Genomic DNA, 118,787 nt, shown 5'->3' with positions numbered 1-118,787 from the left:
CTGGAAGAATGTTTGTTCATAACTTTGAGAGAACGCTGCCAGAACATTAGCCAAAGTTCTGAGAACATTCCCTGTTAGCTGGATCTTATTCTTTTTTCACTTGCATTTATTTAAAAAAGAAAGAATCATTCTTCTGCGAATTTCCATTGTTTGATTCTTGATTCTGTCCCTTTCACTTACCCATAACAGCCAAAGTCATCATGGCAGGGCAGATGATGGTGTAATACAGAATTACAGAGATCTGATTATTGCTCACCACACCTTTCTATCCTCCCAAGGCAAAGGTTACCTGTCTTCTCCTGTTAGATTTTCCTCCAACCTTTCAAACCCATTAGACAACAGTGTAGACAGATCCCTACATTTCTATCTTTAATGTTAACCACAGATGTAAGGTGTGGACAGAGCTTGACTTTGTTTTGTTGACCTGCTGCCCTGGCAACAAGCACAGTGCATCAGCCAGATGTTTAGTGATTATTTTTCATCTTCAATTTTTTTGTACTGTATGTTTAAGTGTGCAAATATGTCTCTTTTTTTAATGTAGGCATTTCAGGACATTCACTCAATCATCCTGAAAAGAATGTGTGCCACTATCTGCCACCCAAACTTTAATAGGGTTCTTGTTGACCCTTGTCGGAGTTGTTGAGTGACACGTTAATGGCTTTGGTCTAATCAAGACTAAAAATTGTTATTTCAATGCTAGTGAAAATAATATCTGAGTGTGTGCTTGCATGCATGTACATTCTGACCATGCCATCTCTAAAACTGTACGTGCAGATAACACAAACGATGTTTCAGTTTTGTCTCTAAGGAGTTCCCAAAAACTGTCTATTGCTTGAAGTAGACCTGATCCTTTAGACTTCAGATTGAGGTGAACTCCCTGGTGATTCTACAGTCCAAGTATGCAACATGCAATACAGAGATCCAAATAAAGTCCACCTTACACCATCTTTGAGTCAAGTTTCCTTGTGCTAAATTAGTTTGACACATGGCACATGCAATTCGCTATTGAATGCTGAGGTCACTGGCTCCATTGTTAAATAATGTCACTCCGTCTGCTATGAGGAGCGTGACCACTATGAAACACAATATCCAAGGAAAATATTTGTTATTTGTATAAGCCCAATGGAGGACATATTGGGAGATTCCTGTGACCTGAGACATGGAGTATATGACCAGTGGAAGGACCAGTGCATGGTGTATTGATGTTAAGAGTAAACAGAGGTATTGTTTTATCCATTTAGTCAAAATGTTGTGCTGCTCCACCAGGGAGAAGGAGTGGGGTCAAGAAAAATCACTGGAAATTACTCAAAACACCAAATTGAGAAATCTGAACAAGCTTTCATGCTCAAAGCAAGGAAGCAATTATTCTAAAAATGGGTAGTTGACATGAAATACTTCAGGGAAGTTGAGATCTCCTGCGGTGTGACATACTATACTCTATTTAAAACTATTTTAAACAGCATTTTGCTCAATCATAATTATCGTGCATGCAGCTGTATGAGTGCACTGGAATATATACTTTTAAAAATGTATTTGTCACACTATTGGACCATATAAAAAGAACTGGCGAGGATGATTAAAACCTGTTAAAAACAAAGAAGAACAAGATATACACTTTCTCTAATGTATTTTATATGCTCTTTAAATAAATACTAGTTAAACCCAAAATAAAATTTGCCACCATCATTCTGTTTTTTCTTCTCATGCAGTACACAAAATAAGGTATTTGAAGAACAATTCAGCTGTTTTTGTCCATGCAATAACAGTTAATGGGGTTTCAAAGTTTCCAGCTCCAAAAAGGACATTGAGGTAGAATTAATCCACACAACTACTACTATCCTTTTGCTATCTCATTTATCTGTACATGGCTCAGTTGATGCAGTATCTGATTTGAAATCTGCCATCTTTGTTCTTGGGGCCACGGGATTTAAACCTGTGACGTAAATGCTCACATCATCAATGCTGAATAATGAGGAAAAAGGAAAACTCACATTTTCACTTTACAAATATGGTTTTTACAATAATAATAATGATAAATAATGAGTGATATGGCTGTAGCAGCAATATGAAAGGCATAATTGACCCAAAATAAAAATCCAATAATTTGCTCTCCCTCATGTCATGTTCACGCCATGATGTAATTACTACTATATAATAATTACTACTAGATATAGTCATAGCTGTTCATAGAAGAGCTGTTTACATCCTCTGACTCAGAATTATACATTTCTGTGACAAAATGAATGTGTAATTTGAGTAATCAACAGATAAAACCAAGTAACAGCTTCAAAGCTTTATGAATCTTTTGTTTCGAATAAGTGGTTCAGAGCGTGAAAGTCACATGATTTCAATAAACGAGGCTTCGTTACATCAAAATTTCAATGGTTCACATGACTTTGGCAGTTTGATACATGCACCGAACCACTGATTCGAAACAAAAGATTTGTAAAGCTTCAAAGCTTTATGAAGCAGTGTTTTGAAATCGCCCATCACTAGATATTGAATAAAGTCAATAAAAGTTTTTTTTTTGGCGCACAAAAATATTCTCATCACTTCATAACATTAAAGTTGAACCACTGCAGTCACATGAACTGTTTTAAATACGTCTGGGCGTTTGAAAGTGTAAATTAACTTGCTGCCAATGGAGGCCTCACTGAGCCTTCGGATTTTATCAAAAATATCTTAATTTGTGTTCTGAAAATGAACAAAGGTCTTACTGGTGTGGAACGACATGAGGGTGAGTAATTAATGACAGAATTTTCATTTTTGGGTGAACTAACCCTTTAAATAAGTACTGAGTAATATTAATTAACTACATGTACTTACTATAGAGTTACAGTTGGGGTTACGGTTTGGTTTAAGGTTCGTTACTTGTAATTATGCATAATTTACTGTTATTACTATAGTACGTACATGTAGTAACGTGTAACTGTGTCACCTTAAAATAAAGTGTTACCAAAATTTTAGTCTCAGAAGAATAATAAGTTTACTTAGTAGATCTTTCTACTAAGTAAGATCTTTCTCAAGCCAACATAATCACAGGCCTGTTTCTTAAGCAAACTCCAACAGCTCAAGAAATTGTTGTATTTTGTTTTTTGATTATCTAAATCTAATGCAGTGAAGATTAGGTCTTATTTTAAACATGTTTTACTTCTCTTTGCATCTTTGTCTACTGACTGATTACTTCAATAATTCTATACTTAAATAGTACAAGTTCAATCATTTTTAGAAGGAAACCCACACAGCACAGGGAGAACAAACTCTGCATAGAAAGGCATCCTGGCTCAACCAGGACTTGGACCGGGGATCTTATTACTATGAGGCAACAGTGCTACACCCCTTGCCGCCCCATCTGAGCAATCATTCATTGATAAAACAAACAAAACTTGATTCAGGCAAGAGTTTACAAGCAAAAAAGAAGTGACAGAGTCACAGACAACATCCAACTGGCTTTTCAGAGACTGTGACTACTCCAAGACATCAAAGGATTTAAACCGGCCTAGAAATCGTCTTTTTCCTGTTCAAAAGGTAAGATATCTACAGTAGCAATCATTATGTCAAAATGAGAGAGCGAAGGTACGTGATGCTTCAAAAGGGAAACATATACGTTATTGTGAAGGGAGCTAGATCTGATAAGTGACTGGACTCATCTGTTGCAGGATGGTCAATGGACCAATGTACCAGGGACTTAAAGGGTTAGTTCAAAAATTAGGTTCATTCTTGCATGTCATGCAAGCATGTTTGAACTTTCACAAAAACCCTTGAGGTTTGATCTTCCACATCAAGCAAGTACGACTGAGCTTCTGTTTACCGTATTTGAGCTATTTGCTCATCCAGGGTCCACTATATGGGTCTGATGATAGTCTCAGGAGCAGGAGAGTGGAGCTCTACCTTAATATTTTTTGACCCGGGTCATAAGTAAGGGTGTACTCACACTAGGCGATCTGAACCATCCTTGAACATGTTTGCCCCCCAAAGTCTGGTGCCACTCCTCAAGAACTAGTTTGATAGACAAAAGGTTATGGTTGTCGTAGCTCAGTGGCTGTGAACTTTTTTGAGAACAAGATGTTCTCAGCGTCATGATGGTGTTTCAGAGGAGTACCTAATCTCTGGGATAGGATGGCCACTACATCAGTAGTAGTAGTGTCAACTTCAAGGATGAAGGGGAGTTCAAGGCTTGGATTTCGAAGTATGGGAGCCATGGTGAGAGCCTGAGTTGATTGAAGACTCATTTAGGCTTAGGCTTATTTTTCAGGACTGCTGAAGCCTGAATGGAAGAGGTTGGAAAAGTCCAGGAAGCACTGCAGTTCTTACAGTGAATGACTTGCACCTTGACAGGATCCATCTGTACGTCATTGGCGGACTGGTGGAATTGGCCGTGTCGGATGTGGTCTGTCGGGATGAATAGACGAGGATGTGATTTATGTCAGTGGTTCTCAACTTTGGTTCTGAGGACCTATAATGATCAGTCACAACATTTTGTTGATCAACATTTTGTTGATCCTGGAACAACATTCCTGTTCGAAAATGTAGTCCTAACCCTATCCCTTCCCCTTCTCCATAAAAATCATAGAGAAATGATAGGTGAATAACACTGATGTAGGAACACCTAACCCTGGTTGTAAGCCTAAACTTGACATAAACTGTAAACTTGTCCCGCAAATCTTATGGGTTGATTGGAACGTTGATCCAGGAACCTGTTATACTTGGTAAAATCATGTTCACCACCTATAGCACCGCACAGTTTGTATGTCTTCCTTACTTGAAGATCAAGTTCAGTTCATGTAGCTCTTTGCTACTGAGCTGAGGCTCTTTGGGAGCTAAATACATCACAGAAATTGTTGTACACTAAAAGTATGGACATGATATAGTCAATGGTGGGACTCTCTACAGAGGTGTTGCAACAGATTATTTTATAACAGATTATATAGAAGGTCAAAGACACAGATGGAGAGCGAGGCAGCCCTGGAAGTATCTTATTTCCCCTGTACTTTAGTGAGATGTACTGTACAGCTGTACAGATGTGAGGTATAGGTATCCTTTATAGGTGACTTGCACACCTGTAGGAATGAAGTTGGTTGCCAACAACATGTATGTAAACCCTTCCATGTGTCTTTTAATAAGAAATTGTCTGACAAAGCACATACACAGAATGTTTCCTTGGATATCAATAAAACGTTAAAAAAAAAAATTCTGGTTAGAGGGGGAAAGCCCTTGCTCATTTTTCCCCATGTCACTCAGAAACACCTGTGATGTGGTGCTCATTTTCCTACTTGAGGCGATTAATTATGACATCATTGCGATGGGGAAATCAGTGCAATGACAGATCAAGGGTGAAGTTCTTGAAAAACAGGCTTAAAGTCATTAAGCGATCAACCATGACTTCATGAAAAAGGATTGTGCTAATTCGTGTTTGTGTGTGTGATTTGGGAGGAAAAGAGATGGAGACAACTGGAAAAAATTTGATACACTGCAAAATAGAGCAATTTGTTATAGTAGCCCAAGTCTTGGCAACATGTGCGTGTTGCTGTGGGTGCGAGACATTTTTGTCCTGCTGCCAAATCAACTAATAAAATATGCCATCACAACATCCTAAGGGAAGTGGCACTTAAGTCCGAAAATCCATGAAAGGAGAAATACAGACAAAGAAGCCATTTGGCAAAAAAGACTTAGACGTAGTAACTACACAGTGTGTCAAAACTGAGTTATGGGTGAAATTGGTCTCTTAGATTATGATCCGTTATTTGACAAAGTTTGTGTAGATTAAATCTAATTAATATACCAATCCAGAGCTAAAAATAATAATAATAATAATAGTTACTCATCAACTATCCACAGCACTGTTCAGCATTTGTGAGGCAGCAAAGGTTTCAAAGATAATCAAAACAGAAAACACTTTGTGGTATCAGTAATAACTACAATTTAAAAGAATGGCTCCATAATAATAATTGCATAGAGAGATGCCATAAGCTACAGAAAAAGCCTCTCTAAAAGTACCAGAGAGGTAATCAGATTTAGTGTCTGGTTCATCATTAATACCGAAAGTTAACTAATATAAATGAAGAATTATTCTCAATTTAGAACATTGTCTGCCTATATGTTTCTGCAAGCATAAATTATGTACATTGTAGAAGCCACTTGCGAATTTGCTTACAATGCTTTTGTGAAACGCACCCCTGTTCCCTCAGGGAATGGTAACAATGTCAATGTCTAAGTTTCATCTCTATTTGCCAAATGCTTTGGGAAGTTACAGCCTCATTTCAGTTTGAGGTTGGCACCAAGGAGTTCTATGATATCTGGAGAAATACATATCATTCTTTATGTGCATCAGTGGAAACATAAAATAAGAGTAAGTAAGACTAAGTAAGAGTAAGATACTTTATTGTCATTGTACCAGTACAAGTACAACGACATTTAGAGTGGCAGCTCTCAAGACAAAATAAACATTTACTCATTAAATATAGACATACTCATTAAATTACATAAAAAGTGTTATAGTGCATGTATTGAATGTCCTTCAACATTTAAAACACAAACAGTCATCAATCCTTGATAGTTATAAAGAAATATGAAGTTACTGTAGAAAATAAAAGGGCTGTGGGGGACTGGGAGGTCTAAGGGCAGCTACAGCTCCTGGACTTGGACTTGGCCCTGTACCTCTTCCAAAACGGTAAAGGGACAAACATTCTGTATCTTGGATAGGTGGGATCCACAATGATGCTGCTGGCCTTTGTGTGTAACTGAGTAGTATACACAGTATCCAAACTCGGGAGCTCAGTGCCTATGATCCGCTGCGCTGTTTTGACTACACAACAAAGTTCTTTACGATTTTCCCCAGTGCAGCTAGCATACCACACAATAATCCCATAGGCAAGTGAATGAATGAATGAAGCATTTATATAGCGCTTTCATATACAGGTGCTGGTCATATAATTAAAATATCATCAAAAAGTTGATTTATTTCACTAATTCCATTCAAAAAGTGAAACTTGTATATTATATTCATTCATTACACACAGACTGATATATTTCAAATGTTTATTTCTTTTAATTTTGATGATTATAACTGACAACTAAGGAAAATCCCAAATTCAGTATCTCAGAAAATTAGAATATTACTTAAGACCAGTACAAAGAAAGGATTTTTAAAAATCTTGGCCAACTGAAAACTATGAACATGAAAAGTATGAGCATGTACAGCACTCAATACTTAGTTGGGGCTCCTTTTGCCTGAATTACTGCAGCAATGCGGCGTGGCATGGAGTCGATCAGTCTGTGGCACTGCTCAGGTGTTATAAGAGCCCAGGTTGCTCTGATAGTGGCCTTCAGCTCTTCTGCATTGTTGGGTCTGGCATATCGCATCTTCCTCTTCACAATACCCCATAGATTTTCTATGGGGTTAAGGTCAGGCGAGTTTGCTGGCCAATTAAGAACAGGGATACCATGGTCCTTAAACCAGGTACTGGTAGCTTTGGCACTGTGTGCAGGTGCCAAGTCCTGTTGGAAAATGAAATCTGCATCTCCATAAAGATGGTCAGCAGCAGAAAGCATGAAGTGCTCTAAAACTTCCTGGTATACGGCTGCGTTGACCTTGGACCTCAGAAAACACAGTGGACCAACACCAGCAGATGACATGGCACCCCAAACCATCACTGACTGTGGGAACTTTACACTGGACCTCAAGCAACATGGATTGTGTGCCTCTCCTCTCTTCCTCCAGACTCTGGGACCCTGATTTCCAAAGGAAATGCAAAATTTACTTTCATCAGAGAACATAACTTTGGACCACTCAGCAGCAGTGTAGTCCTTTTTGTCTTTAGCCCAGGCGAGACGCTTCTGACGCTGTCTGTTGTTCAAGAGTGGCTTGACACAAGGAATGCGACAGCTGAAACCCATGTCTTGCATACATCTGTGCGTAGTGGTTCTTGAAGCACTGACAGTTCACCAGCTGCAGTCTACTCTTTGTGAATCTCCCCCGCATTTTTGAATGGGTTTTGTTTCACAATCCTCTCCAGGGTGTGGTTATCCCTATTGCTTGTATACTTTTTTCTACCACATCTTTTCCTTCCCTTCGCCTCTCTATTAATGTACTTGGACACAGAGCTCTGTGAACAGCCAGCCTCTTTTGCAATCACCTTTTGTGTCTTGCCCTCCTTGTGCAAGGTGTCAATGGTCATCTTTTGGACAACTGTCAAATCAGCATTCTTCCTGAGAGACCATTTAAAGGCCTTTGCAAGTGTTTTGAGTTAATTAGCTGATTAGAGTGTGGCACCAGGTGTCTTCAATATTGAACCTTTTCACAATATTCTGAATTTCTGAGATACTGAATTTGGGATTTTCCTTAGTTGTCAGTTATAATCATCAAAATTAAAAGAAATAAACATTTGAAATATATCAGTCTGTGTGTAATGAATGAATATAATATACAAGTTTCACTTTTTGAATGGAATTAGTGAAATAAATCAACTTTTTGATGATATTCTAATTATATGACCAGCACCTGTATACTACTGTACAATGATGTATAGTGGTACAATGATTAAATTAACTAGGACCTGTGTGGGTAACCTGGCATGCTTCATTTTTCGAAGGAAGAATAGCCTTTGTCGTGCTTTCTTTACCAGATGAGAAGTATTAATGGACCAAGAGAGGTCTTTCATTATGTAGTCTCCAAAGAACTTGATGTCATTTACCCTCTCCACTTCCTCTCCATTGACACACAAGGGTGAATGTTTCTAGACCTTCTCAAAACCTCCTGAAGTCTATGATAATCTCTGTAGGCTGTTTCTTCATTTTCTGAAATAAGGCCCACAATGGTATAGGGCTGCCCCCTAATAGTTGACTAACCATTAGTCGACGAGAAGAGACTTAAGGCCCCGATATACTTGAAGCGAAGTTCTTTTTCATTCTTCATTTAGGGGTAAAACAAAGTTCGAAATACATAACCAGCGATATACTATAATCGAACATCTGACACCACCCACACTGCTGAGAGCGGCGTTTGGATGAATATGTAAATACGTGCTGTACACTTTCTTCTCAGTAACAAAATAAACACAACAAAAATGAGAAAACAGCAAGCATTTTTATAGAGAGCATTTATAAAAAGCACAAAATGTCTGATCATGTGTTAGCATGAGCTCTGCAAATTAGCACTCCCGTCATGTCACGTTTATTTATATAGCACTTTATTCAATAGATTGCTTAAAAGCAAGCAGCTTTACAGTATCAAACATGAAAAGCAGTGTCAGTGCCTCATTCATCAGAAGCACAACTTCATTTTGTACTAAAAAGTGGCTATCCAGCGTGTTCATGTTTTCACCTGCGGAGATCTTACCTTTCGAACTCCCAAAACGAACACAAAAAGAACTTCTTTTTGGCCTGATTTTGTTCGAAATGACATCACATCAGTTCTTTCTTCGACTTCGTTTGAAGTATATCAGGGCCTTTAGTCGACCAAAATTTTATTAGTTGCTTAGTCGCAGGAGAAAAAAAAATCCACAGGAAGTGGCGAAGTCACACAGTCTGTGACGGACAGATTGTTAACAGCTGGTCTATATGGTAATTACAGTACATCGGGCAGGACATCCAAATGCTCACCTATCATTCATCGACCTCAAATATGGCTTATCTGAAACAAGTAGTAGCAAGTTTACATGGCGCTCACTTTAACGTTAACTTATAAAAATATGGGCTATTCAAGTGTTTGTGCGGAGTATAAGCTGATTAGTAGCGCGCTTACTGCATGACAGCTAACATGGAGGTGCCGGTGCGATCACTTGAACTTAAAATACTCAGTCATTTTTGGTCATACAGATAAGAGTAATACATCTTTTGAATCTGTGAAGAGTATACTTTTATTTGTGTGCACTCGTAATAACAACAAAACATTGTGCTTTTATAAAATAATGAAAGCAAACAGGGTGCGTCATCAATTTCATCACTGAAGCTAAAAATTCAGAAAACACTTGTTTATCAATTAATTATTAAAATCTTAAAGCAATCTCCTTGCTGTTTTTCCTCGACGCACTCATAATCATTACTTCTGCCGGTGCACTGTGGCAAGCTTTATGCGTGTGCTTGAATGCTGATTAGGATATGAAGGCATTAAAGGCTCTTTATTATGATTTGGCTTATTAATAAACGTGCGATTAGTCGACTATTCACTTTAAATGAACGACTACTAGTTGACCAGAAAAATCTTTAGTCGAGGGCAGTCCTACATTGGTAGTATCATCAGAAAACTTTAATATGGAATTGGAAGAATGGATTGGAGTGCAGTCATGAGTGAATAAGGCTGGGATGAACATGCATCCCTGTGGAATGCCTGTGTTCAGGATGGGTGTTGAAGAGGTGCAATCACCTATTTTGACATTCTGGGACTTATTGGTAAGAAAGTCCATAATCCATGAACAAAGTGCTGCATCTATTCCCAAATTGCTTAATTTACATACAAGCTTGTAAGGAGTGACAGTATTAAAAGCAGAACTAAAATCAATAAACAGCATCCTAACATAACTTTTCAGCTGCTCTAAATGTGTCAGAGCTGTGTGAAGTGCAACTGAGACAGCATCATCTGTAGATCTATCACATGTTCACATAATTCATGAACTCAAACCAGCTGAATTTGTCCATCATTTGAAATGTAGCTGTGGCAGAAATAGGGAGGGATAGAGTTATACAGTAACTCCACCTCTTATTTAACGCCCAGCATCTCTCTCTCTGCCTCCCACCCCTACAGCATCTCAGCTCTTTAAAAGCAGCCCATGTTGCATTTCTGGGCAATTTTTATCTAATTACTGTCTTTAGATACCTGATGTCTCTTGATCATCCACACTACTACCTCCATTGAATTTCAAAGAGGAACATCAAAGAGAACTGGAAGAGAGAAGACCATTTACTGAAGAAGAAAAAAAAGCTCTTGATCTGCTGAGGTTTTCTGAATTGGACGAAGATGGTTTCTTTTCCTTATTTATTTACCCTTTTGGTTACCATTCAACTCAGCTTATTTGGCTCCAACTCCTTTGTATTAGGCTTGAGGAAGTTCTGCTCATTGTGTAACGGGCCCTCAGGGGACCTCAAGGGCCACAGAGCTGAACATTTATCCGGGGAGGAGATCACATCCATGTTGGCATTAGATGAACCCTGTGGGGTTTACACCCTACCGTGTGCTCAGGGTCTTCGGTGTTTCCCTCCTCTTGGGGACCAAAGCCCCCTTCAGGCACTGCTTCAGGGACGAGGGGTCTGCAAAAACATCAAAAGTACCATTACTGACATCCCTCCACCTACAGGTAAGATGGCCTCTGTATTCTTAAATGGGTTTTGTCTGGTTTAAAACTGGCTAACCTAAACAAACTAAACCTAAAAGTTAAGCATGTTGAATAATGCAGTTCACATAAAATTTTGAGTTGTTCATATGAAAATGTATAACAAGTATTTATAATCCACCCACATATTGCTAAAATACCTTTAAATTATTTTTGCATGTTTAAGGGAAGAAAAACCAGAAAACTTAATGTAAAATGCTCATCTGTACTTTTTTCAATAACTTTTTTCCTATAATGGTAAGAAATACAAAGTATAATTGAACCTTTAACTAACATTTTAAGTATAGCCACCTATCTTTTGCCAAAAAAAGCTGTACTGTAATCATATTAAAACTACAAGTATTGTGTTTCAGACTATCAACCATCAACCACTGAGAACAATGAAAAGGTAACATTTCTGATAATGGCTCAGTAAATTATATTTTGCATAAAAATTAATATACTGTTCCTACTGTCTGACTTTCAGTCATGAATGAAATCTTTTGCATTAATCATGTTTTCGTTGTTGTTTCATTCTTTAGGGTCCTTGTCGCAAACTGCTAAACACAGTCCTCCAAAGTATTGAGCTCACAATCATTCATTCAATTCAGGACATCTACATCCCCAACTGTGACAGACAAGGGTCCTTCAGGAGGAAACAGGTGTGTAGAGTATACAGAAAGGGTTTTAGGAAGGCAAAATCAAGGCAAAGCATTTTGTGAAGGAAGATGGCAATGTCATATCAGGACTGTTAAAACAGATGAATAAATCTGTACATCAATTGAGTTTTAAATGTAATGAATTTAACAATGTGTTCACACTGTCCAATCTGAATTGTTATAGAGTTCCATTGGTTATTCAAATGTTTTGTGAATCCATTTGACTGTATTCTTTGCCCCATTGCCATGATGTACAGTACATTGTAACAATGTTAACTGTTCTCTATAAACAAGAATATGGTTTGCTCTTCTTGAAACAGTGTCGCTCATCAAGAGGAATGCAGAGAGGCCAGTGCTGGTGTGTTGACGAGAAAGGATCAAAAATTTCATCCCGTAAAAGAAATGATGGAACTATCTCATGTAACAGTGTCTGAGAACTTGTAAATCTGGACCTGAAATGTGTTTAGGAAGGACTGAGAGAGAGCCAGCGACAGAGATGACATACACTGAGAACTCTATGACCACAATCCTTTACAATCCTTCATCTCCCTCTGGTTGTGACAAATATGTTTGCAGCATTATGTGGCATTAATTTTGATGCATAAATCTGCCAGAACAGTTACAGTTACTGAATTAAAAACATTTCTTCTTTTTCTTTTAGAATAATAATTTTAGTTTGTTATAAATCCTTTTAATCTTGTTAAATGGTTGATGGAAATATATAAAGATGTCATCTCCCATTAATGTGCTGTATGTCTAGACTGAATAAGAGCTATGCAGTAAGAACAAATGACAGTGAATATAATTATTTTTTTTTTTTTTTCAAATTACATAATATATTTATGTTGCCTATATAACTCCTTATATATTAATATATATAAACTGTCCTTTCTTTTGACATAACTATATATATGAAGACTTCAGATGCAAAAGCCTCTAAGTGCCGTCTGAAATTTTCTTCTAACTTAAGCATTTTTATCAAGCTTGTATGTTTAGGTTCAGTAATTCCACTTTAATGGCAATTAATAGGTCCTTTTAATTGCCATTAAAGTGAAATAACTGAACCTAAACATACGAGCTTGATAAAAATGCTTTAGTTAGAAGAAAATTTCAGATGGCACTTAGAGGCTTTTGCATCTGAAGTCTTCATATATGTATATATATATATATATGAACAAAGTAAACTCTGTGATTTTAAAAAATGTATATAAATGTAACATTACTCAAAGAGATTGTAACACTTTATTTCAATCAAAAAGTTGAAGAAAATGTAACTCAGAACATGAAATGTTTAATATACTAGAGAACATGTACATTAACGCTACCTTCAGAATGCAGGCAAAAGTGGTCCAACTGTATTTTTTTTTTCTCTCTCTCTCTCTTTCTCATATTGACTCAGATCTCTTTTTTTCTGAACAGTCATGTTGAAATTCATGCAAGTTTTAAATCGCTCATTCATCACTGTTCTGCACTGCTGGGAATCATTCCAAACATATTGGTAGTTCTTCTGTGAATATGGAAGATAGCTGGGTCAGTAGCCAGTGGAGGGACTGTGAGGTGTTGGAACTTATTATTTGGGGTAACAGATTCAAGCAAAACTTGAGCGACTGTATTGTAAATAATTACAAATCTCACTTTCTCCTCTTTCTCGTCCTCCTTATTGCCTGCTCATTAAATCACTAGCTTCCACTGCACATCACCTTACATATACAGTAAATTAAACACTGGCTTTAAAACCCCAATACTAGGCCTGGGACGGAGAGGTTTTTTCATTGTTCCAAAACTCCCTTTCATCCACACTGACTCTTACCCCGAGGTTCAGTTCAGGGCAACAATAAAACTCCTAAAGACCTCCAAATGCAGCTTGATAATTTTCTGACTACAGCAACAGCAGTGGCTGGAACAAAGAATGACAAATCTCCACACACTTTATTAAATGGACACAATATTTGCAAATTTATTATTAACGAAAAAACTGAAAAATCAATTTGACATAAGTATACAGACCCTTAACTCAGTACTTGGTTGAAGTAAATTTGGCAGTGATTACCTCAAATCTTTTGGATATGATGAAACCTGCTTTGCGTGCCTGGATTTGTAAATTTTATGCCATCCTTCTCTGCAGATCATCTCAAGCTCTGTCAGGTTGAATGGGGAGCATCAGTGGACAGTCATTTCAGTTCTCTCCACAGATGTTCGATTGGTTGTGAGGAAAATTTTTCTCATCTCCACACATGATCTCAGAGAGTGACCATCGGGTTCTTTGTCACATCTCTTACCTTCTCCAATGATTGCTCAATTTGGCTGAGCGGCCAGCTCTAGGAAGAGTCAGTTTTGTGTGTGTCCCTTTAAATGCAAATGAGCTGGTGCTTTCAAGAAGAGGGCGGAGCTTCAAGAGCTCATGCTCCGGCATACCGGCAGCAACAAAGCAGGAAAATCTCATGCACCAAAAATGTCAGAAACTCACCGTAGCAGTATTCAGCCTTATGTTCGAACCAGAGTTGGGCACAGATGGAGAGACTCAAGAAGAAGTGACAACATGTAGAATGCAATAGGACGTTTCTGAATGGTTACTTGATGAATTTATATAGATGATGTGGAGTTAACTTTTTTCAAGTCATCTATTAGCATGTTCCATCATGATAATCTATAAATCGCTGAACAGGTGCTCTTGTGGGAACTGTTGTAAGATGCCTACAGAGCCAGAGAATATATGCTACATGGAAATACAACAGGTTTACTTTAATTACGGTTATAACCTATGTTGTTGTCACCGTCACTGTCTGTCTCACCTTCCCCGGACTCCACTTCCCAGCATTCCTCTGGTTCCTCACCTGCACTCTATTTCCAATCACTGATTACCCCCAGCTGCCACTCATTCATAAGGTCCTCACTCACTTCACTTTATGTTGGGTTGCGTCAATGGAAAGCATTACGTCTATGGATAAGCACAACGTCTTTGTCTATGCCTATGTCAAGCTCCACGACCCTCTTATCTGTGATTAACCTTACCTTGTGTTTCCGGATCGTCTTACGTGTGCGCTACTCACCAGTTGTTCCCACCAGCAGTCCTAGTTCTCCTGCATTCCTCTGCTCTCCGTCGTCTCCATGCTCGTTGGTTACTGGATCTCCTGGCAAAGAAACAAAGACTGCATCACTTACAGATAAGCTGAACCAAGACATTCCATATCCCAACCCACTTACCTGGACTGCTTTCTCTGCTGTGTTGTTGTTTCATCTCCATTCAATGAACCTGCTGTTGTTTATATCACTTACCTCTGTGTTCCTCATCTATCCGCTGACAGAAGACCCGACCCAAAAAGAAGCAAGATGGGAATTCTCCTAACCCCGGTCAGCCCTGCTGACTGCTTGCTTACCCTAAGTCAAGATGGCCGCTCCATAGAGGAATTATGTGGAGGAATTCCTTCAGCTTTCCTACCTGAGGGCCTGGAACAAGGAAACTTTAAAGAACATCTTCTGGATTGGGCTGGACGATTATCTGTACCAGCAGGTCCCAGCGGCAACTATTCCATGTTCTCTCGCCCAGCATCTTGACTATGTGCTGTGGTTGTGTGGTTCTTCCCTCACAGTTGGTGAGGTTGATGATAACACCACCGCCACTCAACCACAGTTACCCTTGTCCGTTCCAGTATCCCTTCCTAAGATGGCCGCCAGTCCAGAGTCCCTTCTCAAGATGGCCGCCGCCACTCCAGAGCCCTCAGTCAAGATGGTCGCCGCCACACCTGAGCCCTCAATCAAGATGGCCGCCGCCACTCCAGAGCCCTCAGTCAAGATGGCCGCCGCCATGCCTGAGCCCTCAGTCAAGATGGCCGCCGCCACACCTGAGCCCTCAGTCAATATGGCCGCCGCCACGCCTGAGCCCTCTGTGAAGATGGCCGCTGCCACAGTCATGGATCTCTTTCTCATCCAGGATTCTGTCCCCGACCTCAGTCCGGTGTTGACTCTCTCCTGCGTCCCGAGTCCAGAGGCGACTTTCTCCTGCGTCCCAAGTCCTATGAGGCTCCAGCTCCTAGCCCAGAGGACCTCTTCCTGCCTATCATGGCGTTAGCCATTATGTGTGTCTGGGCAACACACACCTCGACACTAGTCCCCAAGTCAGCTCCAGACTCCGCTCCAGTCCCTGAGCCCGCTCCAGCCCACGAGCCCGCTCCAGCCCTCGAGCCCGCTCCAGGCTCCGTTCCAGCCCACCAACCCATTGAAGAGTCTCTTTTAGTCAAAACACCCAGAGTCTCGCCCCAAATATTTTTTTGGGGGAGGCTATCCGTCCCCGAACTTGGTGGCCAAGCCCGGGGTCTGGGCCAAGGCCACGGTACCCGAAGAACCTGAACCCCCATGGCCTCCCGAACGGCCAGCACCGCCGTGGCCTCCCAAGTGGCTTGCACCTCCATGGCCTCCCAAGTGGCCGGCACCTCCATGGCCTCCTGACTGGTCAGCACCTCCGTGACCTCCCGACTGGTCAGCACCTCCATGGCCGCCTGAACAGCTGACACTGCCTTGGCCCCCTGAACAGCTGACACCGCCTTGGCCCCCTGAACAGCTGTCACCGCCTTCGCCCCCTGAGCTTCCCACGCCGCCATGGCCCCTGAGTTCCCGGATCCGTCCTGGAGGCAGCAGATCTACCTGCACCGTCACTCACCTAGGACTCCAGGACGCCCAACCTCCCTCCCCGGTTGTTCCTTCTATGGCGCGAGGTCGCGCCTATTGGGAGGGAGGAGTAATGTCACCGCCACTGTCTGTCTCACCTTCCCCAGACTCCACTTCCCAGCATCCCTCTGGTTCCTCACCTGCACTCCATTTCCAATCACTAATCACCACCAGCTGCCACTCATCTTCTGCAACATTCATAAGGTCCTCACTCACTTCACTCGATGTCGGGTCGCATCAATGGAAAGCACTACGTCTATGGATAAGCACAACATCTTTGTCTATGCCTATGTCAAGCTCCACAACCCTCTTACCTGTGATCAACCTTACCTTGTGTTTCCGGATCGTCTTACCTGTGCGCTACTCACCAGTTGTTCCCACCAGCAGTTCTAGTTCTCCGCATTCCCCTGCTCTCCGTTGTCTCCATGCTCGTTGGTTACTGGATCTCCTGGCAAAGAAACAAAGACTGCATCACTTACAGATAAGCTGAACCAAGACATTCCATATCCCAACCCACTTACCTGGACTGCTTTCTCTGCTGTGTTGTTGTTTCACCTCCATTCATAAACCTGCTGTTGTTTATATCACTTACCTCTGTGTTCCTCGTCTATCTGCTGACAGTTGTCATCTTGCTTTTGTCACATGCTATTGCGTTTGTGTTACATATTGCAATAAAGGTGAAAAGATGGATGCGACAGCTTGAGCAGACTTGCAAAAGTATGATTGACCCTCCTGCACCGGAGACAGGTTGTTTAAATGATTACTGCAAACGTATAAGACTTTACCAATTTTCTTCGGGACATTTCCTTCCATCCCAAAACACAGCACAGAAATGGCGGACTCTGTGCTTCTCGCTCAGGGCTGTGTCTATGCTAATAGGACAGATCGTCACTGGCTGTGGGCGGGGCTTTAATACAGAGGGTTTTTGATAAAGGAAAGGATAAGGGCACAGCTTAGCAAAAGCTTAGGAGTCTTTCGAGGACTTCTGTTAGCTGTTAGGAGACTGAGACACAAGGATGGTGATGAACCCAACAGCAGGACTTTATTTAGGAACAGGTAAGTGAACTTAACTAAACAAAGTAGCAGAAGACACAGGGAAACAATGCAGGGTGATTACTGGGAATAAGATGGCTGGAAGAAGACAAGGATCAATGGAGATGACAACCGGAGGTAAGAACTACTTGGAGGTCCCAAGCAAGACTAGACAATGAGTGTGTGGGAATGTTGTTCTTATAATTAGTCCTCAAAGATCTTTCCTCTTAGCCCTATCCCTTGCAAACATGGAAACATGGAAGGTAGGATTGATACGGTTATTGTAAAAGGTAAGTGACTGGGTTGGCACTAAAGGCGTGAGGTAGTCTGCCTGTATTTGATCATGAGTTCGAGCCTCATATGTCCACTCAAAAAACTGCTGTAGTGTACGCTGGTGTAAGTCCCACCTCGATCCAGAATTTTTTTCCCCTGTGAGCCACATAGTCATTTTTAGCTTCCGGGGATAAAGAGTAGTAGGCGCATTGCGCTCCCCCCAACAGGAAGGGCACTAATACTCATGCCCACTCATCCTCTTCCCAACCCTATCTGTTCAGCTACTACCTCAAATGTGTGGAGATATGCCTCCACATCAGCCTGGTAAGTAAGCTTCTTCAGGAGGTCTGTCCTCATGGTGTACAGCCAACTGCTTCTTGAGTTTCTGGTGGCAGAGGGAGATGTGGGCCAGACACAGTGCCAGATCTTGCGTGACACCTGGATCTGCAAAGGACATAGTATACTCCAGTTGCGAGCAGTGACTTCTTTAACTGTGTATGCTGGGTGGTGCGTCATGTCAAAAAATGTGCCTAGTGCAGACGTGGAATGGGTTTATGCAGACGTGGCGAGGTGTTCACATTCGCTCTAGACACAGTTTAGAACTCAATTACTTACTCTCATAACAAAGTGACACATAGCAACACAGCTAAAAGTACTAATATGTTGGACCTTTTATTGAAAGTAACCTACGTTTACCTGTTGAGCCATGCCTTCACAAGTACCTGTTAGAGTTGTGATTGTGATGTTTGAGTTGAGGGAGGTGCGATGCGAGAGAGGGGCATTTGCAAAATGTGCTGTTTTTGTAATTCCACTAGGTGTCACTAATGTCGCAGACACTTCATACTTCACCTTTAAACGATACGGTGCATAGGCTTAGGACACACTAAAGGACTCAGATCTAAGAGACGACAAATTTTGGTGATCAAGATCGGGCAGCAGCAGCACATTTTTCCGCTTGGGCGAGCGATTCGCGGACAGCTTTCAACCCTGTATATGAAATCCCCCATATGCCAGCAAACCAATGAGAACGCGGGACAATGATGACGATACAAAACAACAGAGCGTATGCGCCAAAGTTGCTGCACTTTCGTGACGTAATGCTGCTTTGACTGCTGGGTAAAGTCCTCCGCATAGCTCGCAGACTTGCAGGCTCAGCTGAAGTGTGCATCGAGGGCGCATAGTGGCTGCAAAGGGGGCACTCGCGAGCACCCTTCTAAAACCTAAAATGATGAATGGGACACCCTACAGTCTTGTGGACTTAACGGACACACGCATGCGGCAGCCATTGTAAGTCCACAAGACAGAAAGTGCATATAAGTGTGCTGTTTGGGATTCAGCCATAGGCTACTCAAGTATAATCAAGTACAGGGCCATAGCTGGGGTATCCGGGCCCAGGTACAGGTTGTTGCTGCGGGGTACTTACATATACACAATACACTTACGTAAAGTGGTATATACTATAAAGCAAATCTCATCTGCTTGATTCTTTATATCATCACAAAATGCGAACTATATTATCGCTCATCTGCTAAATGTGACAATAAGGCATGAAGATATTCAAATATTATAAACATTTACATCATGATTTTCTGTAAAGCTGTAAAGCTAACCATTGCACACAGGATAGTTTAAAATGTAAAAAAGCTTAATAGGACCTCTCTAAATGTGTTGGTAAGCTAAACTCGGTCACTACTGCATGTGGTGAGCACACATTTGACTGTGTCAACACAACTAACCACCTCACCTTGGCAGACACAGTGTACAACAATCTATTTTGCTCTTTCACCAGCACTGAACTCAACAGGAAAGTTCTTATTGAAAATTACTAGATTTGTTGCTTTTGGGCTAAGAGGGTTATTTCATTTACAAGAAAACACGCCTCCGACAGAAATGCTGATCAGGCATGTGACTGTTTGGATCAAGTTATGGCAAGTTTAATTCTCTCAAGCTATTTTGGAGCAAGTCAGTGGAGTAGTTTATCCTCTACTGTTTAGGTTCATTGAATTGCATTCGTTAATGTCTCCAGGAATTTCAAGACATTCATCATCACAACTGAGGTGACAAGTTGTTTTGGTCTAAGATTATCTGGGTTCATTTCTGCAATAATGTCTTCCCCTGGTAAAGCAGGGCCTATTTCAAGCACAGCAAGAAGACTTTCACGAACAAAAAGCAAGAAAAAACATTTTGTGCATCAAAAAGTGGAGATATTCTGGGCTAGCGACCCCATCCTGACGGTGTTTATGTGGGGCATCAATCACACGGTATGTTACTAAAGACCTTCTTTATTTCTGAATCTAAAAAATTAACTATTTATTTTTCTGTAACACTTAAAAATTATGTTGCCCTATATTGCTAAAGTATGATGTATATTGTTTATTTTTGTTGTTATGTGCTTGGAGGAGAATGGCTATCATTAATGCATATGAACAATACAATTTTTAATTCTTCCTTTAACTTTTAAACTTCCTGCATTAACCTTTGCAGATAAACGACCTTTTTCAAGTGCCTATGCCAGTAATGCTACTTCCAGACGACTTCAAAGCCAACATAAAAATGAAAGTCAACAACCATCTATTCAACAAGTATGGTCTATTGAACACACTCTTCAACAAATGCTTTCTGAAGAATAAAACTCAACTGAAAGATTTTATGACTGATAGATGTATAGCCAATTACAATTTTAGTACATTCATTCTCATGTCATCACAAATGACTATTTGACTATTTGGATTTAGTATAGTATAAAGAGAAGACATGATAAGGTTGGCTACATATATACAGTACAAAATATACATATAAATATATAAAGTTGTAAACAAATGCTAATTTTCACCTCTTATATCTGTTCCTTTTTTGTAGTTTTTATGGAGGCTATTTGTATTTTTGACATAATATTGATATCTACCAAATACTTGTTCATGTAGTTTGTTCAGTCTAGTCATATTTGTTCACAAAGTCACAGTTTTTAGGCTATTCTGTGCACAATGAACTGCACAAAGCTTTTGTAAAACTCATAATCCGCTGTGGTATGGAGACAGGGTTATATATTTGGTGGTGGTGGGGGTTGCTGGCAAACAGTCCAGACGTGTGACCTCACTGAAATGCAAGCTTAGACACAGTTCTTATGATTAAATAAAATCACCACAATTGTTTAACAAAAACAAAACATGAAAAATGATTGTTTATTCAGACACACACAGCATGCCACTTAAATGTCCATGCAGTATTTGTAAATATTCAGCGGTATGCTTTGATATTGACAGTGATGTGACATTCATGTTGTTTCAGAGCAACTTTAAATAAATTGTGCCTTAATGCCATAAAGCCCCAGTGAGTCAAAGGTGACTGTGGCAAGAAAAAATTGTCCATAATATGTTTAGGTAGTGTAGAGGGAAAAACCTTGAGAGAAACCCCGGAGGAGCTCTCTGCCTCTGGCATTACAATTAATGTACTTGCTAAATATTATCCATCCAATGTGTGATAAAACAATTCAATTTTTAGTATGTTAGTAAAGCAACACTTAATGGTTTATTTCCCTTTTGTAAAGACAGTTTATTAGAGGTGCTCTTAGACTGTTAAAATCCACAATGCTTATTTATTTATGTTTAAATATGTATTTAGGGAAAACCTCCCTGGACATTTCAAGTTTAAGGAGTACTGCCCACTAGTGTTCCGGAATCTAAGAGAGAGATTTGGAGTTGAACATCAGGATTACCAGGTATGAAATTTCTGTATAGTTTAAGACTGAAAGCTCCCTATGTTATTACTGTACCTCAACTTTAAAACGATTTTAACTGATATATAGTTACATATCAGTCGAAATCATGGTTAAACAGCACATCTGTTCCACACAATATTTTGCAGTGAGTCTCTCTTTTTTATTATTTGCATAGATCAGGTCAGGTAGGCCTATTATATGAAAGAACACATGTGCTCAACTTCATTTGAATGGTGGCCATCATTTGCTTTTATGTTTGCATGAGGCAGTTGCCAATGATTTCTGCATATGTCTGCTTTTAACCTTTAAAATATGGCAATTCTTTATGACAGTGGAGTTTTATGTCACGGTGCGCTGCGAGCACCTAGTGGCCCACATGGAACCTCACAGAGAATATTTTATAAATAGTCTCTATTTAAATCCTTAAGAATTTATTTTCTTTTCTTATAATACTTACATGAAATGATAAAGTTTGCTATTTTAAAATTCCATATAACACAAATAATATTAAAATATATTAATTAAATAATATAATATTAAATAAAGGTTTGGGAGGTGGCACAGTGGCTCAGTGGGTAGCACTATTGCCTCACGGCATGAAGGTCCTCGGTTTAAGTCTCAGCTGAGTCAGGAGGCCTATTTGTGTGGAGTTGTGAGTGTGTTTCCCCCGCCTGAGGCCCGAGACACTGGGATAGGCTCCATCATCACTGCGACCCGATGGATGGATGAAGATATATAGGTAACCTCAGTGAGTTGAAAGCAGACAGCAAACATTTTTATTTATTTATTTTTAACCGGACCAGCTAGAAAGTTGCAAACTGAACTCAAGCTTCTTTCAGGGCATCTCATTTTTTGATAAAACACAAAAAGCATTCTTAGATGGTGAAATTCTTAAAGGGTGCATAACACACACAGTTTCTGCCAATCTCACGTTAATCTTGAGTACCTATAGAGTAGTATAGCATCCTTCATATCTCCGTAGAGTCTTTAGTTTTATCAGATTTATAAAAGAAAGATACGCTGTACCGAGTCTTTCTGAAAACAGCTGAGCTCCTGGAGGCGTGCCGTGGGCGAAGCTAAAGAGTGACGAGCACTTGCAGCTTTTGCATAGCGATCGTCTGCAAGCTAAAAAAATGTATTTAAACACACACAATACACCATCGCATTATCCCTGGATAACTTTTGAATCACTATAATGAATATAGCATATAGTGAATGATGAATAATGAATTTATGAATTCACTACGTTCGTGTTGTTTACATTATATGCACTTAGGCGCCGACTGCCAACAAAACATACATTTGAAGCAGTTTTACTCACCACCTGCGGTTCCAACTCATGACCGGGATCATTACCGCTGTGACCGCTCCATCTTTCAGTTTCAAACGATCTATAATTTCCAGCGTAGAACTGGGCCTTGTTTATGCAACCATAAGCGCCGATCCTGAGGACTCGAGCAGCCACAGAAAAACACGAGATATTCTCCATTCATTTTAACCAATAAAAAATTGATTGCAACTATCAGACACGACTTTATCCTTATTTTGATAGTTAATTAAAGGTGGTTTCTATGGTTATTTTAATGACAAATATTGAGAGCGCATCAATGTAATGTGTAAAAACAAATCTCTCAGCTCCACTTAACGCTGGGTTCTTTGGGAAGCAAGGTTATCTTTCCCTCACAACCAAAAACACACTTCTTTGGTGACATTGTTGATTTCGTAGTCCAAAAACAAAGTGACAAATCTTTCTCGAGTAAGTCCTGTGCAGGGCTGCCGACGACTTCCGTAAAGCCAAATGAAGCCCATCGATCTTTCGCTCTTCCGCTCTTGCTCTTTTGCTCTGCTTGATGTGTGTGCGCACTCTTCCGGGAGAAGTGCCCGTACAAGGAATTCCACCTTTTATTACATAATAAAGGGCCATGCTCGAAAAAAACTGTCCGAAATCTGTGAGAAATCTGTAGAGTATTTTTGGCACAGAAATGCTCTGTCATACATTCAACTCGTTTTTTGAAACTTTGGCCTTTAAGGAAACTTTAAGGGCACAGTGACTGTGGTAGCAAACACTCTGTTCTAGCACCACATGAGTGAGACTGAAATGAGACCAACTGGGAAATATTCAAGACAAACCTCCATTATGAAAGTAAAGGTAATGGAGGAGTTGGAAAAAAGATTTAAGTTTGTGCAAATTGTTCTCTACCAAGTGTGATGGGTCAGTCTATTCTAGTAGTATCAGGGGCATGTCCAGATGGGTGACCAAAGTCAAAGGCAGGGTAAAGCTAGATTTACCCAACTTTATTTATAGAGGGAAGCAGACAAGGACTGACAGTGAATAATTTTTGATAATACCTGGTATTACCTAGTATCAACAAAGTTCACACATCTGGGTTCACCATCCATCTGAGCATGTAGCCTTCCTAACAGAAGACTAAACCGCTATCATGGACTCAGCAGGACCAGTTCCTCATCTCATCACTGACACCATAGAAATGTTGGTCAAACTCTCACTACATCACTTCACCTTTCCAAACAACTAATCCACAAGAACCCACCAGTTCACAGTCTGCTGCTGGCTCTCCGCTTCCGCCTTCAACTCCTCCTTCAGTGAGATCGGCCAGTCCCGTGGTCTCTCAGCGACCTCTGGTTCAGTGAAAGAAAGCAGTGTTTTTTACTCCACTGCTCACTCACTATGGAGAGCCCCACAGATTTCCTACATAGTGAGCAAAAGTAGTGTTCATCATCTCCCTTCTCTCCAGGTGTGCTTTGAAATGGGCCACCACCACCTTAAAGCTTGTCATTCCCTGATCATTTTGCCATCCACAGAACTGTTAACCATAACTTGTCCTTCAGAAACAGATACATCCACAACATCCAAGGGACACTACCAGACACACTATGTTCTGAGTCTCTGTCAACAAATTTAAGGCCCAACAAGCAACCTTCACTTCAAGGTGCCTTCATCTCTGCGTTCCAGATGGTTAGGACCCTCTCAGTACACCAGGATATCAGCATCCCATTTGTGTTCAAGGCTGCTGAAACATATTCTGGCTCCTTTCCCACTGCATTGTTACCCAGTACGACCCAGGACTACCAGTGGGGCGCCATCCTCAGGGAAAGAGGACAGCAGGCTATCTAGCTCCTCAAGGAAGTTGCCTAGTTGGACAATAAATGACAATAATATGAATTTTGGCAGGGTTACTCTTTAGTCAAAGCCAAACGGTTTTCACTAGCTGGCAAAGGCAGGGATGAAGTCTTTTCACGGACATGAATTTCATTAAGAAGAAAACTGTGAAAGTTGAAGCAGCATTTTTATTGCAAGCAGCACATATTTTTTCAGTGCCCAGGTTAACAAATGAGAGTCTCTATATCGAAAGAGTCATGCTTTACCACAGAGGGGTGTGCTCTTTGCAGATTGCAAAACAATAAAATCAGGCATCTATCTTAGGCTTTTAACAGGGTTGCTTGACTGTGGGGGTGGACTTAACATCCATCTATTTCCCAAACCGCTTGTCCTAGGGTTAAGGTGATGCTGGACCCTATCCCAACATCTTAGGCTGTAGGCAGGAAAACCCCCTGGATGCATGGCCAGTCCATTTCTCATCCAAGCTCTCTTAGATTTTTAGCAAGGATGATGATCAAATGAATGATTGTGTGTAGATTAATCTAGAAATAGTTTCTAAGACAATCATTTTAAAAAGTTAATCTGAGATACAAGTATATGTCATGGTCTGTGTTCTAAAAACTACATGAACTCAAGCTTATAAAGATAATAGCCTTTTGACTGGCTTCTACAATATGGACTTTGCAATGCCATACAAAAACACACACACACACACACACACACACACACACACACACACACACACAAACACAACCCCCTGTTAACTCCTATTTACCCCACCTGTTTCCCCTCATCAGTTCTCATCTGCCCCTTTCCCCCCCACCAGATCCTTCCCATATGATTTTGTATGGAGTGACTTTAATATGCTGTTGTAGTAACTGTTTAGGTCACACCTGCTGGTAAGAGAGATTAACCCTCTGGAATCTGAGGCTGATTTGGGGTCCTGGAGAAGTTTTGACATGCCCTGACATTTGTGCTTTTTTCAGTTGCTTATAAACATATCAATTACAAAAGTCTAATTTCATTGTATTAAGCAGATAATATGTGAGTAACAAGTATGCACGTGTTTGTATTTTTGAGAGAATTACGTATGCGTGTTTTTAAAAAAATAAATAAAATAAAAAAATAAAAATGAGTCACTGAAATAAGGCCTCAAAGCACATACTTAATATTTTTTTCAAAAGACTTTTGGGAACTGTATATTTTAGCCTAGAGTTTTTGCTTCACAGTGATGTAAAAATCATTCTGCCTACTCGGACGCATAAAACAATGTATTGATTTTAAATTTCTAAGACACTTTTTGGTTAGGGAGTCCATATGCAGGGAGGCGTGAATCTTCATGAATAATGCTGTGATTCACACCTAAGGAGATTAAGACCCTGCCCCTAATGAGCCGCAAAATGAGCCATTCAGTCAGGAATCTGACTGAGTAAACTAAGAAAGAATGCAATGACAAAAGAAATATATATATTTTTTTTTTGTTGTTTAAAGTTTATTTAAAATATAGTTAACTATATAAATGAGAGTCAAAGACACATTTTGAGTACACAGTTATACCTGGAAATAAATCCTGTTCAAAGATATATGTGAACATCACATACCTGGCATTTGGTATTTTTGCACTGGAGAAAAAAAAAAAAGAAAGAAAAAAACACTTTCCAGTCAGTGATCTCAGTATCATATTCATGCAGTCCAGTGTTGGCCAATATCTGGTCACTATGATTCTCAAATCTGTGAGATTAAAAAAAAAAAAAAAAAACTCTGTGAGCATGCTGATAACAGGATCATATCAGCTATTGTATTAACATTAATATAACGTCCACTCTTCACAGAAAACATGATTTTTGTGATCTCATGCATGCATGTATTATTGCACATTATGTGAAGAAAATTTTGTATAGGCCTATATTTTAAATTACAGTACCGTAAACAGTAAAAGATTTGACACATTACTGTTTATAATGTTTTTAAACGAAGCCTCATGCTCACCAAGCCTGCATTTATTTGATCAAAAATACAGCAGCGTATTTCCCAATGGTTTCCCGACCTCCGAGTTGACTGGATTGTCATGACTTTTCCACTGTTTCCAAATTTCCATGTGTCCTTTTAGGTTTCTCTAACGCGTAGTCCTCCAGTTAAGGAATGCAAGAGTCAGGAACCAGGATTGTTGCTGACATCATATGACCGCACACTAATTGTCAAGCAAATCTCCAGTGAGGAGGTGGAGGAAGTGCACAACATCCTTTCAGAATACCACCAGGTATAGAGTACTGTTTCATAAATTGTTTAATAACAGGTTAATTTACCTTTGTAAAATTAACTTAAAGGAGTAGTTCATTCAAACATGAAAATTTGGCCATTATCTACCATATGTTATGATTCACTGAAAAGATCTGATGAAAGAACTATTTGTTGCCAAAATGAATATTGATGCTTCTTTCATGAGCTATCATGAACACATCAAGGAAAGCTAGATGTCAAGTAAAATGTTGGTCTGTTCCTCACACAAAGCTATCGTATTGCTTCAGAAGACTTTGAATACAGTGCATGAGTCTTCTGGACATATTTTATGGTGCTTGTTACTCCAAGTCATCTGGCACACACTGTTGTTTTCAGCACTCTGTATAGTTGCTCAGTTTTCTACTTGTTTGTCCCCAAATGCCAGTCCAATTATTGAATCTATCAAGACACCACAATACCCAACATTTCTTTGTGTGTATTGCAGCTGAAGTGCTTAACACCTGTAGGTTGATCCGGTCACAATGTTCTCTGGTGTTTTCTCTTCAGAATTTATTTTTAAAAGTTATTTTGAATTAAAAAAAAATTTCTTACCCACTAATTGGTCTTGTAACACAGATGTAAGCACAAGAGAGAGAGAGAGGTGGACACAAATGCAGGAGTTTATTCAGCAAAACTGATACAGACAAGTATTCAGATGAATAGCTTCAAGTGCATCATCATCTCACCAACACGTGATCAAAATATATAGGGAAACTCACTAAGAGCGCAATGAAGCGAGTATAACGAGTTCAAACCCACTCGGGTTACTATAAACGTAAAATGAATAACTCGTTGAACTAAACAGCTTCCGAAAAGCACATAACAGGAAAAGATAAACAAACTTAACTCAAGTAGTCCGTAGAACACACTCTGGAAACAACACAGAAGAGTATAGTCCTTCTTGGTTCACAAGGAGAATAAACAGTCTTTAGCACAGGATAGCCAACCAGAAGAATAATCCATGGAAATGATCGCAATCCCAAAACACAAGGAGCAGGAAAGCTTCAAGCAGGGAAAACTGGTCCGTAGTCACAATAGAGGACAGACAAAGAAGGACTGAAGCTGTTGTGTTTAAGTAGAGCGTCTTCTGATTGAGTCCAGGTGATAATCATCAGTAATCCGGAGAGCGCGAACAGGTGAAAGAATGTGGAGGCGAGTGAGAGCCCGGTGCGCTCGTGACAGGTCTTAGCTGGTCTTGCCTGGCCAAGCTGGTCTTCATCTGGTCTAGATGGATGCCCAGCGGGGTCCTGCGTCAACCAAGCAACTGCTATTGAGATGTATTGGAATGCTGTTTGGATGGATAGATTTCCCCAGACACACCAACATATACTAAGCTTTATGCCTATTTTACAATGTCACAGAGGTACAGTCTGTAATTTGTGTTTAGTGGTTGATTATTTAAAAGATGAAAACACGTCCATGTAACATTTGACTGTAATGCTATTTAAGAAATAAAGAATAAGAAAGATATTTTGTTTTCTGAACAGTTTAATCAAACTTTAATCAAGATGTTTGTGCTGCTGAAATCGCTGGTTTCAAATAAAAAGCAGCAATCTACTGGACCTAGAAAGGCTAGTTCTTTTTATTTCCTTTTCTTTTAATTTAAAACATTTACTTTTTCCCCCTCAGCACATTGTCACGTGCCATGGTAGCACACTACTACCGCAATTCCTTGGCATGTACCGTGTCACTGTGGACAATGAAGACACATACATTTTAGTCATGAGGAATATGTTTAGCCACCGACTAACTGTCCACAGAAAATATGACCTCAAGGTAGATAAAATTCATTCTTTACTCATTGTTTACTATTTTATGAATTTGTTATTGAGCTATCATGGTGAGGAATTAATATGTTAAGAGTTTAGTTTGTTATTCAAAACAATAAGTGCAAAATATGTCAAAAGAAAATGTGGAAGGATCACAATAGACGTACTGTGTTGTGACTAGATTGTTTTTCATTCAACTTGCATATTTAAGGCAATCTATCAAATAAGATAGAGCTACTGTGTCATATTTATGTAACAGCTATTATTTGTAAGGATTATTAATTATTGTTATGTATCTCAATAAATTACCAGGAATATTTCATATTATAGGGCTCGTTGGTTTCTCGAGAAGCAAGTGATAAAGAAAAGGTAAGAGATGCAATCATATTGAGTTTGTCCAAAACATTTACATTCATGTTCCTCACAAACATACTGTGCTTATAGTGTTTTATGCTAATTTAATCTAAAACATTTTATTGTATAGCCTATTCAAATGAAAGAGTTGTTTTAGCTACTTTCAGAATTACTTTAGAACAGGTTCTTAATTCCTAAACAATATACACTATATCTCTTGTTTTCATTCTGTTACAAAAGCATTCTTATATGCTGTTCTTGAAAGATGTTTCAGTTTCTGAAAATGAATAATTTGTTCTTGAACATAATTGCTTAAAAATAATTTGAAAACCCAGGTGAAAGAGTTGCCTACCTTCAAGGATGTAGATTTCAGAAACAACATGCAGCAAGTCTACATCAGTGAAGAGGAGAAAGAAAAGCTACTGGATAAACTGAACAGGGATGTAGAGGTGAGAGGATTAATGATACAATTTACAGAATATACTTCAAATATACTTTGATTGATTGGTTCATTTTATCTTCTGCGAAACAGAGCTTTCTTAGACCCAAACGACCTGGTTTTCTGAAACTGAGGCCCTGAAACTGAGGCCCTGTTTCCACCTGGTATTAAGATGCATTTTGGTCAATTGGATCACTAGTGGGTGACTCTAAATACAGGTGTAAATGTAGTGTAAAAAATGTTGAGCTTGTCCACTTTTGACCACTTCCAGAGATAGTCGGAAACACATTTGACCGGATTCCTTTCGTAGTGTAGACACTCATGTGGTCGAAAGTGTTCGAACAGCACAAAAGACCGCCTACTCTCCGCCTACAGACCTAATGCGTAAGCATTATGGGAAGCACTAGCCAGACTGGATTTAAACTTTGTCCCAAGTTTGGTTTGAAAATGAAAAACGTCTGTTTGTGTATCTGTATGTGTTTGGGTGCAGTTTCTTGCACGTTTGAAGATCATGGATTACAGCCTGCTGCTGGGCATTCATGATGTCAGGAGGGCAGAGCAAGAAGAAGAGGTAGAAATAAAAGAATCTTTATGTGAAGAGGAGGAGAATTCAGAGAATGACCTATGCCTTGCAGCTGTGGGGTCTTTCGGTACTTCCCCTGAGGGCATTGCAGGGTACATGAGCTCTTATAAACCTCTTGGTCCAGGAGAGTTTGACCCTCATGTTGATGTGTATGCCATCCAGAGCACAGTTGGTGAGTCACATTCCAGTTTGTTTACATTTTGAACACTTTGTTTAAACAATAAACTTATTGTTTAAATCTCATTTTCTTGATTTACAGTGAGTACCATGTTTTACCATGCCTAATATCGATCTAGCTTACTGCAGTGTGCAACAAGTGTCTCATAGCAGCTGCCAAGCGAATGCAGAGTAGTATTATAACAACTTTCAACACACAAATGTATCTATTATGATAAAACAGAGCTGTGTTACCCCACATACATTTGACTGGAAGAAGCGGAAGTAGCAACTGTGGCATTATAAAAGTTCCGCTGCTCTCGAGGCATGTTTCGTGCTCGTCTCTCATTAGTAATCGCTCCAGCGGCCTCTTTCAGCTCCCACAGCACTCAGCCTTGCTCTGTTTCATTCTACAGTAGTGTTAATAATCTCATCCATGAACATGATTTCTGCCTGAGTCCCGTCCCGATTGTTTTCCACCGGCTGTAGACGTGAAGACAACACCTCCTATGATTCCGCAAAATCAAGGCGTCATCAAGCTATACCATTGTTTTGAAAAAGCGACCTCGAGTGGCGAAAGTTTACATAGTGTGCCTTTAACCAAGGTGTATAACATTTGAATTTGTTTAAATCCTCACATTCAATTTATCAGTCTTGTGTTTGTCTCTCCTTGATCTAGGTGCCCCACACAGAGAAGTATACTTCATGGGTCTTATAGACATTTTGACCCAGTATGATACCAGGAAGAAGGCAGCCCATGCAGCAAAAACAGTCAAGCACGGAGTAAGTCATACTTAATGAACAGACAACTGAGATTTGCTTTTTACACATTTATTGTAAAAAAACTAAACTAAGCTGTAAATATTTTAAATCTTATTTGTTATTACATGTTACTAGTTCCCTTTCGAAAGGGAACTTGATGCTGCGTAAACACGCTAGGGGAACGCCTTCGTGTGAACCGGTGTCTGAAACACATATCCAATCTCGGCGATATCATATTGACCGGCAACAGCCCCTGACATCATAACAATGCGACCCGCGTGTATAAAAGGGGCACCCAAGTAACATATCATCCTCTAATCGTCATCAGGGACTGTCATGTGTGAAGCACTATCTGGCAAAATGAAATGCACAGAGAGGATTATTAAGTGTATGGATCCTTGTCCTCGCTATCTGACACTAGATGACACACACAAGCTGGTCTAATTAGGTGAGTGTGCTGGTTTTCACTTCTCCGGTGAGACCACACTTTGTTTTTCTCTTTATTAGCGAGTAAGCTGGCCTCCTCCCACTTGAGAGTGGTTTTAAGGCCGTTGCTCTGTTGCAGGCTGGCCCTCTTCAGGCCGCCTTGATAGCCACCTCAGGGTAGAGTAGTTTGTCTCCTCTCTTATAGGTTTGGAGGGCTGCTTTTGCAAAGAGACAAGCACTTTGACTTCAGATAGATTAAATGTCTAGGGTTGGCCCACAGGGCCACCTGACATTGTTACCCGGTTAGCGTCACTCATCCTAAGATTAATTTAGGAGAGCTAAGGCTTTATGGTATTCTTTAGCCACTTTAGCGGTGTCATTTTGAGTGATTTTGCCTCCTCTCAGCTGAGAGTTGCTCTATATAGGCCGCTGCTCTGAGGAGCGCCAGCTAGATCTATGTGCTATAGGCTGGCCCTCACCCGGGCCACCCTGATAGCTGGCCTAGGCTAGTACTAGGGATATTGAAGGCGGTCTGTTGTACATTCCCGCCTCTGACCCCTCATTAGTGAGTGTAGGTTCCCTTTTGTATCTCTAGTGCTGGCCTCCTCTCATTTGAGAGTCGTTTGGCCAAGGCCTGCCCCCCTTCTGTATGGTGCAGATTAGTGTAGAGGCAGAGTAGACAGTTTCCTTTTTTATTGTGATTAGTAATGCTTGCTTCAAGTGTTGGGTTGAGTGTGGGTGGTTTTTCTATGAAAAGCCCCTATTCCCCTGGGGCTGAGTACAGATATTATTTCTGTCATAATGGAGTTATTTGTGGTTGGCCTCCACCCTGTAGTTTTTTCTCAGGGTTAGGCGGATAGTACTCCCTTGTAAACAAGGTGTTTCCTGAGTGCATGCTTATAGCTCTGTTGTTATCTGCCCTGCACCATTGTGGCTCAGGTCGAGCGGTATTTGACCTTCACTGTGGGCTGGTCATTTAGTATGCTCCCTTGTAGCTCAGCATTGCCACGAGTTGACATGCATGTTCATCTGGAGTAGTAGGCCCAGGTGGGCCTCCTCTAGGGCATGTTGGTGTATGTTTGTACTCCCCTTGCTTAAAGGGTAAAAAGTGCTTTTACTGAGTACACCGCTCGTTGGCGATGTGGTAGGTCCCAGGCGTTGTCTGAATAGTAAACTATCAACAGGCCTACTCTCACAGTGAGTTCACACCATGTTGGGCCCCTAGCAGCCAGCACATGTGCTGTCAGGTAGCTGGCCTTAGCAGGCCTCCCTGTTAGCAGCCCCAGTAAATGGGTTTTCTGGTAGCTATTTCTTATGTCGTCAGATAGTCAGCCTTAGCAGGCTTCTCTGTGGTCAGCCCCATTAGTGTGGATGTTGTAGCTAGCTAGACTATTTGCTATCAGGTAGCTGGCCTTAGCAGCTAGCTATCGGGCAGCAGGCCTTAACAGGCCTCTCTGAGAGCCAGCCACTAATAAGTAGGTGTATGGCAGCTAGCAATGGCCACAGTCAGCCAGTGAACGTTTGCCATTGAGATGCGTGGCCTTAGTAGGCCCCTTTTGAGGCGAATTTCCCACAGTATGGTTACTTCTCTGCCAGTCTAGACTCGATACCAGGTGGTTGGCCACAGTAGGCCTCCCTGATGCAAGTTTCCAGCAGCTGGGTATCAGTCAGCAGGGTCTTGTTATCAAGTGGTTGGCCTTCCGGCCTCCCTGAGACCGCACACTTTTGCGTGTTGCTGGCTTGGCTAACCTTTTTCACCTTTGCTTCTAGTTTATAGCCTGGTTGACCTGATAGGTCGAGCTGGTACTCTCTTCACTCTGAGAGTGGGCTTGAGTACTTGGCTTCCTAAGTCTGGTCAGTGGTTGAAGGCTTCCCTCGAAGCCTCCCAGTTAGATCAGCTCTTAGGCTGTGAGCATTCCCCTTGCGAGGGTTCCTTTTTAGAATGCACAGCCTCCTTAGCGCCTTGAAACATAGGTGCTTTGTAAATCCTGGGATCGAGCAGAGTAACTCCCCTCGCTTGCAAGGGTCGATAGCACTTCCCTGAGTCCTGCTCTCCAGGATCCCCTTCTCTAAGATCCGGTCTGAGTTGGTCTACTGCCCTTTCTGCAGTCCCTCTTTCTGGATGTTTCTTCGTGATACTTCTGTGTCTAGAGACTCTGTTTCTGAGGAAACAGACAGGTTGTTGGCAGACTAGGTTACTAGTTCAGCTAGAATCCAGGTCAACCTCCCTGGTGGCATTCGGGGTTGATTGTGTTCCCCTAAGAAGTGACTGATTGGGGTTCCTTCTGGCCCCCTAGCCACGCTCCCTTAAAGGGACCCCTTTCCTTTGAAGTGGTTGGTTCCAGGCCTTTGTGTGGCCTTGGCAGGCCTTCATGTGTGAGATATGGAGGCCGCTTTGAGGCTTGTAGCTGCGGCTTTGACCGCTGGGAGCGCTGTCACTGCTCATTTGTGACCCGTAGGGTGAGTGGGTCTGGCATTTCATTTGAATTTGCTGGATTCTGACAGTTGTCACTGCCATGCGTGGCATGCACTCCCCTCAGCTTGGCGGCGTTGGTATATCGTTCCCCTAGCGTATTTATGCAGCGCCGAGTTCCCTTTCGAAAGGGAATGTCTCAGGTTACGCATGTAACCATGGTTCCCTGAGAACAGGGAACAAGACACTGCATCTCTTAGCCATGCCTCGGAGCCCACCTGCTTATAGTCCCTTCAGACGATATGCGGATGACATGTTACTTGGGCGCCCCTTTTATACACGTGGGTCACATTGTTATGATGTCATGGGCTGTCGCCAGTCAATATGATATTGCCGAGATTGGATATGTGTTTCAGACACCGGTTCACACGAAGGCGTTCCCCTAGCGTGTTTACGCAGCGTCTCGTTCCCTGTTCTCAGGGAACCATGGTTACATGCGTAACCTGAGACATTTTATTTTTTTCTGTTTTTTTTTTTTTTTTTTTTTTTTAATTTGCATTTTTTGTATTTAAAGGCTGGGGCTGAGATCTCTACAGTTCATCCTGAACAATATGCCAAGCGGTTTCGAGAATTCGTCGCAAACATCTTTGCCTATTGAGAACATTTTAAATCTAGTGGACAAAAAGAACATTGATTGAGAGCTGGTGGTTTGTTTGATTTTCTCATTATTAAATTATTTCAAAAACATTATTTAATTATTAAAACATTTAGCTTTTACTGTATAAATTATAAAAACATGTTTTAAATTGTATTTTAGTGCTCTGATTTATGAGAGAATTTATGAAGGCTTAAAGGCTTTTAAATTGATCCTTTAGTTTCTGGGTAAAATACATTTGTTAAATAATCATGCAAATTATAAAACTTTTTTTAGCAATAAAAATCACTTCTGTACATGAATTAGATGTGACAAAACTGTGAAAATAATGTAATCAAAGTGTGAAATTGCTTTTCAAACACTGGGTTAAAATAACAGTGAATTGAATGAACAGTTAAAACAACTCTTTTACATACGCAAACAAAGATCTGCTGCAAAGAGACGGTGGTTCTGACACCTGTACCGAACTGCAATGGGCAACGTAGCTCATATAATGAGGAAAAAACAGGTGTACTTTAGCATGCTATCGTTTTTAGGGTTGTATCTTGTGACATCATGTCCTGTTTTTGGTTCATTTAGATGTCTTTGGTTTGTGCTGCATTTAAATTCCAGCTGAACCACACCAGAGGTTGTTTGGAAGCGGACCCATAGAAAATGTGGGTCTTGGTCTGCTTGTTTGGTGCGCCCCCAGGGCCTCATTTATAAAACGTGCGTATGCACTGATTTGAACTTGTGCGTACGCTAAAATCCATGCCAATTCATATTTATAAAAACAGTCTTTGAAAAAAAAGTGTAAAACGTCTTAGCGACATGTCAGGGTCTAAGCAAATGTATGTACTTGTGGCAGAGAGTCTGAGAACTGCAGATATTTGGAAATCAATTCCTGCTGCTCGCCATTCTCAAGTAAAGGATTGGGACATTGACTGGTGCTCTTTTATATATTAATTAGGTGGCATCTACAAGGCTGAGATCTGAAATCATTCAGCTGCACACAAAAGGAAGAAAGAAGAGAGAAAAACTTTAAAATCAGCCACTTTATGTTTGTTAAGGTGGATGCTGAAGTCACCGAACAGGGTGTTATACTGTGGGAACAAGGACAGAAGCATGTCTAGCTTTTTCCAGTATACCCAGTTGACCTGGAGAACGATAGATGACAACAAAATGAATACGATCTGCATACCTGTGTACACCTGTGTATCCTCACTCATGACTCCTCAGGAAACTTCCTCGTGGTACAATTAGAGAATTGAGATGTCCTTCAAGATGGCTGAGTATGATCAGTTTTTCGGGTCACAGACTTGAGGATGTAGGAGTGCGGAAACAAGGAAGCATCAATTTAAGTATTGAGAAGCACCCACAGTCACTGAGCGCCACAAACAAACAGCAGCTGCCAGTTCCTCCTGAACCAAAACAACGAACTTACTATGCAGCATTCACGCCATGCCGTAATAACCGTAATTAACCCTTTAAGACCTGAAGGCTTTTTTAGAGTTTTTTTTTTCTGAGCGACATACACAAAAGTAAAGACTCATAACTCCAAAACTGTAGCAAGGAGAGTCAAAAGGTACATTACATTTGGACATTTTCATGCTGAGAAAACGCTGAGAAAAGACAAAAAATATCTATAATTTTTTTTTATAATTTTTCAATTTTTTTTTATTTGACATGGAATAACTCAGGAAGGCAATAAGATCAGAGAAAAAATCTTTTTTGGTGATGCTCTCCTATATGTGAGCTGCATCTGGTTCAAATTTTGTGGTGATAGCATAAAGTATAGTTGAATAAAGTGTTATTCATTTTTTCACAGCCAGATGGCGCCCACGGGCGGTAAACTCCGGTTTAGAGGCACTTCTCAGCATTCGTTAGGAGTTTTTCAAAATGATTAGATTCATTAAAATGCTGAGTTTCTAAACTTTAAAATGATATCTATTTTGTGTTATTCCACGTTGGAAAACGAACATGGATGGTTCAGGGAACACTGGATACACATTGCATACCGGAAAGATGAGAGACATGTTTTTAACCAAGTATGTTACATCATTCCGTGAGTAATATCTTGTGATCAACGCAATATATTATGTTGATTTTGGGTTCATTTTAATCATGAGAATCTGCTTTAAAAAATAATGCCATTTTCTATGATCTGTGCATTTTTCATGAAGTTATGAGTACGTGAAATCTACATATTTGTATTCAGTTAGCGGCTGTGCTGTTTTTGTTGTAAACGCATATTACTCAGACTCATTAGAGGGGGGAAACAACGCAACAGGAGCATGTGGGAGGCTTTATCTGAACGAGTAAAGTCTCTGGTTTTGTATGCAAAAAGAATTTTTGTGCTATGGGTTCAGTTTTTATTGGCTCTTAAAGAAAGACACTCAAATGGGAGCGCGGGCGCTCCATCCGGTCTTAAAGGGTTAAGAGATGGCAACCCGTGACATTCTGCTCTGAGCTGTTCACATCCTCAGATTCGAATTTATGTGTTTCTATTGCCATAGAAACTATCAACGCTGACATGAGCAGCAGTCAGGTGGTACAAGTCAGAGCTCTCTAAGTTGTTTATGTTCACTATTATTGTAATGTTATGTGGTTTGAGGCATGAGGTAATTTAACATAGTCTCTCGTGACACTTTGCAGGCTGTGTGCATTCATGTGTTTTGGAGGAGGTGTGGCTTTGGAGACGCTCTGAAGGGAGGGTGGAATCTTATGTTTTCAAAGCTAGCTTGCTATTGCTAGCCTGTCCAAAATTGCCTAGCCTACCTTTAAATCAGTAGAATCAGTGAAATCAGAACACATTTTGAAAGGTAGGGGAAATGCAATCTGGAAGCATTTGCTCAAATCTGAAACATCAAAATTGAAATATCATGACAATTTGTTTAACACTATGCATAAGCAACTAAATACCCATAACATGCATATGTGTCCAAAATCATTTTTCATCATAAGACTGTATTTGCTTTATAATGAAAATAAATGATCTTTAACTGTTATGGCCTGACACAGATCTAATTGCAGCATATAACTTTATTGAACAAAAGAAAACAAAAAAGCTGAGCCAATCAAATGTGACAGCTTCATATAAACTTGTAACATAAGGATAAAACCAAACACAGGGAAGAACATACTGAGGGCATATGCTGCCGCTGCGTTCATGCCATGCCGTAATTTCGAGATGACAACAGTTTGAGTACGTGAACAGCTCCAAGTAGAACGTCACATTATCTACACCTAAATGAATCTGCAGCAGTCACGTGGTACAAGTAGGAGCTCTCTGAAAATTCCCAGCTTAGCATGGCAGCTAACACAGAACTAACAAACTAGAAGACCTTGGAAATGGAAACAGAAACTTAGATTTGCTACATTAGGTGTGAGGGGTTTGATCTCAGAGCTGAAGCCAGAGCATCACAACCTTTATCTGTCACACCACAGTTACCCATCCTGTAGATAAAAAACGACACTCTTCAGTCTCTCAGTTCAGAATCTACAGCTCAGATAAACAGGAACTTCACAATCAGAAAGGGAGGTATAATCCATGGCATGATTAACAGATCCAGCCTAAGGCACAGACCTGCTTCTACATGGGTGCTTGAGGAGGTTCACTTCAATATCATAATAAATGTTAAACTGTATGACATACAAAAAGTCACATTCACATCATCCAATCATGTTTATACTATCATAAAGACAGAAAGTAAAATGTTTGTCAAAACTTTCTAATGAAGAATCTAATGAAGATAAAACAACATCTTCAAGTATCTGACAAGACACTTTTTAGTCTTTTTGGCTTTTGTTTTAATATTGTTCATTATTCACCACCGGAAGAAAATGGAGGAAGCACATTTATAAAACCTTACCACAGTGTTTCCAGTTTACACTGAGGATTCTTCAATTCATCAGAGAGCAAACTGACTCCTGAGTCTCCTAGTTTATTATTGTTCAGATCCAGTTGTCTCAAGTGTGAGGGGTTTGATCTCAGAGCCGAAGCCAGTGCAGCACAACCTTCACCTGTCACACCACAATTAATCAACCTGTAGAGATCAATGACACTCTTCACTCTCTCAGTTCAAGATATACAGCTCAGATAAACAGGAACTTCACAATCAGAAAGACAGACATAAAGGGGACCCATTATGGACCTATTTCAAAGTTTGGATTTTGCCTTTGGGCTCTACTAGGATAGGTTTTCATGCTTGAATATTTAAAAAAAACACCATATTTTCCCCATATTTGACATTGTTGCAGCACCTCTCTCTCTTCCCTCTCTCTACTCGTCTGTCAGTAACACTCTTTCCTGTTGAACAGAAAATAAGTACCAGTCTGTGTATGATTCTGAGAGATAAATTACCCCAGTTTCTCCAGTTTACAGTGAGGATCCTCCAGTACAGCAGAGAGCAGCTTCACTCCTGCATCTCGTAATTTATTTTTAGCCAGATTCAGTTCTCTCAGGTGTGAAGGGTTTGATCTCAGAGCTGAAGCCAGAGTAGCACAACCTTCATCTGTGACACCACAATCAATCAACCTGTAAAGAACAATGACACTCTTCAGTCTCTCAGTTTAGAATATACAGTTCAGATAAACAGGAACTTCACAATCAGAAAGAGACCCTGATTATCAGAGTCCAAGCACAAATGGCTTGTGTAGACAATACAGTTATACAATGACCATATCTCCTTTCAACTATAGAGACTTTAAGCGTCTCTGTATGGAATTATTATTCTATGTACTCTATTAAAATAGACAAATATTATTGTCTCTTCATTGTAATTGAACAGCAATACATTCAGTCATCTGGCAACCTGACACGTATGTTTTTCAGTATCATAAGGACATGTAAAAACAAATGTAATTTGGAGATCACAAATTTCTTTAGACTTAGATTAGATTAGACTTATTTAAATGTTATGAAGCTATAATGAATTTATGCATAGTCAATCTATTGAACCATTTACACAAATTTTAAACTGGGATCTAAAAGTATTTGTTATCCTGTGGTGGACAACATCAGTATTACGGCCTTCATCTCTAATTCCCATTGATATAAATGGATGATATTTTTAAAATTGCTGTTAGCGCCCCAAGCATCAGAAATTCATTGAACTCTGCATGTTTACTCAGAATGTTGATAACTTTTTATCATGAGGGTCTGGGGATGATGCATGCCAAGTTTTGTGAGAATCAGACGAACAGCCTAGTGCCAGTTTGAAAAAGTACTTTTTGGACAAATTAGAATGGTGGATAAATAATCTTAACAATGTGACTTTTTCCTTCAACAGGATTTAGATGAAACAACATTTTGATTCTATCACACATGGTTGTGGAATTATAAGCTAATAACAAGCAATCTTATTGGCTAGTTAGGCCAATTTTCACAAAATTCAGAACACTTTTTACACAATGGGCCTCATTCATGAAACATTTGTAAATATATGAGTAAATTGCTTGTAAAATGGACCTTCCGAAAATGCTTCGTAAACATCCGACTTGATAGTTAAACGTGCATGTTAATTAATTCCAATAATTCGTAAATATGGTGTGCGTGCATGCTCATTCACAATTAGCATAATCCTTGCCTATTAATTACAACTACGTCAATGACGTGTTTGAAGGCACAGCATTTTTCCAGCTGGGATGCTTTGATTGCTATGATTTGGAATATTCATGGCAGTACCCTAGTGAAAAAAATAGTATACTTAAGCATAATTTATTCGTATGTACTTTAGTATAATTAAATGTATTTGTGGCACGCTATAAATTGGTATACTTAAATGCATTTTAGTTGTCCAAAAGCAGTGCTGAAGTTCAACTAAAGTTGTATTAAATATACTTTTTTGTGCTAAAGTGGAACTATTCCAAGTACACTTTAAATATACTCTTGTATTTAAGTTTTGAAATGCAGAATTCACTCACCATAAACTTCAAATGTATTTTGGTGACATTAGAATTGCAATTCAATTACACTGTAAGAATGTTGAACGTACATTAATATTATACTGATAACAAACTTTTAGTGATTTTAAAACACATTGCAATGGCATTCCAAGTTAACTTGAAGTGTGCTAATGGCATCATTATAGTGTGCTTCAGTGAGCACTCAGCCTACCTGTTGGGCCACCACTCAGACATGACCATGCAAAACTGGTGTTCTCTCTATACTGTTACAAGTACAGCTATAAGCGAACAGACATTATTAATGACAACTATTAATGACAGCACAAATTATATGGATTAAAAGACTGAATCGCCGAGAAAAGTCTCAATATAGGTGTAATGATGGGTCGACAGAACGTGGATCCATTTGCAGCTAATTTATTTAAAAGGACTTACAGAGCAGACAGGGCAAAGGCAGAGGCATAAACAGGAACAGGCAATGGTCGAGGCAGGCGGCAGACAAACAGAATCAGGGTACAGGCAAGGATCAGGGCAGGCAGCAAACAATCACAGTCCAGGAAACAGGCAAAGATCAGGGTAGGCAGCAAAGGGTCGCAGGGAATAAACAATCCAATCGGTAACAGGTAAACAGTCCACAGAAAAACGCTCAGAAATGATCACCACGGCAAATCAAGACTTCGCGATGTGTGTGTGTGTGTGTGTGTGTGTGTCTTAAATAGTGTGAGTGTGATGCGGTGCAGGTGTGTGTGCAATCAGTCCCAGGAATGAGGGCCCATGGGAAACGTAGTCCGAATGAGAACTGATCAGTATTCCGGTGATGGCTCCCTCCGGCGGGTCGGAGGAAGAGCCGAGGGAGCCACATTCGTGACAATAGGCACAGCAAGTGGTGCGTGAAAATAAACGTGAAACAGCCTGTAGCTATATAACACGAACGTGCATTAAACTTTAAACTGTTGAAGAAATAAAACCAGCAGACGCAATATTAAATATCAAGAATGTTTTGCTTCCCTTTTACTTGACATGATCTGTGATTAACGCAACATGAAGCAATTGCATAAACTGGCATAACATTAGTTTTATTCTTGTGCATGCACTAAAACACAGACAGTTCCGTTCCTTGGTGGAAAAATGTGAACATGCTGAACTGCTTGTGTTTCAGTGTGTGCAGATGGAATAAAACCATCTGTAACATTTCTCTGCCAATTCTCTGCACGCTTTAACTCTCAATGCACCACAACTGCTCCTGACAAAAATACAATGAAATTATTTGGCGGTTTGGTGGTTTCGCATTACGCTGCGGATTTAAATGTGACGCGTAGATTAAAATTACTTTTCATGCAGTTAACGTTTCAAAATTTGTTTGACATTTTAACTTTTTGTGTAATTTTTGAAGACTGGTCAGGATCGGTTTAATAATTAGTTTAATAATTCATAATATTTTGACAGCCCAAAGGGCTGCAGTCCATATTTTAAAGTGCAATGGGCCATTAAAGTAGCATTAATGGGAAAAGTGTATTACAGTAGGTGCTTTGGAATGCATTACAAATACACTAAAGTAATAAAACTTCTGATCAGTTACGTGAATTTCTTTCACCATTCACCTTTCATCAAACTGACTATATGTTGTTTTCTTTATTTGTCATAATTACAAATATTTATTTCCCTTTCAAGGGAACACGCGCTGCGTCAAGCGCTTTGGGAACGCCTCTGCGTGATTGCGTCGTGAAGCACATGTGAAATCAGTCCAATGGCGTGACGGAACATCATAGGCGAGTGACGTCATGACCAGGAAACTATAAAGCACACCTGAACCAAACAGAGTTAGCTTCTGTGTCTTCAGTAAGCGCTACGTGTGAAACTGTCTGTCTTATTTACTGTTGTTTGTCTCTTACGCTATTCAAGCTCCAGTTAATACTTATTATGGCGAATTCTAAGCAGCAATTCAAGCTGTGTGCTTCTCCCTTCCCTCGTTTCATCCCGGGTGGGGATTCACACGAGCTTTGTGTTGTGTACTTGGGAGCGGAGCATGCCCAGGCAGCCCTCGAGGGGGCTGGCTGTGTGCTCCCGCCGGGCGCTTTTCGAGGAAAAAAGAGCCGCATTTTCCGAGCCGGTTTCCCCGCGGCTCGGGTCCCGCTGCTGCCGAGGCACAGCGAAGGCTCATGTCGTGGGGTTCGCAAATGGATCTTGCAGAGGGGTTAGAGACGGGCCCCGCCCTTTCTCTGCCTTTACCTGCAGGATCCAGCGCTTCATTTCAGGAGGCAGAAGCACGCACTGCGGTTTCTTCTGCCCCTGGTGAGGCGCCGGTTCTGCAGCGAACTAGTTCTGAGGAACTAGACGTTGTCAGCATCGACCCATGTGATGAATCGCCACCACACACACAAGCATATGAGGAGCTCGTGGAGGTTGTGACTAGAGCTGTTGCCAGATTAGACAAGAAGCCCGTCAGTCAAGTCTGTTAAACGAGCGCTTCCTTCCCTCTCGTTCACAACCTCCACGCCGGGGCTTGCCTTTTTTCCCAGACCTCCACACTGAGGTGTCGAGGTCCTGGAATAGACCCGCGTTCTATCGGGTCTTCAGTCCCCAGATATCGAATTATAGTAACATCATGGGACTAAAAATGCATGGTTATGGGGAGATGCCTCGGGTGGAAGAGACGCTCGCAAGTTATCTCTCCCCTGAGTCAACATCTTCCCTAAAAGCCCCGAGGTTGCTCACTAAGCCACTAAGAACGTCATCAACTTTAGTGGGTAAAGCGTACTCGGCTGCAGTTCAGGGATCTTGACCTGCTTAAAGATCTTGATGAGGGTGGGGAAGTTAGTCACTGAGCTACGTAAAGCTACAGACCTGTCTCTCTGCGCTACCAAGGTGACCACCAAGTCAATTGGGCGGTCTATGGCAGCCCTGGTAGCCACGGAGAGGCATTTGTGGCTCAACCTCGCTGACATGAAGGACAGAGATAGATCTTTCCTTTTGGACGCCCCGCTTACGCTGCCAGGCCTTTTCGGCGACTCAGTAAACACCGTCGTCGAAAGGTTTCAGGAAGCTAAGAAGCAGGCGGCGGCGTTCCAAAATTTTCTTCCCCGCCGCTCTCAAGTCTCTGGGGCTGCTGGGCGGGAGCAGCACTAGACGAGTACGAGCTCCTCGCACAGGACGCAGCAAAAAGTAAGCGTTGCCTCCCGTGTTCCCCCACAGAGAGACTCGGGGGCGGGACAGCACTCACAGCCGAAGCCTTCCAAGGGTAAGACGGATCTGAGGACCGTCATTATCCAGCAGAAGGCTTCAGGAAAGAAGTCCTGACGTCAGTGGTGTCAGGCTTCTGAGGGTAGTCCCCTCCGGGGTGAGTCGGTTTCCACCTCATTACATGGTGCCCGTCTCCCCTCGGTGCCCTCAGGGGGCCGTTCTGCCAACCCTGCCACCTCGCGTGCTTCAGGGCGCAGCGGTTTTCAGCGAACACATATCTCAGTGTCCACGCGGCAACGTAGCAGCGCTGGGATGTTCGCTCCCTACAAGGAGGGATCAAAAGTGGCCAGTTCGCCGCTTCAGGGCACCGGGCTGGTCACCCATCTAACACCAGAGGTCAGTCTTGAGAGACTGATTACCTTAGTAGATTCATTGGCAGCGTGGAAACTAATGTCAAACGTATCTCAATGAGTCCTGCGCACAGTAGAACTTGGGTACAGAATTCAGTTCAGGTTGTGACCGCCCAGATTCAACAGGGTTTTGTTCACCGAGGTGAGCCCCAAGCAGGCTCTGGTTATGGAACAGGAAGTACAGACTCTCTTGCGAAAAGAAGCCATAGAAAGGGTTCCTTCTCCCAGCAGGGAGTCGGGGTTTTACAGCCGGTACTTCATAGTTCCAAAGAAGGATGGAGGGTTGCGTCCCATTCTAGATCTGCGCCTATTAAATCACTCTGTCAAGAAGCTCAAGTTCAGAATGCTAACTCTGAAACAGATTGTGTCACAAATCAAGTCCGAGGATTGGTTTGTCATGATAGATCTGAAAGACGCATACTTTCATATATCCATCCTTCCTCAACACAGGAAGTTCCTGAGGTTCGCTTTCGGGGGCGAAGTGTACCAATATCGGGTTCTTCCCTTCGGCTTAGCTTTATCTCCCCGCACCTTCACAAAATGCGTGGATGCATCTCTGGCTCCTCTGCGACTCCAGGGCATCTGCGTGTTGAATTACAGACGACTGGTTGATTCTAGCGCAGTCAGAGAATTTGGTGGTTCAGCATCGAGATGCTGTTCTCGCCCACATGAAGTGTCTGGGGTTACGGCTAAACGCAAAGAAGAGTGTGCTTTCTCCAGCTCAGAGAACCTCCTTTCTAGGCGTAGTTTGGGATTCGGTTTCGATGCAAGCACGTCTATCGCCTGCTCGCATAGAGGCCATTCTCACAGCCGTAAACAAGTTGAAGCTAGGCCAGTCACTCACTGTGAAACAGTTTCAGAGACTGTTAGGTCTGATGGCAGCTGCGTCCAACGTGATACCTTTTGGCCTGCTGTACATGAGACCTTTGCAGTGGTGGCTCAAAACCAAGGGGTTTTCCCCAAGGGGAAATCCGTTTCGCATGATGAAGATCACGCGGCGTTGCCTTCGTGCTTGTGTCATGTGGAAAAAACCTTGGTTTCTTTCCCAAGGCCCAGTGTTGGGGGCTCCTTGTTGTCGTGTAACGCTAACGACGGATGCATCCCTCACCGGCTGGGGGGCGGTCATGAGTGGTCGCTCGACTCAGGGTCTGTGGAGGGGTCATTATCTTTCCTGGCACATAAACTAGTTGGAGATGATGGCTGTGTTCCTGGCACTCAAACACTTCCTCCCAGATCTCAGGGGCCATCATGTGTTGGTCCGCACGGACAACACAGCGGTGGTCTCCTACATAAACCATCAGGGGGGTCTGCGGTCGCGCCCCTTATGCAAGTTGGCACACCAGATCCTCCTGTGGGCCCAAGGGAAGTTGCTGTCAGTCAGGGCAGTGTACATCCCAGGGCGTCTGAATCAGGAAGCCGACATCCTGTCAAGGCAGGGGCCGAGGCCCGGGGAGTGGAGACTCCACCCCGAGGTGGTGGAGCTCCTTTGGGAGCGCTTCGGGAAAGCGGATGTGGACTTGTTTGCGTCTCTGGAAACGACCCATTGTCCTCTATATTTCTCCCTCACACATCCAGCCCCCCTGGGGTTGGACGCTATGGTGCAGATGTGGCCGAGGCTGCGTCTGTACGCCTTTCCCCCGATTGATCTGCTTCCGGGAGTTTTGGAGAGAGTGCGCCAGGATGGGGTCCAGTTGCTTCTAGTAGCCCTGTTTTGCCCCGCCAAGTTTGGTTTTCGGACCTTATGTTTCTCCTCGACGGCTCTCCCCTGGAGATTCCGGTCAGGAGGGACCTACTCTCGCAGGCGGGGGGCTCAATCCTTCACCCCTGCCCAGAGTTGTGGAAACTGTGGGCGTGGCCTCTGAGGGAGCACAGCTCATAGATTCCGGTCTCCCTACTAAGGTAGCGGAGAATATGCTCCATTCCAGAGCTCCCTCCACGAGGAGGCTGTATTCCTTGAAATGGAATGTTTTCTCTTCATGGTGTAGAGAATATAACTTTGATCCTGTTAACTGCCCAGCTGGTACAGTTCTGGAGTTTCTTCAAGAAAAGTTTTCTTCTGGTTTATCTCCTTCTACGCTAAAGGTCTACGTGGCGGCCATTGCGGCTTACCATGTTCCTTTAGAGGGTGCTTCTCTTGGCAGACACCCATGGATTACTCACTTCCTTCGTGGTGCTTTGAGGCTGAGGCCTGCGGCATGTCAGAGAGTTCCGACTTGGGACTTGGCCATGGTGTTGGAGGGCCTGTCTACTGCTCCTTTCGAGCCTATTGAAGAGGTTCATGTAAAATTCCTCTCTCTTAAGACTCTTTTCCTCTTCGCTATCTCGTCGTTGAAGAGAATTTGTGACCTTCAAGCCCTTTCGGTCTCTCCCTCTTGCTTGGACTTCGCGCCAGGCATGGTCAAAGCCTTCCTCTTTCCTCGGGAAGGTTATGTTCCTAAGGTCCCCACTAATGTGGCGGGCCCTATTATGTTGCAGGTCTTTTGCCCCCCTCCATTTCTGGATCCAGACCAGGAAAAACTTAATTTGCTGTGCCCTGTTAGGGCTTTGGATGCTTATGTCCACAGAGCTGCCCTGTGGCGTAAGACGGATCAGTTGTTTGTTTGTTTCGTAAGGGGCACCCTGCATCCAAGCAAACCTTGAGCAAGTGGACAGTTGAGGCTATCTCACTTGCGTATGAGTCTGCCGGTCATCCTTCTCCTCTTAAGGTCTGTGCTCACTCTACTCGGAGTATGGCGGCCTCCTTGGCCTTATTGTCTGGAGTTTCCCTCCAAGAAGTCTGTGATGCTGCGGGGTGGTCCTCGCATCATACCTTTGTCAGGTTCTACAACCTAGATGTGGCCTTGACCCCAGGGTCACGAGTGCTTGCTTCTTGGTGTGCACATCCGTTTCACACAGACAGGCACTTGATTTTATGGCGGTGTGGGTATCTCGTTCCCAAAGCGCTTGACGCAGCGCGAGTTCCCTTGAAAGTGAACGTCTCAGGTTACTTATTTAACCATGGTTCCCTGAGAGGGAACGAGACGCTGCGTCACGTTGCCATACTCCCAGCATGCCTGTACCGACTTACTTTGACTTTCAGAAGCTAACTCTGTTTGGTTCAGGTGTGCTTTATAGTTTCCTGGTCATGACGTCACCCGCCTATGACGTTCCGTCACACCATTGGACTGATTTCAGATGTGCTTCACGACGCAATCACACAGAGGTGTTCCCAAAGCGCTTGACGCAGCGTCTCGTTCCCTCTCAGAGAACCATGGTTACATAAGTAACCTGAGACGTTTTGTAACTACTTTCTATATGTATGTATATCTGCTTTGCAACCATGCAAAATTGTGAAAAGTGCTATAGAAATAAATTTGAACTGAATTAAACAATAGCCTACCTGATATTCAAAGTGTGAACTAAAACTTACTTCATGATTATTTTTTGCAACTCAAAATACATTTCCTGTAAACTTTTATCTAGGCCAATACTATTTTTATACTAAACAAGTAGAACTCAAATACAGTTCACTGAATTGTACATTTAATCATAACAGGTCAACATAGTATTCAACAAAAATAAATTACTGAAGTAGTAGGCTACTTAAATATTTAACAAATTAAATCATTTTATTTGCAAATTGTTCATTGTTACATTTGAGCTGTGTAGGCAAAAGTTGGGTTTGAAATTTCTGCCCTTACAGCCAGTTAGCAGAAACAAACTAGATGTTTCAGTTCATACCTCACATTTTCTTTGGTTTGCAAAAAAATAAAGTCTCATCTAAAAAATATATATAGCATCATCTAAAAATAATTTCATCATTCTCAGATATGAAATACAAGGTGAGACGTGTGTCTTTAGCTACAATGAGTTTCTAGACCCAGTTTCCTTCTGACAAATGTGCCAAAACTGCAACACAGATTCCCAATATGTGCACTCCAGCGAGTTCGGTTGTTAAGCAAAAGTACAGCTAAACCGAATGTTGGTGAGTGTGATGGCATTCGCTTTATGGCGTGTTCGAAACATACATCAATCATTGCGGTCTATATGTGTCAACTTCTGGTTCAACCAATGGTAGGACAATGGGGCAAGCCAATGGGGGTCAAGGTTTAACGTCAGCAGTTACAGTGTTTTCAAATCATTTCAGGAAGAATGTATTTATGAGATAAAATGCACATGAACATCAGCACAAATAATTGTGAGTTTAGGTAACTCTGGATTTTCTTAAGAGTTTCCAAGTTAGGTGTGTGACGGTGAGAAATCATATCAGAGGTTATGGATGCAGAATCTGCCCAAGAAAAAAAACCTACCAAAATGTATTTAAAATGGGCCTACATTCATTTCACACTAACTACAAACCCATTAATATACAGTAGTCAACATTTGAAGTGGATCAAAAAAGTTAATCAAAGTTGTCCTAAGAACTAAGTTGTCCTAAGAAGAAGGTTTTAAGACAACTTTGATGAAAGGTTTTGATCCACTTCAAAATGTTGACTACTATATTTATTGACATAAATATTTTTATTAAACTTTATTTGGAGTTCTTCTTTATTGCACAATGCATATTTCTTAATATTAAGCCTAAAATGTGTTTAATATCACTATTAGTAAGGATAGTATGATCACTGTATAATTTGAATGCAAGATATATAAAGTGTACCTAAAGTATACTTGCAATAGTTCCACTTTAGCACAATCAAATATACTTAAGCACATCTTTGGATGGACCTCAGCACAAAAATACTTGTTCCAGTTTAGTAGACTTTAAGTATACCAATTTAGTATAATAAAAGTACAATTGCAGGGTATTTATATTAAGTACATAAATATATAAATGCAATTGTAGTATACTTAGCATGAAATAAATGTATTTCAAATACATTTTAGTATATTTATTTTTCACTAGGGTAACACGTTACTAGTATCTCATTTTGAAGAATATTACTGAATATAAAAATGCAGTAACCAGCAATATTAACTTCTCCATTGTTGTTCAGTCGTTGTACAAGGAGGATGGTTGGTCAGTAGTATTTGTCTCGCCCCTCCTCCACTGTGATTGGACGGCTGGGTAAAAAGTGATAAGCGCTGCGTTTTACCCAAAGCTGAAGAGTTTTTGACTCTCAGCTACAAAAAAATTATATTATATTATATAAAAATATTAAATATTAAAATATTATGGTAGTGTTATCAAAATGCACTGTCATCAGTTAAAAAAACAAAATGCAGTGTCATCATTTTTTTATGTTTTACACACCATTTACATGTCGTAGGGAGCAGGTGTAAATTTCTTTCTTGCCAACTAATATTTTGAAAATAAGTACATTTTCATGAATCCGAAAATTTGCATCAGAATGGCTTTACGAACGATTTACACAAACATTTTTTCTTCTCATGTTTCATGAATGAGGCCAAATGTATGTATTTACCATATATTTTATGGTAGGCCATTCAGATTTGATGTTATTAGCAGCTGAAAATTGACTGACTGCTGGTGGTTTTTTGACATAGCCTAGTCATTAGAGAATATGTTAGGATGTCCACCAAAGAAGATGCACACCAATTTTCAACTTCATGGATCATATGGTTGCAGAGTTTTTCAGTTGTAGCACCCACATTGGCAGAATTTTAAGAAACTTGGTGTGCATCCTAAGAATGTCCTGTTGTCTTTGTACAAAAACATTGCATTTATAAGATATAGGTCAACACTTAAAAATGGGCATTGCCTGACCAATTAATTAATTTATATCTTTGTAATGCTTTGACTAATCAAAATTCTTTTGTTAGCTTTTTGTCATTGGGATGATGCATGCTAAGTTTTGTGTGAATTGGACCAACAGCCTAAAAGGAGTTTTTCAAAAAAAATTGATTCTAGCCCTTACGGTTCCAGACCGTAAAAAAAAACAAAAAAACAAAGGCACTTATTGTAGTGCCACCTATATCCGACAGGTGTGTGTCTATGCTTCTGAGTAGCGGGTGGATTTCTGACCATCACAGCAAGTTTGGTATCTCTAAGACTTATGGTCTCTGACGCCCAAACAGTTTTAGTGCAAAAGAAGAAGAAGAAAATCCTTACAGATACACTAGGGCAGGGGTCGGCAATTAAGTTTGGCATCGGTCCAAAAAAACATTTTGCCACTAGATGGCGGGCCAGAACATAGTCAAAGGATAATTTAAGAAATTAATTGAAAAATGCAAGTAGAATTGCCTGTGACAGACTGTTACAGTGTCTTTTGTAACTGGTAAGCTGTTACATCCTGTGTTAAATCCTGTAGTAAGACAGTCATTAACAAAAAGCCACATTTGTGTGGCGGTGTCCAGGTTTTACACTGGATAAATTAATGTAACCTGGCAAGTATCTTCATTCACCAACTTGCAACACAGACCACCTTGCTAAAACACACACATATGTGGGAGATGTGGAATGGATAAAAATAACTTGAATAAGCGCATTAATGGCAGGTTTGAGTCATGCTCTTAACGAACTATGTTTTATTTCGTCTTTCCATATTGTGAATAATAAATGTGTAACATTTTAATTTGCTTGTTACACAATGGATCCTAACTTATTGTAATAATTATTTGACGTAGCCTACTTTTACACTCAAGGAATTATTCCTTGGCATCCTGCTTTTTTTTTTATTGTTTGCTTGCTGGAGGTACGCTATTACGTCGTGTGCAGAGTAATGTTAACATTTAAGATAGCTGGTGAGAGAAAATGGCACTATCAAAGAGTCTAAAGAGGAAAGTTGACAGCAAAAATAGGGCATACAAAGAAGAATGGAAAGACAACTATGCGTTCATCCTGCCTGTTTTGTGAATGCAAAGCCGGTGTGTCTTATCTGCAAAGAAGTTGTCGCTGTTTTCGAAGAATACAACACTGACACCAGCCGTGAGCGGCGTGACAGGATGCTACAAAAGATAATAGAACCCATTAAAATGATATTGTCTACACTGGATGCGGCGCGGCGTGACACAACACATTCCCGACAGTAAACGGATTCCCCGTTCTATTTCTGACGTAGTCCAAGTGCTTTGCAACGGTCGGTTTGTCGTGTTCAGTGTAGACAGCTTTTCGCTGTTGCGGCATGGTGTAGACACATTGATAATATTAGACAGCACCACAAGACAAATATCTATTTCAGAACCAGCCGCTATTAAAATAATCTGGCTGCGGGTGCAGGCCAGATATTATTGCTGGCGGGCCAGTTTTGCAAGTTGTCATGACTCCTGTCAGTGCTTTAAAAATAATGCACATTAGTAAAATTTTTATAGAATTATTAATGGATTTTCTTGAGTAAACTATATTTATCATGCTTTAGTTTTGTTACTAAATCAATCATTTTAGCTGTGTTATAATTTTTCTGACAGCTATAGGTGCCATATTAATTATATTTTACTTTAGTTTCCTTGATGTTCTACTTCCATTACAAAATACTGGCAGTCCACCTTGTATCCTGAATACCACTGTAATAAATACTAATGTTTGTTGAAATTAATTCACTGTGTTTGTTGACCGTGAAATTGCTCTGAAAGAACAGATTAAGGGGTGGGGGTCATTTTGGGGGTTTTATGAGCACACTGACAGGTGCCCCCTCACAAAGCTTTGCATAAGAGCCCTAGAAGTCTAGGACCGGCACTGCATTCATTACTCCTAGTAGGAGAACAAGGACGCTTTTATATAATTTTACCTCAGTATCTCCAGTTCGCAATAAGGATACTTCAGTCCATCAGAGAGCAGCTTCACTCCTGCGTCTCCTAGTGTATTTTTAGACAGATCCATTTCTCTCAGGTGTGAGGGGTTTGAGCTCAGAACTGAAGCCACAGTAACACAACCTTCATATGTGACACCACAATCATACAGCCTATAGAGATTAAAGAACATGAATGTTGAACTGACACCAGCTGCAGCAAAAAAAGATTAATCAATAAAAAAAAGCATGTACATTTTTTGTGCGCATGCAACATTATTAGGCCGCAGGTCTCTATCACTGATTTTTTGAATATTTCTCCTTTTGTTGCTTTGGTAAGGAAACACATGCTAAAATCACAAATGTAATAATATGATTGTTGTCAGTGTGTGACTTACTGAGCTGATCTGGATTCTTTAAGCACAGGAAGCATTTTCTGAAGAACTGCATCTGGTGCATTTTCTGTTCCAGTAAACTTATTTAGAACAAAAACATTCATTTTCTGCTCTGATGTCAGAATCACATAAACCAGAGCTGACCACTGTGAAGAGTTGAGTTTGATTTGTTTTATTTTTTTAGATTTCAGATAATCTTGGACCTCCTGCATCATTGAATTGAAACCTAGTTCATTCAGACAGTGGAACAGATTAATAGATCTCTCTGGAGAGTGATTCTCCCTGATTTTCTGTTTGATGTACTGAACTGTTTCCTCTTTGTTGTTGAAGTGTTTTCCTGTCTGTGTCAGTAGTTTTTGCAGGAGAGTCTGATTGGACTTCACTGAGAGACCCAGAAGAAAACGCAGGAAAAGGTCCAGATGTCCATTTTTACTCTGTAAAGCCTCATCCACAGCTCTCTGATGCAGCCCAGATATTGGTTTAGATTTCTTCTGTTTTGAACCCTTAGACAACAGACTTTGTTCAGTTTGTTCAGTTTCAAACACATTTCTGTTGTTGTTTGTAAAAGAGAGATGCACATATAGAGCTGCTAGATGTTCCTGAATGGTCAGATGAACAAAGCAGAAGACTTTCACCTGATACAATACAAACTCCTCTCTGAAGATCTCAGTGCACAATCCTGAGTACACTGATGCTTCTGTGACATCAATGCCACACTTTCTCAGGTCTTCCTCATAGAAGATCACATTGCCTTTCACAAGTTGCTGAAAAGCCAATTTCCCCAGTTTGAGGATCATGTCTTTATCTTCCACTTTCTTATCATAGTCCTTCCCATGTTTAATGTTGGTCTGAATGATTAGGAAGTGTGTGTACATTTGAGTGAGAGTCTTGGGAAACTCTCCACTCTCTGATTCACTCAACATCTTCTCTAGAACAGTGGCTGAGATCCAGCAGAACACTGGGATGTGACACATGATGTAGAGGCTCCTTGATGACGTCAGGTGTGAGATGATCCTGTCAGCCAGACTCTGGTCACTGATTCTCTTCCTGAAGTATTCCTCCTTCTGTGGGTTGTTGAAACCTCGTACCTCTGTCACTCGATGGACACACTCGATGGGGATGAGATCAGCTGCTGCTGGTCTGGAGGTGATCCAGATGAGTGCAGAGGGAAGCAGATTCCCCGCAATGAGGTTCGTCAGCAGCACATCCACTGAGGCTGATTCACTTCCATCACACAACCTCACATCGCTCTGAAACTCCAGACACAGACGACACTCATCCAGACCATCAAGGATGAACAACACTTTATGTTCACCACTTAATGGTTTCATTTCTTTAATTTCAGGGAAAAAGACATGAAGGAGATCTGAAAGACTGAGTCCTTCAAGTTGACTTTTGTCCATCAAGTTGAGCTCTCTGAAAGGAAGTGGAAATATGAGCTGGATGTCCTGATTCTCTTTCCCTTCAGCCCAGTCCAGGATGAATTTCTGCACAGAGACTGTTTTTCCGATGCCAGCGACTCCCTTTGTCAGCACTGTTCTGATGGGTTTGTCTTGTTCAGGTAAAGGTCTAAAGATATCGTTGCATTTGATCGGTGTGTCCTCTGTTTCTGCTCTCCTGGACTGTGTCTCAATCTGTCTCACCTCATGCTCATTATTGATCTCTCCACTTTCACTCTCTGTGATATAGAGATCTGTGTAGATCTCATTCAGGAGTGTTTGGTTTCCCTGCTTTGCGGTTCCTTCATACAGACACTGAAATTTCTTCATGAGATTTAATTTCAATATGCTTTGGAACAGCTGAGCGTTATGACTGAAAGATTAAATAATGAAATAATGGAATGAAATAACTTTATAACTATAGTTTCTGTTTGTCTGTTTATCTGTCTATACAGAAATGTTGTACCTGAGATCATTTGAAGTGTCTCTTCCCTTGAATTTTACTGGTGGCTCCATAGACTGATCACTCCTCATGGACACACAGCTGGACTCTGGTGACTTTGATCTCTGCCTGTACAATCGATTTTAATAGAATATAGACAATAGAGCAGAGAAGAAATAATACAGCAGAGACAATAAGAATTCATATAATTATGCTTTATAGTTGATCTGTCAGTCTGCCTGGTTTAATTTTCAGTTATAAGATCTTTATAATTCTTGTCATGACCAAAAAAAAAAAAAAAAACATAAAAAATTAAGGAAAAAAAATCTATTACCTCTTTCCCCACCAGCTAATTAAAAAAAAGAAAAGTTCCCAGCCACAGCCAACATTTTTATCATTTTCACAAAACTTTAATAGCCCCCGGAATATTTTGTTGTATAAATATCTGAACATACAATATATCAAAAGAAAGAACAGAGCCTCTGCTTTTTGTAATCAACAACAACAACAAAAACATTTTATTCTAGCTTCATGCATTTGTTTTGTATCAACACTTGAATGTGGGCAAGTTTCATAAAAAGCAACATTTTGAACAAAAGGCTGAGAACAATTCAGAACGATGATAAAAACATAGATGTAGATCGCTTCCATCAACACCCCCAACGCTTCACAGTCCTGTACCTCTTAACTGGCTCGACATTTCATTCGGTAATGTTAGGCAGTTATGATTTATATGTTGCTTAATGCCTTATGATTGCGTTATTATACATGTGTGTAAGCAATGTTTTTATCTCTTGTTTCTGCATCTTATTTGCCTGTCTTTTGATCCAGAAATTCTGTATCCTTTCAGAAGATGTGTAATAGCGCCACCTACCATATAATAGTGTAAACATGGATTGACGGAAATTTCCATCAATGGCAGAAATGCATTGTGTCTTAAATGACAGAAAATTCTGTCAATGGCTGAGAAAGACTTATAAATATAAATGTCTGTACAAAATGAAATTACAAAAAGAAAATAATTATAATAAACAGATCATAGCAAGGCTCAAAATTGTGCATATGCTCCCAAAATTTAATCTGTGCGTCCTCAAAATATATTTGGGTCCATTTGTGCGAGTGCAAATAATTGTTGAGGTCCGGTGTTTTCATTTCTCTACAAAATGTTCGCTAATTACTGCACAGTGTGCCTGCTGTTAGCTGATACAGTGACCCCTCCACCATTCTATCACATAACCAATTTAACTTCATCTTTACGTTCCTAACTTTACCGAGGTGAAGACTGGGGCTCAGAGGTTCGAGGGCAGAACCACAGAAGGTGGAGCCGAGGGGCTAAAGGGAGACAGTGGAGGCGAGGCTGAGGAGAAGGAGAGAGGGAGGCTGAGTGGGACCATCTGCGACAAAGGAGACTTTGAGCTGGGTAATGCCAATGATGACGAAGGAGACTAGGTGCTGGGCTAAACCAGTGGCAACGGAGAAGACTTGAAGCTGAGCTGTACCAGTGGTGACAAAGGTGACTTGGGACTGGACTGAACCAGCAGAGACAAAGACAACTTGGGACTGGACTAAACTAGCAGAGATCAAGACGACTTGGGATTGGACAGGAACAGCGGAGACTGGAGACCTTGAAACATTTCATCATCCAACACATCAACTAATTCCTTGGAGACCCAGCTTATAGCATGCACTTCAGTGACAGAAGTGTGGGCGGGGCTTCAACCCATCCCCTCAAACTCCACTAAAATACCCTGAGTTATAGAAGGGTCATGCACCTGTTCAGACTCTACAATTGGCTTGGGTTCCAGGAAAAAATTAGCCTCTGGTGTATGCAAAGTGTGTACATATAAACAGTGCTTTCAGAATCTGATTGAAATCGGATTGGATTAATTTGGATTGTCTTTGTCAGGAAATCTTTGTTTTAAAAAACATTTTTTATTATTATTATAAAAAGGGAACGTTCAATTTTATTATTTTACAAACATTATGGGCACGTTACTTTTGAATGTTCTCTAAACATTATGAAACAAGTAATAACATTTTAAATATGTTGGATGTTTTTCAGAAAAAAATTCTATGAACAGAGTATAAATAATTTTTTGTGCTAGCGTTTTGAGAACAGCATTAAAAGACCAGATAACTTTGAATGAATTTCTGGAATAATATTTGTTCAAAATTTTGAGAGAACCTTGTCAGAATGTTAGCCAAAGTTCTGAGAACGTTCCCTGTTAGCTGGCTACACCTCATTCAGGTTATCATGGGGTGAATTATTTTGGGGTGAATCCGAGCACAGTTGCTGTGTTCATATATGTCTAAACGAACCTAACTATAGGGAAAAACAAATGCTCCAAATTAGCCAAATGTGACTATTTAGTTTGATAATATTGTTTTGGTCCAGAATCAGTTTGATGGGGATCAGTAGATGTTAGTGAAACATCAGGACTGACATTCTGGACCAGCTGTGAGAAGGGACCTGATCTGTTCCTCAACTCTTGAATTGCAGAGCTTTATAATAGTATTAATGGTGGCCACTGAGTTTTAAATGCTTCCAAAATTTGATTGCCCATTTCTATACTTTGATAATAAGTGGATATTTGTTTTGTGCCATAGGTCTCTGTCTGTCTAAACAAAAATGTTGTACCTCAGATCAGTTGATGTGTCTCTACCCTCAAATTTTACCGGCTGCTCCATAGATTTATCACTCTTCATGGACACACAGCTGGACTCCGATGAGTTTGATCTTTGCCTGTAGAATTTAGTTCAATATATCAGACTATAGAGTACAGCAGAGATAATAAAATAGAAACAAGAATTCATATAGTTTTTTTCATAGTTGAGCTTTATATTTTGTACCTGAGATCAGTTGATGTGTCGCTTCCCTCAAATTTTACGGGCTGCTCCATAGATTTATCACTCTTCATGGACACACAGCTGGACTCCCCTGAGTTTGATCTTTGCCTATGGCTTTGACTTCAACAGAATAGAGAAGAGATAATAGAATAGAGACAAGAATTCATGTAGCAGATTTTACAAGAAAATACATTTTTAATTTAAGAATCTCGTCTATTCAAAAGCTTAAGAAATGTTAAAGAGATATGATTTTCCATCTATCTATCTATCTATCTATATATCTATCTATCTATCTGTGTGATCTGTGTGACTGTCAAATTGTTTAGGCTAGATTTGACTGTCCTTACCCTACCTGAATAAGGGTTAAAGGTATAATATCTATATGGTCGTTTAATTTAGGGCAGTGTACAGAGAACCTGTGAGACCCCCAGGATCCTAAGTATATCTCAACATCAGAAGATGATAGAGACAACCACTCAGGTCACACTATGTTATGTGGCATACAATGTATTTTCTGTAACATTAGGATCACATGAAGACTTTGATGTACCTGCTTCCAGGAGAAAAATCTCCATCACTGCATGTTTGTTTGTCCTCCATGATTCATTCAATCTTCATGAAGCTGCATATATAAGTGTGAAACATTGACTCAGAGACAATAAAATACAAAAGATTCAAATTATTGAGAGAGCTGCCTATCTGTGCACTTTATATGCATTCAACATGCTAAGTGTTTTTTATACAGCGTTGCATTTTTGTAGCACTTAGTTTGGCCTAAATGTCAGTGGTTCCCGACACTGGCCCTATCCCATGATTTATTCACCCTCAAGCCCTCCTAGGTGTATATGACGTCTTCTTTCAGACGAACACAATCTGAGATACATTTAAATATATTCTGGCTCTTCCGGGCCTGTTTTGAAGCCCAAAAAAAAAATGCAGGGGCGGGATAAATATAACACCGACCAACCGCCACATTCTGCTTATACAACGTCAACAGACGACAACAACAAGCATAGTAATGGAACAAAGTAATTTCAATCAAGAGCCAGAGCAAATACTTTACATTGTGTCGACATTTTTATATAGAAACAGTACACAAACAAACTATCTGTGAAATGAGATAACACTTCCGCGGATATAATAGCAAGCAACGCGTCTCAACTAAAAAAGCGCTCTCAAGCGCTCACAGCTAGGCGTTTTCAGCAGAGCGCCTAGCGCTTTCAGTTAAAAACGCTTTGATGGACACACTGCCTAAAGCGACCATTTTAGGCATACAATATATTACTGATCTACCACACCTATCGTTTGGAAATCCAATGCAAACTACAGGCGCATATGTTAAATAATCTGTCCAACAAAAAGACTATTGAGATACAAATAGCCTATAAAATATAACCTAAGTTGGCCTTTAGGAGCAATAAATTAATGATTCTATAAGAGTTTTGTTTAAGTTAATGTATTTTATATTTACTTTAAAATGCGATAAAAAGAAGACAAAAAGAAAACAGAGTTGTAGCTGATAACCAATCTTGGCAATAATGTTTTTTTTTTTTTCATACGAATACTAGCCTACACCTTAAGAAAGTTACTGAGAGCAGAACTCCGAACATGTCAATATGAAACCAACCTTACCAAAGTCCTGAAGACTCTTTCGACACAGGTTCTCAAATGTGCATCGTTTCACATCAAAAACACATAAATTCGAGCATAAGCAATTATAAACGTTAGACTGCGCGATTATTTAAAAAGTCAATATGCCTAATCGGTTTTTTTTGTTTGTTTTTTCTGATCTAAGGAATATTATTATGCTTAGGTATATAATGGCGCATCAAGCCTACTTTCACTTTCATTCTCGCACAATGGAGCGAGTGTGCGTGAGCGTGAGTGTGGAATTCATGTTTAATGTGATAGTTTCCTTACATCTATATAATACACTATATTGCTAGTCTCGAGAGTATTTACATTAGTGAATAAATATATAGATCTGCGTTAGTCCTAATGGTAGGCTATAATTTTCGTTAAGTATGCCAGAGGTTCTGGGTTCTGATCTGCCCTCATATAGCTTTTTTTTTTTTTTCTTACTCATTAAAACCAAAGATGTTCATCAGTGATTGTATATCAAAAGCAGGGATGGACACGTTTATGTGCATTTTGTTTTCTGATTTCAAAGGAACGAATAGAGAGTCTCCGCTATAGCGTTAAGCGATAGATTGAAGCGTTCGTCCGTGTGAAGACTGTGCATGCACGAGCGCCAAAAGCAGCAACCAAACAGCCAAACAGCAGCAACCAGCTTCACCTCTCTGGATATCATGGGTGGAGCTTGACCAGCTCAACCTCAATGTAATGGGGGTCATAAAAACCGTCATATTCCAATAGGGTGTGACTGCAGTTTCATTATGTCAACAACTTGTTCAAGGAACATATGCATGTTCTGCTTTTGAGTAAAAAAAAAGCGGGGGGTTTTACTTCACCCAAACATGTTCCAAACCTGTATTATTATTTTTTTCTTCTGTTGAACACAAAAGAAGATATTTTGAATAAGTTTGTAACCAAACAGTTGTGGGGCACCATTGACTTCCATAGTATTTTTTTCCCCCCTCCATACTATGGAAGTTTATATATCTTCCTTTGCGTTCAACAGAACAAAGAAACTCATACAGGTTCAAAACAACATGAGGGTGAGTAAATGACATAATTTTCACTTTTGGGTGAACTAACCCTTGTGTCAGTTTTATTCTATTTACATTGGATGCTGGTTTTAGACATTCCATGCTTTGTGGTGCACCATACATCTGTTTGAAAGTACGCAGTGGAAGTGTTTCCAGATGCCCCGGTATCTATCTTCAGATGAAGAGTATATCCATGTCCTTGCAGGAGAGGTGGTTTGACATTTAGAGTATATGCATCATCTCTGGGTGGTTGCGATGCGTGCATTTTGCACTGATGGTGATGGAGTAAATGTGTTTTTGATATGTATACTCGTCATTAATAATAATAATTAATAATAAATTTTATTTATAGTGCGCCTTTCTCAAACTCAAAATACAAAATGAGATCAAAAAAAAAAAATTACACAAAGCAAAAATACATCATATCAAAAAAAAAATACACAGTAATAAATTAAAGGCTTGACTAAAAAGATGTGTCTTAAGTAGATTCTTAAAACAATCCAAAGATGTAGCATTCCTAATAGATGCAGGTAATGAGTTCCATAACTAGGGGCATTGTAGGAAAAGGCCCTTCCCCTTGAAAAAGAGTAAGGGGGAATGCTTGAAGCCAGTGGAGCTGTCTGTGTCTGTAAAAACATGTCCAGTCTAGTCAACTCAGGTATAGAGTTATTTTATTACACACCCAAGTATTGTGTGTATGTGTGCGTGTGTGGTTTCTACAAGGGAACAGAAATACAGAGGTTTAGTTTCCCAATAAACAATGCCAAATCAGGTTAAAGGGAACTACAAAATAATGTTACATTGAATTTACAGGCAATAAAGTAATTTAAACAATACATGAGGCTATCTACTCATACTAGAAGCTCACCAAATGCACATTTAAATAACTAAAGCAAATGCCTACACAAGAAATATAACAAGCATGAAAATAAACATTTAGGTGACGTTTGACACCGATGCTTCGAAGCTTGTATCAAAAAAACGAAACATCTTACAGTGAAGCACTGTGCCGGAGCTTGATTCGTTTTGCAGGCGGGGAGGAGCTGAAAACAGAGACGTGAAGTGATCTGTGTGTTGATCGAAGCAGATTCATAAAAACTGCTACAACACTACTGTAAATTTGTCCCATTTATTTATTTTTTCATCAATTTTATTCTCAGACTCATTTATTCATATTGTGTAAGTTCAATGACACTAGAAATGTTTATGCAGTCTAAATACTTTTATTGCCTTATGGTTTTTGTAGTACAAACTGATTTATTATATGAAACAATCAAATAATGGCTGGGTCGTCTGGGACTCAAAGGCAGCTTTTCCACCATTTGACCACAAGATGTCGTTAGTGTGCACGTTAGTGTGTGTTGAAAAGCTTCGAGTAATGAACCATTTCTGAAGCCTCAAACGCTTCAGAAAGCCTCATTTTCCCATCACTACATTTAGGCCAAACTTAAGTCATAAAAATAATCTTTAAATATCAAACAAAGGCACTTACATGGTCAATTACACACACACACACACAGGAGAATACAGAATAAAATGAGTAAAACTCAGTCCTCTGCACGTTACAGCCACATGCAACACAGAAGGAAAAGCTGTGGGCACAGGTGCAGCTAATAAAGCCTGTGAGAGTCCTGATTGGCATAAGATTGGGTGGGTGGAGCTTGGGGCTAACAGGTAATAGCGCTATAAATATTCTCTATTTTGGATGAAAAATAATTGAGAAACTCATTACACTGCTCAGTGGTGAAACAATTGTTACTAGGATGTTTAATAAGATTATTTACTGTTCTAAACAGAACTCTGGGATTAGAGATGTCACTACTAATAATAGCAGAATAGTATGCCACTTTCGCAGCTTATGCATTATGGTACTCATTAAGATACTCAATCTGATGCTGATCAAACATTGACCTATGAACTGTTAGGCCAGATTTTTTGTATTTCCGCTCTAAATGCCTGCCTTAAGCCTTCATTTGGCGTAACTCAGGTGTATACCAAGGAGATCATCTCGTGAAAGAAACAACACGTTCAATGATAATTGTCTTTAGTGCTGTCTACAACATTAATGCTGGGCTCATCTTTGCATTTGTGGTCTTTCCTTGGGTTGGTGTGGCTGTGGTATCTGTTGTGTGTTCGTGGCTTACTTCTTCTGCACCGACTGGATAGCTGTCTCTGTCGTCTGCTCTTTTTATATCACTTTGCCCAGTGGCCTCTGTTACCATACATAAAGCATGTATCATTGTATGCAGGGCACTGCCTTGGCTTGTGGTTCAGGTCACATTTTTAACATGTTTGTCCTCTTGTTACAGTATGGACCTTTTTAGTGTGTGACATGCCAGCTGCTAAGGCTTCGTACATTCACCCCTCGGCTAGAACATCGGTGATGAGGTGGCCTTTAGGCTTGCTGTAGAAATAATTTTTACTGCTAATTATAAGCTTGACTAGCTGTTCATTAAGTTCATCGTCAGTGAATTGGCATTTCAGTGCTAAAGGGCCCTAAATAGTATACTTAAGCACAATTTATTTGTACTTTAGTATAACTAAATGTATTTGTGGCACACTATAAATTGTATACTTAAAGTCTGTTAAATTGGAACAACTAATTTTACTAAATGCATTTTATTTGTCCAAAAGCAGTGGTGAAGTTCAACTAAAGTTGGTTTAAATATACTAGTTTGTGCTAAACTATTGGAACTATTCCAAGTATACTTAAGTACACTTTAAATATACTCTTGTATTTAAGTTTTGAAATGCAGAATTCACTCAGCATAAACTTCAAATGTATTTTGGTGATTGTGACGGGTGCATAGCCCAACTCACATATTTAGCCTTCACCATTGTGTTGTTTGATTTCATGTTTAATTTAGTTTAACATAATATGGTTTGTTACTTTATTTAAATACCCTTATTATAAGAAAAACACAGGACAAGTTTAACAAGTTAACAGTTTATTAAAATCTTGAATGTATAGAAGGGTGCACATTTCTTATATACCTTGCTGATTAAAGTCCTATTGCTTGGTCCATGGAGTGACAGCCGCATTCCATGTGGCAGCAAACAAAGTGAGAGGCGGTGCTTCAGTCTCCTAACTTGTGCTGTGCCAGAGGATGATGAGATGAGCAGAAGTTAGAGTTGTCCAGCCACAGTAACACCATCTTAGTTGTTTTTTGTTGTTACTTTGTTAACAGTGGAGAGTTATTTTTTTTTTCTTTTGATTGTTTAATTTTTGTTAGTTTTAGTTATTTTCTATTCCTTTGTATATACTTTGGAAATGATTTTCATTATAACTTCCCTGTCGAGGTGTTTTGTTTTTTTTGGGGGTTTTTTTGGGAACAAATAAACCCTCCTCATTTTGCCTACTACCTGTCCAGCTTGTTCTTGGCCCGACCACCACAGTGATGTTACAACTGCAATTCAATTACACTGTAAGAGTGTTGAACATACATTAGTATTATACTGAAAACATACTGAGGTCATACTATCCTTTACACAAAACTTTGTGTTCTTTCTATACTGTTACAAGTACTACTACAATGACAGCACAAATTATATGGATTTAAAGATTGCGAATCGCAGAGAAAATAAATGCAAAACGGCCTGTAGAACACAGAAGTGCGTTAAACTTGAAGCTGTTAAAGAAATAAAGCCAGCAGACACAACATTAAATATCATCTGCAAAATGTTTTGGTTCCCTTTTACCTGACGTGATCTGTATTTAACGCTGCAGGAAGCAATTGCATAAACCAGCATAACATCAATTTTATTCTTGTACATGCACAGACAGTTCCATTTGTTGGTGGAAGAATGTAAACATGCAGAACCGAACATTTTACGTTGTTACTTTTCATGCAGTTAACGTTTCTGAATTTATATGACATTTTACCTTTTTTTGTAATTTTTGAGGACTGGTCAAAATAATTTTAATAATTCGTCTGTAAAGAGATTGCTGTAAATTTTACAGTAACTTACTGGCAGCTGTACAGTATTGTTACTGTATTTTTCAATTACAGTATTTTGTACAGTACTGTATTTCAGTTACAGTATAGTACTGTAATACAGTATAGTACTGTAATTTAATTTATGGTATTTTGTGAATTTTACGGTATTTAGATACCACTTATAGTACATTTAAACCCATAATGTACTACAAGTGGTAGCTAGTATATTAAAAGCACATTTTAGTTCATATTTCATACTGTCTCAAAATAGTACAGTTGAGTACACTTAGATGTTCTTAAGATGATCTTAAGAAGTACTAAAGAATAATTTTTAGTATATTAAGTACAAAATTAGTGCGTGAAAATAGAGCACTTCAAGTACATTATAGAAGTGCACTTTTTTTTCACCTGGGTACAACTGAGCAAAGATACAAATAATCTTCACTGTATAAATTAAACAAAAATTAATCATTATTAAAGTTACAAAAGCTATTCAGTCAAGACCAGTGAGTGATTTCTTTATCATTTGTTGTTTGATTAACATTAAAAACCCAGACAGCAGGAATGTTAGGCTTCTGTCACGACATAATGCATGATTCAATTCACTGATACACATTGTGTGGTCTTTTTCAACTGTTTATGTTCACTTAAGACATAACCTACTATGTTTGATAGGATACTCGCCGAGATAATAACTTTTGTGTGAGTTCATCTGTTCAAGTGCAAAACTTGAAAGCGAACTCAGTATTTGAGTGCTATCTGAGATGCAGCTTTATATGCACAAGGTCTCTTTCAAATCTTGTGCTCGAATGTTTAGACTGGCAAGGCTTAAATGAGTTTAGTTTAAACACAGATGGCAATGTGTGCTGTTCAGGTTTCACCTGAGGTCGCACTCTAGCAACACCTGGGCGATGACGGCGTAAATGAAGGCACTCGAATTGAACAAAGTTCACAAAAAATGACTATTTAGTCCATGTTTTTTTCTAATCATCATTGTTGTAATGTATTGACCTTTGTCTGTCTGTTTGACGTGTTAATTTCAACAAACCATTATAATATAACCATTACGAATGCGTCGTCAGACATGATATGAACCGTGGTGAAAGTATGTGCTGAACCATGGGTGGAGAACAGTGCGGTTTGATTTTTTACAGAGAACCATTACACCCCTAATAATTGGCTGAAAATCCATTGCATTCAAATAATTAAAGCTCCAATCTTTACAATGCATTCCAGTAGCTCAAACAGTAGAGCAAGATGTTTGAATGCTGAAATAATGGATTTGATTCCCAGGGAATAAAATGAATAAAATAACATAAAACCTAAATACAATGTAAGATTATGTATGTAATGTATGATAAAAGTGTCTGCCAAAAGCATGAACGTAAATGTAATGTAAAAAATGTTTTGGCTTACCCAATTCTGCATTCCAACAAAGTGGACAGCAAATGCTGAAAAAGAGTCTGTTGGCTGGATGATTATTCTGCCCTTCATAGTCAGCATCCATGTTTTTTGCTTAAAGAACAGACTCTCCTGTAAGAGACAAAGTCACAGCAGCCCTTTAGTGGAATAATAATATTTTATAGGAACTACCATAGAAAACAGAACATATGACTAACAACGAGGTGAGATATTATGTTGTAACTGGCTATGGTGCTTATAGTTTTTAATAAATTAACCAACATTTATAAACATTTTATAATATTTAATGGCTATGGTATTTTATAATACCTTATAATATTTCATAACTTTGCTATGTTAATAATGACAATGGCATATTGCTAACCTTTTTCCTCCTCCTCAAAGCATCACTCTTTCTGTGTTAGTGAGAGCAGCAGCAGTGGTACAGTCCAGAGGAAATGGCAGCTGCAAATTCAAAATAAAGAACATGCACTGAGGGATGATTGTTTAAAAGCACTCTTAACTCTGCTGCTGGGTAAAAACTCTGTTCTCTCACCTTCCGTTGGTTTAATCACCACTTACATTATATTATGTTTGCCTGCTTAAATAGCGCTTACTTCAGCTAATTTACTTTATGTTAACTTGCTTACCTGTTGATGTTACCACCGTTACGACGGCAATCACAAGAAAAGACTCCAAAATGATCCTCCGACGATACAGATGACATTATCCAGCAAAAACTTGAAAACAAAATACAAAATAGGTACTTAGCAATGGTGTTGCCTAACTCAGTTTACCTCAGTATTTCAGTTAGGTTGCTATTTACATTGTGTTACGCCTGCCTAGATAGCTAACCTGTGATAAAGAGGCAGCGGGACAAGTAATTATGCTGCTGTGTTTAGTAAGTTTAACTTTACGTCAGCTAATTTTGGCAATGTTAACCAGTGGTGTAGTCTAGTTTTTTGTAGTGAGTATACTGTGATTTTTCCCTCCCAGCCTCATACTTGCCTGTCCCAGAGCGACACCCCATAAGCACCGCCACACTCACTAATGCATATAGTATGCAACTGATCTAGGCTATATGTAATTGAGAGCATTCTGAAAGACTGCTTATGTGTGTTTTATCAGCATGTCAATTTATTATAATCAACAAAAGACTTTACCAGCCAATGGCATTTACAGCTGAAGAGACTCTGGACTGATTTTCTACTGTTTAGTGTCAATCACCATCTAACTCAGCCACTTAAGATAGCCTGAGATGTTATATGAATATGGTCCCTGGAGCATATTTTATCAGCTGGCAATTTTCAATGCACATTTAAGAGTGCAAGTTGCAACTATTATTACTCTCTAAAAATGTTTGGTTAAAAACAACCCAAATTGGGTTGAAAATGGACAAACCCAGCGGTTGGGTTAAATGTTTGCCCAACCTGCTGGGTAGTTTTATTTAACCCAACTATTGTGTAAAAATTGCTGTATTGTTTGCTTAAAATGAACCCAAAATATGTTGGAAATTAACATTTATTAATATTAAATATAATAGTTAAACAATAAACAATAAGTTTATTAATAAATGTTCACCTTTTGATTATTATTTTTGCCTCTATAATTATGTGTCTGATTTTCAAATTCCAGCCTATTTTGGGTTCATTTTAAGCCAGACATATAGTCATTTTTAAACAATAGTTGGGTTAAAAAACTACCCAGCAGGTTGGGCAAACATTTAACCCAACTGCTGGGTTAAAACAACCCAGTCGCTGGGTTTGTGCATTTTCAACCCAACTTTAACCCAGCATTTTTTAGAGTGTGACAATAATGGAAAGATGAAGCTTATCAGTATGTCACAATATCACCCTGTTTGGACTTTGTTTTCTGTTTTGCACCATTTCCTGCTAGTCTGTCATCATAGTTATGCATTTCAATTCACTAACTTGCAATTCGAGTCAATATAAGTTATTTTGGATATACTGTATATCAGGTACAGTACATGGCAAATTTTCTCAAGAAAAAAAAATCTCAAATAATGCTGTAAAATATACATGGGAATCAGTTGGTTATTGAAGTTTAAAATGAACTGATTTGTATACAAACTTAAATTACACTTAAGGAAATTTTTATAATAATAAAGTTATAATAGGCCTACTAACTTTAAATTTATTTCTACTCCAATTCGTTTTTTGAAATATAAACATTTAAATGGTGGCTGTCAACTTGACGGATTTATTCAAACATGCATAATATAGGCTATTGAAAGAACATTAAAAATTATAATTAATATGTAATATGGTGTATATATATTTAGCTAAATGCTCCTCTCTAGAGTTCATTTTTCTAGCTTAACGAGTTTATGGTCACTGAATATGTTTGTTCTGAGGTAAATGTGACGTTACGTGACATTGTTTACAAGCTGTTATTAACGTCTTTCCGCGGTTGAAACACTGATTAAGCGATTATACGAGACATGATATGGATTTCGTTAAGTTATAGTGTATCTTTTATCATACCTTGAGATGTTCATTCATGTTTATTTCGCGCTGTAACCGGTAACTTAAAGCGGAGGAGAGGATCAGTTCACGTGCGCGTCAGGCTGCCGCCTCTCTTGAACTGCTGTGATCTGTCACGATCACATTAAAGGGCGCCAAAACGGTATTTATGTTTTTTTTTTTTGTTTTTTATTCCGAAGTAAAATGGGCAAAATATCAGACTTGAGACTTTGAGAAATATGAGACTTTGTTTCATGTCAAAATCATATTTTGTGATTTATTGGATGGTTACGTATCCTCGCGCTTTTTTAAGTGGGTATACGGAAATCCTTGAACACTTCCTAGTGGGTATACGGCGTATACCTGCGTATCACGTAGACTACACCACTGACGTTAACCATATGTTACCGTTATGATGGCAATGAAAAGGCTCCAACACCTCCGACGTTGCAGACGACATGACATGATCCAGACCACAAACTTGAAAATAAATCAAAACATGTACATGAAAATACTGTTTAAAACCCCACTTAAACAATGTTGTTGTCTAACTCATTTAACGTAGGCCTACCCCATCAGTATGTCACGTTAGTTCGCTGCTGTTAACGTTAAGTTTCCATGGCTCCGCCTGATGAGCTAACTTGCAGCGAAACACATGCAAAAGTTATGTTTTTCAGTTTAAATAAAGTTTATTTCGACTAATAGGTGAACTTAACTTACTCACCAGTTCATGTTATCACCGTTATAACGGCGATCCGGCCGACAGTCAGAAAAAAGGCACCAAACCCTTCCGACATGAAAAACGACACGATTATTTTGCTGTTAACATTACAAATGAAAACATTTGTGTTTGTTTTACATAAAATTAAAATAATATACTAACCTTTTAGTGTGTTACTGGTACATTCTTTTTTGCTCCGTTAACAGCCACTTCCACCACCGAGTAAAAAAAAAAAAAAAAAAAACTCGAAAAAAAAAAAAACGAAATCTCTTGCCATTGGTCAGTTTTTCGCGGGCAAGTTCACTACTGTAAATTGATTTACAGTACAGAAAAATTACAGTAGTGACCATATATTTTCCAATAATCCTTTGCCGTTTACAGTAATATACTGTATACACATAAAATACTGTTCAAATTACAGAAATCCGTTACAGCCCAAAGGACTGCAGTCCATATTTCAAAGTGCAATGGGCCATTAAAGTACCATTAATGGGAAAAATGCATTAGTACAGGTGTATTTGGAGTGTGTTAGGAATACACTAAAGTAATAACACTTTTGATCAAGTACATGAATTTCTTTTACCATTTCAAACTAACTATACTTTGTTTTCTTTATTTGTCATAATTACATAACTTTACTTTTGTAATTACTTTTCCTATGTAAAGCTGCTTTGCAACCATGCAAAATGGTGAAAAGCATTATAGAAATAAATTTGAATTGAAATAAACAATACCTGATATTCAAAGTGTGGTTAAATTATTGAAAAGGCTAAAGGTCATATAATTATAATTTTTTATTATTATTAATGGTGCTTGCCTCTGGCGAAGCATCATTATTGTTCTCTTGCATACTTATTATTCTTCTTCTGGACAAAACTTCGGCGCGTAACCGAATGAGGTGTCAAATCATGCGGATTATTGAGGAATGGTGTGCTATGACTTTTATAAGCGATCGGGTGTACATTGTTCACCCGGCGGGCGAAAAATCGCCTGAAAAAGTCCCATAGACTTTGCATTGCGACGAACTTTGACAAGTTATAGCTCCAAGCGAGGATTTTGTAGAAACATGTGGGTTACCACGTTTGAAGAGGCTGTCAGGCTCTGTAAGACAATACTTCGCAATGGGGTGTACGTTGTACCCCTGGGGCGCAAGAGCTGCCCAAAGTTGCCCCATAGACATACTATGGTGAAGCCGTGCCCATGAAACAGGAAGTAACTGCATACATATTTTTCCTACTATGGCAAATTACATAGGGATTTTGTATTTAACATAACTCTGGATCACAATGTCATAGAGACAAGGGGACGGCCTCATTTTACTCAGGCAACCAATCAGTCTTTCAGGATCATTGTGAAGCTATCAAGCCACGCCCTAGCAACCATTTAGACCACCCTAGCAACAAGTTCTATAGACATCCATTCAAAAAGATCAAAGGGATATCTTTGGATAGAAGTGTCATAGAAACATGAGGGTGGGCTTGTTTGACTCGGAGCAGCAAACGGCCAATCACGAATCACCTTCAGCACTTCATAGCCACACCCTAACAACCATTTAGAGCACCCTAGCAACCCAAACCCAAAGAGGGATATCTTCAAATCTGAATATCATAGAGGCATGGGGGTTGGTTTATATCATTCATACTGACAAGCAGCCTTTGCAGTAACATCACTGGCAGATGTCAAGCCACTCCCTAACAACCAAACAGAGTACCCTAGCAACCGTTCAGCATTACCAATATCTCTGCATCAGAACATCATAGAGACATGGAGGTTAGCTCTTTTGACTCATGCTAGCAAACAGGACTTCCAACATGCTACACATGCTAGCAGTGAATAGCTACATGCTAATAGCAATTAGTTTAGGGTTAAAACATGATACAAACAAGTCAAAATGTGTTAGCATCATGCTAGCAGCATGTTAATCGTGTTACCATCATGCTAACAACATGCTAATCATGTTAGCATCTTACTAAAAACATGCTAGCAACATGGTAATCATGTTAGCATCATGCTTCCAACACGCTAATCATGACAGCATCTTGCTAAAAACATGCTAGCAGGACGGTAATCATGATAGCATCATGCTAATCAAGAGTGCCAAGTTTTGCCACTACAAGCACCATTCACATTTTCTTCAGGAAATGTACATTCTACTTATTATTATTATTATTATTATTAATTATTTATTTATTTATTGGCAACTCATAACATTTCCTGTAAACTTTTATCTATACTATTTTTATACTCTACAAGTAACTCAAATACAGTTCATTGTATTGTACGTTTAATCATAACAGGTCAACAGAGGATCAAACAAAAATACATGAAAGGTGAGGAGAGATTGACTTATCAAACATATACAAAAACTGCCCCCTTCACTGAGACTCATACACTCATACTGTATAGCCTATATTTAGGCATATGTTAAAATCATATTATTACAATACTAAATCATAAATATTACAATGGAACAAACAAATATCAATACACAGAATGTGATTGTCACGATCCCTGTCTGTGTTCCCTGTGTCTCCATTATTGTGTTTTTACCTCTTGTTTCCCTGCTGCTGTTCCCCTTGTTAGTTACCATGGACACTCATTGGACCACACCCCCTTTTTATCTTGTTTAGCTTATTAGCCTTGTTCACTCTGCCTATATAAGCCTGGTTCACTCACCCATTCTCTGCAAAGTCTTGTCAAGTGTACAACTGCAATTCTGAGCATTTCCATGATTTCTGGTTTCTTGGATTATTGCCTGTCTTTTGGATTTTCCTGTTTTACCTGTGTGGTCCTGCCTTGATGTCTGTTTGGACTGCCTTCTTGTGTATTTTGACCCTTTGCCTGTTCTTTGACTCAAGTGTGGATTACTGTTTCAACAAAGACCTGCATTTGGATCCCCTACCTTCGTGTCCTAGTCAGTGGCATAGCCACGGGGGGCCTAGGCCCCCTCATAAACATGTAGGCCCCCGTAGATTTCTGATTGCTTAAAACAAAAGGAAGGAATTGTTTAATTGTTCTCCTGCAGTAGAAATCACATTCCGGGTGGGAGAAATGGGAATGCGGGGCACCGCGATGCAACCGCAAAGGGCACTTTCACTTTCACGATCAAAGGGGCAGGGGCTGAAATTAGCCTATAGTATGCTTTATTAGTATGGTGTTTACTGAGCTTTGGTTTGTTAATAACACTGTCTTAGTAAATTAAGCCACGTTAAGCGTTTTAGAATGTCCCAGCAACGGGCTGATCATCAAATAGGTCTATATCAGCATGAGATCAATGAAAATGACTGAATGAGCTTATGACTGGATAATTTGTATTTTTTAGAATAGAGATCACGGTTCTCCTATGATTCGGAAAGCAAAACATTACCCACAATCAAACAAAATAATATGTAGAGCTAATTTACTTGAGGTTCTGACAAAATGTTTTATGTTCAAAATTAGTCTTTATAACTGCCTAAAATGTTATAGATAAGCCTATTACATTTTTTTATTATTAATTTAAAGAATTCATCATGTAAAAATAATTTGAAATTAATAAATTAAATGCATTTTAACAGCAGTCACTGGTCGCCACCTACTGGCATATCAATATAACAGATACAATGAATGTGTATTAGTTTCAAAGGTCGTCTACTCATTTTGATACATATTATATATATATATATATATATATATATATATATACGCCCCCTCATTTTAAGATGGGCCCCCCAAAAAATACAATTCTGGCTACGCCACTGGTCCCAGTGCAGTTTGTAACAGTCATATTGTCTCTATCTTGTGCCATAGTCTTAGGTGAGAACTCATACAGCGGCCTTGTTTACTTTAATGATATGGCAACATACAATCAATCCCCACAGACAAACATTTATATGGCCTTTATACATCTACAGGATCATAAGATGAGTTTCCTCATTCATCCCTTACAGAGACGAGTTGTTGGGTTGAGTGAGACATTAGGGTTATGAAGTGGGCATCCTTTTTCAAAGGTTTCGTCCAGTTAATGTAAAGCCCGGGATACACTGCACGATTTTTGGCTGCCCCAGACGAAAGATTGCCATCGTGAAACAATCGTGGTGATTTCTGTGATCGTGGCTCTTAATCGGTGGTCTTATGTCGTACAGTGAGAGAGGTCCAAAGATGGCTGTTTTCCCGGTCTTGTGACCAAAGATAGCCTATGATCAGTTTTCTGACAGTGTCAGAAATTCAGCATGATCAACGCAATTGCTGCTACGACCTACGTCTACTGACCAGCCAATAAAAATGAGACATGAAATCAACGTGACATGGCGCTAAAACTTAAAACTGCTTACCTCAAGCTCTTTTCCCTTCTTCTTTCGCCGCTTCCTTTTTATTTTCAGCACACATAAAAACTACAACTGCCAAAGTGTGATTCAACATAGTGTTATGTTTACCAGTAGCGCATACTGATGACGTACTATAGAAACTTGCATCGTAGATCACGGGTCCATGTACGTTTTGATCAGTTAATATTATATTTGGAATGGAAAGAGAAATGAATAGACAGCTTGTTTATTCGTTTTTGGGTTTTTTTTTGTTTGTTTGTTTTTTTTGTTTTGTTTTTTTGTTGTTTTTTCGTTTAGTTTAACAAATGTAAAATTAGATTTTGACCCGATTTCCCATTTTTCATTTGAGATTTACAAATTGGTTTATGGCTTTGATATTTCATTCGCACATGTGGGCGATGCTGAAACGCCCCTTTCATCTGATTGGTCAAACCGCGCCGTCTTCAGGACGGCCTTATTTCTGAGTCGGTATGGCATAGAGTACCTCAGGGATGACGTGTTTTTGTAGGCAAAACCCGGAAGCGAGTTAGCGTTTTAGGACTTCTGCTTCCATCGCCCTAAAGTCAATGGGTTTTTTGAATGTATTTTTGCTAAATCGCCTGAAATAAGGTCTGTGGTTAACAAAGCCTCTAAATATTTTCATTTTTTGATCTATGACATAAAACACACCAGTTATAACCCGCTTGTTATTTTTTAAACCTTTATTGTATCTTAAAAACGACGGTCGCTAACAAACTGCTAAAAGGGACTACTTCCTTTTGCAGGGACTTTAGACGTCATCATAACAAACAGGACATTTGGACAGCATTTCTCATGAAAAAGTGTCGTAGGCTACATTAGAGGCGAAGCTTACAAAGGTTTATAAAGTGGGATGATTTGACAATGCCGTACCGACTCAGAAATAAGGCCGTCCAGAAGACGGCGCGGTTTGACCAATCAGATGAAAGGGGCGTTTCAGCGCCGCCCACATGTGCGAATGAAATATAAAGCCATAAACCGATTTGTAAATCTCAAACGAAAAATGGGAAATCGGGTCAAAATCTCATTTTCAGTTTGTTAAACTAAATGGAAAAACGAATAAACAAGCTGTCTATTCATTTCTCGTTATTCCATTCCAAATAGGAAATTATCAAATTATCAAAACGTAGCCTACACGGACCGTGCGTATCCAGGCTTAAGGGTACATATATTATATATAGATGTGTGTGTGTGTGTGTGTGTGAGAGAGAGAGAGAGAGAGTTTGTCATATTTAAAGTATATATATATATCGATTTGTTATTCTCACGTCGATATATATATATATATATATATATATATATTGGGGGGGGGGGGCAGATTTCTGATCGATTTATTGTTCTCACGTTGATTTGTTACACTGAGGCATGCTGCGCGGTAAAATGCAAGTTGTTTTTAGACTTATTGGTTTGATTATTTCACGTGTTGCGCGTAGCCTCTGCTGTTATTTTCTTTGCGCGTGAGAGTTCATTATTATGCGGTGAGTGGCAATGTGAAGCGGCACCCGAGGCTTCCCGTTTCCAGGATGCGCATCTCAATGCAGTGAAATTCGGTGGGTGCTCGGGCTCACTAGATACTCTCCATTCATTTTAACCAATAAAAAGTCGTTAGAGAACCAAGAACCTCTGACTGCAGCGCACACAGCTTTCTTCTCGTCGTTATAGTTCCTTTGAGGCGGTTTCGGTGGTGTTATAGATGAGTCTAATACATTTATTATTATTATTATTATTATTATTAATTTAAAGAATTCGTCATGTAAAAAAAAATGAAATTAATAACAATATAACAGATACAATGTTCTTACAATGTTCTTTCTGATCGCGGCTACCGCAGCATCTGTATGAAGTTTACTTTCACATAAAAATACAGATAAAAATTATATACATATACATATATATATATATATATATATATATATATATATATATACATAAAGGCCCCCTCATTTTTAGATGGGCCCCCCCAAAAATAAAATTCTGGCTACACCACTGTGAGAGAGCATCATGATAATCACTTTTAACAAGTTTCAAACATGTTGTAGATGGAATTAAGAACCTAGCCAGTGTACTTTCTTAAAGATGAGATAAATAACTACATGTACAGTGCATTTTCATTAAGTACATGCATTTTTAGTATACTTATCATGAAATAAATGCAATTTAAATACAATTAAGTATATTTATTTTTCATTAGGGTAGTCACAAAATTATCAATGCTCTCATTTGGTTTTTGTCTATATTGCATGAGATAGATTCTGGAGTTCACATTTAACTTTAGTTCCTTCAAAGAAACCACAAGGTGTCAGGCTTTCTCTTATTTGCATCACTGACTGAGCCCACTTGCATCGAGTCATTTTAATCCTTAATGCCTGTCTTCATTCTCCAGGTGTAGATTCATTATTTGTTTAAATAAAGACATTGCTTCACTCAGATCGGGGTTAGACCAATTCATCATTGGTAGATGTGATGTGATTAAAAATAGTCAGGGGCAATCGTGACCTAATGGTTAGAGAGTGAGACTGGTAACTTAAAGGTTGCGGGTTCAGTTCTCAATACTGGCAGGAAATGACTGAGGTACTCCTGAGCAAGTCACCTAACCCCCGATCACTCCTTGGGCGCCACAGCAAAAACTCCGGGGCGCCACGCCCACTGTACCGGGGGTGTGTGTCCGTGGTTTGCAGTGTGTTGGCCTTCACAGGCCACTTTTATGTTTTGTTGTCTTTTCTGGACCGATTAGCAGTTATCACACAGACAATATGTTCTCCTTCACAATCCCAGATAGGTGTAAAGAGAGCGCATCCACACAGCCATGAACACAGCTTCACTGGTCACGAACATTCAATGCGGATAACACTAGTTTACCTCTGCCACCATGATGTATTACTGGACAGCATTGTAGGTTGATAAGAACATCTTTACTATGGACTCAACGTATTCAACATGACAGTCATTTCCAGTACACATACATAGCGAGTTAGCTGGCAGCTAGTTAAATTATTTATCTTGAAATCTGGCATGGAAACTAGCTTGTATAAACTTTAATTAAGCAATTAATAAAAAGGAACTTAACACCATGAAGCCACTGTGGACACCACCTATTGCCAGTGTTTTGGGTGTAACTCATTTACTGTAATTTCATTACTTTTCCCTTGAAAAAGTAAAGTAAGGGATTACTCTTATTTTCTGTAATTTAATTTAATTTCAGTTACCTCTGGTGTAATTGCATTAAATACAGTATAGACTTAAAACAATTCAATATAAAACAAAAGTGGAATTAACATCAAAATTTAATGTCTAAAGTTAAAATGTATGTTTTTAATGTAACCTTCTCCCTTTAAATAGTTTGGTCAGATCAAGAATAATTTATGCAATTTTATATGATTTATTTGAAAGAATTAAAAGAGCAGATTCATGTCTATCCTTGATCTTGTATTGTTCAACAGGCTGATATGGGATTTACAAAGTAATTAGTCACTCAGTACTTTTTAGAGAGAGTATAGTACAGTAATCTAATTACTCTGTTGAAGATGTAGTAGCTAGTAATTAATTACTTTTTAACTTAATTTACCCAACACTGGCCGAGGCATAGGAATTCATTCAGCAAGACCCTCACAGTGGATTATGGGAATTCTCTAGCTCAGGAATTTTTGCATCGTTTAGGTCAAACCCTGATCACACTCACCTCTCTGTAACTCCAAAGCTAAACTATTTGTTCTGATTAAAAAAAAAAAAAAAAAAAAAGTAATGGAATGATCTACCACTGGAAGATGACTACCATCTGAAGTGGTGAGGAGAGACACAGTTTGCAGTCATTTATAGAAAAATTTATTTTGAAATGTATTGGATTGTATAGAACAGTAATGTAGTTTTGAGTATATAAGAATCATAGAAATTAAATCACTTGTTCAAAGTTCTTTAAATTTCACATTGGAATGATACAATGGAATTCTGATTCCCTCAGGTTATTTTAAACAATGTTGTGATTTATGATTATGATCCTATTATTTTTTTGTACTTATTTTACATATTTAGTAATAAAGTCTAATAATTTAATATTATTTCCTGGGGTTGAACAGCGGTCATTTGAGCCTGTTAATGTTTTGGTTCTGATGTTGAAGAAAGATCTTGGCAGACCAAAAAGATCAGACCAGACCTTAAACTAAAATATCAATGTTGTTTCTTCTAAACTGGATTCTGCCCAGCTGCACTACATTAAAAACAAAAACCTAAAATATTACCTATAAAATACTTCTATTATTCAGCATATTGGGTGTTTTCATTTTTTTTACTCTTGATTTTCCAATGCTTTGCTAAATAAATAAATAAATAAATGCATTGTACTAGACTAGTGCAATGCATTTACTAAAGCACAAGCACATCAGCAAATCTTTAAAACAAAAACTAGGCTCAGCACATCAGCAATTATTTCTACTAACTGAAACGTACTAGATTTTCTATAATACATTTACTAAATTTGCGACAGATTCAGGAGGATATGATGAGTAATAAACGCTCAGAGTGAACTTCAATATCCAGGTTCACTGATTATTCACATGCATAATTCATGAGGAGATTGTTCACTGTTGGCGCGTCCCCGCTGCTGAGCAACAAGATGGCGGCCGCCGCCGGATCAGGTAAATTTATGAAAAACTGCTATTGTATCAGACTATTTCTTTCTTTAGTGTGCACAACGAGTGTTATGATATGGTAAAACGCGGGAAAAGTATACTTTCATTGAAATATTCACTCGTGTTGCTGTGTTTAGCGTCTCAGCATTCATGTGGGTGTGTTTGCACAGCATTAGCCTGTCAAATCCGTGTCATTTATCGCGTTTAATGTCGATGGAGTTTGTGTTTGAGTCAGTTTTAAATAGTTTAAGATTCAGATACATGGTTCTTAATGTATATGGGTGAAAGTACAACAGGTTTTTAATGTAATCTGCCTATTCTGTCGATTAGCCATGTAGCTTATTCAACTGCAGCGTCATGATAGAGAAACAACACAATACACTGGCTGTGTCTCAAAACCGGGTGAGCTGCCTATCTAGACTGCAGTTCTGTGTATCATAGACGCGTTCCGAGCCAGTTTAACTTCAGTGATGTTTTATAAGTTCTTTCTAGGTTGGCAGCTCGTTAGGTTTAAGAATACGTATACCAAAGTGCTGTCTAGGTAGGCAGCTCGCTAATTTGAGGCACAGCCATTGACTTCTGTGATCTTTACAGACCCAGGGAACACAACAATGAAAACCTAACACTTCATAACATCTTCCATTTAAACACAATATCTAACATTACTTATCTGATAAGCATTATAACATTTTTAATGTCGATTCAAATGTAAGTTGATTTGCAGACCTCTGGTTAAAAGCCATTTATGTTATTTTCTCTTTCATCACATCCCTTAACTCATTTGTTTGTAGCACACATTTGACATTTTTATATATATATAATATTTTCACGAGACATTTTTGTCACATCATATGCACATGCTTGTTATTTTTGCTCTTTTTATTGGCAGCTAATAAAATTATTTGTTCATGTGTTAGAGTTCAACTGCCATTCACTTTGTCCATAAGGGAATTAATACTGTTGAAGCTATCAAAATAAAATTACCATGTTTAACAATGAAATTCCAGTAAAAAAAAAAAAAAAAACCTCATTAGTCATTACCCATGATCCTGCAAAAAAAAATTACCAATCAGATAATCACGACAAGCAAATGATGCCAAAATAACTCTTCTTAGCTCCTCCCACTCCCATGAAGCACTGCAAATGACGTAATAGTCTTCCTAAGCTGTCAAACTATTTAAATGTTTGTGTATATATATACATATTTTGCAAACAATGTAAAACAGTTTCTTTATACACAATCAGCATATCTATATCAATAGTTTTAGTTCTCTATCATTTTTTTTATTTGATTGTCATTTGCAGTGCTTCATAAGATTGTAGCTTTTACCTCACTACAGCCGTGTAAAGTACACAGTATTGTACCTTGTTTTTTTTTTTTGTCTGATTTTTAAATACATTTTCCCTTTTAAATCAAAGTTTGTTGTGTTGTGATTTTAGTTGCTTTTGTTTATCAAGGCTTTTTCTCAAGCACTTTTTAAAAAATTCCCTATGGGAAAAAATGAATAGGAAAAATACTCCCTAACACCATAACAGCCCACGGCACAGTTGCAGTCTTTTGGGGATAATATTTTGTTACTGAAGAAGTTGGTACTGAATCTTGTTACTGATTTCAGATCTCAAATATTTCAGGCTGTGTACCACCGTTGATCAAATCTGAACATCCAAGTACCACCTAGTCCTCACCGATCTTCACTAGATAAACCACAATAGTAACATTTAGTAGTTTGCAATCCAATTTAAGCTAATATCACAAAATAAAAGTTCTTTGGACTGCACTTCCTGGTTTCAGTATGGTTTCATTATAAGTATCTTGCTCAACTGAGTCTTTGTTCGTTGTTAGTCAAAAACAGGCCATTCTTTAAGTTCAGCTTCAGGAAATCAAACTCACTGACTTTAAGGAAAAATAGAACTACGCTTTACCTTTTGTCATGTGCCTTACAGTTTTTGGCTCTCTGAACAATTGACAGAGAAAAGACAGTAGAATTGGGAATTATCTTTTGCATTGCCTGGTTTAAAAATAAAAATATATTTCCAGCTAGATGTAAAATATTCTAACTCAGAATTTCTATATCAGCAAGCACTTTCCCCTGCAGTATCTGTTATGAACATCATATTGTAGCAGCAGATGTTAATGTTATTGTGTGTGTGTTTTCACAGGCGTGAAAGTCCCCCGTAACTTCCGGCTGCTAGAGGAGCTTGAGGAGGGTCAGAAGGGTGTTGGAGATGGGACGGTGAGCTGGGGTCTGGAAGACGATGAGGACATGACCCTCACACGCTGGAGAGGAATGATAATCGGACCCCCGAGGGTCAGTTCTACTAGCTTCCTGGGCTCTATTGACTTAAAATGTTTAGATGCATATTCTTGTGCATGAATAACGCTATCATATTTTTATCATTTCACATGTTTTTACTCAGAAAAACAAGAGGTCAGTGTTTATGGTATTAGAAAATGCACTCTGCATGACTCTGAAAAGAACCAAATATGCCAATAACAATATTACTGAGGGGGAAAAAGGCATATTACTACACTTTGATGTAGGGATGTGCGATATGTATCTTCTATGATAATATCGTAATTATAATTTTAACAATGTACGAGCGGACATTATCGAGGATGTCACTTATTTTGCAAAACCCAAACACACCTTCAGAGTCCAATGAATTCACTGTGATGGAGCCTTTATCCAAACCTGTATAAATGTCTTTGTTCTGCTGTACACAAAGAAAGATATTTTGAAGAATGTCAGTAACCAAACAGACATCGCCCACAAACAAAGAAATTTACACAGGTTTGGAACAACTTGAGGGTGAGTAAATGATGAAATCAATTTTGGGTGAATTATCCCTTTAAGATCTTCTAGTGCTGAATTGTTAATGACTTCTAAATTTAGTTAGCCTGGTCTTTTAGTGTTGTGGAATGCTCTACCTAAAGACAGATGTAAAGTTACTGCTTTTAAAAACCTTTTTAAAAACATTTATTCTCTGTATATTATTCTTCACTAACTTTGTAAAGCGACCCTGGGTTTTGGAAAAGCGCTATAAAAATAAATTATTATTATTATTATGGTAACACTTTACAATGAGGTCTCATTTGTTAACATTGGTTAATGTATTAACTAACATGAACTAAAAATGAGCAATACATTTGTCACAGTATTTATTCACCTTTATTAATGTTAGTTAATAAAAATCCAGCTGTTCAATGTTTGTTCATGTGAGTTCACAGTGCATTAACTAATGTTAACAAATACAACTCTTGATTTTAATAATGTATTAGATGAAATGAACATTAAGATTAATAAATGCTGTAGAAGTATTGTTAATTCTTAGTTCATGTTAAATACAGTAGTTAACTAATGAAACCTTTGTTGTAAAGTGTTACCATTATTATTATTATTATTATTATTATTATAATGGTGACTAACGTCATCACTACAACACACACTTCCTAGGGTTGGCTGTGGTTCTTGTTCACCCAGACTCATTTCTAGATTCTGGTTTACATGCACACAGAAGGCTCTCTGGCAATTTTATGTCAGTCAAATCAAAGTTGTGAATGTAGTTTATGTCTGATGTCACTGTTGGCCAGTCTTATCTTCATTGACATTGGTAGCAGTAGTTTATATTTTAAATACAGTGTGTGCAAGTGCTTTATTGTCAATGTTTTTTCTGTTACATTTGATCATATACAACTCTAAAAAACCAAGAACCTGTGGTGGAAATTCACCTATAAGTTTAAAGTCAGGCCACTCAACAGTAAAATTATCAAACCAAATTTATTCTGAAAATCAAAATTCAGGGTAGTCTCTCTTACAACCAGAACATACCTCAGAGAGCTACCAAAAGAGGTCCAAACACAAGAGAGTATTTATTCAGTCAAATCATACATTTTAATTTTTCAGCAAACAAAGACTTTCAAAATTGATTGCAAATGAGTAAATTATCATAAGGCCTCCTACTTCACTTTATCTTACAAGTAAATTTTTTTTCTGGTTCATTGACATCCCATAATAGTTGTGTCCACCTGACGTGTGTAAATATTTTTAACTGGAAACCTCTAACTCCCTAACTACTTCTCGGTCTAACTGACCTTGACGGCAGGAAGAGTCATTATTCCCAAGTTGCTGTAGATTAGCTTTGCAACATCAAAGAAAGATGGAAAAGCATACAAAACAATATATCTGAGTTTTTTACCAAGTGTATGACTGAAAAGTGACCCAATACTTAGACATAAAAATAAAAGGTAACACACGTATATATCTCCTTGCTCATCAATCAAAATCTACCCCTTACATGTACGGCATAGCCTCCGTTGGGCAGCGACCTGCTTGAAACGTTACATTCTTAGACAGTTAGCACTCTTTTGAAAACTCCCTCTGTCAGAAACAACACATCTTAAAAACAATAAAGGATAGGTAATCTGTTTTCAATACATGCAGTGGTCACATACATATATCTATGTCAACAAAAATTTTTCTCATGATTTAAAGATGCGGTAAGTAGATTTTGAACAACGTTGTTGGACATTGTTGATATTTGACATCAACCCAAACAAACCCACCCCTCTCTTCATTGCTCCACCTCCAAAACTCACACTCCAATACTTGATGAACGAAGGACAAGGCAGCACAAAAAATTAACATACAGTACACGAGTAAATACAAAGTGTTCATTGTTAGTCGCAAACAGCACAGCAGCTCCAGACAATCAAAATCATATTACTCACATGAATAGCGGGATCAAAGCAGCCTCCGCGTCTGTTTTCAGGCCTTCCCACTTAGCTCTCTTCAGCGCTGGAAAGCTTTCCTAATATAAACGCGGGTCCTAAAGTGCTTGCCCAGTCATAAACCTTCATTCCAGTGATATTCTTTTGAGCTCTTTTGTATTGTCCCATCTCTCGTTCTGCAGTTTTTTTTCTTATTTTCAAATCTCCCTTTCGCTCATTCTCTCTCCTTGACTGTCATACGCCCCCTAATGCTGATTGGTTAGACATTTGTTGTTGGTATCGGCCCGACTAACTTCCAAACAGTGTGTAGTTGAAAGAATACATACCCCACCTTTAAAGGTTATGCAAAGATCATGTAAGAAAATCTATGTAACTCATGTAAGATTGACAAGATTAATCATGTATAAACAACAACATTGATTGAATACACATAAGAAAGAATATTTCTCTTGCAACCCTTACTTTGTTATGTGCATGCTTGGGGTTTGTGAGATGCATTTTGTTGTAATAAATGTTAAATGCATTTAACTAATAATATAAATAATTAAAGAACAGTTCGTAGAATTGTTATGGGACTAGAATCATTAAATTTCTTAGAATGCAGAGCAGTAGCATCCAACACTCTTATCAATTGAAGAAGGCCCAAATATGCTTGACTTCTATCTAGTGTTCATGAGCTGCACATGAGCATGTGTTTTAGTCTGTTTGGGGCATTATCACCCTGGTGGAAATAAAAATAGACCTAATCCAGAGGCGTCCAATCCTGCTCCATTATAGGGACTGGACCAAACCTGGCAACTTCATTGCTCTACGCTTATTTCTTTGTTTTGTGCACCATCTTACGTTTCTTTGTGTTTGCTAGGCTGTTAAGATCCGGTTCCAATCTGTTGATGAGTTTCAACAATGTGTTTTTAAATATGGGAGTCATCAGTGTGATATCGTTTTAGAATAAGGGTTTCAGAGGGTCTTAAATCAGAGCAGAAAGTTTTAAATTCATGAAGTCATGGCATTAAATGTTGCATGCATCGCAAAAAAATGAATATATCTTCCGCAGTATTTTTGTTCTGTTTTCAATACAAATATGTAAACATTCTTAGATCAAAATACGTTTACTTGAAATGCAAATATAAAATGTCCTTAAAAATTGAGAAAGATTAAAGATGAATAATGATCTTCCCTTTGAATGACGTCGATTTTTCTGAGCCTGCTGGCAGATATTTGTTCTTGCTTTAATCTTTAATTTTGATCAGTTTCATAAGACATTTTATTTTGTCATTTTGCATCTCAAGTAAATGTATCTTGATTTAAGAATCTTTAAACAATTGCGCTGGAAAACAAGACAAAACTACTGAGTGTGATCAGAAGGTACAGTAAAAGTTATTTAGCTACTTTTATCAAGATACTTTTTTTGTAAAATGAATTAAGTAATGATACCTGTTGGAAGTTGTATTTTCAGACTTGCAAGTCTTGCTAATATAACTCATGTTTCACCCTAGACACTTACATTTAGAGAACGTATGGACGTATTGTTCACTTAAATTTTCTTTACTTTGTCTTAAAAAGTTATTGAAAAAGTCTTAAATTATCTTTTATAAAACCTGCAGAAATCCTGTTATAATAATTATATTTGCTTTATTCATGCAGACTATCTATGAGAACAGGATGTACAGCCTCAGAGTAGAATGTGGACCAAGATATCCAGAAACGCCCCCTTTTGTTCGCTTTGTGACAAAGATCAACTTGAATGGAGTGCATAACTCAAATGGTGTGGTAAGTAGAGCTGAATATTGAATACTTCATTTCTTCCTCATCTGCTACTCTTATCATATGCATTTTTATGTCTCAGTGGGATCTTTATAATACATGCATTTCATTCAATATTCTTATTATATTCTGTAATTCTGATTTGCTACACTCTAAAACAAATAATTGATTGTTTGAGTTGAGTATACTTTTTTTGTTTTTTAATATTAAGATATACTCTATCTATACTTGCTTTGTAAGGACAACTGGTTTTGTCTAACATTATCTAACCAGTCCCCCTTTGTGGAAGTCAAGGCTTATCATAATGCGTGTTTTTTTTTTTCTTTTCTTTCATAAATACTGACAAAAAAATTAGTTATGCAGACTATAATATGGTAAATATTTAATAACAATACAATATTAATACAATATATAACCTAGGGTATGATTTTTTTAACTCAAAATTCAACACATCTGACACAAAACAGTAACTTCAAATCCACATTTCGCTGCCTGGATTCCAATTGTTTCTGTGAATTGTATTTGCTTCTCTTTTCTGTAGCTTTCGGCAGTCTGTAAAAAGTCTGTCTGTCAATCGCACAGCTCTTTCCCATTTTAGATGTGTTTTGTGTGTTATCCACGGCATTCAAGCTGAACACCCATCTTTTTGCCCCTCAGTGGGTGTAACCTCAGTGACTATAGAGGACAACTAATATTAACTTTGATTAATACTGTGCTCATTAATTACTAAACTTTCTAGTGGAAAAATGCCACTTCTAGAAATGTCAAGGGCCCTGTGAATTCTACTTAATTTTTTCCCCAAAATCCATTTTATTATATTTTTTTCCCAATTCTGTTTTTCATTGTAATCTTTCAGGATTACATATTTAGTCAATTAATTACATTTTAATAAGCAAAAAGGAATTAATTAAAATCAGAAAACTTTAACAATTTAATTTCTTAACATTTTTACAATAAAAGGCCCTATATTGTTCTAGTTTTTCAGAAATTGTTTAATTCTATTTCTGGATTGTGTTTTATGATTTAATACAATTTTATTATAAAAAAGGGTGGTAATCAAATTAATGCATTAAAGTATAGCAGTCTATAGCAGTAATCAAATTAATTTCCTTTCATTTTCTGGCAAACAAAGTGTTGCACTTACAGAGGTTTCCAGTTTAAATTAAAACAGTGGTCTCAAACTGCCGGCCCGAGGGCCCCTCTACCCGGCCTACAACTGATCTCAAAAATAAAACACAATTCGGCTCGCTAAATTATTATTCTTATTATTCTCTAGTTGTATCATACCATATTCCATATTCAAAAGAATGACATGATTCACAGACAGTTTCAAGAAAGATGGACATTGCAGTATTTTTTCGTGGAGTTTAATGGAAACGCTACCTGTCTGAAATGCAAGGAAAAAGTCGCAGTTCCAAGGGGCCATTCACATATCGCGTCACATAAGCGGCCGTGCCGCTTTCTCCTTCTTTCCAAAGCGCTTTAGCTCCCGTGGCGTCTGGCATAGGCGTGCCTGGAAAAACGAGCGACTGCGACGCTTCTGAGCGCGCTTGCCTAAATTACAGTAAAAGCACACGCGCAAGTCGCGAGCGTCGATTTAAACCACTGAAACGCGTCTGATGCTACCAATAAACGTTACCGATGCTCAAACAGCATCTTGGACAAATGTGGCTCAGCTGTGTGAGCAGAAGCGCTGCCAGTCTGGCAAGAAATAAAATAGTGTACAAATGTATTCAGGGATTGCATTTGTTCAGTACAGTGTTGTTCAGTGCAAGATTTTGATGTTACTTTATTTTAGCTTAAATAAGGGAAAATATTTGCACTAACTGTTAAAAAACTAACAGGCCTACTGTATGTAACATTGATAGAGACACTGCTGTTAACATTAAGTATGGCAAAAATATTTTAGTAAATGAGAAATAATGCAAAGGAAAGTACATTTTCAGAAATTGCGCTTTCTTGTGCTAGAATGTTAAAATGGCCCTCCAATGAGGTGTCAATCACAGCAACAGCCCCCAGCTAATTTGAGTTTGAGACCCCTGAATTAAAACATGGAGGAAAACTTGTGATATAGTGTAATATTCCTTTAAAATGTTTAAATAAACTGTGTTATTACTTTGAGAAGAAATTTCTACTGTACATTAGTACAATTGTAATATTTCCGTTGTAATTTCAAGTTAACCTGAACTTTTGATTTTAGCAGGTTGTAGTTAAGAGCTTTGAGTTTCTGTTGAATTTGACGATAGTTTATCTCAAATGAAATGCGGGTGAAGTGACTCTCAGAGCCAGAGATGTGCACAGAAAGTTTGAGGGCCAGTGGCCCAAACCAAGAAATAGGGAACCCACACACCCTAAAAAAGATGTGTACCAAATTCAAATAATTAATTATAACATTAAAATCCAAATGAACAATAAACCTTTTACATTAAGGAGCAGTATTTGCCAGTAGGTGGCAGCAAGTCACAGTCTTAATGAGTGAGTCACTGACTCATTTAATTCAACTGATTCGTTTAAAATGCGGATTCATTCAGGATGGAAACACCATGTGTGTTGATTGGAGAAGTGCATCTTTTCTGCTGTATTTGTTTAGAACTGTTTTCGTTGGTGAAAGTGGAGCAAAAACATACTGTATTGACATTATAACAAATCTAAAATCTAAAAAATAGCTTGCCGTTTATTGAACAGTTGTATAAAATCAATTTCACATTTGCGATTGTGCTGATAGGCTAGTCGAGAAAAAACAGCTTTCTTGCTTGTGATATCTTGTTAAAAAAGGAACTCTTTAGAGAAGAATTTTTCTCCCCTATTTTGTTTTTTGAATCATTTTTATTCATTTTGGGGCATTTTTGCCCCTCGCTCCTGTTAATTTCCGACCCTGTTCTTAATTCTGTCTTTTCGCTTAGGAATTGACTAAAGCCTGATTTATACTCAAGTTCGCTTGGGTGCACACAGCAAAAATGATGTCATAGGCTTTGGCAGAAGTGCGCATGAACCCATTTCGTGAGGCGGTGTGCACAGCATTTTTTGTTACTTTGCGCACAGTTCCGCATCCGAAGATGCACGACTTCAAGCCGATTCTGGCCGAGCAGGTGCGTCTGAAGACATGACAGCCTACTATTTAAAGATTTCTCCATTAAATTTGATGGAAGTTTGTCATATAATTTGAAATGTTTAAATCTTAAAAACAGACAGAAATATTTTGAGTGTAACACCGTGTCCTTACCAGACGCGATGCGATAAGATTCCAGCGATGAACAATTTGACTCCCCACAATAGACGCGACGTGAAAATGAGAAGCGATAAAATCAATCAAAAACCACAGCCAATCAGAAGAGAGTGTGGGCGGGATCTCTCGGCAAGAGCACAGCGGACACAATGAAATGGGCAAATACTTAGTAAAATTCATAAATATTACACAATTTAAACATTGTTTAAAGTACATACGGAGTGACTGAACCAATCTTTGTCATAGAATACACTTGTTTTTTCGCATTGAGTTGACAGTTTGAATGTTCTTGTGTCCATTTATTTATTTTCAAGATCTGAGGTGAATTAGCCAGTGTTGTTTTCGTTACAGCTAAAAAGCTGGAAACACAGAATAATATTCAAACTCACGTTAGACGCTTTTAACATTAAATAAAGCACATAAACAGTACCTGATATTATCATTGCCATACTTTGTATTGCTGTTTCAGCCGCAACGTCGCGGAGAAATAGAAACCGTTTCTAAAATAGAATATTCGCATGTCGCTGCCGCGGCTGGATAGGACAAAAACTCCTTTTAACATGGAAAAGATACCTTTTATCGCTTGTCGCGGCGTCGCGTCACGTCTGGTTAGGACACGGTGTAAACCTCAAATTGCAGAATAAACTGCTTAAACTTACAGACTGAGAAAGCTTTACTGTTCAACTGTGTTCAAACTCTGTTCATTCTACATCAATCCCAGTAGACATTTCCAAATACTGTGTGATTACTTTCATAAATGTATGTATTGCAAAAGATCATGTTGCTAAATAGGCTTCTAGTGCATTTTCGTTTCGCAACATGTCTGCTGAGTTCCGTGTGAGCCGCGCGGCAGTGAGGACAAGTCAAGGCTTAATATGGGCATTTACAGCCCATAATGAGAATGAACCAATATGTTTATCAATATTTTTTGCTTGCTAGCACACCAATATCGAAGATGTTTATTTAACCGTAACAATAGAAGCAATCAAGCCAATATGCAAGTGCTGTGACTAGTACCAGTTAGTCTAGCACAGTACACAGACAAGTTCAACAAGAAGCAAAACATTACCGGCAAAAACAAATTCCGTCAAGGAGTTTCTGCAGATTTGCCATAGACAAATTGAATGTCGACACGTTGGACAAGCGAAGGGAACTTGCTCGTGTTAGCCAGTGTTGGCTAAATCTGGTGCATTTTACACATTGTATGTATTATTAATGTGCATTGTCCCTGATTAAATAAAATAAAATGTAAAAAAAAAATGTAAAATGAAACTCAGAGCGCAGCTGGAGTGCGAAGGAGAAATGGAAACCATGGAGTGGATCTGGAGCAGCAGAGTCGTTACAGAATGCATTTGGCACAGATTGAAATATACAGCACCCTGCCTGCTAGAGGGGCACTGCAGCCCATGAGGCTCGAGCCCCATAACCACCCCCCTGTACACATCCCTGCTCAGGGCAGCTCTGGAGATGAAATTCATGTGTCCTCATATAGTGAGGCGCTGAAAACACCGTCACGCATGCTTCAGTTTGTGCAGTAAACCAAAATGAGTCACACACATGCAGATTTCAGGATTAATATAGCAGTCTTTTTTGCAGTTTAATAATCACAGACACTAGTCCACATCTTACTACTTTTGATTTATCCATCCAAATTTTTCCAAATGCTTACGTTCCATGTTATACATTAAAGGTGACCTATAATGCCCCTTTTTACAAAATGTAAAATAAGTCTGTTTAATCTTGGATTATAATGACTTTAATCTTGAATCAAGATGGAGCGAAATTTTAAATGTTTTTCCACATGCTTGCAGAGAAAGGCTTATCAAAACAAAGTTACTGGGTTGTTCTTTTTCACGTTTTCTGGGTTGGTAGATGCACCGTGGACCCAATTATAGCACTTAAACATGGAAAAAGTCAGATTTTCATGATATGTCCCCTTTAAATTCTATTTTTATCTGTGATTCTGTGTTTTCTGCATGGTGGAAATCAAAGATCCCAAAATGTCATATCATGTTTTCCATAATAAAAACTCAATGCCGTGCAGTTGTTGTGAATATACTGTACGGCTCATGTGACCCTTAGCCATAATTGTATTCCCATCATAGCAGATCATCTCAAAGATTATGCTTTTTTTCCTCAAATTGACCATTTAGAAAACCCTCAAAATTGGCCAAATTCTCTCTTTTTGTGCTGATTAATGCATTGTGTAAATGTCTTTGGCTCACTTAGGTTGATATGCGAGCTGTGTCCTCACTGGCCAAGTGGCAGAATTCCTACAGCATCCGTGTGGTCCTGCAGGAGCTGCGACGACTCATGATGTGCAAAGAAAACATGAAGCTGCCGCAGCCTCCCGAAGGACAGATCTACAGCAACTGAGCTCAGAGCTTCTGTCGTCTTCTTCTCTACCTTCATCAGAACACATTCACACACGCAAGGCTGAGCATTCCTCCTCTTTTTTTTCTTTCTTTCCGGACTCATGAGAATTCCTCCCTGTTCCTGACCACTCCCCATGTGCTGCAGCAACCAATGAGCAGTCCTGCCTCAGGAGCTCCCATTGGACAGAAACCATGGATGTAGTGGTGCGCACAGCAGAATACTGTACATCATTCTAATCTTTTTTTTAAATGTTTATTTGTTATACATGCAAATTGTAAAAATAACAAATGATCTTATTGAGTGTAATCTGTGTGCCCTCATTTGAGAATAGTTCTGCAAGTGGAAATGAATTTGTGCTATCATGTAACATGCTGTGTGGTGGGAATATTTAGATTTTCTTTTCTTTTTTTCATCTTTTTCTAGTGATGATAGCATCAGAATCAGCAGTCTTGACTGTTTAATCGGGGGTTTCTGGCCTGACCGGTTAAAGTTCGGTGTCTCATTACTTTCTTCCTTCAGGCTCTCAGCTTTAGGTCACTTCATGGGTTAATTAAAAGTTTTTGCAAAATAACAACGGAAGCTCAATGATAGAAAGTGTCTAACAACATCAAAGATGAAGTGTGCAATTTGTATTTGATGATATGTTCTATCCTAGCTTCATATGCAGAGAAAACTATAAGGCAGTTGTAGGTTGATGGCTGGTTTTTACACATTAGTTTGGTGCTGCATCGATTACACACTTCAACTTTAACATGATTCGCTCCATTGAGCTGTTGAGAGCTTTGACACCATGAATACTATGAATAAATTTTGTGAACAGTATGTTATAGAAAAATTAGAAACGTTGTGAATTACGATAAATTGCAGGTTTCAAAGAAAAAAAATCAACAACTGAACAGTATATAACAAAACCCCACACACTGTTGCTACATGTTGCTCCACCTTCAATGAACAGCTGTGATTAATAAGTTTACATAGCCCTTGCAAAATCTGCAACATTTTAATAATTAAAAAAGGATCCTAAAAATTGCATTTTGATTATTTGGTACTGCCCTAAATAAGCTATTTCGGTAGCACTTTATTTTACAGTCCTGTTCACCATGTATATACTATGTATTTTATTATAGTAATTGTAATAACTAGGTACTAACCCCTAAACCTAACATTAACCCATATAGTTACCTTATATTACCCAGTACTCTCTTGGTTAAGTACACCGTAAGTGCATGTACTGTAAAATAAAGTGCAACCGCTGTTTCCATAACAGATGTTTATAGTCCACAAAACTGAGTTTGCACAAATTAACCAGTTCAAAAGTGTACATGCACTTGAATAGTGTCGTTACCTGAATTATCCATGACTGTGTGAAAGCAACATGCTACATTAAAGGGATAGTTCACCCCAAAATAAAAATTGTCATCATTACTCACCCTCAAGTTGTTCTAAACCTGTCGAACTGTTTCTTTGTTCTGTTGAACACAGAAGATATTTTGAAGAATGTTGGGGACCAGCAACTGTTTGGTTACCAACATTCTTTAAAATAACTCCTTTTGAAGAAACTCATACAGGTTTAGAACAACTTGAGGATGAATAAATTAATGACAATTTTTATTTTTTGGTGAACTATCCCTTTAAGAGCCAGGAGAATACTGCATACTGAAGTTTTATAGCATTCAGTACTAAATTAAATAAGTAGATCTTTAAATAGATCTTATTCAATTTCGTACTGCCTTTCAGAAGGTACATAAGTTACATGTTTTCCAGAAGACAAAATAATTTACACGCCCCGACTCTTAATGCTGGAAAACCAAAGAGTGTGCAGGAGCTGGAGGATTTTTCTGAAGGACTTTGGGCAGTTTAACTGATCAGGACAAACAAGGGACTCATGAACAACTATCATACAGTCGTCTGATCATAGGCAGTATTAAGTATAAAGCATAAATTTTGAACTAGTTTGTGTAAATTCAGTTATTTTGTCTTGTGGACTGCATGTAAACATCTGGTGTGTGAAACAGCTTATTCAGGGTAGTATAATTTATTGTAATTATTACTATTTTTTGCAAGGGATTTGGATTTTACTCACTGTTGAAAGTGTTCAAAGAACAGACCTTCGCTGGATCACTTGATGCACTAAATAGGTGACCACATACACACAATGAAGACTTTGAAAACTCAAGGTTATATAAAAAGTTGCATACAAACAAGTGCACACATAAGACATTAATTCAGGCTGATTAGGCCACCCTTTCACATCATTTTCTTTTCAAAATAAGTGGACCAAGGTATACCAGAATTCACTTATATATACACAAGAGTGAAAAAGAATCCTATGGTTATACGTATCAGGACATAATAGAAATCATCTGGTCCTTAGCAGGTCTTAAAATTATGTAAATACAACCTCAGAAAAGCAACAACACATTACATATTACAACATGTCATTATTTAAGTACACCTTTACAGCTTCCATAGGAATTAAGAGGGTAAGTAGCAGTCAGATGCTGCTAATCAATGCCTTTGTTTAACTGATCATCAGCAAGCGTGACCAACTCTAAAAGCAGAAATTTTGGCAGTTTGCTGGTCTGGAGCCTTCAGATGTGTGTTAAAGGGTTAGTTCACCCAAAAATCAAATGTGATTCGGATCGCATGTCAAAATGCCAAACAGCTGGAATCACGTGACTTTGGCGCTCCGAATCACTGATTCGAAACAAAAGATTCGAAGCAGCGTTTTGAAATCGGCAATCATTTCAATGATCGAATATCATTGAAAAGTCGTTATTTTGGTTTTTTTGGCGCACAAAAAGTTTTCTCGTCGCTTTATAATATTAAGATTGAACCACTGAACTCACATGAACTGTTTTACATATGTTTTGAGTACCTTTCTGGATCTTGAGAAGTTCAGTGGCATTGCTGTCATTGCTGAGCCATCGGATTTCATCAAAAATAACTTAATTTGTGTTCCGAAGATGAACGAAGGCCTTATGGGTGTAGAACTACATGAGGGTAATAAATGACATTATTTTCATTTTTGGGTGAACTAACCCTTTAACAATGCCAAGGAGGAAAGATATCAGCAATGATCTTAGAGAAGCAGTTGTTGCTACCATCAATCTGGGAAGGGTTATATTTCCAAAAAAAAAAAAAAAAATTGAAGTCCATCATTCTACAGTGAGGAAGATTATTCACAAGTGGAAGACATTCAAAACAGACACCAATCTTCCCAGGAGTGGACGTCCCAGCAAATTCACCCCAAGATCAGACCGTGTAATGCTCAGGGAAATCATAAAAAAAACTAAGAACTACAACTCAGACTCTACAGGCCTCAGTTAACATATTAAATGATAAAGCTCATGACAGTAAAATTAGAAAAAGACTGAACAAGTATGGCATGTTTGGAAGGGTTGCCAGGAGAAAAGCTCTTCTCTCTAAAAAAAAAAAACCTCAAGACTTCTGGAACAAAGTTCTTTGGATAGACAAGACCAAATTGGAGATGTTTGGCCAATAATGCACAGCGCCACATTTGGGAAAAACCAAACACAGCATATCAGTACAAACACCTCATCCCAACTGTCCATCATGATGATGAAGGGGTGATGATTTGGGCTTGTTTTGCAACCACGGGACCTGGGCACCTTGCAGTCACTGAGTCAACCATGAACTTCTCTGTATACAAAAGTATTCTAGAGTCAAATAAGAGGCAATCTGTCCAGCAGCTAAAGCTTGGCACAGGACAATGATCACAAGAACACCAGCAAATCTACACCAGAATGGCTGAAAACAAAAAGAATCAAGGTGTTGCAATGGCCCAGTCAAAGTCCTGGGCCGTATTCCTAAAGCTTCTAAGAATCCTCTCAGAAAGTTCCTAATTTATCTGAGAGCAACACTGGGTGAGGAAAAGACAAAAAATTTTATCTTAGTGAGGAGGCGGGGCTGACTCCGTTGCTATCTATGACAGTCTTTTGAAGACTGTGATTGGTGTGTTGTCCAAAATGGAAAAAAAGAGCGCTTTTAAGTATAGTGTGTATTATAAGCCTTCACTTTGAAATTACAGGCATAGTTTTTCCTGTTTCACTGTACTCACACATGCACACATACACACACATTATACATGTATTATATATGTAAATGAAAAATAAAGAATACACACACATATATATATACACTATATTGTAAAAAGTATTGGGACACCCCTCCAAATCATTGAATTCAGGTGTTCCAATCACTTCCATGGCCACAGGTGTATAAAATCAAGCACCTAGGCATGCATACTGCTTCTACAAACATTTGTGAAAGAATGGGTCGCTCTCAGGAGCTCAGTGAATCCAAGCGTGGTACCGTGATAGGTTGCCACCTGTGCAATAAGTCCATTCGTGAAATTTCCTCACTACTAAATATTCCACGGTCAACTGTTAGTGGTATCATAACAAAGTGGAAGCAATTGGGAACAACAGCAACTCAGCCATGAAGTGGTAGGCCACGTAAAATCAGAGCGGGGTCAGCGCATGCTGAGGCGCACAGTGCGCAGAAGTCGCCAACTTTCTGCAGAGTCAATAGCTACAGACCTCCAAACTTCGTGTGGCCTTCAGATTAGCTCAAGAACAGTGCGTAGAGAGCTTCATGGAATGGGTTTCCATGGCCGAGCAGCTGCATCCAAGCCTTACATCACCAAGTGCAATGCAAAGCGTTGGATGCAGTGGTGTAAAGCACGCCGCCACTGGACTCTAGAGCAGTGGAGACGTGTTCTCTGGAGTGATGAATCACGCTTCTCTGTCTGGCAATCCGATGGACCAGTCTGGGTTTGATGGTTGCCAGGAGAACGGTACTTGCCTGACTGCATTGTGCCAAGTGTAAAGTTTGGTGGAGGGGGGATTATGGTGTGGGGTTGTTTTTCAGGGGTTGGTCTTGGCCCCTTAGTTCCAGTGAAAGGAACTCTTAATGCTTCAGCATACCAAGACATTTTGGACAATTGCATGCTCCCAACTTTGTGGGAACAGTTTGGGGATGGCCCCTTCCTGTTCCAACGTGACTGCGCACCAGTGCACAAAGCAAGGTCCATAAAGACATGGATGAGCGAGTTTGGTGTGGAGGAACTTGACTGGCCTGCACAGAGTCCTGACCTCAACCCGATAGAACATCTTTGGGATGAATTAGAGCAGAGACTGCGAGCCAGGCCTTCTCGCCAACATCACTGCCTGACCTCACAAATGCGCTTCTAGAAGAATGGTCAAAAATTCCCATAGACCTTGTGGAAAGCCTTCACAGAAGAGTTGAGGCTGTTATAGCTGCAAAGGGTGGGCCAACTCAATATTAAACCCTACGGATTAAGAATGGGATGTCATTAAAGTTCATGTGCGCGTAAAGGCAGGCGTCCCAAAACTTTTGGCAATATAGTGTATATGCCATTAATTGTAATAATCCAGTGAGATTTTTGAATACACAAGTGGTCTGACAACAGCCGATGCTCCACGCTGAGATCTGATTTCACCATCATTGAATCTGTCTGTGATTACATGAAGAAACATGAAACTGAGACAAACTAAATCCAGAACTGTGGCCAAGTCTCCAAGATGCTTAGGTTTTCACAAATGGCTTCTCCATTTTGGCTTTATTTTTGTTAATTAAATATTTTTGTTAAATAAATAATATGTGTAATATGTCATGTGGTGATGCTTATCTGAGGTTGTATTTACCTCATTCTAAGGCCTAGGACTACATCATTTTTATGTCCTGATATGTAAAACCATAAAATTCAAAGAGGGTGTAGCCTACATTCTTTTTCACATGACTGTGTATATATAAGTTGATTATAATACATTGTGCTATGTGCCAAAAAACATGCCTTGACACATACAAATGCAATGATGATTCTTCAGTATGCACACTTGTAGGCTACATAAGAAATTGAAGATTTACATTTATGAATTTGTCAGATGCTTTTATCTAAAGAGATTTACACTGCCTTCGAGGTATACTTAAAAAAAAATAAATAAATAAATAATCTGTTTGTACCCCTTGGAATCGAACCACTCGTGTTGCTAGCGCCATGCTTGCTTGTTTAGCTGTGCGAAAAGAAAAAAAACATACTTCAGTCAGTCTGGGTCAGTCAGCGTTTGACTGTTTGTGCGCTGTGTTTGGCGCGTGCGCTCTCAACGCCGAGCAGCTCTCAAACAGCCATGTTGAGTCTCTGAGACAGAAATGACTCAATAAACCAATGAAATAAGGATATATACCTCTAGAACGGGCCGGACATAAGCGCATTAGCACTCTGCGATCATCGAACAGGTAAATGCGTTTGTGTAATGCTATAGTGAAGAAGACTAGTAGTGCTGGGATGAGGAAGCCGGTAGTTGCTCATGGATTGTGCTGAGGAAACTCATCACACATTTATTACACTGTGCTTCAGATATCTGTTTGTATCATTGCTATAACACATGATGATGAATCATTGATGTGAGTAAATTCCTTATCAATAATATGTGTGCTGAAGTGGACATAATATCTCTTAACCAGTGAATCATTTGAAATTTATCTTATTTAGAAATAGCTTAATAATATTATGGCAAGCTGGTTTAACATCTAATCAGTTGCAGAATGTGGATTCAAGGAAATATACTTTAATTTAAAAAAAAAAAAAAAAAAAGTTGAATTTTCTTTAATCAAAATGCTATGTAATAATGCATCATACGAATAATTGAACAAAGTAAATATAATCACAATTATTTCTATTCAAACTTTGAAACTCTACCACTCTTCAGCACACTGATTCACCACAAGATTCAAAAACATTACAGAAACTCTTATAAATCTCCAACATAACTGAACATTAAACACAAACATCTTTCCCTTTACTGAAAAACATGTAAAATAACACTTAATCCCTTGCAAAGCATGCTGGGAATTACAGATCCACTGCCCAGTTAGTTATGTTAACAAAAAATGACCCATGTAGTTCCAACACAAATGGATTAAGTAAACTTCAGATTTAAATATATTAGGTGGATTGAACACAGTAAAATTAAATTGTGACAAGATGTTCCAAAATCATGTTAATTAAGCTCATTTCATTAAACTGAACAAGAGGTGTTTTTTTTTTTTTTTTGAGCTGATGATGTCAGCTGGGTCTCCTTTATTTAGCTTCCTTGCAAGTGCTGGTATTTCCTTCAGAAAATGCAAATATAATTGCAAACTGATTGATTATGAAATGGGGGATTTACATGGTATCCTGACAAAGGTTTTTTGATGATGCAAACCACCACATTTGTAGTTCTTTAGATTCTTCCATGAAAACAAGATCTTCAGTACTGAATCAAATACTAATTAAAGGGATAGTTCACCCAAAAATTCACCTTTTGTCATTATTTACTCACCCTCACATGTCATTCTAAACCTGTATGACTCTTCTGCAGAACACACACACACACACACACACACAAAAAGACATTTTGAAGAATGTTGGTAACAACACTTTTGTTCCACAAAAGAAAGAAAGTCATACAGGTAAACTGTTGCTTTGAGGGTTTTTGTTTGTTTGTTTTTTAGATTAAGTTTGTTCAGTTTTTTATTTTTTATTTTTGGATTAAAATATCCAAAAACCACTAGAACAGTATTATATATTTTGTTGACTTGTGTACTTACATTATCTCAGATGCTTTTAAGAATGTTTAAACCCAGAGAAATAAGCAATTTTAACCACACGGACCGTGTCCATGTGTCGCCTTTCAGTGACGTCATACCCGCGTTACCGTGTTTCCGGTTTTATTTTGTAGAAACCATGGAAACACCAAAGACGCTTTAATATATTACGTGTTTTATTAGACAAGGGAACAACTGTTTGGATACATTTATAGACAGAAAACTAATCATTGTTATATAGCTCAACAAGTTTAGTCTTATTGTTTGAATCTCGTTTTCTTGATTTTGATGTCTCAGAGAAAAACACTATTTTGTCAAGTAGCTAACATAGCATAATCAGATGCAGCTTTATCTGTAGTAACAGTATAATACAACATTTTCTCCGTCATACAATATGTTTTTAAATTATTTGCATGCCATTTATCAACACAAGCCACCCAGCATTTATTAATATGATATTCTTAAATCGATCCGTCTCACTGCAGTGTGCAAGTGTCTCACAGCAGCCGCCGAGTGAACGCTCAGAGCAACATTATAACATAATTTTCAACACACTGAAATGTATCTAATATGATAAACAGCGCTGTGTTACCTCATACGCTTGCCCGGAAGAAGTGAAAGCGGCGACTGTGGCATAATAAAAGCTCCGCTGCTCTCGAATCGTAGGTCGCTTGTCTCATTATCAATCGCTCCAGCGGCATCGTTACGTTCCCACAACACTCGGCCCTGCTGTGCTTCATACTACAGTAACGTTAATAATCTCATCCATGAACATGATTTCTGCCCAAGTCACGTCGGACTCTTTTACACCGGCTGTGAGGTGAAGACAACACCTCCCATGATTCCATGCTCAATCTCGGTGCCATCAAGCTACGCCTTTGTTTTGAATAGGTGACCTCTAGTGGCAAAACTTTACATATTCTGCCTTTAATTAGTTCAAACAGAAAACTAATTAAGTAATGCAAAGCTTTGCTGCACAGATGGCACATAGTAGCAACAATTATCAAATGTCTCAAACTCTTCATGGGGATCATGTTTCATAATCATTTATAATGTATATTTAGTGAATTATTTTAAATAGTATCCTCCTGACAAAGTCTCATATTTTCCACTTTATTTATTTTTCTCCCGCAGCCATCCAGAGGTCCTTCCATCTTCTGTGGCCTTCAGCACAGCTGTTTGTGTTTTCCCATCTGATTTTTAATTGGAATTATAGTAAACACAGTGTCAAACTGTGTGTCATGTCAGGACCTGTGGCGAGTCGTGCCAGAGTCTACACTGAGGTGAACACGCACCGGCCCAGAGAATACTGGGATTATGAATCTCATGTTATTGAGTGGGGGTATGTATTACAAAAAAAATGTTAGTTATGACACCAATTTTTTAGATACCACTGAAAATTCACAATTTTCAGGTACAGAAATTTAATAAAGTGATCAAATGTAAAATAACAAAATAGTCCTCACTGTATAAATTAAACATAGATCAATCCTTGTTAAAGTTACAAAAGTTATTAAGTCGAGCAGTGAGTGATTTTTCTTTGTCTTTTGTTGTTTGATTAACATTAAGGACAGACAGCTGCAGGTTTATATTAGGCTGTTGTCACTTTAAGACCTAATGCATGAATCCTGATACACTTGCATTTTCTTTCTCAACTGTTTATGTACACATAAGACATAACTGAATATGTTTCCGAGGATACTCACCAATATGGAATTTTAAGCGCAAGAAGACGTGAAAGAGAGTTCTATTCAGTTTTTGCGCGTTGTCTGAGATGCGTATTTCTGGGTGCATGCTTCGGATGTTTGTGCACAGAAAACTTAGTAATGAATTGAGTTCCCTTCCACGTCTTCCAGCGCTTAAATATTTTTATTGGCAAGCCTTAAACTTTAGTGACTGGCCCGTCAACTGTCTTTAGCGTCATTCACGTTTGTTCATGTTCATATTCACACAACACTGCATTGCTAGAATTCATAAAAATATTACCAGCACATGGCGATTGACACAGTTTCATATACTCAACAATTTTTACTCTCATTTAGTGCACACACTTTACATATATACACCGATCAGGCATAACATTATGACCTTACATTATGGTATCTGGCACCAAGATGTTAGCAGCAGATCCTTTAAGTCCTGTAAGTTTCGAGGTGGAGCCTCCATGGATCGGACTTGTTTGTTCAGCACATCCCACAGATGCTCGATTGGATTGAGATCTGGGGAATTTGGAGGCCCCAAGCTCATTGTTGTGCTCCTCAAACCATTCCTGAACCATTTTTGCTTTGTGGCAGGGCGCATTATCCTGCTGAAAGAGGCCACAGCCACCAGGAAGTACCGTGAAAGGGTGTACATGGTCTTCAACAATGCTTAGGTAGGTGGTACGTGTAAAAGTAACATCCACATGGATTGCAGGACCCAAGGTTTCCCAGCAGAACATTGCCCAAAGCATCACACTGCCTCCGCTGGCTTGCCTTCTTCCCATAGTGCATCCTGGTTCCATGTGTTCCCAGGTAAGCGACCCGGCCATCCACGTGATTTAAAAGAAAAGACCAGGCCACCTTCTTCCATTGCTCCGTGGTCCAGTTCTGATGCTCACGTGCCCACTGTTGGCGCTTTAGGCGGTGGACAGGAGTCAGCATGGGCACACTGACTGGTCTGCGGCTATGCAACCCCATACGCAACAAACTGCGATGCACTGTCTATTCTGACACCTTTCTATCAGAACCAGCATTAACTTCCTGAGCAATTTGAGCTACAGTAGCTTGTCTATTGGATCGGACCACATGGGCCAGCCTTCGCTCCCCACGTGCATCATTGAACCCTGGCCGCCCATGACCCTGTCGCCGGTTTACTGCTGTTCCTTCCTTGGACCACTTTTGATAGATACTGACCACTGCAGACCGGGAACACCCCACAAGAGCTGCAGTTTTGGAGATGCTCTGACCCTGTCGTCTAGCCATCACAATTTGGCCCTTGCCAAACTCGCTCAAATCCTTACGCTTGCCCATTTTTCCTGCTTCTAACACATCAGCTTTGAGGACAAAATGTTCACTTGCTGCCTAATATATCCCACCCACTAACAGGTGCCGTGATGAAGAGATAATCAGTGTTATTCACTTCACCTGTCAGTGCTCATAATGTTATGCCTGATCGGTATATATATATATATAGTCAGACACATGGACAATATAATGTTCCTCTTTGTCCATATTGCATATAAACATATGCCTTTTTTAAAAATCTTTTTAAATTTTATTTATTTATTTTTTATTGGTTTACTGTACATAAATGCAAGATTGCCATGATATCTTTAAAGTGGCAAACACTATCCGTTTGGGTCACCATGATTTTGCCAAGTAAGACATGTTCCTGGATCAACATATTTTGTTGATCCTGGGACAACATTCCCATCCGAAAATTTAGTCCTAACCTTTTCCTAACCCCTAAACCTAATCCTACCCATAACTTATCCCTAAAATCAGAGGGAAATGATAGTTGAATAACACTGTTGTGGAAGCACCTAACCCAGGTTGTAAGCCTAAACTTGACATAAATGGTAAACTTGTCCCTCAAATCTGATTGGTTGATTGGAATGTTGTTCCAGGATCAACAAAGATGTTGATCCAGAAACATGTTGTACTTGGTGAAATCACATTCACCATCAGTTTGCATGGTTTCTTAAGTTCATGTTTTGTTTGAGTTGTTAAATTTTTCCCTTGTGCCAAAGTTTCTAGATTCATCAGATTCTACCAGAAAGAGGCCGTTATCAGGGGCTCTGCACACGTTTTGTTTTTCTTTTCAGCTCTCATTGTGGTTCAGACTTGCCCTGCTGTAGCCATTTTGCTTTTAGAAGAGCTCTTTTGACTTTAGTTTTTAGTTTTGTTCTCAGTAACTTGACATGTTCTGAGTTTATTTGAAATTATTGGCTGATCACATGATTTTTCAGTTAGATTTGATCATATAAGTTATGTTAAAATTACTTAAATTACCTTAAAAACTTTGATTTGAATATATTTCCCAGCAATCAAGATGATTTTCAACTTGTCCGCAAGTTAGGCAGAGGAAAGTACAGTGAAGTGTTTGAAGCAATCAACATCACAAACAATGAGAAAGTAGTGGTGAAAATACTAAAGGTAAGAACAATTCCTCCTGATTCTGTGGTAAACGAAAATGGAAAAATGAATGCTTTTGAAACCATGCTTTTCTCAGGTGTCAGATATTAATGTGGCAAATTGGTGTATGCACCTGTCCACAGTTATTAGAGCATTTATTGTTAACACAAATGGCTTCTCAGTATCAAAAGCACACAGACAGAGGTGTCAAAAGGTGAAATGGATATACATATATCTTTGATGTAAGCTTTGATGTGATGACGACACTGTGATCCCTTCCATTGTGAAAAATCACTAAACTACCACAACATTTAAAAAGCTGTTAACGGACATTTTGTTTGTCAGCTCATTAAGAATTCTCTTTTTTTAGCCTGTGAAGAAGAAGAAGATAAAGCGCGAAATAAAGATTCTTGAGAACCTTCGAGGAGGTCCAAATATCATCTCCCTCCTAGACATCGTCAAAGACCCAGTGGTCAGTATTCAGAACGCTTGCTTGTGTGTGATATTCGTTATATAAAAACAACGACCAAATTGTACTATGGCTTTTGAGTATTTATTTTGTTCTGATGTTACTAATAAATCACTTTTTTTCACATTGCAGTCCAGAACACCTGCATTAGTTTTTGAACATGTGAACAACACAGATTTTAAGGTAAATCTCAATCTCAAATAAGCTCAGTTATGTTAAATCTGTTATTTTATTACTAATCTACAACAACATCAACAAAACTGTTATGTAATGAGTTCCTTCTTTGCTTGTTTTTATTAGCAACTGTATCAGACACTGACAGACTATGACATTCGCTTCTACATGTATGAGATTCTGAAGGTAAGTTAAATGGCCTTAAGCTCTTTTTAAAAAGCCTTTCGTGCTATGTTTCACATACAAGTATGAAATTCAGTAGACAGATGTAACAGCCCAATACCTACAAAAACGTCCCTGGGGAAGCGAAATCTGAAAACCCAGCAGGAAGTGAGATATTTTGAATTTTCCCTGCAAAATTTTTGCTGTTTTTGCCATTTCCAGACATTGTACTGATGTTTCACCATGAAAGAGGAAGCTGTTGTAACTCACATGTGTGATAAGAGTCCTGGTCTGAAGACATCTACTTGACAATATTCAGTTAGTCATAGTGCCACCTGCTGGCAACAGGAAATGGCATGCTCTGCAGTGTAATTCACTCCCAGAAACACTTTTTAATATGCCACGAAGTACCTAACATACTAGAAATACGTTAAATCATGCAACACTTGGCTAAGTGCTAATGTATGCAATTAAAGCCACGAAACAGGAAGTTGTTGTAACTCAGGCATACTATGTCCGTTCTACTCCAAACTTCACGTTTAATAATAGTTCTGGACTGAAGACATCTACATGGCAATATTCAGTTACAGTCAAAGCGCCACCTGTTGGCAGCAGGAAGTGTGGCACGTCAAAATTACTTTGCCATATTTCTCCTTTGCTGTATCCTCCCCGGGTGCGAGGACCCTTTCATCGCTGCTTGCAGCTTTAATGAAGACTTATTTTTGCATGGTTCCTTGCACAATACTATGTTATCACCTCAAAACACTTTTACCATAGTGCATCATTTGTAAACTAAACTTCTGCACCATGTACGTATGGCTTTTCTGACGTAGTAAATTTGCTCGATAGCTCATCAGACACAGGGTTGCCCTTGTGATGCAATGCATTTGAATACGAGTCCTGTGAAACACAAGTCACGATAAAAGAGCTCAAAGACTTGTAGAAACCAGTTGAAATGGCATGGTTGCTTCAGCAAATGTGTTTTTATCTCACGTTTGCTTTTGCTAACACTCTATCAGCTAGGTTTAGTGTAGGTGATACGTTATTTTCAAAAGCCATAGAGCTTTAACCTTTTAGTGCCACTCCCTGGACATTTAATTTCTGAACTGCTGCAATACATTCATCTGTTTTGGATAAAACCGAACAGGACATTTAGCTTTGAATGTGTCGTGAAACATGAAGGAAGCAATATAATATCATTTTGCAAAAATGTCGCCACAGGTATGTTTTCCAGTGAGCCTGGTTTGCAATATGGACATTAGATACTTTATATTTAAAATCCGTTATTTAAAAAGCTTTTATCACAATAAATCAAATGTGAAGTTGAATTATGTCAATAAAGTTTTCTTTATTGCTTCAAAAAAATTAGACAACACAAGTGTTTACATCAAGTACTATACTGTTTTTATATCGTGCTTTAAACATTCCTGTATATAATTTTTGATTCCTTTAATAGTTTTGGAAGTTTTGATATGATGTCATGTTTTTATGTGTTTCTAGGCATTGGATTTCTGTCACAGTATGGGTATTATGCACAGAGATGTCAAACCACACAACATCATGATTGATCATGAGCACAGAAAGGTAACCGATGTTGACTTTTAAAATAAACCATGTCAATAGAGCCTTGGTTTATTATATGCATATTCAGATAAGATACGACAACACCATTGATTTTTGGAGTTACATTAGGAACAATTAAAGTATAAGATAATGCAATATAATATATAATGCAATATAATATATACTAGAAATGAAAAGTTGAATGAAGGCAAAAGATTTGAAGACTTAAAGTTTTTATAAGCAACTAAATTTTGAAGGTTGAAGGCATTAAATAATAAAAAATAATAATAATAATTGTTACTTTTTTTATTTTTTTTATTTTTTAATGCCGGAAATAAGCTTTCATAACCTTCAAACTTTAGTGGCTTCCCGCAATTGGGAGTTTATATCTCTCATATCTGACTATTCCTCGCAATTGCGAGTTTATATCTCACAATTCTGACTTTATTTCTCGCGATTGCAAATTTATATCTCGCGATTCTAACTTTATTTCTCGCAATTCTAACTTTATTTCTCGCAATTACAAGTTTATATCTCACAATTAAAGGCAGAATATCTTGCAATTGAGAGAAATATAGTCAGAATTGCGAGATATAATTTTTTTTTTTTCATTGCGGAAACAAGCTTCCATAGAAGGTCATGTATCATTAAGCATGGGATGGATGGATGGATGGATGGATGGAAAAGAAAATGACCGTTGAATGCTGTCATGTTTCAGTTGCGTCTTATTGACTGGGGACTGGCTGAATTCTATCACCCAGGACAGGAGTACAACATCAGAGTCGCCTCTCGCTACTTCAAAGGCCCAGAACTACTGATAGATTACCAGGTCAGACTTACTACCATTTGTGTGTATAGTGATGTCTAACTGAGGAAAATGTGTTTTGTTGTTAGTTTAACCATTCTATAATAATATTTGGAACAATAATATTTGGTACAGATTGGTATTGTTTTTACTAGGGGGGTATATATTGATTAGAAAGGTCTAGTGTTAATTAGTCACCAGCCTGCAAAGCCTTTCAGCCATTTAAAACTGTTTGTTTTCTGAGGATGGTTATCCAACCGTTCTCTTTAGACTTTGATTGCTGAGCTTGGCCCCCAAAAAAGTTAAATAAATCTATTTAAAAAAATTGCAGTCCTCAAACACTTCTATTCTGTCGTTCCAGATGTATGACTACAGTCTTGATATGTGGAGTCTTGGCTGTATGCTGGCCAGTATGATCTTTAGAAAGGAGCCATTTTTCCATGGACATGATAACTATGACCAGGTGAATATCATCAGTGACTTGAAAAATAGGTAGTTCAAGTGACAGCTGTGTGATATTCTGGGTTGAATACAAGCTCAATCACCACACTGGTGGCATAATGTTGATTTCCACAAAAAGTTATAATATATAAAAGCATAGCCATAAGACATAAACAGTATGCATGTTGACATGATTTTAGTGTGACAAAAATCGCTCATTATATTCAATTTTACAACATTCTTGCATTGAGAGTAATGCCTAAAATACCAAAACGACTGTAAAAATGTCCCAGAATTGAACCCAGAATATTCCTTATTATATATATATTATTTATAGAGCTGTTATGAAGGCTGGAATACGCTTCACGATTTTTGCACAAATTTTTGCCCTGATTTGCAGTCTTGAGGAGCAGATTTTGGACTGTCGGAATTGACAGATTTTGCAGAAATCCTGTAGTCTATGATGGCCACAGACTCTGATTCTTTAGCTTCAGACTTTGATTTCATCCAGTCAGAGGAGATCATACTTGTTTGATATGTTGAGCGATTTTAGAATACATATTGTTTCAATTTGTCATGTGTCTCTTAGCAAAGAGGCACATGTTTCTGTGTGAGTTTGATATGTTTTCTGAATGACTTAAACATCTTTTAATTAAGGGCTTTTTTTTACATTGCACTTAAACCCGGGTTATAATTGTTCTAAACACTGCTTATAACCCTGTGTAAAAAAAACGTTTCACAAAAAGCACTGCCTTTTACCCGGGGTTACGAAATCCTCGTTTTGCATTGCGGTGCCAAACGTGTACAGTGTAAAACAGTGCGGGGTTAGAATATTAGTTTGTATATCTTGTTACTGTTATTAATATAATAAAAGCAATAACATAATAATCAATAATCATTGTATTGACTGAATTAATTACAGTTTGTGTTCTTATTTCTTCAAAGTTGGTGAGAATTGCCAAAGTTCTTGGAACAGAAGATCTTTATGATTGCATTGATAAATACAACATCGAGCTGGAGCCTCGATTTAATGACATTCTGGGAAGGTGAGCCCTCGTTATGCCTCTTTTATTCATAACCCGACATTATTAGCGTTATCTTCAAGTTAATTTAATCTGATTTACTTCTGCTTCATGTTAGACATTCCCGTAAGCGATGGGAGAGGTTCGTTCACAGTGAAAACCAACACTTGGTCAGTCCTGAAGCTCTTGACTTTCTGGACAAGTTGTTGCGTTACGACCATCAGACCAGACTGACTGCGAGAGAGGCCATGGAGCACCCCTACTTCTGTAAGAGCCTCTTAATTATTACATTAGTGCATAAAGCACCTGTGCTATTGAATTTCTATGAAGAGAAAATTTAAATTGATTATACTAACGAATACTAGTATTTTTTTATTAATTCTAACATCTTGCTCCTTGCCTTAGTCCCTGTTGTGAAAGACCAGTGTCGCATGGCAGGATCAGCTAATGTGCCGACAGTGAACACCGCAGTGAGCACTGCCACTATGATAACAGGTGATTTAACCAGCATATGAAACTCTACACATGCTTTAAAATCATTATAATCATAATGTTAATATGTTTAATATGAATATTAAATGATCCTGTGTCATCCTTCAGATGAGACATTAAACCGAGGTCCTGACTTTCATCCAAGTGGATGCTGCCCACTTGTGGTGGTTGAGGAGAGACTCCTGATATGACCGTAAAGTGCTTTGGGTGTACAGTAGTACACAGGAAAGCACTATATAAATGGCTCATTCATTCATCCATAATATTATAATGATTTAAATCTGAAAAAATCCTTTAAGCACAATTCAAAGAATCAACATAACAAAAGAATTATTATTTTATAACAATCAAAAATTATAAGCAGAACTTGCCTGGTGTCACATTGCGCCAGGTGTATGATAGGGCCTTACTCACCTATAGACTGAACATGTAATCCGCATGCGCATAAATAATAAAACAATCACAAATTCACGTTTTTGTAGTTTACACGAAGACGATAACGGTATCTTTTCAAAAACTTGCACTTTAAAACCCGTTTTCAAAAGTTAGCGTATTCAGGCCCCCAAAACGCTGTTGTTTTGTAAATGAACGCCCAAAACATTTGAAAGAAAAAATCCTTCTGCTCAGTGAGGATGCATTAAATTGGTCAAAAGTGACAATAAAGCTTTTTACATTGGTACATAAATGCTTCTTTTTAACTTTCTATTAATCAAAGAATCCTGAAAAAAAAAAAAAAAAAAAAATGCATCGCCGTTTCCACAAAAATATTAAGCCACAAAAACGGTTTTCAACATTGATAATAATCAGAACATTTTAAAATATATTAAAATATAAAAGTTACTTTAAATTGTAAAAAATATTTCACAGTATTACTGTTTTTACTATATTTTTGATCAAATAAATGCAGCTTTGTTGAGAATAAAAAGCTTCTTTCAAAAACAAAAGTATCACCAACCCCAAACTATTGAATGCTCATATATCTTGTCTGATTGCTGGTGTATTAGACAAGAAAAGTTTCAAATAACTTTTGATCGCCCTGTTCACAGCATGACATGACTAAAATTTGAAGAAATCTACATAAAAAGTACTGCTGGTGTCACTTGAGGGTTTGAGATTGCTCTTTTTCCCCTGTTTGATCAGGAATCGCTGCACTTCCAGCCTCCACAGCTCTAGGGCCCCTGACCGGCTCTCCCATTCTCATGGCTCCCAGCAGCCTAAACCCTCCAGTGCCTGCAGCCACGGGAGCCGCTCAGTGATGCCACTGTACCTGTCCGTCCACACCAACCCTGAATGAAACCTGCTGAGGTCTCTGGGACTGTTAGATAGAGCTCTTCATCACCACCCCACTCAGAGCAGCATGAGTTTACCTGAAACTGAATGCACTTCATGAGACGTTCACCTTCATGCATTTAGCTCAGGCAAAGGTGCGCAGGCTGTGTTTAAAAAGAGAAACATCCCGTGTGATATTACATACATTGTCGTGCCATCAAAAAGCTTAGCTTTTACTTAAAAATTGAGTATTTGGCGCAAGTGAAGCGCGCTGTGGCACAGTATTTCCCTCAGCATTCAGTGAGCAGATCCTCTCTCAAGTGTGAAATGATACTGCCGTAGTTTGGTGCTGTTTACTGTAGCTCACATCAGGTCACATCAGCCGCGTTTACTCGACACACAGCAGAGTCTTCAGCTCCTCTCACTGTGGAAAATGGCAATGCTGTGGCATATTTTATTTTTGTATAAATACAGCAATCCATATAACTTCCCTATCCCACAATCCAGTAATAAAGAATCACTGCTTATCCAGTCTTTGTACTCAATTTGACTGAACCAGAATTAAGTGTGGCCAGGGAAATATAGCGACCAATACCAAGCAATTCTGATGGGTTGACCCTTATTTTATTTTTATATTTTCATTTTCACTTTATTAAGTTTTAGCTGAAAATGAGAAACACTGCCTTGGCAACCACTTACATTGTTAATGTTATTTCAAGTAATAAACGTTTGGTCATGGGTCAAAGGTCATGGGTTCGATTCCCAGGGAATGTATGAACTGATGGAACAATACCTTGATTGCGATGAAAGTGCCAAATGTATGAATGTTGAGTTGTTTCATTTTGTTAAATTTCAGACAAAGTGATGATTGTGTTGTCATATAAAGATATCATATTTAATTAGAGAGGTTTATTTATTTATTTTTTGATAAATTTTGTACACTAAGAAAGAAAATTTATAGAAAAAAAAAAATGGTAATTTTCTCCCAGGTCATTATCTATTAAGTTTATGGACATTTCCTTTAATCCTAAAAAATGCAATGCCCAATTCAAAATACAGGTAAAACACTCAATTCAAATCAATATGGAAAATTCCTTCATATTAACACAGTACATTGGGCCCTATTTTACTGTTTCTTCTAAGCGCATATCACATTTGATTTTCTCATTGAACTGCATATATAAAGTGAACATATCAATTTTAAAAACTAAATTTATTGGCAACACAAATATACATGAAACATTAAAGTAGATGTCCCTATATCTCTGTAAATGTTTTCTTTATCCTGTGTGCAATTTCACAGATCATCACACATAATCAGTTTAAATAATTAATTAAATAATAATATAAATAATAAGTTAAATATATATTTCGTTTTAATGTGTTCTTTAAACGTTACATCCCGTCCTCTAAAACAAAAATGTTGTCACAAACTACGAAAGCATTCAAATAAAAGTAAAGTAGGGGTCATTTATCTTTATTTAAAATTCTAATTACAAAAGTATACTGTGAATTCACAAAGATTTATCACTAATTGCTAACATGTGAACCAAAGTGCAATAGTTACTACAAAAGGTAAAACTATTAATTATCATTAAAACGTTGAGCAATACATTTAATATCATCCAGTGAACAGAAACACAGGAGTTTCATAACTTTCCACCTCATGTCATGTTGTTGTACTCATCAAGTGAACTCTCTGATAACCTGGAGAGAAATACCTTCTTTGGAAAATATTGCAGGCTTCTTCTCTGTGAAAAAATCTAAAAGAAAGAACATATTGAGATAATGGTGTGCTCAGGCGCTGGCGTTCTCAGCGCCGTCAAAATAAAAGTCCGGCGAGCCGTCAAAATAAAAGTCTCGCTTACAACATCTCGGCCAAAGAGAAAAACTTACATATTTAAAAAAAAATGCCAAATATTGGCATTGGCAATATATCGGTCGACCACTCATTTATAGACACACAACAAGTACAGATTCATTATCTTTTATAGTTGCACCAGAGCTCGTTTTTATATAAATATATTTAAACCCAAATATGTTCTCTTACCGTGTCTGAGAGAGCTCTCTGTCAATTTTATGAAGAGATTTTCCTTTGGTCTCTGGTAGTACAAGGTAGATGAATACAACTGCTGCCATTCCAATAACTCCATACACAAAGAATATTCCAGACAGACCTATCACATCTGAGGGAAATATGAAAGTTGTGAAAATTATGAAAATACTTTACAAATACATGTCATATTTCATATGTTTGGCCTTCTTTGTTGTGCATACCTATTATACTCAAGAAAGAAAAGGTAACTATGAGGTTGGCCCCCACATTGAAGCAGTTGATGAATGAATAGGCTCTTCCTCTGACTTCCTTTGGAAATATCTCACTTAGCACAAGCCATGTCACTGTGAACCACATATGCAGTTTCATAGCATTATAAATAGCTATTGTGTGGCATCAGATATGAAGTAATTTCTGCACCAATAGCAGCACCAAACAGCTCTGTAAAAATATATATTTCAAACACTCCCCCTATCTGTCACTATTCGGACAAACAGGTATCACCTACCAAAACACATTGGAGTTAAACTTATGTTGTTTATAGACTGGTGGAACTATGATGTCACTTTGTAGGCCAATCAGCAGTTAGCATCACGCTGGTTCCCTCGACAAAAACCATTAGGCTTTTGGATTATCAGAAAAAAAAAAAAAAAAAAAACAAGCTCTGTGATCAACAAAAGTTTATGATACTTGCACGTTTTGTCCATCAAGGAAATTTTCACAGATGAACACAACTTTTATGAATTTTGAAGCCTAAATGCAGTTGCCAGAAGTAAAAAGCTAAAAGGTAGGCTATAAACGAACTACACCACGGTCCCAACACTTTAACGTCACAACCAATAAGCTTCCGACAACTCTTTCAGTTTTAATCTAAAAACATTTTTCCCTGAAAGTTCGAGTTAGAATTAGTTTATAAGAGCATGATAAGCATAATGAGGCTGTAAAAACGGACTGAGTTTACCTGTTCGGTGTGATGACGTTTAATGTCCCCGACAGCCTCTGTAGTCTCATTTAGCCACTTGTTAGCAATCACCTTTTCAATACATGTAACAGCTTAAAAAGAAATCACGAGTGGGGTGAAAGGGTCTTAAGCTTGCGTCCACAGACCTTATTTCATCCATTTAACCAAAATCCCATTCAAAAAACCCACTCACTTCAGGGCGATGGAACCGGAAGTGCTAAAATGCTAACTCGTTTCCGTGTTTTGGACTACAAAGTGGCATCATACCTGCACCACTCTATACTCAAACAATCTGACAGCAAATTTTGTTTGGTGCTGCCAGTGACACTGTATCTTTAACTACAGTAAATGTAAACTCAAAGGCAACTTACTTGGTCCAAAGCTCACTGAGAAAGCACTCACAACAGCCATCATGCAGATGAAAATTATCCACTTATACATATCCTCTGAGTGTGAGAAATTATTTGAAAGTCCATGAGCATCATGCGTTTCATTTCCAGTAGATGGAGTGCTTTGATTTACAGAGTTGTTGCCTGCGTTTTCTTGATTTTCAGCTGGTGAGGTCAGATTTACATGTGGCTCCAATGAAGTGCATTGTTTTGTTGTATCAATCATTGACTGTCCACACAAGAAACCAGTAAGTATCAATCCTACAGCCAGCACAGTGCATCCACCAATCAGAAGTGATCTTCGGCCAACCTTGTCTGAACATACCATTGCCAGTAGAGTAGCAATGACTTTGACTAAACCCAGACCCACTGACGCAAGAACTGCAGACGCATTGCTCTGAAATCCCACTGAGAAAAGGATGGTGGAAGCGTAGAAGAGGACGTTTGGCTGGCCTGTGAATTGTTGACCGAGCACCAGCCCGAGGCCAATGGCAGTCCTTCTGCGCATGTTGTCTTTGGTTCTGAAAAGGTCAAAGATGCTATATTTCACATGTTCTGCCTGGTGGCGATTCAACGTTTCCCCTGCTAAACTGTCAGACTGCTGGTTATCATCTTCTGTTATGAGGCCTTCAGAGGTTTGCTGAGGTAGAAACCCAATGGACACCAACTGCATGAGGGACGGTACAATAGCAAATCCAAACATGTACCTCCATCCTGCTTGGACACCAGATAAGATGTAGTTGACCGCATAAGCCAACAAGATCCCAACAGTAATTCCAACTTCATATAGGGTCACCATCAACCCTCTGCGACTGGGAGCGACCATCTCAGAGACAAAGATGCAGCAGCTCATGGAGGAAATGCTCATTGCAAAACCAATGATGGCCCTACCAACCGCCAATGCCAAAAAAGACATGCTTGCTGTTAGGATAACGGTGCCTCCCAGAATGAGGAGATTACTCAATAAAATGGATGCTCTCCTGCCATGACGGTCAATCAGCCAGCCACCAATCACAGACGCTAACAATGATCCGATCAGAAGAGCGCTAACCACAGCTTCCTGCCGGATACAACCCAGAGAGAAGTGAGCTTGGAGCTGCGGCAGAGCACCGGATATTATTCCCAGCTCATAGCCGAACACTAGGCCACCAAGAGTGGACGCGATGATAGTGAGCACCAGGACAGAACAACCTAGAAAAGAGAAAATGCTACAGAAATAAGACAGAAATGAACTTTGCAGCTGGGATGAACAGGTCATAAAGGGGAAACCAGGACTTTTCTTGGTGTTCAGAGAATCTGACCTACCTGCACAAGGAAAAAAAAATCATGTTTAAAATAAATTATCAAAATTTAAATGGTATAAGACTACAATAAAAATTAGTTTGTTGCAAGTTCTTCCATATACACGGTGAAACTCCATAATAGATCTAGTAAAATACTGTTACATTTACAGTTTTTGGAAATGAAAAAGAACAAGTCATCCTATAATTTACCGTGAAAACCTGTAAATTGACATTCCCAAAATTCCCTGTGTGACACTTCACATTTGATGTTTTTTTGTTTTGTTTTTTTTCATTGAAATAACAGTTTCTTTCTTTCTTTTTTTTTTTTAAATTCTTATCAGTTATGTAAATTATTATGGAAGCTTGTTTCCACCAGAGAATTTTTATCTCATAATTCTGACTTTTTTTCTTTTCAGAATTTTGTGATATAAACTCGCAATTGCATTTTATCAAAAGATATAAAGTCCATATCTGAAGGGGAAAAAAGTCTGACTTATAAACTCGTAATTCTGACTTTATAACTCGCAATTCTGACTTTATATCACGCAATTCTGACTTTATATCACGCAATTCTGACTTTATAACTCAATTCTGACTTTATATCTTACAATTTTGACTATATAACTTGCAATTCTGACTTTATATATCACAATTCTGACTTTGTAACTCACAATTGTGAGTTTACATCATGCAATTCTGACTGCAAGTCAGAATTGTGAGAAAAAAAGTTGCAATTATCTTTTAAATTGTTTTATTCCATGGTGGAAACAAGCTTCCGTAGGGTTTTATGGTACATCTTGTGCTGTTAAATTAATGTTTATTGCATTATTTTAGTCATGTGTGTTATGATGATGGTGTTTTGTATTTGTGTGCATGACACTATACATTAGTATTTACTTCAGCACATGGAAAAGCTACTTGTGATGACCTTTGATTCTACATGTGGTTTTCTTTTTACTATGTTTTTAAATTGTCATTGCATTAAAGGTACACAACAGATATTAGTACTTCAGTAGATTGGTATATTAACATATCAGTTAATAAAAATATGTTTTTTCACTGTAAATTTAAGTTAAAAAAGTAAAACTTAAAATGTTGCTACCATATTTTTTGCAGTAAAATTCTGGCAACCACAGCTGCCCTTTTTTTTTTTTTTTTTACTGTAAAATTAACATATACTACAACCCAAGGACATATCCTCCAAGGAGGCAAGGGAGGCAGTGTCTCCTCAAAAGAAGTGGATGAAAAAATAATCGATATTTCAAAAATAAAACAATGCAAATATTACAAAATGTGACGCTAAAAAGTGTAAAAGTCATTCATTTTTAAAAGTAACTGTCCAACAGCGACACCTGCAGATAAAGTTACAGTGGGAGTCTTGCCTCCCCTAAGCCCATTGACTTTTAACAGACCCCCTAAAGTGTGTGCTGGGTTAGTAGGGGGTGTGTCACGAACTTGGCCTCTGTGGCTCCCTCCGATCGCCACCAGAGGGCTCCCTCACCTGAGTATTAACCATTCTTGGACTGCATTTCCAATAACCCCATACCTGGGTTGATTACACACACACCTGACTCCCATAACCCGGACTATTTAAGCCGACGCACACATTCACACATTGCGAAGTCTTGTTTTGCCCTGGCTAACACTACTGAGCGTTTTTCCCACGGTTCCTATATTCTTGTGTATGACCTTGGACTGCTTATCCTCATCGTGTTTGTTTGCTGCCTGCCCTGTTGATACCTTGCCTGTTTACTGGATTACTCTGCCTTGTCTGCTGCCTGCCCTGACCCTTTGCCTGTCCCCGTTTACAATATATCTCTGCCTTGGATATTGTTATTGCTGGTGTTTGACCCTTGCCTGTACGACTACAATTATATTAATAAAGCTGCACATGGATCCCATCGAGTCTGCCGCCTCGTTACAGGGTGATAGTCACGTGAGAGGAGGCAATGCCTCCATTGCGCCATGATTGGATATGATTGGTTTGTGCGATAAATCCCGCCTCTTGATTTTGTGCACATTCTCGGATCAGCATAAATGAAGACAATGATGCCGTTAATGGGAAGGCTAATTTAAAAAGTAAGTAAACAACTGTCACTTAAATATCACCGCTTTATGTCGCGTCAAAATCAAACTTGAAATGGCCAGAAAACATGATGACTGTATTATATTATTAAATATATTGTTTAAATTGTTACTGCCTTTAGTTATTTTGGATTAAATGTAAAAATGTGTAAAAACAGTAACATGTATCCTTAGTTTTAATAAATAGAATATTACATAGTGTAAAAATACAAAATTGAATTGTATTTGGTCTCTTTTTTATGTAATGTTTGATTAACCAGGAAAATTAAGTGTAACATTAAGTGTAACAGGGACATAAATTTACATTTGATATATAAAAAAAATGTGAGGACTTTGCCTCCTCATTTTAAAACACCACCGCACACCACTGCTACAACCACAAAAATTTGTTAAATGTACAGTAGGTAGCAATACCAGTCAGGATGTGCTGCCGCCAACTAACTTACAACCCTAATTGTATAGCTAGATCATCCTGAGAGATATAGGTCAGATTTTCAGGACACCGTCAACTTAAAATCATGTTTATATACAAATGGTTTAAAAGGAGAAAAAGCCATATTTCAGAAAGTCTCCTTTCATCTTACATTAAAGGAAATTAAAAACATAAGGTCTTAAACCTGTCAAAAAATATATATTATAACAATTATACAAGAATATGTTGTTTTAAGTAGCCTTGTTAAGTAAGTAGGCTATAGGCTATGTCTCTCTGCAGGTACTACATAACTATTTCCATAACAGGCTTCAAACACTTCAAAAACACATAACCTGTCATATTTGTTTGCTATAGAGATAACCACATAATCAGTTATATGCTACATTTTTATTTTACTTTAAAATGACGTACTAAAACTACAACAAACATTGAACAGGTCTGACACTTACCCATTTTTATCAGAATTTAAAGATGCTGGATCATCAAATACGCAGCAAGTCTGTCTCGTTCGGGAACATAACCTATTTTCAAAACAAAAACGTAGACATGTTAAATGAGAACTGTGAGTTTTGAAGGACGATCTGTTATTCTAGTCATTCTAATCACTCTTCATTCAGAACGCTGTCACCATGACGACTTTCATGAGGGCGCTATTGATTTAATTAGAAGAGAGATCACTTGAACGCGTTTCTGATTAGCTGTAAATAACACGCAGCTGATGTTTCTACCAGGAATCCTGTTCTAAAAGAACTTCGAAACTCATTTAGCCTGTAGAGTCCACGTATGACTGTAAAGTTTATGAAGCAAGTCACTGTCAAACCAGTTAGAATTACATCTGCAAGACACTTTTCCCTTCAGAACACTAGCATGAAAACAAAGCTGGCGACGCTTCCACCGTGTATTACCTTCCAAGTTATTTAAACAACAAAAGCAGCTCCCGCTAACCCGCATTCTCACCTCTTGACCGGTTAACATCCCTCAGGCGAGATGTTTTATCCCGATATAAACTGGCGTACATTGATTTTACGCGGTTCATATAGTCTTTGTTTAAAATGGAAACGCTACTGTTGCATCTGCAACTCAGTTTTTCATCTGCCTTTTGCTCTTGGAAAGTTCCTTGGAAGCTTCTTTCCCTGAAGTCTGTACATCCAAGGAAGTCGCGGCTACGTGGCAGGAGGCTGAACTCTTCCTTAAACGACTCACTGAGCCTCGAGACCATAAAGACGCATACCATTAAACTTAAAATAGTAATGTTGGCCTCTTCTCCCTTTACCAACACCTCATATAATATAATATAATATAATATAATATAATATAATCACCATAAAGACCATAAATACGTTCTGATACCATTAAACTTAAAATAGTAATGTTGGCCTTTTCTCCCTTTTGTTACCAACACCTCATTAATATAATATAATATAATATAATATAATATAATATAATATAATATAATATAATATAATATAATATAATATAATAATGGAATGGAATGGAATACATGTAACGGCGTTACATAATCAGGATACAAAAATCCAGTAACTGTAATTCGTTACAGTTACGTCAAAAAACGTAGTAAACAGATTACAATTACATTTTGAAAAAAGGGGGGATACTATCAGATTACAATCGTTTCATTTAAAACTAAATAAACATTATTTTGCCATAATAACACATTTTAAGATGGTTCTGTTGCCAGTGATGACTCAAGTAAGCCATGCGCAAATAACACCCGTCTACAATCTCCTCAGACGCAGATTGAGTCACTGCTGTTAGTTGAAACGATGCTGCCCGCGGAGAAAAACGCTTTCAATTCATGAAAATTTCGCTGCTATTTGGTTTTCAAAAAAGAAAATGCAAACAACATGGCTGTACAGTGCAAACTTTGCCTTCCAGCCACGAAAACACTTTCTTTATCAAAGGACTAAAAAAATTATCTGTAATACCATAATGTAACCACTAGATGTCTGAATAACCCTTAATAATATATATATTCAGGGCTGTGTATTCCCAAGTTGTGAAATGAGACATGATTGCTTAGTTTTAATTGGTTTTAAAAGTAACCAAAATGCTAAACATTAAAATTAAAGCAGAACAAATATAAACAGAAATGTTTGATCCGAGCTTGTTCAGTTTGTTTATGACCAGGGGCCTGTACCATGAAGCCGGATTAGCTGGCTAGCCAGTTAAGTTTCAGATTAGTTTGTGCCAATCCTGGGTTTTAGGTACCATGAAAGTGACTTGGCTTTTATTGGTGTTCATCGCCATAGTAACTTAGGCTCCACAGCTAATCCGCTCCGGGGCAGATTATGTTCTGGGTAAGAGATTTCAAACCAAAATTGGACCAATCAGATGTGAGCAAAGTGTCACGGACACATCCAATGCAATAAAGTCCCTCCCCCAGTTTCTCTTCCTCCAAATTAAAGGTCACTATAGTAAAAACAAATATTTAACGATGAAATTGTCTTGCTTTAATGATTTATAGAATTATTTTATGATTTATATATGATTTAAATAATTATTATATGATCTATATTATTAATCCATTTCACACAAACAATTTTAGTTTAACAGTTATTATTAAGCATTTATTTTAAATAAATATTAATATATACAGATCATATGTAAGCTGTAGAATCAACAGATAACTCTTTAAAAATGACTACATAACCTTACATGTTTGAGTCTCTATTGCTGTATATAATAAACTATATAAACACTTGACAATTTTCACTTGCTCTGATAGAGCAAGATCATTTCTTTTATTTGTCCTTTTCATGGACAAGTTTCTTCTTTAGTGTAAATGCATTTAAATTCTTCATTTTCTTCAGCAAAAGAGTTTTGAATCGCGTTGACTGTCTCGCGAGAAGTAAATCACAGTTTCTTTCTGTTGCAAGGCATGTGATTGGCTGTTTGCCACTGATGTCACGCATTCATGTGCACGCGCTCCACAAACTCAGGATCAAAGCCTGAGTTGACAGAGAAAGTTGATGATCAGCATCATGGTACCAACAAAGCCGGATTGGAGTGGTTTGGTTTTGTCAACTTGAAACTAATCCTACAACCCTGAGTTTGTTCAACTACCATCATGGTACAGGCCCCTGATGTGACTTTTATATTTTTAAGCTCTAAACAACAACAACAATAATAATATTGCAATAGATAATTTATCAGATTTGTAAAATATTTTTATTGTTGAGACCCATTCAAAAGTATGGAACATGTAACATTTAAAATCTTGCAGAAATTGAGAAGAAATAATTAAAATTAAATTTAAAAATGCAATTTATTTATAGTAAAGTTGATCCTCCCCCTTCCTTTCTTTCTTTCTTTCTTTCTTTCCTTCTTTATATATATATATATATGTGTGTGTGTGTGTGTGTGTATGACCTTGAAGTAATCCAAAAGTAATCAGATTACATTACTTTCATATTGTGGTACTTGGATTACGTTACTGAATACTTTTTTTATGAAGTAATTTGTAACTGTAACAGAATACATTTTTAAAGTAACACTCCCAAGCCTGAATATAACATAATATAATATAATATAATATAATATAATATAATATAATATAATATAATATAATATAATATAATATAATATAATATAATATAATCCCAGCTAACAAAAAATGTCCTAAGAACAATTTGATAATGTTTCCATTACGTTGTGGAAATTTTATTTCTGAATGTTCTAAGAACATTTAAAACATCAAAATGTAATGTCTTAAAAACTTTTTTTCCCCCTTCTTTATGCAAAGGTTAGCAAAAACATTTTATCATTTTATGGGAGTATTACTTTTCGAATGTTGAAACTTTTGAAACAAGTAAAAACATTTAATGAACAAAAGCTAAATAAAAGTTTTTGTGCTAAAATCTTGAGACCATTCTAGTAACATTACTGGAAGAACGTTTGTATATAACTTTTAGAGAACCTTGCCACAAGGTTCTGAGAACGTTAGCTGTGGTGCTATTATATTATTGTATTAGGCCTATTTCAGTGGTCATGTCAACTTCAATATCACCCATAGACTACTAAATAATTTGTACTATGGTTCAAGTATCTTGCAGTGGTGTTGGTGTATTTATTCCACAGGTGTTACTAGATTTGGATGCTACACTGTCTACACAAATTGCTTAAGGTTAATGTGATTTGTGTCATGTGAGTGAAATACTGGAATATTCAGTTTTTATATGTACAGATATGAGACAACCCAGCTAACAGGGAATGTTCTCAGAACTTTGGCTAACGTTCTGGCAAGGTTCCCTCAAAGATATGAACAAACATAGGCTAAATGAA

The 118,787-nt window shown here is 38.5% G+C and overlaps 6 protein-coding genes and 3 long non-coding RNA genes across 14 annotated transcripts; 5 read left to right on the top strand and 4 right to left on the bottom strand.

Moving 5' to 3' along the window:
- Positions 1–9,824: 9,824 nt before the first annotated feature.
- igfbp6a (insulin-like growth factor binding protein 6a) lies at positions 9,825–12,918 on the top strand. The gene is made up of 4 exons (XM_051912630.1): positions 9,825–11,291; positions 11,681–11,715; positions 11,849–11,968; positions 12,286–12,918. Exons 1-4 carry the CDS (start codon positions 10,955–10,957, stop codon positions 12,397–12,399), a joined length of 606 nt encoding a protein of 201 aa, XP_051768590.1. The 5' UTR covers positions 9,825–10,954; the 3' UTR covers positions 12,400–12,918.
- A 6,893-nt stretch (positions 12,919–19,811) lies between these two features.
- Positions 19,812–34,661, top strand: pip4k2cb (phosphatidylinositol-5-phosphate 4-kinase, type II, gamma b). Its single transcript, XM_051913048.1, has 10 exons — positions 19,812–20,196; positions 20,420–20,517; positions 21,557–21,653; positions 26,885–27,034; positions 28,684–28,830; positions 29,154–29,192; positions 29,513–29,626; positions 30,107–30,371; positions 31,035–31,138; positions 34,531–34,661. The coding sequence occupies exons 1-10, from the start codon at positions 20,041–20,043 to the stop codon at positions 34,612–34,614; spliced, it is 1,254 nt and encodes a 417-aa protein (XP_051769008.1). The 5' UTR covers positions 19,812–20,040; the 3' UTR covers positions 34,615–34,661.
- LOC127522770 (NACHT, LRR and PYD domains-containing protein 3-like) lies at positions 34,483–59,245 on the bottom strand. 3 transcript variants are annotated; one of them, XM_051913045.1, is made up of 10 exons: positions 58,510–59,243; positions 57,428–57,499; positions 56,881–56,997; positions 56,669–56,773; positions 54,055–54,159; positions 52,153–53,961; positions 51,755–51,928; positions 38,954–39,127; positions 38,463–38,636; positions 34,483–35,908 (listed from the first exon to the last, which is right to left on the bottom strand). In XM_051913045.1, exons 2-10 carry the CDS (start codon positions 57,475–57,477, stop codon positions 35,902–35,904), a joined length of 2,715 nt encoding a protein of 904 aa, XP_051769005.1. In that variant the 5' UTR covers positions 57,478–57,499; positions 58,510–59,243; the 3' UTR covers positions 34,483–35,901. The 3 variants fall into 3 exon arrangements, with proteins under 3 accessions (XP_051769005.1, XP_051769004.1, XP_051769007.1); XM_051913044.1 differs by lacking the exon at positions 34,483–35,908 and adding an exon at positions 37,615–38,046 and having other exon boundaries at positions 58,510–59,244; XM_051913047.1 differs by lacking the exon at positions 34,483–35,908 and having other exon boundaries at positions 38,377–38,613; positions 58,510–59,245.
- LOC127522772 (uncharacterized) lies at positions 53,205–56,662 on the top strand. The gene is made up of 4 exons (XR_007932684.1): positions 53,205–53,339; positions 53,495–53,710; positions 54,044–54,142; positions 55,312–56,662. It is a non-coding gene; the product is annotated as an uncharacterized LOC127522772 (long non-coding RNA).
- A 346-nt stretch (positions 59,246–59,591) lies between the features above and the next one.
- On the bottom strand, positions 59,592–61,138 carry LOC127522814 (uncharacterized). Its single transcript, XR_007932727.1, has 3 exons — positions 61,039–61,138; positions 60,542–60,589; positions 59,592–60,262 (listed from the first exon to the last, which is right to left on the bottom strand). It is a non-coding gene; the product is annotated as an uncharacterized LOC127522814 (long non-coding RNA).
- A 1,360-nt stretch (positions 61,139–62,498) lies between these two features.
- LOC127522554 (uncharacterized) lies at positions 62,499–66,371 on the bottom strand. Its single transcript, XR_007932629.1, has 4 exons — positions 65,536–66,371; positions 65,271–65,350; positions 64,901–65,017; positions 62,499–62,641 (listed from the first exon to the last, which is right to left on the bottom strand). It is a non-coding gene; the product is annotated as an uncharacterized LOC127522554 (long non-coding RNA).
- Positions 66,372–76,891: 10,520 nt separating this feature from the next.
- On the top strand, positions 76,892–90,161 carry ube2v1 (ubiquitin-conjugating enzyme E2 variant 1). Its single transcript, XM_051912391.1, has 4 exons — positions 76,892–77,045; positions 79,200–79,348; positions 83,413–83,538; positions 88,988–90,161. The coding sequence occupies exons 1-4, from the start codon at positions 76,976–76,978 to the stop codon at positions 89,132–89,134; spliced, it is 492 nt and encodes a 163-aa protein (XP_051768351.1). The 5' UTR covers positions 76,892–76,975; the 3' UTR covers positions 89,135–90,161.
- A 192-nt stretch (positions 90,162–90,353) lies between these two features.
- Positions 90,354–107,809, top strand: csnk2a4 (casein kinase 2, alpha 4 polypeptide). Of its 3 annotated transcripts, none has more exons than XM_051912388.1 (13): positions 90,354–95,416; positions 97,901–98,108; positions 100,791–100,902; positions 101,252–101,353; positions 101,483–101,533; positions 101,651–101,710; positions 103,187–103,270; positions 103,968–104,078; positions 104,416–104,517; positions 105,441–105,541; positions 105,636–105,784; positions 105,923–106,012; positions 107,150–107,809. In XM_051912388.1, the coding sequence occupies exons 2-13, from the start codon at positions 98,008–98,010 to the stop codon at positions 107,263–107,265; spliced, it is 1,179 nt and encodes a 392-aa protein (XP_051768348.1). In that variant the 5' UTR covers positions 90,354–95,416; positions 97,901–98,007; the 3' UTR covers positions 107,266–107,809. The 3 variants fall into 3 exon arrangements, with proteins under 3 accessions (XP_051768348.1, XP_051768349.1, XP_051768350.1); XM_051912389.1 differs by having other exon boundaries at positions 106,118–107,284; XM_051912390.1 differs by lacking the exons at positions 90,354–95,416; positions 100,791–100,902 and having other exon boundaries at positions 97,979–98,108.
- A 925-nt stretch (positions 107,810–108,734) lies between these two features.
- On the bottom strand, positions 108,735–115,673 carry slc2a10 (solute carrier family 2 member 10). 2 transcript variants are annotated; one of them, XM_051912387.1, is made up of 6 exons: positions 115,443–115,673; positions 114,935–115,006; positions 110,667–111,875; positions 109,556–109,678; positions 109,329–109,464; positions 108,735–109,041 (listed from the first exon to the last, which is right to left on the bottom strand). In XM_051912387.1, the coding sequence occupies exons 2-6, from the start codon at positions 114,936–114,938 to the stop codon at positions 108,948–108,950; spliced, it is 1,566 nt and encodes a 521-aa protein (XP_051768347.1). In that variant the 5' UTR covers positions 114,939–115,006; positions 115,443–115,673; the 3' UTR covers positions 108,735–108,947. The 2 variants fall into 2 exon arrangements, with proteins under 2 accessions (XP_051768347.1, XP_051768346.1); XM_051912386.1 differs by lacking the exon at positions 115,443–115,673 and having other exon boundaries at positions 114,935–115,141.
- Positions 115,674–118,787: the final 3,114 nt, after the last annotated feature.

This window comes from Ctenopharyngodon idella, chromosome 11, assembly GCF_019924925.1.
Source record: "Ctenopharyngodon idella isolate HZGC_01 chromosome 11, HZGC01, whole genome shotgun sequence".
In the NCBI taxonomy this organism is placed as follows: domain Eukaryota; kingdom Metazoa; phylum Chordata; class Actinopteri; order Cypriniformes; family Xenocyprididae; genus Ctenopharyngodon; species Ctenopharyngodon idella.
This window is presented reverse-complemented; position numbering and strand designations above follow the sequence as displayed.

Bases quoted from the DNA above. Each gene is read 5' to 3' on its own strand.
- csnk2a4 (XM_051912388.1), top strand. From the start codon at position 98,008: ATGTCAGGACCTGTGGCGAGTCGTGCCAGAGTCTACACTGAGGTGAAC. The intron at 101,354-101,482 runs GTCAGTATTCAG...TTCACATTGCAG, and splicing joins ACATCGTCAAAGACCCAGTG to TCCAGAACACCTGCATTAGT. The intron at 104,518-105,440 runs GTGAATATCATC...ATTTCTTCAAAG, and splicing joins GACATGATAACTATGACCAG to TTGGTGAGAATTGCCAAAGT.
- igfbp6a (XM_051912630.1), top strand. From the start codon at position 10,955: ATGGTTTCTTTTCCTTATTTATTTACCCTTTTGGTTACCATTCAACTC. The intron at 11,292-11,680 runs GTAAGATGGCCT...ATTGTGTTTCAG, and splicing joins TGACATCCCTCCACCTACAG to ACTATCAACCATCAACCACT. The intron at 11,716-11,848 runs GTAACATTTCTG...TTCATTCTTTAG, and splicing joins CCACTGAGAACAATGAAAAG to GGTCCTTGTCGCAAACTGCT.
- slc2a10 (XM_051912387.1), bottom strand. The intron at 109,465-109,555 runs GTATGCACAACA...TATTTCCCTCAG, and splicing joins TTCTTTCTTGAGTATAATAG to ATGTGATAGGTCTGTCTGGA. The intron at 109,042-109,328 runs GTAAGAGAACAT...TCTTTCTTTTAG, and splicing joins AGAGAGCTCTCTCAGACACG to ATTTTTTCACAGAGAAGAAG.
- ube2v1 (XM_051912391.1), top strand. From the start codon at position 76,976: ATGAGGAGATTGTTCACTGTTGGCGCGTCCCCGCTGCTGAGCAACAAG. The intron at 79,349-83,412 runs GTCAGTTCTACT...TTATTCATGCAG, and splicing joins TGATAATCGGACCCCCGAGG to ACTATCTATGAGAACAGGAT. The intron at 83,539-88,987 runs GTAAGTAGAGCT...TGGCTCACTTAG, and splicing joins TGCATAACTCAAATGGTGTG to GTTGATATGCGAGCTGTGTC.
- LOC127522770 (XM_051913044.1), bottom strand. From the start codon at position 57,477: ATGGAGGACAAACAAACATGCAGTGATGGAGATTTTTCTCCTGGAAGC. The intron at 53,962-54,054 runs GTACAACATTTC...TTAATCTTTCAG, and splicing joins GACACTTCAAATGATCTCAG to TCATAACGCTCAGCTGTTCC. The intron at 38,047-38,462 runs GTAAGGTTTTAT...TTTTATCTACAG, and splicing joins TGTAAACTGGAAACACTGTG to GATGGGTAACTGTGGTGTGA.
- pip4k2cb (XM_051913048.1), top strand. From the start codon at position 20,041: ATGTCTTCCCCTGGTAAAGCAGGGCCTATTTCAAGCACAGCAAGAAGA. The intron at 21,654-26,884 runs GTATGAAATTTC...GTGTCCTTTTAG, and splicing joins TTGAACATCAGGATTACCAG to GTTTCTCTAACGCGTAGTCC. The intron at 29,627-30,106 runs GTGAGAGGATTA...GTTTGGGTGCAG, and splicing joins AACTGAACAGGGATGTAGAG to TTTCTTGCACGTTTGAAGAT.